The sequence below is a fragment of the Oncorhynchus mykiss genome, chromosome 31 (assembly GCF_013265735.2).
Source record: "Oncorhynchus mykiss isolate Arlee chromosome 31, USDA_OmykA_1.1, whole genome shotgun sequence".
Lineage (NCBI taxonomy): Eukaryota > Metazoa > Chordata > Actinopteri > Salmoniformes > Salmonidae > Oncorhynchus > Oncorhynchus mykiss.
The window spans coordinates 28,854,885-28,999,063 of NC_050571.1; the positions used below are offsets into that span (position 1 = coordinate 28,854,885).

The 144,179-nt window shown below is 43.6% G+C and overlaps 5 protein-coding genes and 1 long non-coding RNA gene across 15 annotated transcripts; 2 read left to right on the forward strand and 4 right to left on the reverse strand.

Annotated features, from left to right (window-relative positions):
• Positions 1-30,681: 30,681 nt before the first annotated feature.
• Positions 30,682-34,078, forward strand: cd40l (TNF superfamily member 5). The gene is given in 5 exon segments (NM_001124666.1): positions 30,682-30,958; positions 31,702-31,836; positions 31,953-31,974; positions 32,892-32,978; positions 33,373-34,078. Coding segments are annotated over 5 exon segments (795 nt in total). The 5' UTR covers positions 30,682-30,775; the 3' UTR covers positions 33,741-34,078.
• Positions 34,079-35,298: 1,220 nt separating this feature from the next.
• On the reverse strand, positions 35,299-64,992 carry LOC110504441 (rho guanine nucleotide exchange factor 6). 5 transcript variants are annotated; one of them, XM_036969843.1, is made up of 22 exons: positions 64,694-64,992; positions 60,950-61,033; positions 57,207-57,291; positions 53,998-54,116; positions 53,510-53,714; positions 53,319-53,371; positions 53,078-53,172; positions 52,786-52,881; positions 49,575-49,697; positions 48,043-48,181; positions 45,947-46,006; positions 44,935-45,081; positions 44,184-44,270; positions 43,998-44,079; positions 43,092-43,207; positions 42,663-42,827; positions 41,691-41,711; positions 40,622-40,715; positions 39,665-39,766; positions 39,112-39,211; positions 38,027-38,081; positions 35,299-37,853 (listed from the first exon to the last, which is right to left on the reverse strand). In XM_036969843.1, exons 1-22 carry the CDS (start codon positions 64,856-64,858, stop codon positions 37,731-37,733), a joined length of 2,316 nt encoding a protein of 771 aa, XP_036825738.1. In that variant the 5' UTR covers positions 64,859-64,992; the 3' UTR covers positions 35,299-37,730. The 5 variants fall into 5 exon arrangements, with proteins under 5 accessions (XP_036825738.1, XP_036825743.1, XP_036825740.1 ...); XM_036969848.1 differs by lacking the exon at positions 64,694-64,992 and adding an exon at positions 64,248-64,386; XM_036969845.1 differs by lacking the exon at positions 64,694-64,992 and adding an exon at positions 64,292-64,354.
• LOC118946017 lies at positions 38,463-39,097 on the reverse strand. Its single transcript, XR_005041149.1, has 2 exons — positions 38,998-39,097; positions 38,463-38,942 (listed from the first exon to the last, which is right to left on the reverse strand). It is a non-coding gene; the product is annotated as an uncharacterized LOC118946017 (long non-coding RNA).
• A 422-nt stretch (positions 64,993-65,414) lies between the features above and the next one.
• Positions 65,415-71,121, reverse strand: LOC110504944 (RNA-binding motif protein, X chromosome). Of its 5 annotated transcripts, XM_036970307.1 has the most exons (11): positions 70,979-71,121; positions 70,685-70,891; positions 69,463-69,588; positions 69,074-69,180; positions 68,828-68,981; positions 68,491-68,631; positions 68,267-68,381; positions 68,026-68,142; positions 67,856-67,947; positions 65,633-67,316; positions 65,415-65,541 (listed from the first exon to the last, which is right to left on the reverse strand). In XM_036970307.1, exons 3-10 carry the CDS (start codon positions 69,569-69,571, stop codon positions 67,000-67,002), a joined length of 1,152 nt encoding a protein of 383 aa, XP_036826202.1. In that variant the 5' UTR covers positions 69,572-69,588; positions 70,685-70,891; positions 70,979-71,121; the 3' UTR covers positions 65,415-65,541; positions 65,633-66,999. The 5 variants fall into 5 exon arrangements, with proteins under 5 accessions (XP_036826202.1, XP_021439517.1, XP_021439518.1 ...); XM_021583842.2 differs by lacking the exons at positions 70,685-70,891; positions 70,979-71,121 and adding an exon at positions 70,296-70,415 and having other exon boundaries at positions 68,491-68,604; XM_021583843.2 differs by lacking the exons at positions 70,685-70,891; positions 70,979-71,121 and adding an exon at positions 70,296-70,415 and having other exon boundaries at positions 65,633-65,720.
• A 2,735-nt stretch (positions 71,122-73,856) lies between these two features.
• Positions 73,857-92,805, forward strand: LOC110504943 (transmembrane 9 superfamily member 2). 2 transcript variants are annotated; one of them, XM_021583838.2, is made up of 18 exons: positions 73,857-74,157; positions 76,132-76,199; positions 77,216-77,309; positions 77,545-77,672; positions 77,940-78,069; positions 78,372-78,499; positions 78,857-78,968; positions 79,099-79,178; positions 79,708-79,813; positions 80,080-80,127; positions 80,511-80,643; positions 81,457-81,576; positions 81,818-81,875; positions 81,989-82,148; positions 82,361-82,512; positions 82,696-82,807; positions 83,009-83,180; positions 91,949-92,805. In XM_021583838.2, the coding sequence occupies exons 1-18, from the start codon at positions 74,026-74,028 to the stop codon at positions 92,014-92,016; spliced, it is 2,001 nt and encodes a 666-aa protein (XP_021439513.2). In that variant the 5' UTR covers positions 73,857-74,025; the 3' UTR covers positions 92,017-92,805. The 2 variants fall into 2 exon arrangements, with proteins under 2 accessions (XP_021439513.2, XP_021439514.1); XM_021583839.2 differs by lacking the exon at positions 80,080-80,127.
• Positions 92,806-95,934: 3,129 nt separating this feature from the next.
• Positions 95,935-99,721, reverse strand: LOC110504945 (probable G-protein coupled receptor 101). The gene is made up of 2 exons (XM_021583844.2): positions 99,581-99,721; positions 95,935-98,883 (listed from the first exon to the last, which is right to left on the reverse strand). Exon 2 carries the CDS (start codon positions 98,771-98,773, stop codon positions 97,427-97,429), a length of 1,347 nt encoding a protein of 448 aa, XP_021439519.2. The 5' UTR covers positions 98,774-98,883; positions 99,581-99,721; the 3' UTR covers positions 95,935-97,426.
• Between the last annotated feature and the right edge of the window lie 44,458 nt (positions 99,722-144,179).

Consider the following 144,179-nt stretch of genomic DNA (forward strand, 5'->3'; position numbering starts at 1 on the left):
ACCTCCTTCAAGACTGTTGGAAAAGCATTCCAGGTGAAGCTGGTTGAGAGAATGCCAAGTGTGCAAAGCTGTCATCAAGGCAAAGGGGTGCTACTTTGAAGAATATAAAATGTATTTTGATTAAACTCTTTATTTGGTTACTACATGATTCCATGTGTTTATTTTCATTGTGTTGATCTCTTCACTATTATTCTACAATGTAGAAAATACTAAAAATAAAAACCCTTGAATGAGTAGGTGTGTCCAAACATTTGACTGGTACTGTAGGCCAAGCTCGGCATTTGAGCTTGTTGATCTATTATCCCTTTGCAGTGTGACTGGAATAGAAAGGCTATCTGGAAAAAATGCATTTGGAAAGTATTCAGACCCCTTGATTTTTACACTTTGTTATGTTACAGCCTTATTCTAAAATTGTTTAAATTGTTTCCCCCCCTTAATCTACACACTACCCCCATAATGACAAAGCAAAACAGGTTTTCTGAACATTTTGCTAAAATTAAATAATTAAATATTACATTTACATAAGTATTCAGAACCTTGACTCAGTATTTCAAAGCACCTTTGACAGCGATTACAGCTTTGTCGTTTTGGGTATGACACTAGAAGCTTGGCACACCTGTATCTGGGGAGTTTCTCCCATTTTTCTCTGCAGGTCCTCTCCAGCTCTGTCAGGTTGCCTGGGGAGTGTCTCTGCACAGCTATTTTCAGGTCTTTCCAGAGATGTTTAAGTCTGGGCTCTGGCTGGGCCACTCAAGGATATTCGGAGACTTGTCCCGAAGCCACTCCTGCGTTGTCTTGGCTGTGTGTTTAGGGTTGTTGTCCTGAGCAGGTTTTCATCAAGGAACTCTCTGTACTTTGCTCCGTTCATCTTTGCGTCGATCCTGACTAGTCTCCCTGCCGCTGAAAAACATCCACACAGCATGATATTGCCACCACTCTTCACAGTAGGAATGGTGCCAGGTTTCCTCCAGAAATGGCACTTGGCATTCAGGCCATATAGTTCAATCTTGGTTTCATCAGACCAGAATCTTGTTTCTCATGGTCCGAGAGTCTTTAAGTGCCCTTTGGCAAACTCCAAGCGGGCTCTTATGCCTTTTCCTGAGGAGTGGCTTCCATCTGGCCACTCTACCATAAAGGCCTGATTGGTGGAGTGCTGCAGAGATGGTTGTCTTTCTAGAAGGTTCCTCCCCAGAGGAACTCTGGAGCTGTCAGAGTGACCATCGGGCTCTTGGTCACCTCCCTGACCCAAGGCCATTCTCCCCCGATTGCTCAGTTTGGCTGGGTGGCCAGCTCTAGGAAATGTTTTGTTGGCTCCAAACTTCTTCCATTTACAAATGATGGATGCCACTGTGTTCTTGGGGACCGTTGATGCTGCAATGTCTATGCTTCGACACAATCATGTCTCAGATCTACGGACAGTTCCTTCAACATCATGGCTTGGGTTTTGCTCTGACATGCACTTTATGACACTGTCATGAAGCGTTATGACAATCAATCATATAATACCAATCACATGCCCTTATGTCAGTCATCAGTCACAAAGAGGGTGTCTTGTCCTGCTCCTGCCTTCATCCCAGTCATCAGCAAGAGAGCATTATTATGGCAGGTTGTTGGCAGTTATGACCGTGCCAATGTGTTATGATGCCGGGTGTCAGTATCTTCCAATCATCTACCATGCAATGACACATCACACAGAGAAATAATGTTCATATGAAGAGAATGGATCAAGTTTTTTTTATATATATATATGGTTGGGCCTTGCTGCACATCTTAATTCCAGGCACACTGCTGGTTGTGAAAGGCTCTCCCTTTGTCTCAACTCTCACAGTGATGTATCATGCCACCACTGTGCCTTACTATGAATATAGTGCACCCGTTACTAATGCTTCCGAATGTGTTACTCCATTGCATGACCAAATCCCCAGGTGTCACAAATGACCTTTTATCCATTTCCTGACTAGATCAGCCTGCGCTTCCAGGATGGAAGCTCCTCAGTACCTGCTTCCACTGTGGGTCTGGGATAGATTAAAGAATGTACCAGGCAATAAACATTGAGCCCCTTTGTCTTGGCAGCAGTAGAATACCTATTACAGTGGAGAAGTATGTGAACCCTTTGGAAATACCTGGATTTCTGCATAAATTTGTCATAAAATTTGAACTGATCTAGGTCACAATAGACAAACAGTCTGCTTAAACTAATAACACACTGACAATTATATGTTCATGTCTTTATTAAACATACCATGTAAACATTCACAGTGCAGGTTGGAAAAATTATGTGAACCCTTGGATTTAATAACTGGTTGACCCTCCTTTGGCAGCAATAACCTCAACCAAATGTTTTTTGTAATTGCAGATCAGACCTGCACAACGATCAGGAGGAATTTTGTACCATGCCTCTTAACAAAACTGTTTCAGTTCAGCAATATTCTTGGGATGTCTGGTGTGAACTGCTCTCTTGAGGTCATGCCACAGCATCTCAATTGGGTTGCGGTCAGGACTCTGACTGGGCTCATTATATGTCCGTTATTCATTAAAATGTTTACTCCCCGTACCTGCTTCATCTCTCCAGCGTCAGTACATGTGACAGAATGAAGCAGCCCAGATGTAGGTTTGGTGGAGGAGCCCAGATGTAGGTTTTTATTCCGGGCACAGACTGAGCAGGCTGATATGAATTCCCAAGTGTCACTCTCCATGGTGGGCCACCAAAATCGCTGATGCAGGAAGGCGATTGTCCGGTTCATGCCAGGGTGACAGGTGAGGTGAGGTGAGTGGGCCCACTGAAGAACCTCAGAACGAACTGAATCTGGCACAAACAGATCCTTACAAGGGCCTGACTGTGATATTCTGGAGTAACAGAAAACAGGTCTGGGGGTTCTGGAATGCAGACAAGGCAGGAGGAAGGGCAGAATGTAGACAATTAGAATGGCAACATATACTCCAAGTAGTAGTAACCCTTCCGGTAGACCAGTCAATCTGTGGGTTGTGTAGCTTTAACCATGGATGGCACAGAACCAGAGGTGAGCGAGCACAGTAGATTATATGGAAACTGAACTTTTCCTGGTGATTACCAGAGAGACGCAGGATAACAGGAACAGTTTTCTCCAAAACACGGAAGAGTACTTTTCCATTGAGAGCTGTGGCTTCCAGAGGTGAATTGAGCAAAACAGTGTCCAGGCCCAACTGTTTAAGAACCCCTCGGTCCAGAAAACTCTTGTCGGTGCCTGAATCAATGAGAGCAGGCAGAGGAAAATCCTGGCTCTGCCATACAGGGTTGGCCTCAAGCAGGGGTCTGGGAGATGATGGGCAGGCGATTTGGCTCAACAGTATATCCCCCACTACTGCTGAGCCCTCTTTTGCTGGACACCGGGTACAAGTAGAGACCAGGTGACCAACCTGGTCACAATACAGACAGCTCCTAGTACTGATACGCCGCTGCCTCTCCTCTGGAGATAGACGAGTCCTGCCAAGCTGCATGGGTTCAGGATTGGAACCTGCCTGGTGATGTGATGCAGTTGGAGAAATTGAGCAAGACACCGAAGTAGACGTTATGGGACCTGCAACCCTGCCTCCCCTCTCCCTCCGATGCTCACGGAGATGGTTGTCAATACGGATAGTGAGAGAAATTAGCTTGTCCAGTCAATCAGGCTCCTCTCTGGATACCAAATCGTCCTTGAGGGTCTCCGTGAGTGCGTTCCAGAATGCTCCCTGAAGGGCCTCGTCATTCCAGCCGCTTTCTGCGGCGAGGGTGAGGAACTCACATGGCATCACAACCACACTCTAAGAATCTTGACGAACGGACAGAAGTCGTATTGCAGCAACCTTTTCACAGGCCCGGTCGTCGAAGACCTTCCTCATCACCTCTGTGAATCCACTGAAGGAGAAGCAAATAGATGACTGTCTCTCCCAAACCGCAGTGGCCCAGGAGAGCGCTGCACCCCGAAGGCAGCCAATCAAAAAAGAAATGGCGCGTTCACTGGCATAAGAGTAGCGCTGTTGCTCAAACACTACTGAACATTGTACAAGGAAGAATCTGCAAAGCCCAAGATTGCCATCATAACGCTCAGGAGTTGGAACAAAATGCTCTCGGAGTCGAGAAGAGGAACTGGAGAATGGTTGTGACTTCTGGGCGGAGGTTCGGACCTGTAGGTCAGACAAGCTCCGTGAAAACTAATTTAAAAGTTATCCAGCAAGGTTTTTAGTGCTTGGTCATGTTGATCCAGTAGGGTGCCTTGACCAACAAGAATTTGGTGAAGCGTTGAAGAGTCTGCTGGGTTCATCGTTGGCCAGATCGTACTGTTACGATGAGCGAAGGGGGGGGAACTCAAGAGCAGACTCAGCAGAGGAAGCCGGGATGAATGCACAAAATGTTTATTGAACACAGCAAATGGGGAGTGCAGAACCGGGGCAGCTCAGATGTTTAGCAATAACCAGGAGTGTAGCATGAGGTTGGAGTTGGCAGCATGGAACAGGTCCTGTGGGGAATCCAAGGTAATGGTGGTTAGTAATATCCAGAGCAAGGTGGTTGGTGGTGAGATGGGGAACAGGACACAGGAGCCAGAGACAGAGCGGTACTGCAAGTAGAGGACAACAATTATGTAAGTCAGAGAAACAAGCACATCAGTGCAAACAGGATCTAGAGCAAAGACAAAAGGCTAGAATCATAACTAACTGGTAGAGATTACGATCTGGCAGCGTGGAGATGGCAGGCTTGAGTATATGTAGAGGTTTTGATTATGGGACAATATGCAGCTGGTAGGGATCTGACTGCAGCCCACCTGTCTCCAACCACACAATCACACCAAGATAGAGAGAGAGAGTATACAGGGAGAGAATTGAAGGTTAGCACAACACTGGATGGACACCAGAGGTCGTAGTGGGAGCAGATCTGACAGTTGGGTGATGCAACAAGACCGCTTCAATTGGTGGACAGATGGCCTAACATTTTCCTGCAAAATGTCTTGATAAACTTGAATACATTTTTCCGTCTATGATAGCAAGCTGTCCAGGCCCTGAGGCATCAAAACAGCCCCAAACCATGATGCTCCCTCCACCATACTTTACAGTTGGAATGAGGTGTTGATATGCTGTAACTTTTTTTTCTTCTCCACACAATGTTGTGTGTTCCTTCCAAACAACTCATCTGTAGTTTCATCTGTCCACATTATATTTTTCCAGTAGCGCTGTGGAACATCCTGGTGCACTTTTGCCAGCTTCAGACGTGCAGCAATGTTTCTTTAGGACAGCAGGGACTTATTTTGTGGTGTCCTCCATGAACACAATTCTTGTTTAGTGTTTTACGTATCGTAGACTCGTCAGAGATGTTAGCATGTTCCAGAGATATCTGTAAGTTTTTAGCTGACTCTCTGGGATTCTTCTTAACTTCATTGAGAATTCTGCACTGTGCTCTTGCTGTCGTCTTTGCAGGACGGCCACTCCTAGGGAGAGTAGCAACAATGCTGAACTTTCTCCATTTATAGACAATTTGTCTTACCGTGGACTGTGATGAACATCAAGGCTTTTAGAGATACTTTTGTAACCCTTTCCAGCTTTATGCAAGTCAACAATTCTTAGGTCTTCTGAGATCTCTTTTGTTCGAGGCATGGTTCACATCAGACAATGCTTCTTGTGAATAGCAAACTCAAATAGAGCTTATATATATATATATATATACATATATATTTTTTTAATATGACAGGGTAGCTCTAACCAACATCTCCAATCTCGTCTCATTGATTGGACTCCAGCTTAGCTGACTCCTGTCTCCAATTAGCTTTTGGAGATGTCCTTAGCCTAGGGGTTCACATACTTTTTACAACCTACACTGTGAATGTTTGAATTATGTATTCAATATAGACGAGAAATACAATTTGTGTGCTATTAGTTTAATCACACTATGTTTGTCTGTGACTTATATGAAGAACAAATTTGATGACCAATTTATGCAGAAATCCAGGTAATTCCAAAGGGTTCACATTTTTTCTTGCCACTACATGGTTGAACATTGTGTTTATAGCACAGGTTATGGGTGTCGTGACGTTGTATTAGTTAATGTGACGACTGTTGCTCATCGAATTATTAAAGTTTCTAATTGCGTGATTAACTGAATCAAGCAATTATTAACTCATTAACCTGGGGCACCATGGGACAACTAGTTTTTATTGAGTTTCTATTTCCCGAATTAACTCAAAGAACATCAGAATATCGATTTTACAACAGCCGCTAATTAACCAGTTACCTCTACAATCTGGTTCTGAACGTCGTATAGCCCGTGAATCTGCACGGACCCGGGTCTCACCAATGAGTTCGTACCACACCAATCTTAGTTGAATATTTATTTACTAAAAAGCTAAAATGATGATAGAAGATACACATAGACAAAACACATTATAGGCTATTGATTAGAACTTAGTATAACAGACCAACACACTATGGCATGTGTTACCCAACATGGGGATTTCAAAGAGAGAGAAAAAGAGAAAGTACATGAGAGAAATATACATTTGGGTGAGTTTGTCAGCTATGCTTATTCTAACCCTAGCCTTGCCCCAAACTGCCACTCTTATGGGTCAGAATATAATGATGTAATTACGTGGGGTAGACCTCAGAGGATTCTCTGCGTGGACCGTTCAGGGGACCGTTCAGCTGCTGGATGACGCACTTCTCCTGCGCACCTCTCTGATCGTCCTCCCGATGTCAGTGTCCTTTTGGCTTAGGAGTCTGTTCCCTCACCCTTGTTCTGGAAGGGCTCTTCTGAGGACAGACAGCTCTGTAGCTCAGAGCTCACAGCATAGGAATGAAACCTTTTAGATACCACGATTCGCTAGGATTGGATGCTAAGGGGATCAGGCTTGAATTCACCCGCTTCGACACAGCTACTCATCCGTAGCTTGGGTAGAAAAGGATTTCTTTGTCTTCAAACTTGTGTTGCGTTCTGGGTTCGTTGACCTTTTAGACCTTGGCTGCAGCTTGGGTCACGTAGTCTTCTCTGTGAATTCTTTACTCACAGGTTTTATACCCTTGGGTCAGAAGTGGGCGTAACCGCCTTTAGGGCAATTCTCTGGGCGTACCAAGTTAATGAGGGCAAAGTCTAGATTTCACTCAAATCCAATTTTAGACAACTAACTTAACATTTCATCTTTACCAAAACATTCCCTTTGATTTGGACATTTCCCACACAACGTACAATGTATAAACATCAAACATATACTAGGAAAACTTTTCACGTTACAATGTTTTTGTAATAACGTCATCTATTAATCTTTAATAACAAAACAAAAATGACATACATTTTCATATTCCGTCTATCGTCATGACCACCATTGTGGATGACGGAAACCATTGTTCCAAAGTCTCTTTATTTCATGTTTAATGTTCTGAGGCTGGTTCTCCATAGTAACAGGACAAAATAATTTGTCTGTGGCCTCAGATTTACGAGGGGTGTGAGGAGTCATAAAAACCCCACATCTTCAGACCCCTAGAAATCTCCTTCTCTGTTGGGGTTGAGAGATAATCTGTAGGGTTGTGGTCTCCTGTAACCTGACCTGATCAGGACAGTCATGACATGGGCTACAAGGCTCATTCTAATTGAGCATCTAAGAGGTGTCTGGTGTCGTGACAGACAGGGAGGAAACGTTTTACAAGAACTGACATTGTTATTCTCCTGATTGGCTGGTATCCCTAGTCGGCCATGCTCATTGGCTAGGTTGCTGACGCGGGGCGTCAGTGGACATTGTTTAATGTTAAATGAACTCTGGGGAGGTCTCATGCCAGGACTGGGATACTTTAACCCCAAGACAGGATGCAGAAGAACCTTATGTTCTGAGGAGTGAAATTGACACACAGTTGATCATTTTGCTCCTTCACACATTACATAAGATCCACTGTCTTTGAACCCTTAACATGCATGACCAGCACCACAGCCTTACAAGTGGGTGCTACACATTGATAATAGCAACCATACAACTTTTCTCTCCCTCCTGTTCCCAGGTGGCTAAGATAAATCTGCTGTCGGCCCATAGGCGAGAGCAGCACATCCTGATCATGGTGCTGTCCATGGTGTCGTGCTACCTGTTGTGCTGGATGCCCTACGGCGTCATGGCCCTAGTGGCCACCTTCGGCCGGTCAGGCCTGGTCACCCCTGTGGCCAGCGTGGTGCCCACCGTCTTGGCTAAGAGCAGCACCGTCATCAACCTGTCATCTACGTGCTGTTCAACAACCAGGTGAGAGGGGGCTCTAGAGGGCAGACCAGAGGGACAATGGTGTTCACCTGTCGTGTAGCCTTTTCAGCAATGGGGTGCCGCTTGTATAGCAGCTTAGACAGCCTTCTATTGCATCCTGGCATGTGAGGCCAGAAAAACAAGCACAGACAGCCTTTCAGAGTCATTACTGTGGCTATCATTGAGGCATCATTTTATGTGGGTATCATTATTATTTGTCCTACCATGCTGACATGATGTTTTTGCTAAATACTCTAGTTCAAGTTCAGTGTTGTACTGAACCTGAGTTCAGGTTCATAGACATGATGACTTTAGCTTGACCAGCTAATCATGTCTCTTGTGAGAGCTCAGTTGATCAATGGGGGTTAAAGTGCTTGTCAGTGAAGAGCAGAGAGAGGGTGGGTGGAGTGACACTGCTAATGTCCCCACAAGGACTACTGACAGTGACACCCTGGCTCCTGTCATTGAGAGGACACACTCCCAGGAATTACTTTGCCTCTCAACACCCTCTGCAATCCTGCCTCCCAGATGCTACCAATGTCACTTAAGAATGGACCGGCTGACATAGTTAGTTTGGCAGCTAAAAGCGCTCAGGCAGGCAGGATTTAAAGCTACCTGGCATCCCATCTGTCGTCTCTGGCTGCCCTTGAGCCAAGAAGAGGAGTCAAGTATCAACACAGACTGGATTTAAAATAACTCATGTTAATAGAGTACACATACTAAACTAGAAGTTCAGTGTGTTCTCTTTTATGGATGCTTTGTCAAATGCTATTGCTTCAGTGTGTGTGAAAGAGATTGACACTCAAAGTGGTGTGTGTGTGTCAGTTTTACAGATGTTTCGTGGCCTTTGTGAGGTGCAGAGGGGAGCCCCAGTCTGTGTACGGCTTCAACACCCAGCAGAGCAGCAGAGAGGAGAACACTACCCCCGGGACACCCCTCTCACACCCCTCCCTGGTCCCAAAACAGCACTTGCTCGGCTCTCCACATACACTAGGCTACAGGAACCCCAGCAATTCCCCCCTTTGTGGCCTGAGGAGTGAGTGGCACTACACCCCCTGAGAGCGCCCCCCCTCCCCCCTCTACTGGGCTGGGGGAACCACACTCAGGTGGATTTTTATTTCAGATTCCCATTCACTACTGAAGAAGCAGCAGCTATTCTTCCTGTGGTCCACACAAAACATGACAAATACGAAACACTAATGGACAGGAACCGCAACACAAATCCAAACCAAGAACACCATGACCTGGGAACAGAGGAGAACGACTGCCCCCTCTCATGGAAGCCACCAAGGAAGTAATTGCATTTAATACACCAGATGTATTTCTTTGAACCAATTTTTATTTTAAAATCACACACAGAAGATACAAGGATAGTTTAGTTGCTAATGACAGCCTGCAGTAGCCCAGTGTGCCTACAACTTGAGTTACTCAGAGAGGGGGCAGCACTGAGCTAGCCTGCAACATCACTTCCTGATATGTTATCCTTTCCCTGAGAATACTTTGCTAGTTACTTTTGATGTTGACTCGTTACACACTGTCAACATCAAAATATGGTAGTGAGAAGAAGCCCACTGGCTGGCAGTGGGAGATGATGGAATGAGAGATCTTTGCCAACATACTGAAAATTCTCTCCTCAATGAAACATTTGATCTCAATAGTTTTCGGTTCCCAAAACTAGAATGTTATGAACAGAGTGGACTAAGTTTTCTAGACTTTACCCTTTGCAAAATGTGTAAAAAATGTCATTGCACTCTTAAACAAAGGCAAATTGAGTTTTTGCACGTGCACATAGGTTGCGTTCCCTAACGGAAATATGCAGATGCAGACTAGAACGCGCCAATAGGATCTTGCTATCTCATGCTTGGCTCTGCCCACTCTCTTGAATGTTCTGCCCTCTGACTCATTTGTTCACATTGGAAACGACAGGCTGTGTTCTCTTGGTTAATTAAGACAAATCTTTGCTAATATTCCACATGAGGGCGGTATTGAAGCCATGGAACATTTTTTCTTCTTCTTTTGCAACGTGATCCAAATGAACTACCCTCCAGTGCATGCATTATAACATTGGCTGAAATACTGAAATAGTACTCACTATTTAATGTTTCAAAACAACTTCTTTATCCAGACTATTAGTACTGCTATGGGATCCCCTATCGCTCCTAACTATGCTAATGTGTATGTGGGTTACATGGAGAAACAGTCAATTATCAATCATCTCACCAATAAAAAAATGTGCATAACGTTATTATTTGGAAATGGTGCATTGATATTTCTGTTTTATGGAGGGGTGATGCAAAACAGCTCCAGGCGTTCCAAGCTTTTCTTAACTCCTGTTCTGAGCACCTGAGATTCCCTATGCAATCTGACACAAGTCAAATCAGTATCCTTGATCTTTTGATTCTGTGTGAGGATAATGTGATATACACTGATCATAGAAGTTCGAGGGCTGAATGCTGTCGATGGTCCATAGTGGAAAGACATGGGGGAAAAAGAGAGCAGTGGAGTGTCTAGTAAAGAGGGCCAACGTAGGAAGCAAGAGTAATGATGTGTTGGAGTGGGAAGTGGTAATGATGTGTTGGAGTGGGAAGTGTTAATGATGTGTTGGAGTGGGAAGTGGTAATGATGTGTTGGAGTGGGAAGTGTTAATAATGTGTTGGAGTGGGAAGTGTTAATGATGTGTTGGAGTGGGAAGTGGTAATGATGTGTTGGAGTGGGAAGTGGTAATGATGTGTTGGAGTGGGAAGTGGTAATGATGTGTTGGAGTGGGAAGTGGTTGCGACCACAGGGTGTAAGTGAGGCCCTATCTGACTAACTAATGCAGTAAAGTGAAAATAGCTCGGTTAATTGGAAATGGTAGATTGTTAATATTGTGTGGTAGTCAGGCTCAGCAAGAGAAGATTTTGAGAATGGAAACGTAATGGGATGAAGATTAAAAGCCATGTACCTGCTGCGTATGCTAGGTTAAGGGGAGTCATCACTGGGGTCTTTCATTAGATAAGTCATCAGATAATCAACTATGTTTAATTGTTACCTAATTGAAATGAATTATGTAACAATTAACTCATTAGGATTTGGGGAACCACGAGCGGTTGTTTTAGCGTTACCATCTCCTGAATTAAACTCAAGGTCTTTACCTATCACATCCATAAAACAGTCAACGTATTAATCATAACCTTGTATCATATCATCATTCTGAACAGTTGTAAGCTCCTGCATCTGCAAAAGCCCCAGCCTTACTTATGATTCAGTACTACACAAATCGGTTGATTTACTAACTAACTAACACAGGATAAACAGACACACTTAATACATTAGAAAAAGGTCCCTAGCAGACTGACACAACATATGGCGGCTTGTTACAAAGGAGATAGAAAGACACTTATCGTTGATACATTTTAGGAACTACTCTCCAATTAATCATATACTTTGCACACTAACCGCCGCCCATTTGGAGTAAGAAATCATGAATGTATTTACGTGTATGTGTCTGCATTTGCCATTTATCTATGTCGGAACCAAACTTTCTTGGAAAGGGTTTGGTTGCGTCTTTCCGCGGCACACAGTCTCTTCTACTGTTGCTCTCCTCTGCCGTCACCTGGAATCCAGTGACCCGTTGTGTAGTCCTGAACAGAACTAGAGCTCACTCTGTTTCCACTTGCTCTGGAAGAAATCATTATTTGAAGATAGGCTAGCCAGCTGCGCTGAGAGTAGCATACTACAGTGATTTGAGAAGAGTAGTAGAATGGTCCCACTTAAATTAGCTTTTCTAGATACTTTACTTAGGACCGCTAATCAGCTGTACCAGTGATTGTCCGGGAGGTGAGTTTATCGCCTCTACTTCGTGTTGATAGTCAGAGTTCAAACCACTTTGGACGTGAGCTGCAGCTACATGCCTCTCTGGTCTAAATGTTAATTTCTTTACCAATCTTTTTATACACTCTGGTCGAAAGGGACGGTTCTGTCAGGCTATGTACTGTTTATAGAAAGCAAATTCTCTGGCTCCAAAAATATTTTAACAAATACTTTCATAATTGTTCATATTTCATGCACAATGTAGAGGAGGGAGATTTTGTACATGTAGTGTTTATACTTTAAGTTACAGTATTTCCTTTATAACATTTTTAATGGCATCACAAAATAACCCATATGACATTCTTTAGATCACCTCTGGCCATTCCCCACGTTCTATGTTAGAAATATTGTCCCAGTATTAGCTTTAGAACATGTTAGAGTTTCTGCGGGAAACTGTTGGTGGAGACAAAGGAACATTCCTGTGTGAATTTGGAGAGGGATGTTCTCTTTTTCCTTGATTTACAACAGGGTGTGAAATGTCCACCCCCCCCCCCCCCCCCCACCCCCAACAGCTCCCTCCCCCCTATGTGGGGAGAGAGGATCTTGCCGACATCTATTCATTGCAAACCTGATCTGACCCATTTGGATCCTCACAGGACAGTCATGGCAGATCCCAATATCTATGTCCACAGATGACATTAAAGAAAATATGATGGGAGGCAGAGTGATTGAGGCCAAAGGTTTCATCAGTAGGAAAGCAGGTCAAAGAAGTGAAAGCTTATCAGTGATGCTGAGGTAGGAGAAAGCCTTGCTGGGCAAAGTACAGATTGAAACTAAGGAATTCTATGTTAGAATTTGTCCCATATGCACTGAAATGTTTTAAATGTCAAAGCATGGGACATACTGTAGTTGCTCAGTGTAAAGAAAATATGTGGGAACATGATTATGGTGAATGTAGAAGCAATGTGAAGGTTAAGTGCTGTACATGTGGGGGAGAACACAGTGCAGCATTTGGTGGATGCCAGGTACAGATAGAGGATAGAGAAGCTCAGAGATATAGGATCAGTCATGATGTGTCATATGAAGAGTCCGTGAAACAGATTGGTAGAACTACAGTGGTTACTGATGGAGATTACATGGATGTACCTGTAGTAAGTGGACCTACTGTCAGGGCTGATGCTTCTCATGGTCCTGGCAGGGTTTTGAGGCCTGTTCAGAAATGTTGTGCTCATCCATGTGTAGCATCAAAGGATACTTTAATAATGAATAAAGTTGACTTCATAACTTTTATTGGTAAGGTTATCAATTTCAAAATGCCAGGTTGAAGGTTATTGTGGAGACGGCAAAAGACATATTGGGGGTAACAGATGTTATTGTTGAAATGGTTGTTGACATGCTGAACAATCCTAAGGGTGGAGTGTTTCAGCATGATATAGAGAAAGTTTAATTGGGAGGGGGTTTTGGGGGAGGGTGTGGTAGAAGCTAGGGATTTATTTGGTTTAGAATTTTATTTTCATGGTAGTACAGAATTGGGCACATCATGATTTTATCTTACTTTACAGTATGTGGCGTCGTGTACATAAACGATTGTTTGCGGACCGCCATAATATTTTTGCTCTACAGCCAATTCTGTCGAATCAAAATAATTTGCAAAAAACAATCGGATTTCAACAAACGATATGGAAATACATTTAAAGGAAAGGGGGGGTACAAAAATGGTCAGATCAATACTGCAGTTGAGAAAATATAAAAACATGATCTCTTTCAAGGACAGTCTCGTTAAAAAGAAGTGTTCTTGATACTTCCTATTCAAAGTGCTCTGAACAAATTAAACAAATACTATAGCTCAAGGGGCATACCACCAGAGAGAAGGGGAAACCCTGGTCTGTTACTGATCATCATACTAAATATAAATGTGTATTTCCCTTATGCCTATAATGTAGAATTTAGTGCTATGGCAGTTGTGTATTGATGAACTTTGTCTAGACAGCTTGCCAGTCATGTTAATATGCTGCTGTATTAGTTGCTATATTGTTGCAATGTATGTCATTGTTCATATTTTAGATGCAAGGAAACTAAACTGATGCCAAAACATTTTTGTAGTAAAAAAAAAAAAACTGTTGCCAAGGCTGCATTTAATAATGGAACACTTCAAACTGTGTCATTTCTCTGTTCAGCAATGTGCATTATGAAAATGAAAGTTTCAAGGTTTTTTTTCCCCCTCGTTTGTCTTAAGTCCTCTTTTACTGCTAGTGCAGAGTGTTAACCCAAGACATTTAGTGGTAGTCTACGTCCGAAATGGCACCCTATTGTCTTTATAGTGCACTACCTTTGAACATGGCTCTTGTAGTGCACTATAAAGCGACTAGGGTGCCATTTCGGAAGTAGACTACCACTCCAAATGAGTCTGCTGATGAAATGCTATGGAAACTGCTTGACTCAATAGGATTAAATTAGAATCTTTCCATTTACTGAGAAATCCTGACTTGACCATAATCTTCCCTTGAGTTCCACCTTGTGATTCCTCTACAGTGTGTGTGTGTGTGTGTGTGTACCTCTGCTCACACGTTGCATGTGTCAATCAGTGGTCGCTTCATCGACTGTGCCTTCGGGCACCAGATTTACAGGGCTGTGCAATTCTGATCCAGGAGGGCTGAAGCACTTCTGTTTTTTTTCTTTCTACCTTGTAGTTAATTGCACTCACCTGGTGTCCCAGGTCTGAGTAGAAGGAGAGAATGAAAACAATAAGTATTTTGGCTCTCTAGGACTGCCCTGCAACATGTGGTTAGCTGATATGAAAAATACTTATGCAGGCTTGTAAGATCTGGCATCAAGTCATTGATCACCGCCTTTCATCACCTGCATAGTGGGAGCCTCTCTTGTCCCCTAATTGTTAGGGTGTTTGTTTGGTTTTGACGCAAATGTGACGAGACTGAAGCGGGAACCAACTTTGCCGAGATTCATACAGTGGCTACACATTTCTGTGATATTTGAGGCTGATTATACCATGTTCACACAGGATTTCAGTTGGTGGGTGTGTGTGATGAGAGATGTTTTACATCAAAGAAACTTCTAAACTATGGCAACACTGCCATGTTACTCTGAGCCTTGTTGGATAAACAGATTAGTGTCTGACGTTTGGCTGTTGCAGAGGCACCTCTTTGACTTTCGTTTACAGTCGGTTAGTGTAGCCTTGCCACTCAAATGCGCTCACATACAGAAACTTCTCCTTTGCACCCAGGGGTAAAAATTAGGGGAGAACTAGTTAGAAAGTGTTTTTAACTTTGGTTGCCTGGAGTGCAAGCAAAGTCATTTTCTCTAGTGCAACTGGGCTAAACAAATGGCTGATTTAACTCCAGGATTTAACCCCCCCCCCCCCCCCCAATTGAATTACATTTGAATTAGCACAAATGGCAAAAAACGAGCTCAAACGCTGGTGTTAAAATACTCATTCAATTTTAAAAGCAGATGAATGATATTAGATCCGCATAGACGGAGCATACAAGATTCATACAGTAAAAGGGAAGTGTGTAAGTGAAAGAATGGCGATACGAGTGAGTATTTGTATCATTAAATGTTTTTTGTTAGAAAGCTTCACAACTGCAGTCCCAACCTCTTGGTGTTAGGGGGCAGTATTTTCATTTTTGGGAAAAAAACGTTCCCGTTTTAAATGGGATATTTTGTCAGGAAAAGATGCTATAATGTGCATATAATTGACAGCTTTGGATAGAAAACACTCTAACGTTTCCAAAACTGTAAAGATATTGTCTGTGAGTATAACAGAACTGATGTTGCAGGCGAAAGCCTGAGAAAAATCCAATCCGGAAGTGCCCCAGGTTTTGAAAGCGCTGCGTTCCAATGACTCCCTATTCAACTGTGAATGTACCATCAACGAGCTTACGCTTTCTACGTATTCCCCAAGGTGTTTACAGCATTGTGACGTAGTTTTACGCATTTCTGTTGAAGAATAGCCGTAGGCGGTCACATTGCGTAAGTGGTCACATGGTGGCTCCGAGAGAGATTCTCGCAAAATACAGAGGCAGCCATTACTCCAATCGGTCCTAGTGAAAAACGAATTGTCCCGACGGATATATTATCGAATAGATATCAGAAAAACACCTTGAGGATGGATTCTAAACAATGTTTGCCATGTTTCTGTCAATATCATGGAGCTAATTTGGAATATTTTTCGGTGTTGTGGTGACCGCAATTTCCGGGCGATTTCTCAGCCAAATGTGAAGAACAAACGGAGCTATTTCACCTACAAAAATAATATTTTGGGAAAAAATGAACTTTGGCTGTCTACCTGGGAGTCTCGTGAGTGAAAACATCTGAAGTTCATCAAAGGTAAACTATTTAATTTGATTGCTTTTCTGATTTCCGTGACAAGGTTGCCTGCTGCTAGCAAGGCATAATGCTATGCTAGGCTATGATAAACTTACACAAATGCTTGTCTACGGTCCCGTTCACGGGATGGGGTGTCACTACAGGTTAAAGCGGCAATAACGAACGTTTTTGGGGCGACCTGACCAAATGCGCCTAGAAATGTGAGTTATAGATCTGTCACTCATTGAAAACAAGTCTAAGAAGCGGGAGATCTGTTCTGTGTGCTATTTCTATGCTTCCTGTTCTCAAGTTTTCTCAAATCTTTTATTTTCGGTTTTGTACACCAGCTGAAAATACTCTTTGTTATGGAAAATATATTAAACAGCAGTTTAGATGGTGCAATGATACTCTACACTATTTGCTTGTTTTGTCACAACCTGAAATTAGGGAAATTGTTAACATTTTAGCAACCAGGAAATGGCAGAGTGATTTCTGCATAGTGCACCTTCAAGCTAAAAGGTTACATCAACTCTGGGGTCTGTTTTGAGGCAAGCCACAGGGGATGACTTTTTGCCCACAACCCACCTGTGAAATTTTGCATGTGAATGTGGAACACTGTTCCACTTTCAGTAAAACCATACATATCTTAACATGCCTTCAAGCTAGCAGTCTTTCCATTCTTGCTCGTCCTGTGGTCCAACTCAAATGCTTCACTATGAGAGGAGGCTGGGGGTGGCTCTTACAGCAATTTACAGAATTCTGATGAAAACCAACCATCCCCGCTGTTGATTTGTGGGATAACATTGGCCTCTCAAGCGTTGGTGTGGTTGACAATGACTAATTCTTTCTGTAACCAGTGTGGGTTTTTGGGCACCTATACTTGAAAGAGGGGCAGATTTCCAAAAATGTCTTCCCACTGGGTACAAGCTGGTTGAATCAACATTGTTTCAATGTAGTTTGTCAACGTAGTTTGTCAATGTATTGTTACATGAGAAATACATTGGATTAGAAAAAATAATTTTGAGGGAGCAATTTCAACCACAGGATTGTGTCATGGTAACTGAATTTCAACAGACAAACCTTGTTTAAAATACCTTATATGACCAAAAGTACGTGGACACCTGCTCGACAAACATCTCATTCCAAAATCATGGGTATTAATATGGAGTTGGGCTATTAGGCCTGTTCCCCATGGGGTTGAGGTCAGGGCTCTGTGCAGGCCAGTCAAGTTCTTCCACATTGATCTCGACAAACCATTTCTGTATGGACCTCGCTTTGTGCATGGAGGCATTGTCATGCTGAGACCGGAAAAGACTTTCCCCAAAGTTGGATGCACAGAATAGTCTAGAATGTCATTGTATGCTGTAGGGTTAAGATTTCCCTTCACTGGACCTCCCGAGTGGCACAGGGGTCAAAGGCTCTGCATCGCAGTGCTTGAGGGTTCATTCCCAGGCTCTGTCACAGCCGGCCGTGACCAGGAAACCCATGAGGTGGCTCACAATTGACCCAGCGTCATCCGGGTTAGGGGAGGGTTTGGCCAGCTGGGATTTCCTTGTCCAATTGCGCTGTAGCTGCTCCTTGTGGCGGGACGGGTGCCTGCAAGCTGACCTAGGTCACCAGTTGAACTGTATTTCCTCTGACACATTGGTGCGGCACATTGGTGTGTCAAGAAGCAGTGCGGCTTGGCAGGGTCATGTTTCAGAGGCTCTTGACCTCTCATGGCTCTTGACCTTCGCCTCTCCGTAGGGGAGTTGCAGTGATGGGGCAAGATAACTAAATAGTTCTTTATTGTTTTTGCCCAAACCATGAAAAACAGCCCCAGGCCATTATTCCTCCTTACAGTTGGCACTATGCATTGTGGCAGCTAGCATTCTCCTGGCATCCACCAAACCCAGATTCGTCTGGACTACCAGATGGTGAAGCAGGATTCATAAATCCAGAGAACGCATTTCCACTGCTCCAGAGTCCAATGGCGGCAAGCTTTACACCACTCCAGCAGACACTTGGCATAGCGCATTGTGATCTTAGGCTTGGTCATGGAAACCCATTTCATGAAGCTCTAGTTATTGTGACGTTTAGAACTCGGTAGTGAGTGTTGCAACCAAGGACTGCCGATTTAAAAAAAAGTAAAACATTTTTTTTTAAATAAACTTAAAAAAAAAAAAAAAACGTACTTCAGCACTCACGGGCCAGCACTGTGTCGTTAGTTCTCCTCGCAGTTTCCACTTCACAATAACAGCACTTACAGTTGACCTGGACAGCTCTAGAAGGGCATACATTTTACGAACTGACTTGTTGTAAAGGTGGCATCCTATGACGGTGCCATGTTGAAATACACTGAACTCTTCAGTAAGGCCATTCTATTGCCAATGTTTGTCTATGGCGATTTGCATGACTGTGCTCAATTTTATACACTGGTCATTAACGGTTGTGGCTGAAGTAGCCGAATCCACTAATTTGAAGGGGTGTTCACATACTTTTGTACATGTAGTGTATATTGAATTTGTACTTTACAAAAAAACAAACATCAGATCTAGATCCACGATCAGAAAAAAAACATTAGGCTTTGCGGCACCTCCTACTGGAAAATATATCTATAGCAACCCTTTAGACTCCCAGCCAAGGTTTTAACCAAACCCTGCTTAGCTATGTTATTTGTCACTGACTTACCAATGTGCTATCATGAGAACGATTGAGAGAAACTAAATACTATGAAGCATTTGTAAAGTCATCAACAGCTATTGTTTCAATTCAACTAAGAATAGACAATAGAATAGGCCTTGGGCTTCAAGCTCTGGTTGATTTCAAATGGAATGATATTTAGTTATATTCAATTGTGTTTGGTTGTCAACGCAACCAAATATCAATATTTAAAGGCGACGTATCTTCTGCTGGGTTAATTCAATCTGTGGCACTGAATTAGTCTGGTTTTAATGTTAACATATCTTGCATTACTCATCTCAACTCTATATACCGTATTCTACTGTATCTTGGTCTATACTCCTCTGACATTGCTTGTCCATATATTTATATTCTTAATTACATTCCTTTACTTAGATTTGTGTGTATTGGGTAAATGTTGTGAAATTGTTAGATATTACTGCACTGTCGCAGCTGGAAACACAAGCGTTTCGCTACACCCGCAATAACATCTGTGTGACCAATCAAATTTGAGGTGGGTGAAAGCATAGTGATAACACACTGGAAATTCAATTAACTATTGGCTGTCTTTTGGAGTGGGTGAATATAGGATGTAATCTCATTGATCAACGTCTCAACCACAGGAGGCTGCTGATGGGAGGAAGGCTCATAATGCATTGACTGGAATGGTATCAAACGTATGAAAACCATGTGTTTGTGTTCAATACCATTACATTTATGCCATTACTATGAGCACATCCTCCCCAATGAAGATGCCACCACCCGCCTATGGTCACAGCCAAGTACTATCATGTGGTGTGCCCAGTGGGTTACTAACCTCTTAAATGTAACTAAATATAATCTAAAATGGTATCTAGGTAATCCCCAACAGTAATTATGAGTGGACCATAAACAATAACTAGTAATGCTGCATACGGTTCATCTCATCTTTTTGGTAAAAATTATTTAAATAAGTATTCAGACTATTTGCTATGAGATTCAATTGAGCTCAGGTGCATCCTGATTCCATTGATCATCCTTGATGTTTCTACAACTTAATTGGAGTCCACCTGTGGTACATTTTATTGATTGGACATGATTTGGAAAGGCACATACACCTGTCTATATACGGTCCCACAGTTGACAGTGCATGTCAGAGCAAAAACCAAACCATGAGGTTGAAGGAATTGTCCATAGAGCTCCGAGACAGGATTGTGTCGAGGCACAGATCTGGGGAAGGGTACCAAAAAATGTCAGCAACTTTGAAGGTCCCCAAGAATAGTGGCCTCCATCGTTCTTAAATGGAAGATGTTTGGAACCACCAAGACTCTTCTTTAGAGCTGGCCGTCCGGCAAAACTGAGCAATCGGGGGAGAAGGGTCTTGGTCAGGGATGTGGTCACTCTGACAGAGCTCCAGAGTTCCTTTGCAAAGATGGTTGTCCTTCTGGAAGATTCTACCATCTCTGCAGCACTTCACCAATCGGGCCTTTACGGTAGAGTGGCCAGACGGAAGCCACTCCCCAGTAAAAGGCAAATGACAGCCCACTTGGAGTTTGCAAAAAGGCAACTAAAGAATCTCAGACCATGATAAACAAGATTCTCTGGTCTGATGAAACCAAGATTGAAGAATTTGGCCTGAATGCCAAGCATCACGTCTGGAGGAAACCAGGCACCATCCTTACATGGTGGTAGCAGCATCATGCTGTGGGGATGTTTTTCAGTGGCAGGGACTGGGAGACTAGTCAGGATCGAGGTTAAGATGAACAGAGCAAAGTACAGAGAGATCCTTGATGAAAACCTGCTCCAGAACGCTCAGGACCTCAGACTGCGGGAAAAGGTACCTTCCAACAGGACAACGACCCTAAGCACACAGCCAAGACAATGCAGTGGCTTCAGGACAAGTCTCTGAATGTCCTTGAGAAGCCCAGCCAGAGCCCAGACTTGAACCTGTTTGACCATCTCTAAAGAGACCTGAAAATAGCTGTGCAGTGACACTCCACATCCAACCTGATATAGCTTGAGAGGATCTACAGAGAATGGAAGAAACTCCCCAAATACAGGTGTGCCAAGTTTGTAGCGTTATAACCAAGAAGACTCAAGGCTGTAATCGCTGCCAAAGTTGCTAAAACAAAGTACTGAGTAAAGGGTCTGAATACTTATGTAAATGTGATACAGTGCCTTGCGAAAGTATTCGGCCCCCTTGAACTTTGCGACCTTTTGCCACATTTCAGGCTTCAAACATAAAGATATAAAACTGTATTTTTTTGTGAAGAATCAACAACAAGTGGGACACAATCATGAAGTGGAACGACATTTATTGGATATTTCAAACTTTTTTAACAACTCAAAAACTGAAAAATTGGGCGTGCAAAATTATTCAGCCCCCTTAAGTTAATACTTTGTAGCGCCACCTTTTGCTGCGATTACAGCTGTAAGTCGCTTGGGGTATGTCTCTATCAGTTTTGCACATCGAGAGACTGAAATTTTTTCCCATTCCTCCTTGCAAAACAGCTCGAGCTCAGTGAGGTTGGATGGAGAGCATTTGTGAACAGCAGTTTTCAGTTCTTTCCACAGATTCTCGATTGGATTCAGGTCTGGACTTTGACTTGGCCATTCTAACACCTGGATATGTTTATTTTTGAACCATTCCATTGTAGATTTTGCTTTATGTTTTGGATCATTGTCTTGTTGGAAGACAAATCTCCGTCCCAGTCTCAGGTCTTTTGCAGACTCCATCAGGTTTTCTTCCAGAATGGTCCTGTATTTGGCTCCATCCATCTTCCCATCAATTTTAACCATCTTCCCTGTCCCTGCTGAAGAAAAGCAGGCCCAAACCATGATGCTGCCACCACCATGTTTGACAGTGGGGATGGTGTGTTTCAGCTGTGTTGCTTTTACGGCAAACATAACGTTTTGCATTGTTGCCAAAAAGTTCAATTTTGGTTTCATCTGACCAGAGCACCTTCTTCCACATGTTTGGTGTGTCTCCCAGGCTGCATCTCTGATCAGTCTTCTCCTTGTATGAGCTGAAAGTTTAGAGGGACGGCCAGGTCTTGGTAGATTTGCAGTGGTCTGATACTCCTTCCATTTCAATATTATCGCTTGCACAGTGCTCCTTGGGATGTTTAAAGCTTGGGAAATCTTTTTGTATCCAAATCCGGCTTTAAACTTCTTCACAACAGTATCTCGGACCTGCCTGGTGTGTACCTTGTTCTTCATGATGCTCTCTGCGCTTTTAACGGACCTCTGAGACTATCACAGTGCAGGTGCATTTATACGGAGACTTGATTACACACAGGTGGATTGTATTTATCATCATTAGATCCTCACTGAACTTCTGGAGAGAGTTTGCTGCACTGAAAGTAAAGGGGCTGAATAATTTTGCACGCCCAATTTTTCAGTTTTTGATTTGTTAAAAAAGTTTGAAATATCCAATAAATTTCGTTCCACTTCATGATTGTGTCCCACTTGTTGTTGATTCTTCACAAAAAAATACAGTTTTATATCTTTATGTTTGAAGCCTGAAATGTGGCAAAAGGTCGCAAAGTTCAAGGGGGCCGAATACTTTCGCAAGGCACTGTATTTCCTTTTTTTTTTAAATTTACACATTTGCAAAAATGTATAAAAAACAGTTTTTGCTTTGTCATTACGGGGTGCTGTGTGTAGATTGATGAGGGAAAAAAAACATTTTAATCAATTTTAGAAATAAGGCTGTAACATGTTAAAATGTGGAAATTGTCAATGGTCTGAATACTTTCCGAATGCACTCTATTTTGTCTTAGAGAAAATGTGCAAATTTTCTAAAGATCTTTCTTGATCTTAACATCAGCCTCCATCACTGTGGACATCTCACAGAAGTCTAGCTTGGCTTCCTGAACTTGTTAGGAATCTGCCTTTCATCTAATATTAATCTTGTCCATCTATGACAAAGTGAAATTTGTTTCTGTTTTAAAATCTATGAATTATTTTAGATTACTGGCTATAAATTGAACGCAATGTGCTACAGCGACGAAACCACTTTCCTGTTGCGTTACGATGTAAGGAGCCCAAGCATATGCATTGTTAGCAGATGTGACGTAGGGCTCAGACAGGAGTTGATGGACAGTCCGAAGACCAAACAAAATGGTCGGTGAGACATCCCAGCTACAAGTGGTGTCAGATTTCAGAGACATACTCCTGACTGTGAGAATCAGGGATACCGCTCAATGCAAGCCGTTTCGATCTTCGGTGTCCACAGATCTATTTATTAACAAATGGTGTACAGTACCAGAGCCATGCAGGTCCCCTAAACAGTGGACTTATCAGAGGTTTTAAAACTAATTTGATGACGCAGCTAAAATGTGTATTTTATTCGATGCCGGAGAAGATGGCTGACGTTTTACGTGCTCCTAACCATTTGTGCTTTTTTGTCTGTATTTTTGCGTTTACTTATTTTGTACATAATGTTGCTGCTACCGTCTCTAATGACTGAAAATAACTTTTGGACATCAGAACAGTGATTACTCACCACGAACTGGCAGAAGCTTTTTTTTAATATACTTTAACGAGCCTGATGTGAAGGACTGCTTTCCCGGGAACAGGTCCAAATCCCCGTCATTTACGTGATGAGACGGCGGAGAAAAAGAGGACGGAGGTCAGGCTGCATTCTGAGAATTCATTGGTGATTGAATAACCCCCCCTGTGCCTTCAGTTCTACTAGCTAACGTGCAATCATTGGAAAATTAAAATCGACGGCCTACGAGGAAGATATGTTTCAGAGTAGTGGCAGAATGACGACATTATCAACATGCGGTGTATACGCTGTATCGGCAGGATAGAACAGTGGCGTCTGGTAAGACAAGGGGGGCGGACTATGCCTATTTGTAAACAACAGCTGATGCACAATATCTAAGGAAGTCTTGAGGTTTTGCTCGCCTGAGGTAGAGTATCTCATGATAAGCTGTAGACCACACTATCTACCTAGAGAGTTTATCTGTATTTTTCGTAGCTGTCTACATACCACCACAGATCGATGCTGGCACTAAGACTACACTCAATGACCTGTATTCCGCCATAAGAAAACAGGAAAACTCATTGAGAGGTGGTGCTCCTAGTGGACTATAATACAGGGAAACTTTAATCACTTTGACCGAATTTCTATCGGCATGTTATTAAATTTGCAACCAGAGGAAAAAAACTCTGTACCACCTATACTCCACACACAGAGATGCGTACATCGGATTCTTCTGATGGCATTGAGAAGTACACCAAATCAGTCATTGGCTTCATTACTAAGTGCATCGATGACGTCGTCCCCACAGTGACCATACGTACATCCCCCAACCAGAAGCCATGGATTACAGGCAACATCCGCACTGAGCTAAAACCTCGAACTGCCGCTTTCAAGGAACGGGACTCTAATCCGGAAGCCTATAAGAAATCCAGCTATGACCTCAGATGAACCATCAAAGAGGCAAAGTGTCAATACAGGACTAAGATCAAATCATACTACACCGGCACCGACACTCGTCGGATGTGGCAGGGCTTGCAAACCATTACAGACTACAAAGGGAAGCACAGCCGAGAGCTGCCTAGTGACACAAGCCTACCAGATGAGCTAAACCACTTCTATGCTCGCTTTGAGACAAAACACTGAAACATGCATAAGAGCACCAGCTGTTCCGGATGACTGTGTGATCACGCTCTCCGTAGCCAATGTGAGTAAGACCTTTTAAACAGGTCAACATTCACAAGGCCGCAGAGCCAGACGGATTACTAGGACGTGTACTGCGAGCATGCGTTGACCAACTGGCAAATGCCTTCACTGACATTTTCACCCTCTCCCTGTCTGAGGTCTGTAATACTAACATGTTTTAAGCAGACCACCATAGTCCCTGTGCCCAAGAACACTAACCTGCCTAAATGACTGCCGACTCGTAGAACTCACGTCTGTAGCCATGAAGTGCTTTAAATGGCTCACATCAAAACCATTATCCCAGAAACCCTAGACCCACTCCGATTCGCATACCGCCCTAACAGATCCACAGATGAGGCAATCTCTATTGCACTCCACACTACCCTTTCCCACCTGGACAAAAGGAAAACCTGTGTGAGAATGTTATTCATTGATTACAACTCAGCGTTCAACACCATAGTGCCCTCAAAGCTCATCACTAAGCTAAGGACCCTGGGACTTACCACCTCCCTCTGCATCTGGGACTTCCTAACGGGCCGCCCCCAGGTGGTAATGGTAGGTAACAACACATCCACCATGCTGATCCTCAACACAGGGGCCCCTCAGTGGTGCGTGCTCAGTCCCCACCTGTACTCCCAGTTCACTCATGACCTCACGGCCAGGCACGACTCCAACACCATTATTAAGTTTTCCGGTGACACAAGTGGTAGGCCTGATCACCGACAAAGACATAACAGCCTTTAGGGAGGAGGTCAGAGACCTGGCCGTGTGGTGCCAGGACAACAACCTCTCCTTCAACGTAATCAAGACAAAGGAGATGATTGTGTACTACAGGAAAAGGAGGACCGAGCACGCACCCATTCTCATCGACGGGGCTGTAGTGGAGCAGGTTGAGAGCTTCAAGTTCCTTGGTGTCCACATCACCAACAAAACTAACATGGTTCAAGCACACCAAGACAGTCGTGAAGACTGAAAATATTTGGCATGGGTCCTCAGATTCTTAAAAGGTTCTACAACTGCACCATCAAGAGCACTGGTTGCATCACTACCTGGTATGACAACTGCTCGGCCTCCGACCGCAAGGCACTACAGAGGGTAGTGCGTACGGCCCAGTACATCACTGGGACCAGGCTTCCTGCCATCTAGGACCTCTATACCAGGCGGTATCAGAGGAAGGCCCTAAAAAACTGTCAGGCTCCAGCCACCCTAGTCATAGACTGTTCTCTCTGCGACCGCAAAGTGGTACCGGAGCACCAAGTCTAGGTCCTTGAGGCTTCTAAACAGCTTCTACCCCCAAGCCATAAGACTCCTGAACATATAATCAAATAACTACACAGACAATTTGCATTGCCCCCCCCTCTTTTACACTGCTGCTACTCTATCTATGCATAGTCACTTTAACAACTCTACCTACATGTACAGTGCCTTGCGAAAGTATTCGGCCCCCTTGAACTTTGCGACCTTTTGCCACATTTCAGGCTTCAAACTTAAATATATAAAACTGTATTTTTTTGTGAAGAATCAACAACAAGTGGGACACAATCATGAAGTGGAACGACATTTATTGGATATTTCAAACTTTTTTAACAAATCAAAAACTGAAAAATTGGGCGTGCAAAATTATTCAGCCCCTTTACTTTCAGTGCAGCAAACTCTCTCCAGAAGTTCAGTGAGGATCTCTGAATGATCCAATGTTGACCTAAATGACTAATGATGATAAACACAATCCACCTGTGTGTAATCAAATCTCCGTATAAATGCACCTGCACTGTGATAGTCTCAGAGGTCCGTTAAAAGCACAGAGAGCATCATGAAGAACAAGGAACACACCAGGCAGGTCCGAGATACTGTTGTGAAGAAGTTTAAAGCCGGATTTGGATACAAAAAGATTTCTCAAGCTTTAAACATCCCAAGGAGCACTGTGCAAGCGATAATATAGAAATGGAAGGAGTATCAGACCACTGCAAATCTACCAAGACCTGGCCGTCCCTCTAAACTTTCAGCTCACTTTCAACTTTCAGCTCAGACTGATCAGAGATGCAGCCAAGAGGCCCATGATCACTCTGGATGAACGGCAGAGATCTACAGCTGAGGTGGGAGACTCTTTCCATAGGACAACAATCAGTCGTATATTGCACAAATCTGGCCTTTATGGAAGAGTGGCAAGAAGAAAGCCATTTCTTAAAGATATATCCATAAAAAGTGTTGTTTAAAGTTTGCCACAAGCCACCTGGGAGACACACCAAACATGTGGAAGAAGGTGCTCTGGTCAGATGAAACCAAAATTGAACTTTTTGGCAACAATGCAAAACGTTATGTTTGGCGTAAAAGCAACACAGCTCATCACCCTGAACACACCATCCCCACTGTCAAACATGGTGGTGGCAGCATCATGGTTTGGGCCTGCTTTTCTTCAGCAGGGACAGGGAAGATGGTTAAAATTGATGGGAAGATGGATGGAGCCAAATACAGGACCATTCTGGAAGAAAACCTGATGGAGTCTGCAAAAGACCTGAGACTGGGACGGAGATTTGTCTTCCAACAAGACAATGATCCAAAACATAAAGCAAAATCTACAATAGAATGGTTCAAAAATAAACATATCCAGGTGTTAGAATGGCCAAGTCAAAGTCCAGACCTGAATCCAATCGAGAATCTGTGGAAAGAACTGAAAACTGCTGTTCACAAATGCTCTCCATCCAACCTCACTGAGCTCAAGCTGTTTTGCAAGGAGGAATGGGAAAAAATGTCAGTCTCTCGATGTGCAAAACTGATAGACATACCCCAAGCGACTTACAGCTGTAATCACAGCAAAAGGTGGCGCTACAAAGTATTAACTTAAGGGGGCTGAATAATTTTGCACGCCCAATTTTTCAGTTTTTGATTTGTTAAAAAAGTTTGAAATATCCAATAAATGTCGTTCCACTTCATGATTGTGTCCCACTTGTTGTTGATTCTTCACAAAAAAATACAGTTTTATATCTTTATGTTTGAAGCCTGAAATGTGGCAAAAGGTCGCAAAGTTCAAGGGGGCCGAATACTTTCGCAAGGCACTGTACATATTACCTTGACTAACCAGTGCCCCCGCACATTGACTCTGTACCGGTACCCCCTGTATATTGTCTCGCTATTGTTATTATTCTGCTGCTCTTTAACTACTTGTTACTTTTATTTCTTATTCATATTTTTTAAACTGCATTGTTGGTCAGGGGCTTGTAAATAAGCATTTCAATTTGATTTATATCCATTGCTTTGCTCTATTCTTTTGGATCAACTCATTCAGTGGAAGTATAGAAAGTAAATGACGCATTTGTGAATCATATCCTGTGTGAGACGGTCAGAAAGGTTAGCCACCAGTTTTCACTTCCACTTTCTTTGCAGGGTGTAGTGTGTGATAAACAACCCAGCTAACAATTCTAGGGGGAGAGAACGTTTTAGTAATGTTCTCCTGATGTTTGTGTCCATTTTTTTCCTTTAGTTATGGGAACATTCTATGTATGTTAGCAAAAAACCTCCTGAACATATTTAGCATGTTTTGGCATTAGACTTAAGAGAACATTCCCTTTCAAGGACAGTCTCGTTAAAAAGAAGCGTTCGTACTACTTCCTATTCAAAGTGCTCTGAACAAATTGTCAAACAGAACATGGTTACCATGTTTTCAGAACATACCATATTAATGTTCTAGACACGTGTCATGGGAACGTTGCAAGTACATGCCTGACCAATGACGTTTAAAGCAAACGTGGTGGCATAGCAGGAAGATCAGATCAACCAAGAAGTTGTGAGTCTTAGGTGAGGACATGTGGAATAATAACTGTATAAATGAACAATGTAATCATGTGTCAAATATGTAAGTTGAAATACATTGTACACTGCTCAAAAAAATAAAGGGAACACTTAAACAACACAATGTAACTCCAAGTCAATCACACTTCTGTGAAATCAAACTGTCCACTTAGGAAGCAACACTGATTGACAGTAAATGTTGCATGCTGTTGTGCAAATGGAATAGACAGCAGGTGGAAATTATAGGCAATTAGCAAGACCCCCCCAATAAAGGAGTGGTTCTGCAGGTGATAACCACAGACCACTTCTCAGTTCCTATGCTTCCTGGCTGATGTTTTGGTCACTTTTGAATGCTGGCGGTGCTTTCACTCTAGTGGTAGCATGAGACGGAGTCTACAACCCACACAAGTGGCTCAGGTAGTGCAGCTCATCCAGGATGGCACATCAATGCGAGCTGTGGCAAGAAGGTTTGCTGTGTCTGTCAGCGTAGTGTCTAGAGCATGGAGACGCTACCAGGAGACAGGCCAGTACATCAGGAGACGTGGAGGAGGCCATAGGAGGGCAACAACCCAGCAGCAGGACCGCTACCTCCGCCTTTGTGCAAGGAGGAGCAGGAGGAGCACTGCCAGAGCCCTGCAAAATGACCTCCAGCAGGCCACAAATGTGCATGTGTCTGCTCAAACGGTCAGAAACAGACTCCATGAGGGAGGTATGAGGGCCCGACGTCTACAGGTGCTTACAGCCCAACACTGTGCAGGACGTTTGGCATTTGCCAGAGAACACCAAGATTGGCAAATTCGCCACTGGCGCCCTGTGCTCTCCACAGATGAAAGCAGGTTCACACTGAGCACATGTGACAGACTTGACAGTCTGGAGAAGCCGTGGAGAACATTCTGCTGCCTGCAACATCCTCCAGCATGACCGGTTTGGCGATGGGTCAGTCATGGTGTGGGGTGGCATTTCTTTGGGGGGCCGCACAGCCCTCCATGTGCTCGCCAGAGGTAGCCTGACTGCCATTTGGTACCGAGATGAGATCCTCAGACCCCTTGTGAGACAATATGCTGGTGCGGTTGGCCCTGGGTTCCTCCTAATGCAAGACAATGCTAGACCTCATGTGGCTGGAGTGTGTCAGCAGTTCCTGCAAGAGGAAGGCATTGATGCGATGGACTGGCCCGCCCGTTCCCCAGACCTGAATCCAATTGAGCACATCTGGGACATCATGTCTCGCTCCATCCACCAACGCCACGTTGCACCACAGACTGTCCAGGAGTTGGCGGATGCTTTAGTCCAGGTCTGGGAGGAGATCCCTCAGGAGACCATCCGCCACCTCATCAGGAGCAGGCGTTGTAGGGAGGTCATACAGGCACGTGGAGGCCACACACACTATGGAGCCTCATTTTGACTTGTTTTAAGGACATTCCATCAAAGTCGGATCAGCCTGTAGTGTGGTTTTCCACTTTCATTTTGAGTGTGACTCCAAATCCAGACCTCCATGGGTTGATAAATTTGATTTCCATTGATAATTTTTGTGTGATTTTGTTGTCAGCACATTCAACTATGTAAAGAAAAAAAGTATTTAATTAGAATATTTCATTAATTCAGATCTAGGATGTGTTATTTTAGTGTTCCCTTTATTTTTTTGAGCAGTGTATATTATAAGCACTGTTTGTGTGGATGTCTCTAACCTTGACAACAGGCAAAGATCTGTGAATGAATCAGTGGTTCACCAATCAGGGCCTTGATGGGATCTGAAACTGTAAAAATCTATATATTTGGCGACGTCCTTTCAACTGTAAACCTATGAAAACGTTTGATTCAATTGAAAAATCTAACATGCCCAACTCTAAACAGAAATATATAGACCTCTAGCACCTCTAGGTGCTGTAACTCTGGTTGAATCTTTTTCTGTCAGATGGACAAATTTCAGCCACAAAGCCTTGGTCAGCAAATGCATTAATTGTGCAACATTCAAACTATTCTTTAGGTGATTTCCATTAGCATTTCTACTATGCTCTATCATATCACACACCAATCACTTCAAGAAAGGAACTTTTTGGAATCAGTCCCTGGGTAAACGTGGACTGGAGAAGCCAACAGGTAAAAATGGGATTGTTTAGAGAGGTTGATGCATTCAAATCAATCTCAGACACAATGTACACACACATACACACACACATAGACACGCACTCAGAGGCACACACCTAAAAGTTGAGAGCTTCCGGGAAGTAGCCTCAGAGGAACACAGTTGCTAGTGACAGTCGACTGACAGTAGCTATTCAGAAGTGAATGGTGTGTGTAGGCAGCCAGACCTCCCCAGAGTAAATCTCTCTGCTCCACCATGATCAACATGTACCAGACCAACCTGCCTCCACCACCGATCCCCCCCCGGCTAGGCTCTGTCAAGTCAGCACCAGGAGCGGGCCACAACAAACCTCTCCTCGGGTTCCTCATTGGTATGATAGTGCTCCAAATGCTGCTACTACTGGGGGGATTCACCTACCTGTACCACAAGGAAAACAAGGTAAGAACTCACCTTTCTAGATATGGTTATACATTTATTTGTTTCTTAGTGCCACGTTCAAAACTATCATAGATCATGGATACAAGTCTATTTCTGGTAACACTTTAATTGGATAAGTCCATCTGTGAATGCTCAACAGACTCTCAGTAGCATTTCAACTAACTGTCTACGAACACTAGTCCTTATCCTAACCTTTATTCTAAACCTAACCTTAGCCAGCAGTTGCTCATCAACAGATAGTTTGTTGAAAGTATGACCACCTGTAGAGCATCTCCAGACGAACTATCCGGACTATCCAAATAGAGTGTGACCCGTTTCATTATTTTATAGCTGAAATCTATCCTGAACGCTACTAGAGAGCGAGATATTGTTTGAATTTGACTGCCATCGGCTATACGTGACATAGTATAGTGTATTTTCAAAGAGCAATGTGGTTTACAGAGTAAGGGCGTCTTTTCAACATCTAAAGTATTTCAGTTTCAACCTAGGCCTACTATTCTTCAAGCACAGGAAACAACCTCCGTTATAAAACAATTAAAACAGGTTCATGAGAACATTTTCCATGATCAGAATAAACATTCAACAGAAACATTTAGCAACAGCACATACAAAACAACTGCTTAGTCCTAACATGCTTCATGCGCTCGTCCTGATGTGAACTTGAAAGACACATGTGATCCTCCTTAATCAGTGCTGATATTAAATACAGAGTTAACATTAATTCCTGCTTTGTTTGGGCTCAGCATGACGAGGACTTTGAACACAAGTACCTGGATGACATGATCGTCCTGAGGAGACTTGGGGAGTGTGAGAAAGACAGCCAGTCAGTGCTGGACTGTGAGAAGCTTGTGGAGAAATACAAAAACATAATGGAAAAGGTAGGCTATGGTTTCTGAGACTCAAATGAAGATAGAGGTTTTCGGAGTACATTTGGAGAAGAAATGTTCAGTTTTAACAGATAATTAAACCATGCTATGCTCTCTCTCCTATCAAGGTCTCACAAGTTGAAGGAAAAGGTATGTTCAAATATTTCATTACATCAGTGAGCTCCAAAAGTATTGGGACAGTGACACGCATGTTGTTGTTTTGGCTCTGTACTCCAGCACTTTGGAGTACAGACTGTCATCTTTAATTTGAGGGTATTTTCATCCATATCGGGTGAACCGTTTAGAGTTGACAGACCTTTCGGACATAGTCCGCCCATTTTAGGGGACCAAGGGTATTGGGACAAATTCTCTTATGTGAATTAAAGTAGTACAATTTTAAGTATTTGGTCCCATATTCATAGCACACAATGACCACATCAAGCTTGTGAATCTACACATTTGCAGGATGCATTTGCTGTTTGTTTTGGTTGTGTTTCAGATTACGCCGTGCCCAATCAAAATTCCTGGTAAATAATGTATTGTGTTACTTTTATTGTAAATAAGAATAGAATATGTTTCTAAACACTTCTGCATTAATGTGGATGCTACCATGATTACAGATAATCCTGAATTAATCGTGGATAATGATGAGGGAGAAAGTTAGACACATAATTATCATACCCCCCCCCCCAAAAAAACAATGCTAACCTCCACTGCCATTGTAATGGTGAGAGGTTAGCATGTCTTGGGGGTACCCTAACCCTAATCCCAGCAAATGCATCCAACAAATGTGTCACAAACTTGATGTACTGAATTTATTCATTTCTTAACCGTTCACCCGATATGTATGAACGTACCCTCAAATTAAAGCTGACCGTCTGCACTTTAACCTCATAGTGAATGTCTCTCTTCAAATCCAAAGTGCTGGAGTAAAGAGCCAAAACAACATGTGTCACCGAGCTCTTTGTGTTTCTTTACTTCATCTGCTTTTACTGGCCACTCTGTCAGCAGAGGACCTCCTATTCTGAGAGGGTGAAGACTGACTGACTGTCTGTTCTCCGTTTCAGCTGTCAAACGCACTGGGGGTGTGCCCTCGTATGGAGCCATGGCACGCATGATAGTCAAGCAACCTGTCGTTGGTGCACTCCCTTCATGTAAGAGTTACTCATCACAAACATTCTTGGTTTGTCTTTTTCCTATGAAATTGTAGCCTCAATTCAAGAAAAGAGTGTCAGTATGAGGTACTACATAGAGCCATGACTACATGGAACTCTTAACTAATGTAAGCAGTAAATCTGATTCAAACAAAACAACTACACCTTATGGAACAGCGCCGACAGTGAAGACACACACACACATCGATTTTGTTCTGTAGATATGTTGTAGTAGTGTGTAATAATGTGTTGTGAAGTGTAACGTTTGAACTATAGGTACATTTCCTTAGTGTTGCTGGACCCCGGGAAGAGTAGCTGCTGCTGCTTTGGCAGAAGCTAATGGGGATCCATAATAAATGCTAATACTTCAAATATAAATTGTTTGGTTGAACAGCGAAGTATCTGGAGTGGAACATAGGCCACTCAGTGCTGAGGAACGTCCAGTACTTCAAGTCCAGCTGGTTGAAGGTGCTGCAGCCTGGAGACTACGACATTTACTCCCAGGTGGCCTTCTCCAAATGGCACCCCAAAACCCCTCTGGCGAGCCGGGTGAAGCTGAGGAAGGGGGAGACAGGAAAGGAGAAGAACCTGATGACAGCCTACTGCAGCCTGGGGGACCAGAACAGGACAGACGTGTGTACGGCCTTCCAGGGAGGAGTGTTCAGTCTGGAGCCTGAAGACCAGATCTCTGTGTGGGTGACGGACCCCAGCCTGGTCAACTATGAGGAGGGGACGACCACCTTTGGATTATTTAAGCTGTAGGCTAGACATTACCTACAGTATGGCGAGGATGGACTGTATTACTTTGGATCATTACTGTATTGGAGTGATGGGTGGAATCAAGGCCCTGCGTGCTGTTGGATTTGGTACAGGACTGATAACAGATCTGCTCATGGACTACACCAATTTGAACATCTTTCTAAAAAGGCCTCGGTGAAAGGAATCCCTGGAACTTATTGCTGTTGATTGGATAACCTGCTCTCCCTGCCCCCACAATGATAGATATGAATATTCATTTCTAAGAATATGGCAATGACTGTGTATTTATTGTGACGGATGGTGTCTGTATAGTTAATAAATTATTCTATTTTAATAAAAAATGTGCTTGATTATTTAAATGAAAAATAACCATATCTCTGGTAGGTTTCCAATTGGTTTATCGCATACAGTATCGTCTCAGTGCTTGGAACTGACGCAACCCGTGAAACCTTTATTTCCACAAGCCCACCCCCCCCCCCCCGCCCCCCGGCAATTTCGTGGGATGCTAAGCATAATTATCAAACTAAAACGGTTTGTTGTTTGACTCATCACCGCAAACACTTTATGTTTATGGTCCCCAACGCAACTTATGAAACCAAGTTGAAAAAAAAATAAAAAAGTGTCTCACACAAACCTTCTGCAGCAATGTTGCATCCCTTCACAACAAACGCTGCAGTAACCTCTAGAATTAGCACCAGAGCAAAAAGATCTGTGCAGCAAAACCAGACAGGTCTAATGAAAATCAGTGCGTTTCATGAGGATGCTGTGACAGCAATATGAGGTCTTCACACAGGGCACAGACTGTAAGCCATTTTGTATACTGTAGTAACATCTACTCCAGGGTTATTCAAATCTTACCCTACGACACCGCTTCCCAAACTTGGTCCTGGGGACCCAAAGGGGTGAACGTTTTCTTTTTGTCTGTAGCATTACACAGCCGATTAATTAAACAAATAATTCAAGCTCGATGATGAGTTGATTATTTTAAATCAGATGTGTAGTGCTAACCAAAACGTGCTCCCCTTGGGGACCCCAGGACCCTGTTTGGGAAACGCTGCCCTACGAGGTCCGGAGTAGTGCTGTCTTTCTGTTCTACCTGATAATTAATTGCACCATCTTGTCCCAGGTCTAAATAAGTCCTGATTTCGAGGGGAAGAATTAAAGAGCAGTGAAACTGGCTTCCAGGTTTCGATTGGGATGACTAATCGGGTTTATAAAAACAGTACGAAAGTATGGCAACAAACTCCACACAGCCCTGCCGTCATATAGACCATTCCACTGCAGGGGTAGAGGGAGTCGTTGAGCAGCATGGAAAGAATAAGTCTACAGAGCAGAGGTGCAGCGTACCCTGTCAGGAGATGAAGAGAGGAGAAGTGGCTTTCACAGGATGTCATCTTTACTCAGTCATTCCATCCTGTCATGGGTCTCTCTCAACATACGCTAGTCACTGTAGCGTGTTCTATGTACCTGTGCAATCACCCAGAAGTGGAAAACAGGGTGGAACACAGTTTACCAATGGGACTTTTCCAGCATGAATGAAAAACGGATGAATAACAGCGGATCAAGTTAGATTTTTATTAAAAGAATGACCATACTGAAAAAATGAAAGTATGCCGCAACTAGAAGAAGAAACAAAATGCCTTACAATAGAGTCAGAATTTTGGCATCAAACCACTTTTTCAAATGATACAGTCGAAGTGCTCACTTAGGCTACCAGACATTGAAAAGTTTAAGACACTTTAGGAAGAAAATAAAATGCATTGATAAAAATATTGATGTTAAAAATAATCTCAGCAATAAAACATAAACAAATGATACTGAAGGACATTTGTACAGGTGACAAAACATGTGGATCTGACCTGACAGACCGTGGGACCTGAACACAACAGCTTGTAACAGTATGCTGCAATACATCAGGACTACAGAGAACACAGTGGCCAGGAAACAGGGACAAGGCAATAGGCCCATTTTGGTTAAGTGGGTGAATGAGTCATCACTGTACATTAACAGAGATATGTCTCTTTATACAATCTGGTCTACTGCCCAACTGACTGTCTCAGAGTGACACTCAAGTGAAAACAGTCCTACTGAAGTGGTCACATTGCATTCTCATGAAGTTCCTACGGTCACTCTGCAGTATGAGGTTGACACCAGGTTCTACAGTGCACGCACTGCACGTCATCCTGGGAGGAAGTGCTGTGATTCAACTGAATAATCTTTCCCCGAAGGCCTTGACATAAGTCATCAAAGCCCGGTTCCACATTGAATCGTCACACGACCCTCACCTGTCCCCATGAACGTCTAAACAGTGCCATTCAGTTCCATTGAAATGTGAAACATGACAGAAAACCTGTGCATGTAAATCCCTGCCACTTCCTCTGTACCTCATAACTTAATCCACTGTGATCAGGAGGCCCTTGATCCCACTACTCATACTTTACACTCTCCATCAACACAATCAAAGTGGGGACATATCTCCATCTGCATTAACTCACCTGGAAGAAGCATAAGAACGACAGACCAGGGACGAAATTTACAAACCGTCCAAGAAAAGGATCGTCTTTGTTCCCTTTTAGACCATAATTAGTTAAGATAAAAATGGACCGGAGGGTCCTGATCCTAGAACAGCAGTCCAACTCAGACGCTCTGTGAAAACGGGCGGAGGACACTGATGCAATGAGACTTCCTTGGAATGTAACCCTAACTCACATTGTGGGACACAGTTTACGAAGTACAAATAACATTGTTCCTGTGGTGCCAAATTCTTAAAATCAAAATGGGTTGTGTTTTGTCTTCCCCAATGGACAATGCCAAATAAATAAAGATCACTTAAAAACATTGTTTCCTTAGTTGATCATTCTGTAGAGGTGGTTTCTGCGGTGCGGGTTGGTTTAAGGCAGAAACCCAGAGACCGCCCCAAGTGGGTTCCCAGTACCATATAACCTACATACAATACACACATCTCTACCTACATAATGAAATGTTTTCATGGAAAATAAATAAGCAATATATATTCTTTAACTCCCGAATAAAGCAAAGCTATGTATTATTAGTACATGTATTTAATTGTTATATCGTTTCGGTAAGAAAGTATAGGCCACACCGTTGTCATCTTCTATTTTATACGCAATACACCATATACGGGTGTTCTACTTGTTATATATCTATATCCCTGAAAGCTTTGGCCTATATATTGATCGTCACATCTAATGTGTAACAATATCTTTAAAAATACTGTACATCCGCGCAGATTGTAAGAAACACAGTCAAGGACATTATTCGTTAATGTTAATACCAGCTTGGATATGAGCGGTATTGAAATCCACTTACCATGAGCTAGAGGACTGTTTTATAGTCCATGGATAGGTCTCACCCATCTGAAATGAAAAGCTAAAGCTCTGAGGACTATGAAACAGCTTGGAGACGCAGAGTCTCACGTCTAGAACGTGCAATCTCAAAATGCCAATGATGTTCAATAAAGCTCGATGCAAGCCTCACTCTTTCCCGACAAGGCTGCAAGGGGTGTCCTCAACACCAAAATAAAGAAACAGTGCTGTAACAGACGTAGAGTGGGCCAGACGAGCCCTAGTTATGGCAGAGGGAGTCGCTCTCCTGCAGAAACAAGTACATGCAAGAGAACACCCCATTGAACCGAAAGATGGCTTCTCGTTCCCATTAGATGTTCTATTGAAAATGTAGACCCAATAGTCCACAGTCGCGATGTAGCTGGTGACAATAGAGCAGTAGTTATTTCTCCTTTGTCCAAAATGGCTCCATCAGAGTTGACCAGTGCCAGTAGACGGGAGGCAACCAATCAGAATTTTTGCTTCTGGTTATCCCCCCCCCCCCCCCCCCCCCAAGCATCAGACCAGAGAGTTGCTCTAACCATTGTCCAGATGCATGAATCCAACCCTTCTGTGTTGTAGGGATTGAAGGCAGTCACACACAGTCGCACACACACACACGGGCTAGGTAGGTAGGTAGTTGGGTTGTTCAGTGCCCTCCATCCTCCCAAGCACAGTCGTTCTTCTGCTTGGCCAACTTCCTGACCACTCTCTCCAGCTCCTTACGAGACTTCTGCTCCTCCTCCATACATTGCTTCATCCACTTATTCTCCTGACAAGACCCATACAAGTTAAATATTACACAGCACAGATGTGAGAACACACCTACAAGTATGAACCCACACAAACCACAATTACCCACTACACCAACACGACTTAGCAAAAATGGCTTGTCAGCCTTTACCTTTCTCAGAGTGAACATTAGATGAACAATTGTTGTTTTACCTTCTTTAATTCATGGACCTCATCCTTTAAAGCATATACTGCATCAACCAGACTCCTGCCAGTGCAGAAACAAAAGGTTATCAGAAAGTGGGACAGCAGCATATCTTAATGTCACATTATGTTCTTTGACAAAGGCTTTGGAATTTGAGTGTTCCAGGCAGTCGAACATAATTTCACAAATATTGACGAGGCAATTTCTTGCTTCTCAATGTTCAAGGCAAAACTACCACTTGCTAATACCTTAACGTTTTTATGTAAAGAAATACATTTCTTAATTTTAACTGGATGAATAAATACCACAGATTTGAAAAAGCATCGTATTAGATGTGTTGAAACGTCCACCTAAACAAAACTAACTGCAGATCCATGGGCAGACACAGTAGGGCTGGGCGATATGGCCATGTGATATACATAATACTCTGAGTAAAAGAGAATGTTTTCGGATTTTCACCCTCCAGACATTATTTCCTAGAGGTCTTAATGATGAAATGCCTATGTATGTTATGTTGTAAAATGTGAACATGAATTATGCCCCCCTTTCAGTTTACTCAGACGTTTTTCTTGCGCTGTACCTGATGATTTATGAAAACTTGCTTGGAAGCTCGATGTCCTCATTGTGTTTAATACGTTTAAATGTACACACTATTTCAAATATTTATGAAATGCACATTGTTATATTTGGTAGCACTTATTGGTTCTCTTGACTCCAACCCCATTCCATGCGCGGAACGGATGTGGGTGGAGCTATGTCTACACAATGGTGCTAAGGCAGTGTGTCCGATACTTAAGCTTATTAAAGAGCGGTGACACTATCAAGAGCGGTGTGCGGGTTTCTTATTTTATTCAACTATTACCATGCACCTGCAACAAAGAGCGGTGTGCGGGTTTCTTATTTTATTCAACTATTACCATGCACCTGCAACAAAGAGCGGTGTGCGGGTTTCTTATTTTATTCAACTATTACCATGCACCTGCAACAAAGAGCAGTATACCGACAGTATACTGACAGTATACTGCCCCGCCCTAAAGCACAGTGTTGTAATGGTTTAAAAAACGTCTATTCTCCTGAGTGATGGCCATCTTACTTTTCCTCTACGCTTGTCTGACCGTTGTTCTTCATCTCCTCCACCATGATCTTCTCTTCCTCCGGCAGAAGGACCTGAGGGACACACACTTTCCTCACCGCTGCAGAAAGACACAATAACACACATGTAAGTCTGAGTCATTACCATGCCTATCTATGGGCCATTAAAAGGTGTGACACACACACACCTTGGACCTGTTGAAATAAATTATTTGTCTGTATAAATCAAATCATATGTATTTATATAGCCCTTCGTACATCAGCTGATATCTCAAAGTCCTGTATAAAACCACAGCCTAAAACCCCAAACAGCAAGCAATGCAGGTGTAGAAGCACAGTGGCTAGGAAAAACTCCCTAGAAAGGTCAAAACCTAGGAAGAAACCTAGAGAGGAACCAGGCTATGAGGGGTGGCCAGTCCTTATGAGGGGTGGCCAGTGTGTGTTTAACACACACACACACACACACTTACATTTATGACAGGTTGAAAATAATCCCTCACACACAGATGCATACAAGTACGCGTGCCCACAGACAGACACTCTCTTCGGCTCACCTGTGCTGGCCTGATGCTGGCTGGCCTGATGCTGGCTGGTCCCTGTGCAGTAGGCCTCGATCACTTTCAGAATCTGGGCATCCTCCTCCAGAGCAGCTGTACCTGTCAATCAAAGGCACACAAGGGAAACTGGGAGTCAGGAGCCTTCTGAACCACAAAGACTGACTTTAAATTCCAACATTCAACTGACACAGACCTGACAGACAGACAGACAGGAACAACTGATTTAGCTGCTTCATCTCTATGGTAACTGTCTGTGTGTCTGCTACAGATGGTCAGTTTCCCTCTCATTGTTCCAGTTACTTTAAATTAACTGTGTAGTTTTTCCAGATTTCTATGAAATATGACCTATAATTAATTACATTGAGTGAAATAGTTTCCCTTCCAATAAATGGTAATTAAGTATGTTTAAAAGCAGCTTTTCTGTGTTTGAATGGTAAGGGCTACAACAGAACAGTGTGGGTGTATACCATCATTAAAAATATTAAATGGCAAGTAAAAAGCTGATTGGCCAGTTCAGCCAACTTGACATCACATTTAATGAGGAAACAGCAAGCATTTTTAAACAGTCTGTTTGAGTTGTATTTTTTTTCCTAAAGTGTTTTTATTTTATTTACACTTTGGCCACAAATATGAGTATAGGATGAGTCAACAACATTATGTAGGTATGAGTTAACGGACTGTGAACTTTAAAAGTGAGATTTTACGGGACAGTTAGTAGGAGCTGGATGTCTCAACTAGCGATGACACTGAATGTGTGAGGTACCATGAACCACGTGAGACATGCTTTTTGAGTTACGTGCAGTGAATTACACTGGAGTGTCGATTCACAGTGAGAGAAATGAGTTCATTGGTTAGGCAGCGACTGTATTTTGCCACGCAGAGTGTGAATCTGTGCTTTCCTTGGTGGCAACACATTTATGGTTTCATTTCCTAGAGTGGAATGATCAAACCTACTTTTCCGTAAGAGGAACTCCTCGTCGGAATGTTTCCTTTCTGCTCTGCGTTTTGGGAAGAAATTCTTAATGGGCCCAGAGCTCTTACTGGAGTCCTGTAGGAGTGACAGAGAACTGTTAGGAGGGTATGGTACACAGAGTCATAGCCAACACAGTGACACACACCTTCAAGCCAGGGGGAAAAACATCACAGTAAATGCAAGCCTACAGTAACACACACACACACACACACACACACACATTGCCTCCATAGACGAAAACATACACGGTGACAAAGTCTTAGAAGTTCCACAAGCATGGGACAGCAGTAACCAAAGAAACCTGGGTCATGTTCATTAGGGCATGCAACGGGAAAATAAAATTACAATTTAAGTAGCCACTCCGCGTTTCAGTCAGGTTTCTTCCATTTGGTGCCTAATGAACACAACCCTGGTATTATTTTTAACAGTTTACTTTTAGAAACAAAAATTGTCCCCTCCGAGTCATTAATTAACACATTTAATTTTTAGCACAACCATGTCACACACTTGGTGCTAACTGTGTGGCCCATGTCATCACGTCTGCTATAATGAATCACCTTTACCATTAATGAACCATTATAAAACCCTCTTATGTAACCCCTCCCATTTTCTAACCTGTAAACTGCCATTTATTCTTTCTTATTTGATCATATGCTAGCCAAGGTGCAACAAGAAGCAGCTTCGTTGAAAATAAAGCACACACACACACACATTTATGCACAATGTGTCCATCTCAATAAAGCTCCCTAACAGACCTATTAAAAAGCGGGAAGATTGATTCTTTATAAAAAAGTGGGGGGTGGGGGTGAGTGTTTCTGCATCAAATTCTACTTGTATCCGTTACCTAGAAATAGCTTTGTGTTACCTAGAAAACAGAACGTCTGCCAGAGACTCTTGGTGTGTACGGGGATAAAAGACAGACAAGGCAGCAGAGAACACAGGAAACCAACAGCTTACAGCAGAGGAAGAGGCAAACAGAGCAATGACATGCCACTTCAGCACATGGACGCACACATCCACACAGAGGGAGAGCGATAGATCTAGCCTCACCTTCAAGATAGAAGACATCCTCTACAGCAGCCAGTATGGAGAGAGAGAGAGAGAGAGATAGAGAGATATAGAGAGATGCATGAGAAGAAAAAAAAGTGGGAGAAATTAGAAGAGGGTGAACGGTGAAAATGCCAGTACCCCCCCCCCCCCCCCATCCTGCAGTATGAATAAAACAGAGTGATGATTCCACAGAGAAAAAGAGAAGGGAGGGGGAGATGCAGCTAATAGCTGCTTTAACCCTGGGAGCATAGAGCATAGTGGATAATGCTGCACTCTAGCTTTAGAATATTGTGAAATCTCACCACAAATGACCTATTTTCAACCTACGTCATTGTACGCAACGTCTTTTTGTCAACGTTTTCATGGATCTCAGGAATCTGCAAAACGATAACCATTTTTAAGAGGATTATTCTGGCAAAATAAACGGTCAGTGACCGAGCGCGACCTCACCGCACACTGACCACTTCCCGACCCTGTGGAGTAGCAGCTGGTGCAGCCCACCACCAGGTCAACCTGACAGCCAGACAAGCGCCATTCAAAAGACAAGTCTGTACTGGAATGAATGTAGTTACTTATCGCCAACACAACCCCCTCACCTTGTCTATACACTGTGTTTATATAGAACCTGGGACCCCCGTTTGCCTACTCATCTGGTAAGAGCTCTGCCCACACAAACAGCTATATCTGACAGGGTTTTTCCATGGACCCATTACCTCATGTTACCGTAAAAGACTTAAAGCAGTGCTCTTTACCCCAGGCTCCGAATAAACTTAGTGTGTGCATGCTTTTGTCCTAACCCAGCACTATATCCTGATTCAAGTAATCAGCTATTCATCAAGAACCTGAATAGCTCCAGACTCTAGAGGGTTAATGCTGGGCTGGAACAAAACCCTGCTCACACTGCAGCTCTCGGGTATCAAGACTGAAGAACAAAGAGATAGAGGGATATTCTGTAGGTCTGGGTTGGCCTACCTCCTTGTAGCCCAGTGCAGCGGAGGGCTTGAGGGGTGGGGCGGGGCGCAGGCAGCTCAGAGACCAGGGCTTGGTGGTCTTGGGGGGCTCCAGGGGTCCCCGGTTGGCCTGGCTGGGGGTGCTGAAGCTGGGAAGGTGAGTGGGGGTGCCCACCATACTGACCGGCTTTCAGTCAGAGAGATGGGATGTGTGAGGTTCAATGCAAGTTGAATGCAAGTGCCAGCCATGTGTGAAGTACAGTGGATGTTCAAATGGTTCAGCGCAATGAGAGTTCTGGATACATGAAGTGGTGTAGATGTTCTCATACTATGATACTAAGTCTAGAGGGAAATACAACACAGCCATCTTGTTTAGCGAACATTCTCTACGCAACGCCACTTTCTGCATCTTTTCAGAAAGAAATCATGAACAGTGTGCCCATGTCTTTACCTTGATAATGGTGCCCACGGGGCTGGCTCCTTCGCTGTAGGCATGGAGATGGTCCAGCCACTCCTGCAGCTCCTGGGGGTTACTGCAGAACACTGTGATGCGATCCATTGTGCTTCCTGCAACACACACACACACACACACACTTCAGTGGGTTGCACTTTGCAGGGAAGTTTCAGGCGGGGTTACCTAGAGTTAGGGGTGGGTAAAACTGTTTGCAAGGCATTTCGTAATGCCCACATATAGGGCACCTGGCATGAATCATAACCGTCCACCATGACAGCTGGCAAGTCGCGACTGGATGAAAAACTGGATTATGGTGTCATTTTTTTTTTTTTTTTAAACTGTTAGCCAATCCTGTGTCCTGCGGCAAGTAAATAAGACAACTAGGAGGAGTGGTTCTCCCTGCAGCCCTGGCATGTTAATGATAGCATTGCATTAACACTATGACGGATAATTTCACGTAACTCATTGATGTAGCATCGTTTCCCTTTCCCTCAGTGAACGTTATGAGTCACTGCATCATTAAAACCAAGAAGAATCAAGGTTTTTACACCGTTTGTACAGAAGGGATTGGAATGAGAATGACATAATATAATAGGAAGCTGCTCTGTCAGAGGGATGTTAAGTAAGAAATCCTCCATTCATTCGCTAAAAATGAGGCGCAACTGCATCACTGACCTTCGACCCACTGACCTGTAGAGCGTAATGGACCAGTGTGTTAAGATATAGGCCTTTCACAGGAAACCCAATCCTTGGCACTGATTGCAAACTCACTAGAACTAATCTACTTGATGGAACTGCAGACCACACCAAAGCATATGAAAATGTATGCACCCATTACTGTAAGTCGCTCTGGATAAGAGCGTCTGCTAAATGACTCAAGGCTCCCTCGCTAACCTACGGTACCTGTGATCTCAAAGGTGTAGTGGCCGTTCTCCGTGTCCTCCGTCTGCCTGGAGACTGTGGAGCCTGTCAGCGGCAGCCTTCCCTGGGGGGGGGGGGGGGGGGGGGGGGGGGGGACAGAGAGAGAAGAGGGGGGGTTGACACACTTCCCCAGATTTTGAGTGCAATACTTGGGACGCATTAGGTTACCTGGTATATGAAGCCGCTCATGCGCGGACTAGCAGACAGCAGGACCAGCACACCGGGAAACATCATGAGGTAGCGCTCCTCCTTCTCCTATGGGGAACACACAAGCAGCGCCACAGAGTCAATCACAAAACGACACCCACGGACACAGGTGAGGGCGATAGCCCATAAGAATTTCGGTGCACCTTTTATCCCTGCTGTAAACTATGTACATGACGAATACTTTTGATTTGAGTTAAAAAGTAAAGAAAACAGGGAGTAGGTTTGAAATATGTTTGATTGGCGTCAGGTGGTGCTTCAATCAAACAAAAACACAGCCAGATATTTATTCCTCTCAGCTTTCAGATCCTCATAGTCGACCCCTACACAGAAACCACACTACGGGGGAGGGGGACTGGCTTTCCACTCTATATATGGCCAGTCTGGGGTTTCTGATTCATAATGAAATTAACATAGGCATAACGTATGAGAGGGGGTGGCAATCAGCATATAGGTCTCATCTATAGGACTACAGAGGGTAGTGCGAACGGCCCAGTACATCACTGGGGCGAATCTTCCTGCCATCCAGGACCTCTATACCAGGCGGTGTCAGAGAAAGGCCCTAAAACATTGTTATTTTGAACTTTGACCTTCTTGGAGGTGGTCTGTAGCACTCTCTCTGGGTAGTTGCCCTTACACACAGATCTAGGATAGGCTTACCTTCCCCAGATCCTAACACTTCATATTGGGGGACACCTGTATCTGTTGCTCTCACCTCATTGGTCCCGTTCTGCATGTGGACCAGGGACATGTAGGCCACGTGACCCAGAGACTTCATGCTGTCTCCCTCCCAGCCTCTCACTGGCTCCGACAGGATCTGTAGTTCCAGGTTCTTACGTTTCCGCAGGTCCTGACACTGGGTCTGAAAGGAGAGGTGTCCATTACTGTATAGTTCATATGAGAAATTGAAACACTGTTAATGTGTGCTGGATAGATTAACCATAAGATAGAAGCTGTTTTAAGCCTGGTTTAGTAAGCATTTCCACACTATAATGTAAAAATGTCCAGGATATGGCAATGCTGCAACAGGTATAAAGGAACTGTGCATCGTGCAAAAGGTGAGTTACAGAGAACAGTTTACCGGGACCAGAAGGGGGATTCCCCATCTCTCAAAGACAAAATGACAAATCAACACCAACCAGGTTCACGTAAATAGGGCTGGTGGACCCAAAATATGCTCAAATACACACCTCACACGTCAAGAGACTACTACAGTGTGTGTGAGTCAACGCTTCCCCGCAAACTCTCAGCCACACTGTGGAAACTTCCTCTCAAACTACTGCTCCAACAGAAAACGGTGTATCATGCTGCTATTTCAGTCCACAACCCACCAGAGGAAAACGTTTTTCACTGAGGACATATTACACAGGAAGCAAGATGGTGTTTTTCTTTTCATTAAAACAACCGAGATGGGCGTATCGTCTTGAGAATTTCTCTCATGGAAGAGTGTCTTTTATGTGATGCTCCATCTCAGTTTGGAAACATACGACCTATACAAGCAACATCTCCAATCTTCTGAGAAGGACAGCCTTCGGTAGTTTTAAATAGCTAAGTGTGCTTTCATCAAGACAGACAGTGATGATTCTTGGTAGTGTGTTAGGTAATATAGACTAGATGATACTACTGTAGACTAGTGAGTTGATACAGTACTCAGTGTACACGGCTAATCTCTATGGACCATGTCTACCTAAACATTGCATGAGGAACCACAGGGGTTCTGTACCTACCACCAAGCTTTTAAAAGCCACCGTAACCTTCAAGATGTCACTGTAGTCCGGGTGGGCCTCCTGCAAGATAGTCAACAAATTATAAACATTTAAATAATGTACAGTGCCTTGCGAAAGTATTCGGCCCCCTTGAACTTTGTGACCTTTTGCCACATTTCAGGCTTCAAACATAAAGATATAAAACTGTATTTTTTTGTGAAGAATCAACAACAAGTGGGACACAATCATGAAGTGGAACGATATTTATTGGATATTTCAAACTTTTTTAACAACTCAAAAACTGAAAAATTGGGCGTGCAAAATTATTCAGCCCCCTTAAGTTAATACTTTGTAGCGCCACCTTTTGCTGCGATTACAGCTGTAAGTCGCTTGGGGTATGTCTCTATCAGTTTTGCACATCGAGAGACTGAAATTTTTTCCCATTCCTCCTTGCAAAACAGCTCGAGCTCAGTGAGGTTGGATGGAGAGCATTTGTGAACAGCAGTTTTCAGTTCTTTCCACAGATTCTCGTTTGGATTCAGGTCTGGACTTTGACTTGGCCATTCTAACACCTGGATATGTTTATTTTTGAACCATTCCATTGTAGATTTTGCTTTATGTTTTGGATCATTGTCTTGTTGGAAGACAAATCTCCGTCCCAGCCTCAGGTCTTTTGCAGACTCCATCAGGTTTTCTTCCAGAATGGTCCTGTATTTGGCTCCATCCATCTTCCCATCAATTTTAACCATCTTCCCTGTCCCTGCTGAAGAAAAGCAGGCCCAAACCATGATGCTGCCACCACCATGTTTGACAGTGGGGATGGTGTGTTCAGCTGTGTTGCTTTTACGCCAAACATAACGTTTTGCATTGTTGCCAAAAAGTTCAATTTTGGTTTCATCTGACCAGAGCACCTTCTTCCACATGTTTGGTGTGTCTCCCAGGTGGCTTGTGGCAAACTTTAAACAACACTTTTTATGGATATCTTTAAGAAATGGCTTTCTTCTTGCCACTCTTCCATAAAGGCCAGATTTGTGCAATATACGACTGATTGTTGTCCTATGGACAGAGTCTCCCACCTCAGCTGTAGATCTCTGCCGTTCATCCAGAGTGATCATGGGCCTCTTGGCTGCATCTCTGATCAGTCTTCTCCTTGTATGAGCTGAAAGTTTAGAGGGACGGCCAGGTCTTGGTAGATTTGCAGTGGTCTGATACTCCTTCCATTTCAATATTATCGCTTGCACAGTGCTCCTTGGGATGTTTAAAGCTTGGGAAATCTTTTTGTAACCAAATCCGTCTTTAAACTTCTTCACAACAGTATCTCGGACCTGCCTGGTGTGTTCCTTGTTCTTCATGATGCTCTCTGCGCTTTTGACGGACCTCTGAGACTATCACAGTGCAGGTGCATTTATACGGAGACTTGATTACACACAGGTGGATTGTATTTATCGTCATTAGTCATTTAGGTCAACATTGGATAATTCAGAGATCCTCACTGAACTGAGAGTTTGCTGCACTGAAAGTAAAGGGGCTGAATAATTTTGCACGCCCAATTTTTCAGTTTTTGATTTGTTAAAAAAGTTTGAAATATCCAATAAATGTCGTTCCACTTCATGATTGTGTCCCACTTGTTGTTGATTCTTCACAAAAAAAAAGTTTTATATCTTTATGTTTGAAGCCTGAAATGTGGCAAAAGGTCGCAAAGTTCAAGGGGGCCGAATACTTTCGCAAGGCACTGTATATCTTACACAATACCCAATTAAAAATGTATAAATCAATATACATCAATTAAGATGTTTGGGAGGGATACCAATACATGGTATTGGGGAGTGACATCTGGAACAGCGGAGGTGAGTTAAATCTCAGTTGCTTATGGATCCATAGATGGGCTTATAGAGAGTTATGTTGGCTCCAGATGAGGCCTAATGTTTATTTTTTATTTTACCTTTATTTAACTAGGCAAGTCAGTTAAGAACAAATTCTTATTTTCAATGACGGCCTATGAACAGTGGGTTAACTGCCTGTTCAGGGGCAGAATGACAGATGTGTACCTTGTTAGCTCGGGGATTTGAACTTGCAACCTTTCGGTTACAAGTCCAACACTCTAACCACTAGGCTACCTCCATATGTCTCTCCAGCTCCTGCAGCAGGATGGGATACTTGTCCAGCCTCATGAAGGGTTTACTCAGGCTGGTGGTCAGGGTCAGGATGCCTGGCGGACTGGCCCCCTGGCTCTCCATGAACGTACCCAGCTCCTCACTACAACAGACACACACAGTTTTACTGCTGGGTGACCTTGTAAAGAGAGAGAAAATATTCTACCTTGGGGGGAAAAAAATCTAGATTTGTTGAATGTGTTTGGTAGTGAAAGAAAAAAGCTGAAAAGGATCCCACAGTATGAAAGATGCTAATTAGTTCAGTGTGAAATCAAAAGTGCCTCACCTGCCTGGAACATAACCACAACTATAGATATCCTGTGTGCAGCTTCCTGTGTGTATTTGTGTGTCATGACAGTGTTCTCTTGTCTCTGCAGTGCATGTTTTCACATTAACAATTGCGCAGAAAGAGACTGGGGGGGGGGGGGGGGGGGGAAACACCAGTTCCACAATAGTGTACATGATGAATTGCGTAACTAACATAATAATTACACAACCACTTGATTCATTGCTCTGTTTGCTCGTTACAACTACATTGCATGTGATGGACAGCGCTGTGATTAACTGTTCACAGAGCCTCAGGGCCTGGCTGATTGTAGTGAGGGGATATGAATGATGAGGCTACAAACTAAAAAAGGTCACTCACAACGGACAAGAAAGACACAGTTGCATCACTGCTTGGTATGGGAACTGCTCAGCCTCCGACCGCAAGGCACTACAGAGGGTAATGCGAACGGCCCAGTACATCACTGGGTCCGAGCTCACTACCATCCAGGACCTCTATACCAGGCGGTGTCAGAGGAAGGCCATAAAAATGGTCAAAGACTCCAGCCACCTTAGTCATAGACTGTTCTCTCTCCTACCACCCGGCAAGCGGTACCGGAGTGCCAAGTCTGGGTCCAAGAGGCTTCTAAACAGCTTCTACCCCCAAGCCATAAGACTCCTGAACATCTAGTCAAATGGCTACCCAGACTATTCACATAGCACCCTGTTGTCATCTATGCATAGTCACCTTAATTAACTCTACCTACATGTACATACTACCTCAACTAACCGGGGCCCCCTGCACATTGACTCTGTACCGGCACCCCCCTGTATATATTGTTATTTGATTTATTTTTTACTGCTGCTCTTTAATTACGTGTTACTTTTATCTCTTATTCTTATCCATACTTTTTGAAACTGCACTGTTGGTTAGGGGCTTGTAAGTAAGCATTTCACTGCAAGGTGACATCTACCCCTGTTGTATTCGAGGTATGTGACTAATACAATTTGATTTGAGACACCGCTCTGTTGCACCTCTACATTTCCAGAGAAAGTATGACACCTAGTGGGTCAAAGAGAAACTGCAGCTACTCTTCTATAGCCTATGGTTATCCACAAAGACATTCCATTTTACTTGCATTACTAAACTGATGGACATGTTAATTTGCAGTGAAATGTCAATCAAATGCAGATGCATGTCATGCAGAACTGAGATGCCAGTAAGGACTGACCTGTGGTCAGTGAGTACGCAGACAGCCGAGGGGTGACTGGAACAGTATGACCGGTACAGCCTCCTGATCTGACCAATCAGGTTGAGGTAGCAGGCAGCCAATCGCTGCTGGCTCTCTGGAACCCTGCAACACACACAGAAAGAAGTGGATGTGTTAGTTACTAGGACAACAGTTGGGTTGTTCCTGTATGTTTAGTTTCAGATTCCATTCTACATATTGTCCAATAGAGGGAGCATAGTAACCTGAGGCCACCCCATCTAGAGCTTCAGGTAACTGCCAAAATAAACAAAACACCACCAAGTGTCTTAATAGAGCGTTGGGCCACCATGAGCCGCCAAAACAGCTTCAATGCACCATGGCATAGATTATTGGCATAGTGTCTGGAACTCTATTGGAAGGATGTGATACCATTCTTTGTTGATGGTGGTGATCAAATGCAGTCTCATGCGCCACTCCAGAATCTCCCATAACTGTTCAATTGGGTTGAGATCTGGTGACTGAGACGGCCATGGCATATGGTTTACGTCGTGTTCATGCTCATCAAACCATTCAGTGAACCCTCGTGCCCTGTCCATGTGGGCATTGTCATCCTATTGGGGCATTGTAGCCAAAATAATGGCCTGCCCAGCATTTTTAGACATGACCCTAAGCATGATGGGATGCTAATTGCATAATTAACTCAGGAACCACACCTGTGTGGAAGCACTTGCTTTCAATATACTTTGTATTCCTCATTTACTCAAGTGTTTCCATTATTTTTGTCAGTTACGAGTACATCACAACAAAAACAATTATCCCCAGAATATCTGATAGAAACAGCGGAGTAGGCAGAAAGTGTAGTGACACAGATTAGACATTGGGTTAGGGTAATGTGATTGGACCAATTCAGTTGCCTCAAGCAGTGCCTCCCCCCCCCCCTGTCCACTGTGTCCTCATTACACTCTCATACAGTTCCTTCTGAAAATATTCAGACCCCTTGACTTTTTCCACATTTTGTTACCATACAGCCTCATTCTAAAATTGATAAAAATCCTCAGCAATCTACACACAATACCCCGTAATGACAAAGCGAAAACAGGTTTCTCAAACTTTTTGCAAATGTATTAAACTGGAACAGGAACACACTCCTGTTCAAAAGATTGGGGTCACTTAGAAATGTCCTTGTTTTTGAAAGAAAAGCAAATTTTTTGTTAATTCAAATTACATCTAATTGATCAGAAACACAGTGTAGACATTGTTAATGTTGTAAATGACTAGTGTAGCTGGAAAATGCAGATTTTTTTATGGAATATCTACATAGGCGTACAGAGGCCCATGATCAGCAACCATCACTCCTGTGTTCCAATGGCACGTTGTGTTAGCTAAACCAAGTTTATAATTTAGAAAGGCCAATTGATCATTAGAAAACCCATTTGCAATTATGTTAGCACAGCTGAAATCTGTTGTCCTGATTAAAGAAGCAATAAAACGGGCCTTCTTTAGACTAGTTGAGTATCTGGAGCATCAGCATTTGTGGGTTCGATTACAGGCTCAAAATGGCCAGAAACAAAGACCGTTCTTCTGAAACTCGTCAGTCTATTCTTGTTCTGAGAAATGACGACTATTCCATGCGAGAAATTTCCAAGGAACTTCAGATCTCGACAACGCTGTGTACTACTCCCTTCAAAGAACAGCGCCAACTGTCTCTAACCAGAGTAGAGAGAGAATTTCTAAGTGACCCCAAACTTTTGAATGTTACACACACTTATTTCCTTTATTTCCCTCCAACCCTACCACCCCTCTCCCAATTGGAGAAAACTAGTGAACAACAACGCTTAGGCCTGTATTTCCAGCTTATACATACCATATACATTTACAATATATACTATATACATTTTAAGGTGCATCCTGTTTCCATTGATCATCCTTGAGATGTTTCTACAACTTCATTGGCCCACCTGTGGAAAATCCAATTGATTGGACATGATTTGGAAAGGCACACACCTGTCTATGTAAGATCCCACAGTTGACAGTGCATGTCAGAGCAAAAACCAAGCCATGAAGTTGAAAGAATTGACCGGAGAGCTCTGAGACAGGATTGTGTCGAGGCGCAAATCTGGGGAAGGGTACCAAAAAGATGTCTGCAGCATTTAAGGTCCTCAAGAACACAGTGGCATCCATCATTCTTAAATGTAAGAAGTTTGGAACCACCAAGACTCTTCCTAGAGCTGGCCCCCCGGCCAAACTGAGCAATCGGGGGAGAAGGGCCTTGTTCAGGGAGGTGACCAATAACCGGATGGTCACTCTGACAGAGCTCCAGAGTTCCTCTGTGGAGATGGGAGAACCTTCCTGAAGGACAAGCATCTCTGTAGCACTCCACTAATCAGGCCTTTATGGTAGAGTGACCAGACAGAAGCCACTCCTCAGTAAAAGGCAAATGACAGCCCACTTGGAGTTTGCCAAAAGGCAGCTAAAGGGAAACAAGATTCTCTGGTCTCATGAAAATAAGATGGAATTCTTTGGCCTGAATGCCAAGCGTCTAGTCTGGAGGAAACCTGGCACCATCCCTACAGTGAAGCATGGTGGTGGAAGCATCATACGGTGGGGATGTTTTTCAGTGGCAGGGACTGGGAGACTAGTCAGGATTGAGGCAAAGATGAAAGAAGCAAAGTACAGAGAGATCCTTGATGAAATCCTGCTCCAGAGCACTCAGGACCTCAGACTGGGGCGTAGGTTCACCTTCCAACAGGTCAACAACCCTAAGCACACAGCCAAGACAATGCAGGAGTGGCTTCAGGACAAGTCTCTGAATGTCCTTGAGTGGCCCAGCCAGAGCCCGGACTTGAACCCGATCGAACATCTCTGGAGAGAGCTGAATATAGCTGAGCAACGAAGTTCCCCATCCAACCTGACAGAGCTTGAGAGGATCTGCAGAGAAGAGTGGAAAAAACTCCCCAAATACAGGCGTGCCAAGCTTGTAGCGTCATGCCCAAGAAGACTCAAGGCTGTAATCGCTGCCAAAAGTACTGAGTAAAGGGTCTGAATACTTATGTAAATGTGATATTTCCTTTTTTTATACATTTGAAAACAATTTATAAAACCAGTTTTTGCATTGTCATTATGGGGTATTGGGTGTAGATTGATGAGGTGAAACAACAATTTAATCCATTTTAGAATAAGGTTGTAACGTAACAAAATGTCTGAATACTTTCCGAATGCACTGTGCACTTACTTGGTGCACTCGTCCAGAGCAAGAACCAGACCCTGCTGGAAGGTGAGGATCTCCTCCAGGTTACCACTCAGACTGCCACTGTCTGTAATGCTGAGCCTGGACACCACACAGCAGAGAACATAGAATTACAATGAGTAGAACAGATATACCTATTAAAAACAACAGCATGTTGCATGGGTCATTCGGAGAGATTCACAATGGCACAAGGCTCTTTAGTAACTGGTATTTCAAAATGTATCTAAACAGTTTGCATCCGAATGAATTGACACCCATCCTTGTTTGCTGAGCTTACTTGTCGCTGGCCTTTAGGGGTCGTAGGTAACAGCTCAACATTGTCTGCAGCTCCTTGACAAACTCCCTCTCATGCTCCAGGATGTCCTGCACCACCTGAGAAAGATCATTTAAATAACCCACATCCTATTAGAGACAGAAACGCTGACACAGCCTAAACTGTTCCGCTAAGCAAAGCTATAGTGGCCCAGTGCATATGGAGCTGTAGAAAAGGGAGATACAATGGGAGAGGGCCAACTCACCACAGTGTAGTAGTTCTTGGTCAGTTGAGATGCTTTAGGAGACACAGGTTTATCTGCAAGAAGTAAGGTAGTCGGGGGGCAAAGTTACAGAGCAGCAAACAGCACACAGAATGAGTGTTCTGCTAAGCATCATAATCTAGTCTAGTGTTAGTACAGCATGCTACCACAGACTCTTTCCCAGCCCTACTCACCACAGGGCTTGACCTCACGGACATAGTTGCTGGGGAACCAGCCCGTCTTGCCGTTGAGCGAGCCCTCCCACCAGCCACCCTCCTCCTGGCGCGACACACTGATCAGGTCTCCCTTGTTGAAGGACAGCTCATCCTCGTTGTTCTGCTTGAACTGGAAGCGCGCCTTCACCAGCACCAGCCCGCCTCCGCCGTTCTCCGACATCTCCTGGTTGGGTAGAATAGTTGTCAGTTACCGACTCGTATATACAATTTAACCAATCAGGAAAGTTTGATTTACTATGCATTTATGTAATATGTGAGCCAAGTGTACAAGCCGTTCAGGACAGGCGTACAGGAGTGTGAATATATTTGTAATTACTGGTTAACAGCACATGCTACAAAAAATGTTCCAATTAGGTCTGTTTCACTGTCAGGGTCATCCTTTTACAAACATGGAATGACACACAAACGACTAATGTGACTGAGTGTGTGTGTGCGTGCGACCTTACCACTGGTTTGGATTGTCTGCGCAGGGACTTGGACCTGGAAGAGGTGTGTGTGTGTGAGGTGGTGGACTGGCTAGGAGCAGGTGTGCCGGACTGGGGACATGACCTCTCAGTGCCACAGTCTGTGGAAGAGAAAACACACACACACACACCTTAAATAGTTCATTATGATCCACCATGTAGTAAAGTGACTGCAAAGGACTCGGAGGTTATATAAATGTTTGAGAGTCTGTCCTTGAATACGACAACTTACATAATTATTTTTATCAAGTACAAAATCACTTTTATTTCTACAATTCACTACTCATAACAGATGAGATGACAGAAATACTTGTCTTACACACACACACACACACACACACACACTTCAGTCGTCAGTTTAAATGGATTTCAGACTGTTGAAGCATTGGGCTGTGCAGTGCTAGCAGCTTGTTGATGACAATGTGTTTCAGTGCAGGCTGTTGGCTCTGCGGAGTCCCCAAGGGACAGTGGGCACACAGATGTCTGCAGTGCCTAGCTGACAGAATCACCTCACATCACCTCAACTAGCACACACTGATCCCAGACCAGCCATCTAACACAGACAAGCTGAGAAAGCTTGATGTATATTATCATTGACCAACATCAATGACATAATGGCTCATTATACCTTAAATGTGCTCAAGTAAACCGATGGCGTGGATGGTAGTTTGAGTTGGACAATAACACTGGCAGGTAGACAAAATCATCTTCAAAGAGCTGACTAATAAACTCTTCTCAGTATTCTCTGACAGGAGTAGTCTTGTGAGAGGACTCCCTTTGCAGGCACCGTGATGCATTAGGTTCTAGCTCCAGCAGTACCAACAGAGCTGGGCATGTCCCTGCCACAACCTCTTCCAATGCCAGCTGCAAAACCTAAGTCAACAACTACACTAAACAGAAATAGAAAAACGCAACACGTAAAGTGTTCGTCCCAAGTTTCATGAGTTGAAATTTTAAAAATCCCAGAAATGTTCCATACATACCAAAAGTTTATTTCTCTCAAACACTGAGGAGTATTTGTCTATAATAAAAGCCCTTTTGTGGGGGAAAAACTCATTCTGATTGGCTTGGCCTGGCTCCCAGTGGGTGGATCTATGCCCAGTCATGTGAAATCCATATATTAGGCCCTAATGAATTTATTTAAATTGACTGATTCCCCTATATGAACTCGTTGTATGCTGCATTTATATTTTGGATTATGTGGACCCATAGCCATCCATTACAACTGAGCCAACACACTACTAGATTAATACCTGGACCGATGTCGGGAGGTGACAGAGAATACTTTCTAAATGAACCAACACATGACTTTACATGAAACATTTGCAACCTTGTCGGCTGGTACCGAGTCTACATCCACTATCCAACGGGGGAAAGTGTCCCGGAGTAAAACCTTCATTTAATCTCCTTTCAATATAGGAGCAGATCATCACAAAGCTATTTATACATGTTTTGATGGAGAACCAACCATCTGGAACGCAAGATTAGCTATATATCCTATTAGTCACACAGACCATTATAAAGAGAATTGATAAAGTGAGATTGGCAGAGGTATCGCTACAGTCTAGAAATGACTGGAGGAAAAAGCACCAGGATCATGTTTTTTTTCAACCTTTTAGACCCGAGAATAGAGATATAAATAAAGACATTTTCCAAGGTAGATCTGGCCATGTGGGCAACAGGAAATCCCTGTCCGGATATGAAATGACCGGTGTGCTTTGGTGGTTCAGAGTTCTTCTTTAATAATTGGAGGGCACTCCATAGATATATCCATACTGGTTCAGCCAACTATTTCTAGGGCACCGCCAAGAGTCAGTGCCAACCTGGACATCACCATCATTCCCCATCCCTTTACAACTGCAGATAGGGGGGAGGAGAAGAAAAAACGAAAAGAGCAGGCCAGTATAGAAGGAATGCTTGTGTTTCTCTTAGCTGTGAGGGGGTGAGTATTCCACATCCCTTTACACATGCAGTGAGATGCCCCAACAAGCCCTGTACTGTCAGCAGCTCCCTCCTCGTGGCCTGGCCACCAATACCTCTCGCAGCTGCACTGTCAGAACGTGCACACAATCACACAGAAACACAGGGAGAGAGACACAGTACTGAGGCCTGTCAGAGGATCATGATAAGCAGAAACACGGAGAGCGATGCCTCTTCTTGAACCCATTAAAGAGCGTGTGACTAACCCAGCCCAACTCAACAGCACTAGGCATTTTGAAGACTATTCCATTTCAAGCCGAGAGAGCGAGAGACTCTGGTCCAATCGTCATGCTCCGGCCTTTAGCATGGATGCTCTCTGATGAGGATCGGCGCTAAGACAACTTCAAACAGACACTATTGGATATAGTCAAGTGGTGGCTTTTAGAATTAGCAGCTAAAGCTTGGCGCTAGCAGAAAGTCAAAACAGTGTATCGATTGGAGTGACTGTGTCAGCTTGCTGTTTGTCACGTGGATGTCTTATAGCCTAGCTGCACTGTTGCTTTGACATGAAATACCATTTCATCATATAGCTCTCTGCCATGTAAATTCCCTTCCTTACAACTGTCTTTTCAGGCTGAGCCAGGTGCCTTCTAATGCAATGTTACAGAAAAGAGCAAGGCATGTTCAGTAGGACATGAGAGCCATGGTAGTCATCAGAGTAAATATGGTACTCTGCAGGAGGCCCTCAGAATCAGACACACAGCCATGCCAGCTGTCTGTGAACAGGGCACCTTTTAAGATTCACCAGGCCTACTGGGACCAATCCAGCAAAAAATGACACATGCATATTCATTTTATACACACACACACACAATATATTTTAAACCACCACGTTGAATGTGGTCAATGCGAGTCTCAGCACTACACAGTTCACACACTAGCACATAGCTGTAAAATGATTCAGTTTTCTACTAGAGCTTACAGCGTGTGAGAGCAGACAGGTTAGTCATGCAAACGTAGCATACACATCAATGATTACAATATTGCATGATAATAAAGGCAGGTGAGTACATTTTATTTGGGCCTTAACCTTAAGCTCATTATGGTCTTATTCAGTGGGGTACATTGTTTACAACCTTAAAAATAGAAAGAGAGAGATAATGTGTGGAGTAGGAATGTCTGTTTTACCCAGTGCATTTCTATCCAACTGTTTTGTAGCTGTGCATTCTCCTGAATAAGGCCCAGCAAATAAATACAGTCATTAGACTTACCCTGGGTGGCGAAGTTGACTCCCAGCAGAGTAGTCAGCACTTTGTTAAATTTCTCGCCAGAGTACAGGCACTCTGGTTCAAATCCCTGGCAGGAGAGGAGACCGACACAAAGAAGACACTTTCAATTCAAAAACAAAATACCTGGCTGCTCATTTGACAGACTAAAATCAGCAGGGGAAAAGAAGTAGGTATAAAATCATTAGCAACAAAGGTGTAGGAGATACTGCTTGGCTGATTATCACACAGAGAGAATCCTGACCGCAGCCCAGCAACAACACATAATGGGATGTGACTTACACACAAGAAGACGGAGAGAAAAACAGACATGTTGAATGTGACCCATATTTTTCGTGGCCTAGTGGTTTTGGTAACAAAACAGACGGTTCTCTCCTCATTTGGAGGGTCCCTGAGTGGCGCATCTGTCTAAGGCACTGCATCTCAGTGCAAAAGGTGTCAGACCCTGGTTCGATTCCAGGCTGTATCACAACCGGCTGTGATTGGGAGTCCCATTGGGCGGCACACAATTTGCCCAGCGTAGTCCGGGTTAGGGTTAGGGTTGGGGGGGGGGGTTTGACCGGGGTAGGGTTAGGGGGGGGGGGTTTGACCGGGGTAGGGTTAGGGTTAGGGTTAGGGGGGGGGGTTGACCGGGGTAGGGTTAGGGTTAGGGTTAGGGGGGGGGGGGGGGGGGGGTTTGACCAGGGTAGGCTGTCATTGTAAATAAGAATTTCTTCTTAACTGACTTGCCGAGCTAAAGAAAGGTTCAATAAAAAACAAATTTGTCCTTCGATGCACGCCGAGCGCTCGCTCTGTCTGCCTCACAGACAGCCGGTTATCATCTTTCCTCTAGCGGCTATGGTTTCACACTTCAAATGAAACATCTTAAATATAGAGGGTAGCAGAGCACGAGGCATCTGTTCACTATCTAGCCCTTCAGAGCCAACACAACTGCATAGTCTTTTCAAAGCTGAAGTGTGGCCTATCTGTCAAGACGACGGACTGAGGTAGCGTGTGATATTGACAAGTATCGAATCGGTTGTTGTTGCCAAAAATGAACAAGCATCTACAGAGAAACGAAGCAAGGATACAAACATTAAAACAGTGACATGAAAGTTTAACAATCTGAAGCTAACATATGACACAGGAATCAAACTTGTTTGTTGCTGTCAAGAAGCCTTGAGCAGGGCCAGGGTAGTATGTGACTTGCAGGCGTTACAACTGTATGTCTATAAAAATAATAATACCATAGGCTCAGGATCTATAAATTCAACTATACTGTAGTCGACCATAACTCGTCAAGTTAGCCGTCACTCAAGCCGTCGCTGCTGCTTCCCATTTCTGCATCTCGGAACAGAAGTGAAAGTTGTGTGAATGTGGTCTTTGTCCAGTCACATGACAGCCCCATGGCTGTGGTTAAGAAACATGGAGGGAGAGAGGGTGACTGGCCAGAGTATGAACTGCAATGGTCTGGAAAAAGTCAAGATGACACATTGTACAGGGGCTTTCCAAATCCTTACGGTCGTGAGCTCCTGAACTGCCCCCAAGCCTGTAATTATGGAGAAGTGCGATCGCTGCAAGAAAGCAGAAGGGACCTCCCAAACCACAACAGACCAGCCTGCGTTTCTCCCCCGAACCACTTGACTTGGTAGCGAGCCTGGCTGATTAAATTACTTTTTTTCCCTTTTTTTCAAACCAACTAATGTGATTCAAAAGCAGAAACGACTGTTTATAAGGGTTGGGGAGGAAAAGGCATGACTGAGGGTCCAATGGGGCTGTCACTGTAATGCATAGGGAGGGAAAGGACTTCCAACACCCTCTTATTATGTGCATCATCACTCATAGTGCTGGAAATACAGTTGAAGTCAGAAGTTTACACACACTTAGGTTTGAGTCATTATAATTTGTTTTTCAACCACTCCACACATTTCTTGTTTACAAACTATAGGTTTGGCAAGTCGTTTCGGACAACTACTTTCTGCATGACACAAGTCAGTTTTCCAACAATTCCAGTGGGTCAGAAGTTTGTTGACTGTGCCTTTAAACAGCTTGGAAAATTCCAGAAAATTATGTCATGGCTTTAGAAGCTTCTGATAGGCTAATTGACATCATTTGAGTCAATTGGAGGTGTACCTATGGATGTATTTCAAGGCCTACCTTCAAAGTCAGTGACTCTTTGCTTGTCATCATGGAAAAATCAAAAGAAATCAGCCAAGACCTCAGAAAATATATTGTAGACCTCCACAAGTCTGGTTCATCCTTGAGAGCAATTTCCAAATGCCAGAAGATACCCGTTCATCTGTACAAACACTAGTACATCATGGGACCACGCAGCCGTCATACTGCTCAAGAAAGAGACACGTTCTGTCTCCTAGAGATGAACGTACTTTGGTGCGAAAAGTGCAAATCAATCCCAGAACAGCAGCAAAGATGCTGGAGGAAACAGGTACAAAAGTATCTATATCCACAGTAAAACGAGTCCTATATCGATATAACCTGAAAGGCCGCTCAGTAAGGAGGAAGCCACTGCTCCAAAACCGCCATAAAAAAGCCAGACTACGGTTTGCAACTGCACAGGAGGACAAAGATCGTACTTTTTAGAGAAATGTCCTCTGGTCTGATGAAACAAAAATAGAACTGTTTGGCCATAATGACCATCGTTATGTTTGGAGGAAAAGGCTTACAAACCTGGGCTGAATAATTTTGCACGCCCAATTTTTCAGTTTTTGATTTGTTAAAAAAGTTTGAAATATCCAATAAATGTCGTTCCACTTCATGATTTTGTCCCACTTGTTGTTGATTCTTCACAAAAAAATACAGTTTATATCTTTATGTTTGAAGCCTGAAATGTGGCAAAAGGTCGCAAAGTTCAAGGGGGCCGAATACTTTCGCAAGGCACTGTATAACGTAACAACATGTGGAAAAAGTCAAGGGGTCTGAATACTTTCCGAATGCACTGTAAATATAAATGTCACATGGCTGAAGGGGGGGATCATTTTCACTTAGGGAGTACAGCTAGATTTCCTATTGCTGTTTAACCAAGCAATGTGATGCATACTGCTCAATGTACACTGCTCAAGCAGAAGTAGACAGTGGAGCCAGCCTTATGCCGTGTTTAAGTGCTAGTCAGAACTAGGAAACTCAGAAATGTCCGTCTTGCTCACGGTTTGTACTTAACGTTCAACCAGTCATACATTTTAGAGTTTACTAGTTCCGACTAGCACTTGAACGCGGCATTATTTAAGACAAGCAGTCTTAGTTGAGACCCATCAACAAACCCATCTGTGTGTGTGTTCTGTGGGAGTGACTGACAGGATGCTTGCTTAAGAGGGCAACCCACTCCACATGGCAAACAAGAGACATGTCACAAAAATACTGCCTGCAGAGGAAAACAAATCTATGCTGAAGTCACAGCAAAACAAATGTAGGAAAGTTAAGCTTTTGTTGACAGAAACCTGAGTTGACTCTATTGCCACAATTATGCAGTATTATTTTCCAATCACCGCTTCGAATTGCTCAGCTGACAGTTATGTACATCGTGGAGAGGCCAGTCCTCAAATAAGCAAACCATTTTGGCAATAAATTATTGTTGTTTGTATGAAAATGTTTACTAAAGCTAGAAACAAGAATTCAGCAAGAAACTCAAATCAAAATGTCCAACAACAACAAACACATGATCATACAACAAAACATGTCAATATAGAAGAGAGATGAAACCACTACCAACCAAGGTCTTTGAAATCACTTACCTCTACTTTCAAGGATGTGCATCCTCTCAAAAACTCCTTGATATTGGCGATGCATTCAGCTTCGTTCCTCGGTTCCTGACAGTACTAAAACAGACATAAAATAAATGTATAAAAATATAGCCTATTTTGGATATAAATATATAATGGATAATTTTTTTAGTTTACTATTACAGGCGTAGATGCAAATGACAACTCAAGGTGGGAGGAAATAAACAAAGTCACAATCCACTGTATCCTTTCGAATGTTGATATTTTACAGGTTAACAAAGTAACGGTGGACTCTTCCTACGTCTCTCTTTCAGGAATATTGTGTCGGTTTCATGACAACTGGAAACTCTGAAATCTTTAAATCGAACTTCCGTGCGTTCTAGACAACTGGGAACTTTGAAAAAACCGAGCTCTGATCGGGGAAAAATGGTTTGGAATGGTCAACTTCAATTTCAATGTCAGTGGCTTCATTGGCATGGGAAACATATGTTTACATTGCCAAAGCAAGTGAAATAGATAATAAACTAAACGGGAAATAAACAACAGAAAAATAACAGTTAAACATTTACAAAAGTCGGAATTCCAAGACGGAAATTCAGGCGTCTTCCTAGAGTTCTGACTTTTCAACCTAAATATCTCTGATGTCACTATCCCCCCTGAGTTCCCAGTTGTCTTGAATGCAGCAATATACCCACCACTCGCTAAAGGGGGTGGTTGCACCAGGAAGCAAGCCTTTGGGGAGGAAGTGACGATGACCTCTCGCTGCATTTCATAAATACCCACAGATTAGCTATTATGTTGACCAGATACTGAGGTGGTCGTTCTAAAGATGAAAATTACGTTTCTTAAAAAAATGGAAGGCAGTGGGAAGGTGCAAGTTCAAGTGGGACCATTCTAGCCAATGAGAGGGCAGATACGTGCGTGAACAGGCACAATCCACTGTAAATTGTTTTTTTTCTCAGTTGCCGGGATATACACTCGTAACAACCTTTTCTTTGAAACTTCTATTCGATCAAATAAGCCGCACGTAGCAAATAAGCCATTCATTTTTTTATTGACCAACTTCAACACTCATTGACCTCCATACAAAAACTCCTCACTTGATGAGCGAAGAAAAAAAAACACCTGCTGGGGAAGACAGATTTTGGGCCCATTATACCTGTCGCTTTGCCTCTTCCCCTCGATTATTCCTCAAATGAGGGGATTCGATTAATTTGGGCCGTCCCTAGTTACCACAGACACAAAGTCATAAACCCAGCCTATTTCTACAATTGATTTTGTTAAAATGTGATTTTAAACCTAACCTTAACCACACAGATAACCTTATGCCCAACCCTGACATTAAATAAAGACCAAAAAGCATATTTATGTTTTTTTTTTTTTTAATTTACGATATCGACAATTTTACTTTGTGGCTGTGGTAAATAGTGGAAACTATCAATCAAATCAAATGTATGTATAAAGCCCTTTTTTTACATCAACAGATGTCACAAAGTGCTATACAGAATCCCAGCCTAAAACCCCAATCAGCAAGCAATGCATATGTAGGAGCATGGTGGCTAAGAAAAACTCCCTTGAAGGGCATGAACCTAAGAAGAAACATAGAAGCCCTGAGTCTGAACTCCGCCCTGTGCAACTGGGTCCTTGACTTCCTGACAGGCCGCCCCCAGGTGGTGAAGGTAGGAAACAACACCTCCACTTCACTGATCCTCAATCACTGGGACCCCACAAGGGTGTGTGCTCAGCCCACTCCTGTACTCCCTGTTCACCCATGACTTTGTGGCCATGCACATCTCCAACTCAATCATTAAGTTTGCAGACAAAACAACGGGTCTGATTACCAACAATGACGAGACAGCCTACAGCGAGGAGGTGAGGGCCCTGTGAGTGTGGTGCCAGGGAAATTACCTCTCACCCAATGTCAACAAGCTGATTGTGGATTTCAGAAAACAGCAGAGGGAGCACCCCCCTATCCATATCATCGGGACCACAGTGGAGAAGTGGAAAGCTTCAAGTTCCTCGGCGTACACACCACTGACAAACTGAAATGGTCCACCCACACAGCAACAGTGCCTCTTCAACCTCAGGAGGCTGAAGAAATTTGGCTTGGCACCTAAAACCCTCAAACTTTTACAGATGCACAATTGAGAGCATCCTGTCGGGTTGTATGGTACGACAACTGCACAGCCCACAACGGCAGTGCTCTCCAGAGGGTGGTGCGGTCTGCCCAACGCCCTCCAGGACACATACAGCACCCGATGTCACAGGAAGGCCAAAAAAATAATCAAGGACAGTACAGGTGCATCAAAGCTGGTAACACACTGAAAAACAGCTTCTATCTCAAGGCCATCAGACTGTTAAATAGCCACCCATAGCACATTAGAGGCTGCTGCCCTATATACATAGACTTAAAATCACTGGCCACTTCAATAATGGAACACTAGTCACTTTAATAATGTTTACATATTTTGCATTACTCATCTCATATGTATATACTGTATTCTATTCAATTGTCTTAGTCTATGCAACACTGACATTGCTCGTCCAAATATGTAAGTATTCTTAATTCCATTCCTTTAGATGTGTGTATTGTGAAATTGGTACATATTACTTGTTAGATATTACTGCACTGTTGGGACTAGAAACACAAGCATTTCGCTACACCCCGCATTAACATCTGCGAAACACGTGTACGTGACCAATAAAATGTGATTTGAGAGAGGAACCAGGCTCTGAGGGGTGGCCAGTCCACTTCTGTCTGTGCCGGGAGATTATAAAAGTACATTACCAATCTGGCCCGGGCAGGGGTGTTCTTTCACTGGCGAGAGCTAGGTGCCCCGGTCAAATCCCACGGCGAAGTCGGCACCAAACAAAAGTGACCTAATTAAGCACGCGGTGTAATGAGTAAGATTATTTTCGCATCTAAAAGTGATTGCTTTTATGTTATGTTTCTGGACCATTCACCACGCTGCCTTATTGACAATAGGACCGAGCGGCGCAGATTGATTTGGTTTGATTGCAGTTCGATTCGAGAAAGGCGCTCCTCCTCCACCGTTTTTCCCTGTTCACGTCACGGGCCATAGACCGGCTCAGCATAATCAAAAATGCAGTGCAAAACATTTTTTTCTAGTCAGTGACAATCATCAGATTTGAATTGGATAGCCTACAATTAAATTACAAGAATGCCTTCCGCCTAATGTAGCCTGTTAAATTAACCAAGTAGGCTGTGTTCCTTGTTCTACATCTGTGATTCAGCTGATCTGTACAAAATACATTCCTGTCTGGTTCCCGAAATGTAAAAATAATATACCTGCTAAAAATGCACAGGTTTTGCATAGTATAATGTGCATTAACCTGAATATAAGCATCTTTGGTTACATAATTATACGCGTTTTGGAACATGTTTCGTCATTTTCAGAATGCGGAAACACTTTTCACTTGACAGGAAGTCAGCAATGCATGCAAACCCATAGGAGTTCAGCACTCTTTTACATTATTGATAAATTTCTCATCTTAAATTTGCATATTAATGTATTCCACGCTGGTTTAATTAGACTATTGAAGTTACATTACGCCAGCGGGGATTGGTAATTTATTCAAACAACCCCTCCCTTGCGATTCAAACAATCCCTCCACTGGCGTCGCCAGTGTTTTCGTCTCACGGTTCAAGTTGTTGACTTTGTAAATATTACTTTTCTCCGTTATCACCGTTAGAATGTTGCACGGATAACATTGCAGTAACAATGTTCTGCTTACCTTTGGAACAGTGCCGGGCACGAGCCGCTCCATGAGTTTGCACAAGACGACCCCATCTTTCAGAGATGTTTTCAGAAATTCTTCTGGGTCAGCTATGTTCTTTTTGGGTGAATTAAGCACCCCTAATGATATCAGCCACGTTACGGTCTGCTCCTCTGGGTTCATGGTTCCAATTAACCCTCCTTATTATGCATCCCCACCGAAGGCGCCAAATTACACAACTCCGTATCAAAATGTTACCCACATCCGTGTAACACTTCTGCTTGTTAAAAACGCCGTTTATACTAGTACTGGGTTCCCCTACTGGTTAATAACAAGCACTGTAGCAATACCTATATTGATGGTGGTTTCCATCCTATGCAATAACCTTACGCCCTTCCACACCTGAGACACTGTAGGTGAATTCTGAGCTACGGTTGAATGCTTTGTGCCTCCAATTCCACTGACATAACATCAGGAAACAGAGAAATCATGTTATCTGAAGGGACACATTCCATATTCAACAGAATGCTGTAGAAAGTGGCGACCACAATAGTGCCTCGGCAAACAGAACGAAATCTGCATTACATTCTAGTTCAACATCTTCATCGACTCCCAAAACTACAGGAATCAAGTTATTTTGCTTTTGGGCACCATATAAAAACCAACCACTTAGTGGCTAACCATAGTCATTTGCAGACAGTCCTGAATAGCAAACAAAAATCTAAATGACACCAAACAATTCCAAGTTAAAAAATGTTTTATTGGCAAAAATAGACATTAAGACTTCAAGGCTTATAACTCAGCCAGAGTTCTGTCCATGGATCTGCCCACCACGCTTGGTTCCATCACATGATCAGCACTGGTACCTGGAACAGGGAAGCAAATACAGTCTATTAAGTCTGAAAATATTACATGTAGCTAATAAACTCTTGATTACTGAATTGGTGGTGGTCATACACGTTTGGTTCTCTATGCAGTGGTCCAACATCCACTTGGATCCAGCAGGACGGCTTTAATCAGCAATAGTTCCAAAAGATTGCTCATCCTGAAACAAGAAAATATAAATTATCATCCCGCCATTTCTTTTGGATTACATCAAATTGATAACCCAATCTTTCAGTATCCCCTTCAAATAACGCAATGGTCCGATTTGATTCTCGCTCCCATTCACTTTCCAGCTTGGTTGTTAGGACATGGCTGCTCTTCCGAGTGGTCTCCATTTGAGAATTGGCATGCTTGAGACAAGCTTGATCTTTGACTATGGCACAGAAAAATAAAATGAAATCCACTGTACACAAAAAAAAGATTCCTTATTATGAACATTGCCCCTCAGTAAAAAAAAATTGCCAAACATTTTTTGGGATGAGTTGGAAAAAAAACAAGTGCCCAGCAAAGGTGATCTCCTTTTGTGATTCTGCGCATTGTTGACAAGTTAGATGTTGACCCGTAACGTAGGTTTAGTGGCTAATTCATTGTTTATCAAGTAAAATACAATTTCTTAAAATTTAGTAGATAAAAGACAAAAAAAAAAAAGCTACTTCAATTGAACTACATTGATTCGTTTCATTCCCTGGGGCATCCAGTCTCTTGCACACTATACCTTTTGAGCAGACTGCAATTCACGGTAATGAGAAATTAAGTTAACAGACGAGAAACAAAAAGTTTTGCTTTGCTTACCAGCTGTTGACACTATCAGTCGGGTTGAAAAGACTCTGGCGTTTGGTTGTTGGTCTTTGGTAAGGTCGTTGCAAGCCAGCATTGTTTGGCTTTATGGCGATGACTCCATTTCCACTGAGGGAAAACTACACTGATTGACATTTGCGTTGTCCTCCGACAACCCAGTTGGACAATGCAAAGTACAGGACTGCTAAGTGTCATCTACAAGCGTCACAGTTGAAAGCTCTGCATCTCAAATGATCTCTACTTGTTGATGTGCGCTGGGCAATCGGTGTACATTTATGTAATAGTTTGTCACTTTCAGAACATCCATTAGTGTTGCGTAAAGAACTTTGGTTAAAAACTTTATTAGTATACGAAAGCCATATCCATGGGCATAGCAGGACTTAACAGCACTAAATGTACAAAAACTAAACACGCATCACTTGGCAATGATATCATTACATGGGCTGGGGAAATAAAAGTATTTTAACACTTAAAACAAAAAGAAATTGACAGCCTGAAGATAAACATCTCAAAACCTATGCTTGTCCATGGAATTTGACATCCTAGTTTTTTTGCCCTCTCCAACTTTCCACCCACTTATACAAGTAGTGAATGAACACGCATTACGTAGCGGTCGCTTTGATGTCATGTCCAAGTCCATCTCAGTATCTGCTGCGGGCAATTCCTCTATCGACTCTGGTGCCTCCGCGGCCACCACGGGGTGCTCCACGACTTGAGCCACTGTACGCGTCACGAGGAGGGTAGCCTCTCTCGATAGGGGGCGCTGGCCCCCGCTCCTGCCTGCCCATTCGCTCACCACGGCTAGGGGGGTATGGGTCACTTCGACTGCTGGGGTAACTTTCACGACCGCCATAGCCATCCCGGGAACTGCTGCCATAGTCGTCATAGCGACTGCTTCCGCCACTGCCATTGTAGGATGGTTGGGGGGCCCTTGAGGGTGGGGCGCTGCGTGAGTTACCTGCAGGGTCAATGGGTCAGGTAATTGGCAAGTTTCACTTCACACACTTTGCTGAATTATGAGCCAATGTTTTCTGTGAGTATTTCTTAAAAGACTATCAATTGCAACTATACGTTTAAATCTCCAATATGCTAGGGATCTGATCAAAACTTAACATTTAGGTGCTTTCAGCGATTATTTATCCAAGCTTGGGGGATCATAAATTAGGCAATGAAAGCCCTTTGAGCATGCCATGGTTTTGTTGAGGAGCTGCTTTTTCCTTTTAGAATTCCAGTTGTTAGAATCTCACATTGGTCACAGTTTTTCAGTGAGGTCTTGATGGTTTTGTGAGGGTCGTTTCACCCTACAAAAACAGATTTGAGCACGACTCCTTGAGGGAGTATTTTGTGACACTGTAGAATGAACATTGAATGGTTAAGAGGCTTTTTGGATGTTTCCCTTGCGGTGCATGTAAGGTCTCCAGCTCCCAGGGGGACATTGAGCAGGTTGTGGGAGACTGGAGCAACTTTTGTCCATTATACTTAAGTGGTCAATCTTACCGTAACCACCGTAGGGCTCTCGATAGGCGGCTGCACTAGGGCGCTCCATATAGCTTTTGGGTTCCCGGCCTCCACCATAGCCATCACGCTCACTAGTGAAAGGAACGGTGTAACGTTACTTATGTCAACGGAACTCTCAACCAGTCTTTAGAGTCACAAGTCAAACATACCTGTAGCCCCTGGACATTGACCCATAGTCATCACGGGAACTGGATTGGGGATAATCCCTTGGTGGTGGTGCGTAGTCCCTTGTATCCCTGGAACTCGTATAGTCCCGGCTAGAATAGCTGTCAAAATGGGAAAACATGCCACTTGTATAAATAAGCAATTTGACAAATGTTATAAGTAACATTAAGAACATGTAACCAAACGCAAACAGTAGTAAGATATTTGTTGAATGGGCAAACCCACCTGTCCTTCGTGCTGTAATAGTCATCCCTTGGTGATGGGTAATCATCCCTTCTGGACATCGACTCTCTGCGGGGAGGGGGTGGGCCATAGGGGTCCCTGTCCCTGGACATGGGAGCTAACAAAAACAAGATCCGGCAGTAATTATCAGGAGAACAGAAGTCTGTGGCACTACGTGGTTAGTCATTCCTTACAGCAATAAGTTCAAGAGAGGTATTCACACTTACTTCTACCCATAGGAGAAGGAGCGTGTCTCTTGGGTGGGGGGCCTCCATTACGAATCGGAGGTCCTCTCTTCAGTGGTGGGGGGCCTCTGGATGAAATCCCTTTGAAAAAGGGTTCTACAATTCCTATGTTATCATAGTAGTCTTTTGGCAGACAAGAAATGCAAATATTAATGGCAAACTCAGCACTCACGAAACAATGTGAAAAAGTAATTTCAAAAGTCATAAATGTCAGTTTCATAGCCTACATACATATCCCAATGTAAGTTTTTTTTTTTTAAATAATACTATTCATAAATGCCCAATACAACAACTCTGGTGAGTACTTCCGCAAAGTTACCTCTGGATGGTGGACCCCTCATTCCACTTGGTGCTCCTCTAGATCCTCGAAGGCCTCTAGGGGGACCACGGCTGCGTGGATGCATGGGTGGTGGGCCACGTCCAAAAGTAGGTTTCGTAGCTTGTTCAACCTTGATTGGCTTTCCATCAAGCGACTTTTAAAAGAGATTGAAGTGAACATTAGGAATGTACACAAGCTACAGACACTAGGGTCATTTAAGTAGATGAAAAAAATGCACAACTTTACCTTCCCATTCATTTCACGTGCAGCATCCTTTGCATCTGCAGGACTCTCAAAGGTCACAAAAGCAAAACCTCTTGATTTGTTTGTTTCCCGATCTTTCATCAACAGAACTGGAAAGAAAAAAATAGATATTTAATGCAGACAAATATTAATCTGAACTGATGCTCAGAATTGAGGTATTGGTGTTTTTTTTCCCCAGCTCATAACCATTATGTTATTCACTTAATTGCTCATAATTGAGATCCAAGCAGTTCCAATATGCATAAGTTCTGTCCTCATACAATAGCAAGAGTAATGTCTTTATTGGGACATAACTATTGCAATGTAACAGCAATCCATTTAGGTGTATTCTTCATAACCGAAATAAAATGAACATTTAAAAAAATATGTACCTTCCACAATTCTGCCATATTTGCTGAAATACTTCTCAAGGGCCTTTTCGTCAGTTTCAGTGTCCAGGCCTCCGATGAATAGCTTCCCTGGTCGGTCTGCCTCTGCCATATTTGCGTCGGTTTAACCTAATAGGAGAAAATAGTTTTAAGCCACCAGATCGACTGTTTGTGCAACAAATGAGCATGCTTGGACTAAGGCATGTTGGGGAAAACTATTTGTCCTCCCTCCAGACCTCGGTTTCGAAACATGCCGTTAACTAGCTAACGTTAGCTGAATATTTGATTCGGGTCTACGTGGTGTCTAGCAAGTTTATGTGTTGTGTAGCTAACGTTATGTACTTAATTACGATTAGAAAGTTAATGTACAATGTTATTGTATATTTGTTAAGCTTTAACATGCAGGACAAAATGGCGTCAAGTGGAATGAATGGCTAGCTAACATTTCCAAACCAAACGTATCTCTGCCAATTCCCATCCAGCCAAGACATCAATTATACTAGCTCGAGTTACCTGGCAAGTAAGCGGATTTACAAACTAGTTAGTTTAAATCAGAATTACCACGTGGGACCATGTCAGTCCAAGTGCATTATTAGTAACTTAACAATAAACGTGCATTTAACAATAAATAACAACCGGACAAAACTGTGGGTTCATTCAACAAAACTCAAAATGGCGACAGTTCATTTGAAGCTGGCTAGCTGTTAGTCGATGTTAAAAAAAATAGGTGCATGCATAAATGTATGGGGGTTTTATCTGATTTTAACGTGAGTTGGACGTTTACCATCTGCAAAACATTGTGCACAAAATACATTTGAACGGTGCTTGACACCTACCTCTACGATTTCCACAACGCGCTGGCGCCTCAAGAAAACTGCGAAACGATGGATGTAAATTTATAACGATCACGTGCTATCACGCATCCGGAAGTAGCTGGCAATTTATGCATATTCTATCTGAAAAACCAGCACCGCAAAGAGTAAAACCACTGCCTATTTTTTATGTGCATGTCTGATATAATTTTTCATATTCTATTTTCTTCCATTTATTGTTTTATTCTAATGGGCATACAAATATAGAACATTGACAGCATTGAACACTAATAATGTTATAGGTAGGTTGCTTGCAACATTTCAACTAACACGACTTTAGAGAAGACCAAGAGCACAGATGGAACAAGGAGGGTTAGTTGTAAATATATTTGCCAAGAGTCTGGAAGACTAACCAATCAAACGTATCGTTCGCCCCACTTCTTAATGACAACCAAACGAACAACGGGTTGGATGTGTGCTAGTAGACAAGGCAGTGGTTTTGGTTGGACAGTTGGAAAGCTTGCTGATGAAAGTGGTTTGAGGGAGTTGGAGGTTGGTCCTTCTGTGGTGATAGGGGATGTTCCTCCATGGTTACTGTCAGATCCTGTTGTTGGTCTAACCTTGGTAGAGAAAAGTAAAAACTGGTTAGAAGTCAGTGATGTAGGGAAAGGTTGACAGTTACATTGGTAGAAGTTTAGCTTTTTTACCGCTTTTCACAGATGGATCCAAGGACCCAGATAGTGTGCGCACAGGAGCAGGCGTTTATGGTCCTGAATCTGATGTGCAGATATGTAGAAGGCTAACAGATGAACTGTCAGTATACTCCGTTGAACTGTAAGCGATAATTGTTTCTCTCTAGTGGGTGGAGGATGTACAACCTGTTAGAATTAAAGTACTCTCTGTATTGAATAGTTTATCAGCTGGTAAATCTAATAGGAGTGATCTACTATAGGAAGTACAGTACGTGTCAAAGTTGACACACCTACTCATTAAAGGCTTTTTCTTTATCTTTAATATTTTCTACATTGTAGAATAATAGTGAAGATATAAATACTATGAAATAACACATATGGAATCATGTAGTAAACAAACTAGTGTTAAACAAATCTAGATCTATTTTATATTTGATATTCTTCAAAGTAGCCATCCTTTGCCTTGACAGCTTTGCACACTCTTGGATTCTATCAACCAGCTTCATAAGATAGTCACCTGGAGTACATTTCAATGATCAAGTGTGCCTCATTAAAAGTTAATTTGTGGAATTTCCTTCTTATTGCGTTTGAGCCAATCAGTTGTGTTGTGACAAGGTAGGGGTGGTATACAGAAGATAGCCCTATTTGGTAAAAGACCAAGTCCATACTATGGCACGAACAGCTCAAATAAGCAAAGAGAAACGACAGTCTATCATTACTTTAAGACATGAAGGTCAGTCAATACGGAACATTTCAAGAACTTTGAACATTTCTTCAATTGCAGTCGCAAAAACCATCAAGCGCTATGATGAAACTGGCTCTCATGAGGACCACCACAGGAAAGGAAAAGACCCAGAGTTACCTCTGCTGCAGAGGAGAAGTTCTATAGAGTTACCAGTCTCAGAAATTGCAGCCCAAATAAATGCTTCAGAGTTCAAGTAACAGACACATCTCAACATCAAATCAAAGTTTATTTGTCACGTGCTCCGGTACAGGTGTAGACCTTACAGTGAAATGCTTACTTACAAATTGCGCTGTTGGTTAGGGCTTGTAAGGAAAAAAATAGGTATTAGGTAAACAAAAGATAATTTATGAGAAAAAAAATTTAACAGTAAAATGACAGTGAAAATAACAGTAGCGAGGTTATATACAGTTGGTACCGGTAGAGTCAATGTGCGGGTGCACCAGTTAGTCGGGCTAATTGAGGTAATATGTACATGTAGGTATAGTTAAAGTGACTATCAGGCCTTCACATTTGAATTGCTGCAAAGAAACCACTACTAAAGGACACCAATAAGAAGAAGAGAATTGCTTGGGCCAAGAAACGCGAGCAATGGACATTAGACTGGTGGAAATCTGTCCTTTGGTCTGATGAGTCCAAGTTTAAGATTTTTGGTTCCAACCGCTGTCTTTGAGAAGCAGAGTAGGTGAACGGATGATTTCCGCATGTGTGGTTCCCACCGTGAAGCATGAAGGAGGAGGTGTGATGGTTCTTTGCTGGTGACACTGATTAATTTAGAATTCAAGGCACACTTAACCAGCATGGCTACCACAGCATTCTGCAGCGATACACCATCCCATCTGGTTTGTGCTTAGTGGGACTATCATTTGTTTTTCAACAGGACAATGACCCAAAACACACCTCCAGGCAGTGAAAGGGCTATTTGACCAAGGAGAGTGATGGAGTGCTGCATCAGATGACCTGGCCTCCACAATCACTCAACCTCAACCCAGTTGAGATGGTTTGGGATGAGTTGGACCGCAGAGTGAAGGAAAAATAGCCAACAAGTGCTCAGCATATGTGTGAACTCCTTAAAGACTGTTGGAAAAAACCCCTCATGAAGCTGGTTGAGAGAATGCCAAGAGTGTGTAAAGCTGTCATCAAGACAAGGGTTGGCTACTTTGAAGAATCTCAAATATGTTAGGATTTGTTTAAACCTGTTTGGGTCACTTCAACAACAAAAAAGGGTTATTTCATATTTTTGATGGACTGTCATTTCTCTTTGCTTATTTCAGCTGTTCTTGCCAAAATATGGAATTGGTCTTTTACCAAATAGGGCAATCTTCTGTATACCACCCGTACCTTGTCACAACACAACTGATTGGCTCAAACGCATTAAGGAAAGATATTCCACAAATTAACGTTTAACAAAGCATTCCTTTGTTAAAGAGATTTGAAACAAGATATAATTGATATTGGGTAGAGGTTAGGCCAAATGTAAGATGTCAGGGCTATTTTGATAGATGTGTGTGTAACCGATGTGAAATGACTAGCTAGTTAGCGGTAGTGCGCGCTAAGAGCGTTTCAATCGGTTACGTCACTCGCTCTGAGGGGGCCGCGGCTTTTGTGGCGCGATGGGTAAAGATGCTTCGTGGGTGTCAGTTGTTGATGTGTGCAGAGGGTCCCTGGTTCGGGGCGAGGAGAGGGACGGAAGTTAAACTGTTACATGTGGCAGAAGAGATGGGACTGAGCACAATGGTCGGCATTTATATGCCCTCCAAAGAAAGGTTGGTGGACCAAGATTCAAAGGTCAGATTCGGAAGAGAGAGGTGGTGTTTGCTCGAATTTGCTTAGGACATTGAACTTGTAATTAATTACATCTGGTTGCCAAGCAAGTGAATGGTTTGCATCTGGAGTGTATGGTCGATTGAAACGGTGGAGCATGTGTTGTTATATTGTTGTAAGTATGTTGAAGAGAGGGAAAGATTGAAGTGTGGGGTCATTGAGGTTGGAATGGGTTTGGAAGGCGATGGGGGAGGGTCAATTAGAACTTAGTAGGGATCTTTTTTATTTTCTCAGAAGTACTGAGCTAGGTAGGAGGATTTAGAAATGTTGTAAACCGTAATCGACCACACTCCAGCACAGTAGGTGGCGGCATGCACATTTAATGTTGGTTTGCGGACAGCCATTACATCATAGAAGAAGTAGCGTTGGACGCTAGCTAATTATCTAAGCTCAACTGGCTGACAAGCTGGCTAGCTAACGTTATTTTTCCTCGCAGAAACAAAAACGGAACTAGCTACATACCAAGTGAATTGAAATTAGAAACAAAACCGGGACAATGAAGACGCGGATAGACACTGAATTTGTACTTGTGTTCACGTTAGTTGCCTTTAGTACTTGTTCAGGATTCTACCTTCCGGGTTTAGCCCCAGTGAGTTTTTGTGAAGATAAAGGAGGCGATGATTGTCAGGTACATTTACACATTTGGTCATTTTTTACGGACTGACATGGTCGCACGTGGTTATTTCGCTGTAAACTAACTAGTTTGTGCATCAAATTGACGGTTTAATGTTACATTTGTTTTTTGTTTATTTCCTTCCGACTGGCTAGCTAGTTACGGGGTTTGTTCCTAGCGTTATTTAGCTAGCTGCATGCTAATCAAGTGACAGATACTGTTGCACTAGCTACCAAAGCTATTCACTAGCTAAACTACCAAACATTAACGTAACGTTAACAGTTGTTGCTAGCTGACTAGTCTTGATTTGAAGTGGTTTACATTATTAGTTAGTCTGCAACTTGTCCGTCACGGCTGGCTAGTAAGATAACTACAAAACATTTGCTCTTGAGAACCCAAGGCATTCTGCCTTATCTCAAGCAAGGTTCTCAGTTGTAAGCACTGCTTACCGGTATAACCATGTTAACTACAATCCCGATACTGTTTTAACGTTTAGAAACGCCAATCACCACTTGCGATACCGTTTTCGAAACATATGGAACTTATATTTTCTGAGAATCTTAAAAATAAAGGCATACACTTACTGTATGTAGCAGGTTTGAACAGATCAATATGGCTTTTTACGTCCAGCCGACGAACTAACGTTACACTCCCCAGTTATTCTAAGGGAACAGGTGGACATGCTAGATGGCTAATTAACACAGACAGTCGCCTCTCTGTCCTCCTTAAACAAGGACTGTAACATGGAGGTATGACCATGTGGGAACCCTAATCCCCATAAAGGGTGTGTAGTAATTTAACCTCTAGTTTTCATAAAATTATTTACTGGCTGATATGAAAGATAAGTCAATTGTTTCCAAAACCGTACAGCAAAATATGCGTGTTAAAGGCCCAGTGCAGTCAGAAACGTGATATCTCCGTGTTTATCTCCACACTGAGGTTGGACTAATATTGTGAAAATGATAATGCCCTTTTAGTGTGAGTAAGAGCTGTTCCTAACCTCTGGCAATAACAGCTAATTATCAGTCCTCCCCTCCACCACTCAGACCACTCCCAGATAGTCCTAGCAAAATTCTTGCTTGAGAAATTACCCTAAGAAGCTATTTTTGAAAAAAAAAATGAAAACAATCACAGTAATGTACTTAAAGGTGCTACGCATTTTTGCTTTATTTTTCCGTGGCTATTTCTTAAAATGTCCATAATATATCTGGCGCTAATAGTGGTACGTTAGTGTTTCACAGTATTATTTAATCGCCAGTGTTGTGATCGGCCATGAAATTCGCCAAAACCACTGTTCGAAGCTGGTGGACCAAAACCAACTGTCGTTTTCGTCCACCGGTTTCAAACAACTGTAAAAATGATATTTGTTGTTACAATGATTCCCTACACCATTCAGTGCTTGTTGTATTATTAAACTGACTTCAAAACACAGGCATCTGTGTGTTTATGACCTAAATTACATGCGCGTGTACAGTATATTCGTAGCATCTGTCAACCCATGTTAGTAGTTGCATATTAGATCTCCCCTCTTTCTACATTCCTAACGGATATTTTCTGTCACATCCGCTTGCATGTGCGTGTTGACAAATGTGTTTTCCCGCTAATTGCATTATGGACGGAACATTCGCGCGTAGCCTTCTGCCTTGTGCGTAATGCTGCGCTTATAATGTGATTAAATAATATAAATGTCTATCAACATGACGGATGCATGCATACTAACCGTAGTCTTGCAAGTGTTTGCAAGGTTTAGTGCATGTGCCAGGTGATCTAAATCGCAACTTCTGCACCGGCGCTCAAAAAAGTTGGGTAAAAATGTTCGATCATTTTAAGGATCAACCCCATGGACAATCGTTGGAGTATATTATAATTTTATTCAACACTTTTGCTTCTAAGTTAATCTTCCATGTTTGGGCAGTGCTTTGACTGTAAGTGGTATCGCACAGATTTATTAGGCAACATGCCTGTATGACCATCTCTCTCCTTCCTTAGACTCTCATCCAGCTGTTTGTGAATCGCTTGGACTCAGTGGAATCAGTTCTGCCCTATGAATATGACGTGTAAGTAGTAGCCAAGGTTATTATAGTTGTGTTTTTATTTCTATTAGATCTTTGATTTTTATTTGAAATTCTGTTTGGTTTCAGTTTCAGACTTGATTGGCTAGTTGTTATTTAGTTCAGTTGTATACAAATATTTCATTTTTATATGATTTATTTTGTGTTAGTGTTAGGGACTGAAAGCATGCATGTGAGGTAATTTCCAGTTCATAAGAGCATGTCAAATTTGGTGTCAGTTGAAAGCGAAGAGTCTAAATAAAAAATAAATAAATAAAGGCATACAGTGCATTTGGAAAGTAATCAGACCCCCTGAAGTTTTCAAAATAGTGTTACGTTACAGGCTTATTCTAAAATGGATGAAATACTAATTTCCCCTCATCAATCTACACACAATACCCCATAATGACAAATGAAAATAGGTTTTTAAAAACAGAAATGCGTTATTTACATAAGTATTCAGTCCCTTTGCTATGAGACTTGAAATTGAGCTCGAATAAGCACACGCCTATCTAGATAAGGTCCCAGAGTTGACAGAGCAAAAACCAAGCCATGAGGTCGAAGGAATTGTCCATAGAGCTCCGAGACAGGGTTGTGTTGAGGCATCGATCTTGGGAAGATTACCAAAAAAATGTCTGCAGCATTGAAGGTCCCCAAGAAGGTCCTCCATCATTCTTAAATGGAAGAAGTTTGGAAACACCAAGACTCTTCCAAGAGCTGGCCATCTGGCTAAACTGAGCAATCGGGGGAGAAGGGCCTTGGTCAGCGATGTGGCCCGATGGTCACTCAAACAAACTGAACATAATACATGACTGTTTTTATTTTAGTTAGTTTTGGAGTCATAGATAATAGTTTGAGTATATTCTTTATTTTAATTTTTACAACATTTTCTCTTCATGATTAATTCAAGTTTTTATTTACTTTAACTTTGGCGGCAGCTCTGGCTGGTACATACCTCTGTCTACCGTATCTTACTTTTGTTAGATCATTGCACATTCATTGTCAACAAATTTATTTCACAGCTTTGACTTCTGCAAAGATGACAACGAGAGGAGACCGTCTGAGAACCTGGGCCAGGTGCTATTTGGTGAGAGAATTGAGACGTCGCCATACAAGGTAGGGCACCTCTGTCATCACAGGTTTCATTGATAGTCTGACATGTACCACCAGGCTTTAATTACACTAAAGGTCCTCTGGGCCCAGCTTTTCAGGTATTGGATTCCATTGTTTTGTGTTGCTCAATCACTCCAGACAAGACCGGCTATTCAAGCTGCCCTGTTCTTCCTGTTATACCCATTTATGTGTTACTTTATGGCAGTGTCAAGAGTTTTTATTCTTCACTTTCCTTCAGTTCTCATTCAAAAAAGACGAGAAATGCAAGAAATTGTGCACCAAAACCTATGTGAAGGATAAAACTGAGGATAAGAACATGCTGGACTTCCTCAAGAGAGGAATGCAGTTGAACTACCAGCACCATTGGTGAGCTAATCATTCTCCTTCTCCTGAATAGGTTGAGATACTTGTAGTTAATTCTACAGAAAATGGGTCTGCTTACCCCCAGGCATAGTAAGGCCCCTTAGCATGATACGAATCCTATACAAGAGGTTAACACTATTTTTGCACAGCATTTGGTTAGACAGGTGGATGAACGGGAGACAGATTTGTGTCAACCAAATCACTTGCAGGGCTTTTCCAGTTTGAGAGTTTTTTTAAATTGGGTTAAACAAAATATGTGTTTGTTTTCAGGATTGTTGACAACATGCCAGTCACCTGGTGCTATGATGTGGAAGACAGTCAGAAATACTGCAATCCTGGATTCCCCATTGGCTGCCTCGTCACCACCGAAGGGCGCGCTAAAGATGCCTGTGTCATCAATGTGAGCCATACTTTTACAATATCTCACACACAGGATGGTTGCCCAATATCTATCTGATAACACCAGAGATTGTAGCTATGCCAATTCTAGTTCAGGGCAGGCTGTGTTGTGAAATGGTAATATTCAGTAGTAACAACATCATTAGGTTGGACCATGAGTGGGGTGAGTGTGTCGTATTAGGGTGAGTCAGTGAGTCGTGCTGTTTTTATAATAGCTCTAATGATAACCTACTTTGAATATGATTGTGTTTAGTATGCACTATGTAATATGGGGTAATTGACTGGAATCTTTTCTCTTTTCAGTCCGAGTTCAACAAGAAGAACACATTTTACATCTTCAACCACGTGGACATCAAATTGACCTACCACAATGGGGAAGGGGAGGGGTGGAGAGGAGCTCGCCTGGTGGCTGCCACACTGGAGCCCAAGAGGTAAGAATTTCAGACGGCCAGATGGCGTGTAAATCAGGTGATGTATGAGCACATCTATTCCATTTTCATTAGCCGCACTTGAACATACTGGTGCTTCCATAGGTGGCCATGAATATGCACTGTTCTATACTCGATGAACAACTGTCTGCCACGTACGGTTGTTTAATATTATTGTTGATTAGTGTCATTTCCACATTTCACCAGAGGAGTCCAAAACTCCTACTTTTTTTGCACTGCAGCGTGCATCTAGACAAGCAGAGTTTCATATGAAGCACTGGAAAGCCCCCAACTTTATAATACTTTTTGAAATAGTTTTGTGTTGTAGCTAGTGGTCTTGTGTGTTTGTGTGATTGACAGTATCAACAATGCTGACGCTGACAAACCTACATGTGAAGGCCCTCCCATGGAAGTTCCTGGAGAGTTTAGCAGTGATGTGAAAATCACCTACACCTACTCTGTCAGCTTCGAGGTACATTAGAACAGTTAACCACAAATTATTTGTTTTACACATACAAGTACACCATGTGTTTGGTCAACAGCATAGTTCATAGAAGCATTAAAGTATTCTCTTTCTCAAATAATCATTTCTTCATTCACAGGAAAACAATGACATCAAGTGGGCCTCTAGATGGGACTACATTTTGGTCTCCATGCCTCACACCAACATCCAGTGGTTCAGGTACGCTAGGTCTCAGGTACGCTAGGTCTCAGGTACGCTCGGTCTCAGGTACGCTAGGTCTCAGGTACGCTAGGTCTCAGGTACGCTAGGTCTCGCAACACTCAGCCTTGATAAGGGACTTACAGCACAGAAGTAGAGAAAATGTCTAACAGGCCTCTGAGAAGGCCCTTCCTTATATCCTAATCAGCAGACAACTGTTCTGTAAACACCAGCCTGAGAGACTTGTAATGAAGTCAAAACCAAAAGGCAGTGACGTTTCCAGTCAATCACTATCAATAGATATGAGTTTAATCCATAACATACAGCATCTAGTCTAGTGACCAACCTGCACCTTAAATGTCACAAATGGAACACTGGAAATCATGTCTTAACAAACTCCAAATATGCTAAACAGAATGTTGATCACTCTAAATGTAATAGGAACTTTAGTCTTGTTAAATATTCCCATTCCAGTGCTGTTATACAGTAGATTAGAATGTGGTGCTCTTCTGCTGTCATGTTAATGGCGCATGGCTTGTGTTCCTTCCAGCATCATGAACTCTCTGGTCATCGTGCTCTTCCTGTCTGGCATGGTGGCTATGATAATGCTGAGGACCCTGCACAAGGACATCGCCAGGTACAACCAGGTGGACCAGGTAAAGAAACACACAAAGCAGCTCTTTGAGACACTCACCATCTCACTTCTCTGACCGTCAAACTATACGATCGTATGGAACCAAGTTACATGCAGCAAAACAGAACTGGATTATTCAGTTGTGTTCCATTGTACGCAAAGGAATCCTTCATGAGTGAATGGGGCAGATGGACGTGGCAGAAGATTCCTCTGCCAAAAGTCATTTATGTTCTGTATGTTGCCGAACCACAAGCATGAAACCTTTGTTGTAACATTTCATATTCACAGGAAGAGTTGATAAAGGCTCCACCACCACAAGGAAAATCCATATTCTATGTAAGGAAAGCCATTTGAGCACAAATTGGGGATTGTTGGTGTGATTTCTGGGAGCTACCTCTTGAAGTGTTATATAACTTGTAAACCTTTTAAAATGTGGTGTAGTGCAGGCCATCATTTACAGCTGAACAGTCCTTTGAATAAAAAAAATATTAAAAAATCTTAACCACCTCTGCTATTGGGCTAAACTGAGTTCCTGTCTACACCATAATTTACAGCCATTGGCTAACATGGTCATGTGGTTTTTGCTACACTAGCAGGTGTTATATGGGCTAATGAGTCCCTCTTGGTGATTGGCTGATCCGTAACGAAGCAATTTGAATATGCATAAATTTGACCATTCCATTGGTTCTGATTGGTTGTGGTGCACTCTAACCCAACAGGAGGATGCCCAGGAGGAGTCTGGGTGGAAGCAGGTGCACGGGGATGTGTTTAGGCCTCCCAGGAAGGGCATGCTGCTTTCTGTGTTCCTCGGCCAGGGAACCCAAATCTTCATCATGACCTTCATCACCCTCTGTAAGTAACTCTTCCTCAGATGCTTTAAAACCTCATAAGGATCTGACCCTTTTCTTTTAAATTTTTGCCTAAAATGACATACCCAAATCTAACTGCCTGAAGCAAGGATATGCATATTCTTGATACCATTTGAAAGGAAACACTTTGAAGTTTGTGAAAATGTTAAATTAATGTAGGAGAATATAACACATATATATATATATATATATATATATATTTTGTTGTAGAAAGGCCATAATGTATTATTCCAGCCCAGGCTCAATTTAGAATGTGGCCACAAGATGGCAGCAGTGTATGTGGAAAGTTTTAGACTGATCCAATGAAACATTGCATATCTGTTAGATGTTATATCAAGACTGTCCAAATGTGCCTAATTGGTTTATTAAAACATTTTCAAGGTCATAATTGTGCAGTCTCCTCAAGCAATAGTATGGTATTCTTTCACTGTAATAGTAACTGTAAATTGGACAGTGCAGTAAGATTAACAAGAATTTAAGCTTTCTGCCCATATCAGATATGTCTGTCCTGGGATTTTTTTTTGTTACTTACAACCTCATGCTAATCACATTAGTCTACGTTAGCTCAACCATCTCGTGGTGGGGACACCGATCCCGTGGAGGTTAATAAGCAACGTAAAATCACAATGCCTTACAGCATCTTCAGAAGATGGTTTATTCAACATGAACTCAAGTCTACATGACCTATAGGGAAGAGTTTTTAATGGCGTAATAATCATTCTCTTATTGACATTTTACTAGAGTAATAGTGGTAGTATTCTCTGTAGTGATGGTGACATCGGTTTGACTCCTCTAGTCCTGGCCTGCCTGGGGTTCCTGTCTCCAGCTAACCGAGGGGCTCTGATGACCTGTTCTGTGGTGCTGTGGGTTCTGCTGGGCACCCCTGCAGGATACGTGTCAGCACGCCTCTACAAGAGTAAGCCCCATTTGACATACTCATCAACGAACCACCCGTGAATTCATTTAATAAGATTGAGTTTGAGAAGGAAATGATATGAATGCAAAACAAATCATTTCAGGGCATTTCAGTGATCAGGACAGTATGATATTCCCTCCAACCATTCAGTTAGATATGTATTTCTGCCTGAATAGTCTGTGTTCTGTATGCCCAGTTTATAGCTTATGATTTGAACCCTTATTTCCCCATGTGTCCTCAGCTTTCGGTGGTGAGAAATGGAAGACCAATGTCCTGTTGACAGCACTGTTGTGTCCAGGGTAGGTCAGCTGTTCGCTGTATGTACTGTAACATCCAAAGCTGCATTCATTTGATATTCTCCTTAACAGGGAGATATGTACAGAGGCTTCACATCTGTCTCTCCCTTCCCCAGGATTGTGTTTGCAGACTTCTTCCTGATGAACCTGATCCTGTGGGTGGAAGGCTCGTCAGCTGCCATCCCCTTCGGCACGCTGGTGGCCATCTTAGCTCTGTGGTTTGGTATCTCCGTGCCCCTCACCTTCATCGGTGCTTACTTCGGCTTCAAGAGACCCGTGAGTCTCAAATCAGATCCCCTTGTCCATGGAATCTTATTCATTATGATTTAATTGGCAAAACTGGCCCTAGATCAGCACAACTACTTTGAGCTGGATTATGAATACGGGCCCTGATATTTTGTCCACTTTAAAAGCCAGCCCTTTCTAATATGGTGTACAACTTTCCATTTCTTGATGAGTTGCCACCCCTCTCTTGCTCCATTCTACAGGCCATTGAGCAGCCGGTGAGAACCAACCAGATCCCCAGACAAATCCCAGAACAGTCGTTCTTCACCAAGCCTGTCCCCGGCATCGTCATGGGGGGCATCCTGCCCTTCGGCTGCATTTTCATCCAGCTCTTCTTCATCCTCAATAGCATCTGGTAGGAAGCCATTTCTATTATATAAAACAACTGTAATGCTGTTGTGTGTGTCCTGTCACCTGTCCGACCGTCTGTCTGTTGCTGATCTTTCTGGTAGAACCGACTCGCCTGCTGGGAGACTTGTTTGACTGACTTCATTGATTGATGTAATAGTTAGTTAAATGTTTTTATCTTCTGTTCCAGGTCTCACCAGATGTACTACATGTTTGGTTTCCTCTTCCTGGTCTTCATCATCCTCCTCATCACCTGCTCTGAGGCTACCATCCTGCTATGCTACTTCCACTTGTGTGCGGAGGTGAGAGGAAACCATACTATTCAGTGCCTTCTTTCAGAATGGCCTACTGAAACGTGTAGGTGTACATTTACTGTAATGTGGACGATGGTGTACTAGGAAACACCATTAAACATTTACCAGGGTAACTGCTTCAACCATAATAGCCAACGTAATAACTCTTTCAAATCCAGAATGTCTGTAGCGTAACCTTGTTTCCTGTAGGACTACCACTGGTGGTGGCGTTCGTTCCTGACCAGCGGTTTCACGGCCGTCTACCTGTTCGTCTACGCCGTCCACTACTTCTTCTCCAAGCTGCAGATCGTAGGAGCCGCCAGCACCATCCTCTACTTCGGCTACACCTCCATCATGGTGCTCATCTTCTTCCTCTTCACAGGTGAGTGGTCTGGGAACACTGCGTGAGCGAGGTTTATGAACGTGATAGTTAAACAGGCCGGTGTGCGTCTCAATGAACCATTAGCTTGTATTATTTGCAAAGACCTGTCCTATTGTTTGTTCATGGACTATGATTAAGAGGCGTTAACCCGCCCGTCCTTCAACACACACCGCTTGCAGTTTTATGAATGGCGGTGACAAATTTTCTGGAGTAGCGATCTGTCCCAGAGGCATTGTGTTGTAAAGACTATAAGCGGGAGAAGGAGGTGGGGATTGTGTGAAGAAGCCGGGTTGATTAACATCAAAGGGGCTGCTCAGCCCGGCCCTGTACACACTTGCTAGGATCCAGGAACCCTATCCCGTTCCAGTGACGACAGACCAAGGAATGCGCAAGTATTGTTTGCTCAACCCCCCTCCCCCCGTGACAGGCGTCACACCTCTGGTTCCTCTAGTTTTACTGGCAGTACAGCTGTACTTTGCTAAATGCACTTAGACTTTTACCGCAGACATTTCCTTCTTACGGCAACATTTTAAAGAAGTCTCCTTGGAGATGCTGGAGTGCATCCTTTAAACTGAGACCAAATAAAGACTCATCATTTTTTAAATGTTCTTGATCATAATGGTAAATGAACGGTGTGCAGCTTGTAGTCTTAATGTGGTCATTTATACTGCAGAGGAATACAAACCAGTCTTCTAAATGGGTTGTATTTAGTGGCTTTCCCTCTTCCTGGTTCCTGTGCCAAGTTTGGCACTGAGCAGCTCATTCATATGCTGAGAGGAGGGAGAAAGGCCAGACAGACTGTGTTCCACACAGTGAACTCCTCCCACTACTTAATGGAAAAGAGCTGGTCGTAGGAGCTGTGGAGGAACAGCACTCAGCCATGCTCTCTGACCACCTCTCCATGTTCCTACTCTTAAATTATACATGTTCATCTATAGTATTCATCAAACCTGATTATTTTTTTGTAATACATTTTAGCCAAGCTCAAGATCAACAGACCCTCCCCTGGTCTCCTCAGTGGGACATTTGACTGGATTTGACCTATTATTAGCTCTATTAAAACCGAGCACGCGTTTTAAACAAACGAATACCGGACGTATTTGTGAATTGCTGCTTGTAGTAGTTGATCAATGGTTAGCCCTCCTATAGGTGTTGGTTTTAGAGAGAGGGTAGTTTTCGTCTCCTAGAAAATAAGCGTGAGGCAGCGCCCAATTTACCAGTTGCCATGGATTCTAATAGATGCACCAGCATCCCTGACTACGGCTGTTATGGCAACTTTCCCTCGCCGGCACTGAAAATATATAGCTGTGTACCAGGAGGAGAGCAATGTGGGCGATTACTGGGTATCCACACTCACAACAACAATACTGCCTCTCACCCTCTTTCCTTCCTGTGATGTGGAACGGGTAGAAATGGACACAGGGTTGACATGGTAACGGCACTTCGACCCCGTCTGGCCTTTGCTTACACACACACACCACACACACACTTGTGACCTAGGACACAATTTAAGGAAAGTCAATACAAAACTACTCCTGAAGTAATGAGTTTCTCTCTCCCGAAATATTATATAGACCTATGATCTTATGGCGACCTCCTATCAGATGGATCCTAATAAATCAAGTTAAAATCATAGGCATTTATCGTCTTAAGGGCCAGATGTAGCCTATATCACCGAAACAGTGTCAGCCTCCATCTTAAGACTGCGATAAGCAATATTGGGATGGGCTGGCAGAAGATCCATCAATCTAAAATAACGGGCCTTCATCGGAATAATTCTAATCTGCCCCATTTCAGATTTTTACCGAATCCTCGTCCTTCCCATTTCACCTCGTCTCAACTTTGTTCAGAACTTAATCCAGGAGTCTCTTGTATGGCTCTCATTGAGCCGTCAGATACGGGTGTTCAACGTTTAAAAAAAAAAAAATGAATTTTCTCCCAGGATTTTGCCCAATTAAATTGTTCTCTCCAGAGAGGAGCTCAAACATCAATGTCACTTCATTTCCACTCTGACAAACTGAATGGTTTATATGTACAGGTAACAGCCAAAATAAATTAAGCATTAATATAAAGTGTCTTGATAGGGCGTTGAGACAGAACAGCTTCAATGCACCTTGGCATACACAATATATACAAAAGTATGTGGACATCCCTTCAAATTAGTGGATTCGGCTAGTTCAACCACATCCGTAGCTGACAGGTATAAAATCGAGCAAACAGCCAGGCACTCTCCATAGACAAAGATTGGCGGTAGAATGGTCTTACTAAAGCGCTCAGTGTATTTCAACGTGGCACGGTCATAGGATGCCACCTTTCCAACAAGTCAGTTCGTTAGATATAGGCTCAGCCTCAAAGTGGAAGGCCACACAAGCTCACAGAACAGGGCTGAAGCGAGTAAAAACCGTCTGTCCTCGTTTGCAACACTCACTACCCAGTTCCAATCTGCCTCTGGAAGTAACGTCAGCACAATAACTGTTCGTCGGGAGCTTCATGAAATTGGTTTCCATGGCTGAGCAGCCGTACACAAGCCTATGATCACCATACGCAATGCCAAGTGTCAGCTGGAGTGGTGTAAAGCTCGCCGTCTGGGGTGATGAATCACGTTTCACCATCTGGCAGTCTTACAGACGAATCTGGGTTTGGCGGATGCCAGGAGAACATTACCTGCCCCAATGCATAGTGACAACTGAAGTTTTGATGCTAGCCCCAGGCCATGGCATATGGCTTGCATCATTTTCATGCTCAACAAACCTTTCAGTGAATTGTCATCCTATGGAGGGGCATAGCCATGGTATCCAAAATAATGGTCTGCCCAGCATTTTTTAGACATGACCCTAGGCATGATGGGATGCTAATTGCTTAATTAAGGAACCATACCTGTGTGGAAGCACCTGATTTGTATCTGTCATTTCTCAAGTGTTTCCATTGTTTTGGCAGCTATGTGGCTGTAAAAGACCTGTACAGTTTGTACATTACACCCATGTCATACAGTGTATTTACAGTCCTTCAGAAATTATTCACACCCTTTGACTTTTTACACATCTTACTCTTACAGCCTGAATTGTTTTTGTTTACTGGCCTACACACAGTACCCCATAATGTCAGTGGATTTTTCATATTTTTTGTTGCCATTTTTACAAATTAATAAAAAGCTGAGATGTCTTGAGTCAATAAGTATTCAACCCCTTTGCTATGGCAAGCCTAAATAAAAGTAAAACATTTGCTTAACTAGTCACCTAATAAGTTGCACTCTGTGTGCAATAGTGTTTAACATACTTTTTGAATGACTACATCTCTGTAACCCACACATACAATTATCTGTAAGGGAGGTTTTCCAATGCCTCGCAAAGAAGGACATCTATAGAGAACCACAGTATGAGTCATAATACCCATTAAAATCTAGCGGTCAAACAAGGAAATGGTTCCAATTTGTTTTTCACCATTCATTTTTCCCATAGAGTATTTTAAAAACACTTAAATACGGGCTGGGTTTCTTGTAGACTTACCCTGGCGTGATGTTTTGATAACTGTAAATGTCTCTAGGCCAAGGTGACTTAAAGGATAATGGAGAAATGTGGCACAATCCAGGTGTGGATTTTTTTTTTTTTAACTAGGCAAGTCGGTTAAGAATAAATTCTTATTTACAATGACGGCCTACACCGGCCACAACCGGACGATGCTGGGCCAATTGTGCGCCACCCTATGGGGACTCTCAATCACGGCCGGTTGTGATTCAGCATGGATTCGAACCAGGGTGTCTGTAGTGACGACTCTAGCGCTGAGATGCAGTGCATTAGACCGCTGCACCACTCGGGAGCCAACTTATCCAGAAAAACTCACAGCTGTAATCGCTGGCAAAGGTGCTTCTACAAAGTATTGACGCAGGGGTATGAATACTTATGGAAATGAGAGATTTCTGTATTTCATTTTTAATAAATGTGTTATTATGGGGTATTGTGTGTAGATGGGTAAGAAAATAATTATATACAGTCGTGGGCAAAAGTTTTGAGAATGACACATTGATTTCCACAAAGTTTTCTGCTTCAGTGTCTTTAGATATTTGTCAGATGTTACTGTGGAATACTGAAGTATAATTACAAGCATTTCAAAAGTGTCGAAGGCTTTTATTGACAATTACATGAAGTTGATGCAAAGAGTCAATATTTGCAGTGTTGACCCTTCTTTTTCAAGACCTCTGCAATCCGCCCTGGCATGCTGTCAATTAACTTCCACATCCTGACTGATGGCAGCCCATTCTTGCATAATCAATGCTTGGAGTTTGTCAGAATTTGTGGGTTTTTGTTTGTCCACCCGCCTCTTGAGGATTGACCACAAGTTCTCAATGGGATTAAGGTCTTGGGTAGTTTCCTGGCCATGGACCCAAAATATTGATGTTTTGTTCCCCGAGCCACTTAGAGCAACTTGCCATAAGTCAAGTGATTAACTATCATGCTGGAAAAGGCATTGTTAGTCACCAAACTGTTCCTGGATGGTTGGGAGAAGATGCTCTTGGAGGATGTGTTGGTACCATTCTTTATTCATGTATGTGTTCTTAAGCAAAATTGTGAGTGAGCCCACTCCCTTGGCTGAGAAGCAACCCCACACATGAATGGTCTCAGGATGCTTTACTGTTGGCATGACACAGGACTGATGGTAGGGCTCACCTTGTCTTCTCCGGACAAGCTTTTTTCCGGATGCCCCAAACAATCGGAATGGGGATTCATCAGAGAAAACAACTTTACCCCAGTCCTCAGCAGTCCAATCCCTGTACCTTTTGCAGAATATCAGTCTGTCCCTTATGTTTTTCCTGGAGAGAAGTGGCTTCTTTGATACCCTTCTTGACACCAGGCCATCCTCCAAAAGTCTTCGCCTCACTATGCATGCAGATGCACTCACACCTGCCTGCTGCCATTCCTGAGCAAGCTCTGTACTGGTGGTCCCCCGATCCCGCAGCTAAATCAACTTTAGGAGGTGGTCCTGGCGCTTGCTGGACTTTCTTGTGCGCCCTGAAGCCTTCTTCACAACAATTGAACCGCTCTCCTTGAAGTTCTTGATGATCTGATAAATGGTTGATTTTCGTGCAATCTTACTGGCGGCAATATCCTTGACTGTGAAGCCCTTTTTGTGCAAAGCAATAATGACGGCACGTGATTCCTTGCAGGTAACCATGGTTGACAGAGGAAGAACAATGATTCCAAGCACCACCCTCCTTTTGAAGTCTGTTATTCGAACTCAATCAGCATGACCGAGTGATCTCCAGCCTTGTCCTCGTCAACACTCACACCTGTGATAACGAGAGAATCACTGACATGTCAGCTGGTCCTTTTGTGGCAGGGCTGAAACGCAGTGGAAATGTTTTGGGGGGGATTTAGTTCATTTGCATGGCAAAGGGCCATTGCAATAATTTGTAATTCATCTGATCAATTTTCATAACATTCTGGAGTATATGCAAATTGCCATCATACAGAGGCAGCAGACTTTGAAAATGTAATATTTGTGTCATTCTCAACTTTTGGCCACGACTTTACAGTACCAGTCAAGTTTAGACATTCAAGTCATTCAAGAGTTGTTCTTTTTTTATTTGATTTTTTTTTTTTATTTTTTTTTTTTACATTTTTTTTATAGTGTTGATGTCTACACCTATTATTATACTATGAAATACCAAATATGGAATCATGTAGTAACCAGAAAAGTATGAAACAAATTAAAATATATTTTAGATTCTTCAGAAGTAGCCACCCTTTGCCTTGGTGACAGCTTTGCACACACTTGGGGTTCTCTCAACCAGCTTCACCTGGAATGCTTTTCCAACAGTCTTGAAGGAGTTCCCACATATGCTGAGCACTTATTGGCTGCTTTTCCTTCATTCTGCAGTCCAACTCATCCCAAACCATCTCAATTGAGTTAAGGTGGGGTGCTTTTTGGAGGCCAAGTCATCTGATGCATCACTCCATCACCCTCCTTCTGGGTCAAATAGACCTTATACAGCCTGAACGTGTGTTGGGTCATTGTCCTTTTGAAAACCAAATGATAGTCCCACTAAGCGCAAACTAGATGGGATGGCGTATCACTGCAGAATGCTGTGGTAGCCATGCTGGTGCCTTTTTGAATTCTAAATAAATAACTGACCGTGTCACCAGTAAAGCACCATCACACCTTCTACATGTTTCATGGTGGGAACCAACCACACATGCGGAGGAGATCAACCGTTCACCTATTCTGCGTCTCATAAAGAGAATCTCAAATTTGGACCCATCAGACCAAATTACAGATTTCCACCGCTCTAACATTGCTCATGTTTCTTGTCCCAAGCAAGTCTTCTTCATATTGGAGTCCTTTAGTAGTGGTTTCTTTGCAGAAATTCGACCATGAATGCCTGATTCACGCAGTCTCAACAGTTGATGTTGAGATGTCTGTTACTTGTGAAGCAGTTATTTGGGCTGCAATTTCTAAGACTGGTAACTAATGAACTTACCTCTGCTGCAGAATATAACTCTAGGTCTTCCTTTCCTGTGGTGGTCCTCATGAGAACCAGTTTCATCATAGCACTTGAAGGAACTTTCAAAGCTCTTGAAATTGTCTATTGACTGACTTTCATGTCTTAAAGTAATGATGGGCTGTCATTTCTTTGCTTATTTAAGATATTCATGCCATAATATGGACTTAGCCCTATTTGGTAAAATACCATCTTCTGTATACCAACCCTACCTTGTCACAACACAACTGATTGTCTCAAACGCATTAAGGAAAGAAATTCCACAAATTAACTTAACAAGGCACACCTGATAATTGAAATGTGTTCCAGACTACCTCATGAAGCTGTTTGAGAGAATGCCAAGTATGCAAAGCTGTCAAGGCAAAAGGTGGCTACTTTTAAGAATCTAAAATCAATTCTGATCTGTTTTAACACTTTTTTGGTTACTACATGATTCCATGTCTTATTTCATAGTTTTGATGTCTTCACTATTATTCTAAAATGTTGAAAATAGTACAAATAAAAACCCTTGAATGAGTAGTTGTGTGTCCAAACTTTTGACTGTGTGTGTTATTTAATCCATGTTGAATTCAGGCTGTAACGCAACAAAATGTGATATAAGTCAAATGGTATGAATTAGAGGTTGACCGATTAATCGGAATGGCTGATTTAATTAGGGCCGATTTCAAGTTTCCATAACAATCAGAAATCGGTATTTATGTGTGCCAATTTTGTAAAAAAAATGTTAAAAAAATATTATTTTACACTTTTATTTAACTAGGCAATTCAGTTAAGAACACATTCTTATTTTCAATGACTGCCTAGGAACGGTGGGTTAACTGCCTCGGTCAGGGGCAGAAAGACAGATTTTCACCTTGTCAGCTCGGGGGATCCAATCTTGCAACCTTACTCACAGTTAATAACTAGTCCAACTCAATAACGACCTGCCTCTCTCTCGTTGCACTCCACAAGGAGACTGACTGCCTGTTATGCAAATGCAGTAAGCCAAGGTAAGTTGCTAGCTAGCATTAAACTTATCTTATAAAAAAACAAATCAATCAATCATAATTACTAGTTAACTACACATGGTTGATGATATTACTAGCGTGTCCTGCGTTTGCAAATAATCTGACTGAGCATACAAGTATCTAAGTATCTGACTGAACGGTGTTAGGCAGAAGCAGGCGCGTAAACATTCATTCAAACAGCACTTTCGGGCGTTTTGCCAGCAGCTCTTCGTTGTGCGTCAAGCATTGCGCTGTTTGACTTCAAACCTATCAACTCCCGAGATGAGGCTGGTGTGAATGAAGTGAAATGGCTGGCTAGTTAGCGCGCGCTAATAGCGTTTCAAACTTCACTCGCTCTGAGCCTTGGGGTGGTTGTTTCCCTTGCTCTGCATGGGCAATGCTGCTTCGGTGTGTTGCTGTTTCGAGCCCAGGGAGGAGCGAGGAGAGGGACGGAAGCTATACTGTTACACTGGCAACACTAAAGTGCCTATAAGAACATCCAATAGTCAAAGGTTAATGAAATACAAATGGTATAGAGGGAAATAGTCCTATAATAACTACAACCTAAAACTTCTTACCAGGGAATATTGAAGACTCAGCTTTCATATGTTCGCATGTTCTGAGCAAGGAACTGAAACGTTAGCTTTCTTACATAGCACATATTGCACTTTTACTTTCTTCACCAACACTTTGTTTTTGCATTATTTAAACCAGATTGAACATGTTTCATTATCTACTTGAGGCTAAATTGATTTTATTGATGTATTATATTAAGTTAAAATAAATGTTAATTCAGTATTGTTGTAATTTATTTTTTAAATCTGCCGATTTTAATTGGTATCGGCTTTTTTGGTCCTCCAATAATCGGTATTGGCTTTTTTGGTCCTCCAATAATCGGTATCGGCTTTTTTGGTCCTCCAATAATCGGTATCGGCTTTTTTGGTCCTCCAATAATCGGTATCGGCTTTTTTGGTCCTCCAATAATCGGTATCGGCTTTTTTGGTCCTCCAATAATCGGTATCGGCTTTTTTTGGTCCTCCAATAATCGGTATCGGCTTTTTTTGGTCCTCCAATAATCGGTATCGGCTTTTTTGGTCCTCCAATAATCGGCATCGGCTTTTTTGGTCCTCCAATAATCGGTATCGACGTTGAAAAATCATAATCAGTCGACCTCTAGTATGAATACTTTCTGAAGGCACTGTATTATACTGAGTGTGTAATGTAGTGTTTATTTTGTATACAGCAGTACTGTGTCTAAGAGTTTCCCCCCCTATCTTCCTCCTCAGGCACAATTGGATTCTTTGCCTGCTTCTGGTTTGTAAATAAAATCTACAGTGTGGTGAAGGTGGACTAACGGAATGAGGGCCGGACTCCCTGCTCTCCCAGTGCAGCGCTTTTACAGTGACCGCTTTGAGGAAAGGAAGCCCTTTGAATGACTTGAAAACATCACGTCTCAGATCTAGAGGTGAAGCCCTCAAACTTGATATGTTGCGGTCGTAATTATTTTGGCTTTTACCATCTAAGATTAATTGACATTTTGATTTGAGTTGCACCTTGATCTACGAGGTGAGTTCCAAAGATCTAAGTTAGCGGGTGCCTGGTTAGGGGAGGGTGGTGAAGGATGTTCCAAAATGATGTTTTTCCCCATTTCTAATGTAAAAAAACAAACAAAAGTACTTTATTTTGCTTTTATATTCTCAGAAACCTAAACTTATATTTTTATTTTTCACCAACTCTGCTGTATTCAGAAGATGTGTTGATACTTAAAGAATGTCACCTCTATGGATCTGTCCTTTACAACATTTCTGTTTTGTTTTGTTTTTATATTTGTTTGGTGAGGTGAGGACGGGCTGTAGCATCCTAACCATTTAATGACCTGTACTATCGTTTTACAGTAATGGAATCTGTATAAATATCTGCAACTGACTCTGCCATGAAGAAATCTGTTTTTATTTTTCTGGCTATATTTTGGTTGATATGAAAATAAGAATATGTAGTTAGAAACACATCTTTATCGTAAATGGATTTGCTATAACAGTAGAAATGTAAGCCAAAGCTTATGACTCATGTTTTTTTTTGTTTGGATTGTAATATCTCACACAGCACAGGAGAATACAACTTGGTGGATGATGACGATACAGTATACCACATTTAGACATTTATTTCTTATTCGGTAACTTTCACTAGATGCATAAAACCTCTAATTTTCCCCACCTTTTTAAAGGGGCAAACCGGGATTGGTACATCCGTTTAATTTGGTTAAATCATATACAGCAGTTGATTTATTGAAGAATATAAGATGCCCAGCTGTTTACTAAAATAAGTGGCGCTGTGACCGCTTTTGTTTTTCAAATCTTGGATTGCCCCTTTTTTAAAGGCAAAGCATCAATCTCACTGCCACTCCATGGAAGGAGTTCTGATCAGCGTTGTTAAACTCTCGCTTTATTAATTTTTATAAATTAACTGTACACAAGCATCCTCAGACCAAGTTGAGGGGAAAAAAATATATAGAAATCTTCACAAATGTCTAGTTTTTAAAGAAGTACTGCATATAAAACATTCTGTTATTTACTTTAGTGTCACTATTTTACATGTTCAACGGGAAACATCACACAATACTTTACAATGGTGTTGGTGATGATTGCCTTCCTTTTGATGTTTGATTGTCAACTAGCACTCAAGGTCAATTACCTTTAAACAAAATGGCTGAAAATTGAGATTCTCAGCACTCAAGTCTATTTCACTCATACTTAACACTTCAGGCTCTCAACAACATGCATACAGATCACACTTACTGAAGGACTTCCACTCAGCAGAGATGACCCACTGCTGAAACTACTATATCGATACCATGTTTGTTTGTTAGCCAACAATTCTGTGATGAGCTCTCAGATGAACTTGCTTTAGATTGAACAATTACACTTGAAGTACTATTTAAAAAAAACAAGTATTGGTTCCTTAAGACCAGGGGCAGAGACTGCTCTTTCTACATGTACAGTCGGGTCCATAATTACTTGCACTCTTGATGAGGGGGGAAGACTGTATGAAATAAGTAATACAATAATGCATTAATACATATTGTATGTTAAAACAATTGGGAAATGATTTTATACTAATACAATTGATTGGATGATTAATTCAAAATGATTGGAACCCCTGTTTTCAATAAGCCAGCACCCTCCCCTTGTGAGGATAATGACATACTTTTTTCCTCAAATGTTCTATGAGATTGAAGGAAACGTTGGGAGGGATCTCAGACCATTCCTCCATACAGTATCTTTCCAGATCCTTCATATCCTTAGATCTGCTCTTATGGACTGTCCTATTCAATTCAAACCACAGGTTTTCAATGGGGTTCAAGTACAGATACTGTGATGGCCATTGCAAAATGTTGATTTTTTTTTTGTGGTCAGCTAACCATTTTATTTGTAGATTTTGATTGCTGATTGGGGTTATTGTCTTGCTGGAAGATCCACTTGCAGTCAAGTGTCCTGGTACCTGGTCAAGTTCATGATGCCGTTAACCTTAAGGGCCCCAGGACTAGTGGAAGCCAAATAGCGCCATAACATCAAAGATCCACCACCATATTTTACCCAAGGTATGAGCTACTTTTCTGCATATACTTCTGTTTTTCAACATCAAACCCACCACTGGTGTGGATAGCCAGAGCTCTATTTTCATGTCATCTGGGCAAAGCACCTATTCCAATCCAAGTGCCAATGTCGTTTATCAAACTCCAGGCGGCCTTTTATCAAGGGTGCCAATAATTATTATTGGGTCTGACTACATTCATTCCATGGCTTTGAGGAATACCGAATCGGTATGTGCCCATTTGTATTTACCGAGCATTCGGAAAGGATTCAGACCCCTTGACCTTTTCCACATTTTGTTACATTACAGCCTTATTCTAAAATTGATTAAAAAAAAAAAAATCATCAATCTACACACAATACCCCACAATGAGAAAGTAAAAACAGGTTTTTAGAATTTTTTGCAAATGTATAAACATAAACTAATCACATTTACATATGTATTCAGACCCTTTACTCAGTACTTTGTTGAAGTACCTTTGTCAGCTATTACAGCCTCAAGTCTTCTTGGGTATGACGCTACAAGTGTGGCACATCTGTATTTGGGGAGTTTCTCCCATTTTTCTCTGCAGATCCTCTAAAGCTCTGTCAGGTTGGATGGGGAGCGTTGCTGCACAGCTATTTTCAGCTCTCTCCGGAGATGTTAGATTGGGTTCAAGTCCGAGCTCTGGCTGGGCCACTCAAGGACATTCAGAGACTTGTCCTGAAGCTACTCCTGCGCTGTCTTTGCTGTTTGCTTAGGGTCATTGTCCTGTTGGAAGGTGAACCTTCGCCCCAGTCTGAGGTCCTGAGCGCTCTGGAGCAGGTTTTCATCAAGGATCTCTCTGTACTTTGATCTGTTCATCTTTACCTTGATCCTGACTAGTCTCCCGGTCCATGCTGCTGAAAAACACCCAAACAGCATGATGCTGTCACCACTGTGCTTCACCGTAGGGATGGTGGCAGGTTTCCTCCAGACGTGGCTCTTGGCATTCAGGCAAAATAGTTCAATTTTGGTTTCATCAGGCCAGAGAATCTTGTTTCTCTTGGTCTGAGAGTCTTTAGGTGCCTTTTTTCAAACTCCAAGTGGGCTGTCATGTGCCTTCTACGGAGGAGTGGCTGGCCACTCTACCATAAAGGCCTGATTGGTGGAGTGCCGCAGAGATAGTTGTCCGTCTGGGAGTTTCTCCCATCTCCACAGAGGAACTCTGGAGCTCTTTTAGAGTGACCATCGGGTTCTTGGTCACCTCCCTGGCCAAGGCCCTTCTCCCCTGTTTGCTCAGTTTGGCCGGGCGGCCAGCTCTTGGAAGAGTCTTGGTGGTTCCAAACTTCTTCCATTTAAGAATGATGGAGGCCACTCTGTTCTTGGGGACCTTCAATGCTGCAGACATTTTTTGGTACTCTTCCTCAGATCTGTGCCTCGACACAATTCTGTCTCGGAGCTCTACGGACAGTTCCTTCAACCTCATTGCTCAGTTTATGCTCTGACATGCACTGTCAACTGTGGGACCTTCTATAGACAGATGCCTGCCTTTCTAAATCATGTCCAATCAATTGAATTTATCACAGGTGGACTCCAAACAAGTTGTAGAAACATCTCAAGGATGATCAATGGAAACAGGATGCACCATAGCTAAATTTCGAGTCTCATAGCAAAGGGTCGGAATAGTTATGTAAATAATAACCTGTTTTTGCTTTGTCATTTTGGGGTATTGTGTGTAGATTGAGGGAAAAAATATTTAATCCATTTCAGAATAAGGCTGTAAGGAAACAAAATGTGGAAAGTCAAGGGGTCTGAATACTTTCCCAATGCACTTTATGTACATTTACTATATTGAAAGTTTGAGACCATCAGTATTTTCTCAACATGCATCTAGCTATAGTACTGGGTTTACAGTACTCTGTAACCTGTTTCAAATCGACTAATAGTCTGACCTCCATGCCCTATGCTCTGATAAAGTGCAAAGATAAAGTAACACCAATACTTATATGGTATCTACGCTTTACAGAAGAAGCTAATTGAGCGGATGTGGTCAGTGGAGCCCTACCAAGAAGCATTTCCACGTTCAGGTAACGGAAGTTTGTGAGAGCTCTCAGCCTCCTTTTGAAACTCCGATATGAGAGGGCCAAACTGGCTAAGGCAAACATGAACAGTGTAGCTTTCAGAAGGCTTGGTAGAGCCACATCCACTTGGTAGTGGGAACAGTCAATGAGACACTGCACAGCTCTCTGACGAGGTGCTTTGAGAGGGAGCCAGACGGTTCAGCCTGCTCAATAGGCTTTACGGACAGGCATGGACACTCCACCGTCCCCATAACACCCTGAATTAATTGGCTGCACTGGCAGGCTGCATAGACTGGCTGAATCACGGGGCACAGATACATGGGGGATATTGGCTAGATGAGATGCTGATTGGGAAACGCAGCATGATTCTGGTGCTGAAGTAGTGATCTAGACTAATGAATCAGTGGTCATGTTGAGTCCACCATCTCTTCCTTGACATCAGGTGTTACACACCATGGGCAGGGTGAGTGGTAATGGTTAATACACTCTAATCATGCTCTCCACATAAGATAAGCAGAAGCTGTCACCAAGGGGAAATTGTGTTCTGTAGCAGCATTTGCAACACTCAAATCAAATACATTTGTGGCATGTTATTTCAAGTTGATATGATAGGTGATCTATTTCGTGGCACTTTGACAGAGATTCCCTCTAGAAACACTCCCCCTTCCCTTTATATTTTCAATGGCTAATGTTATATAAAAACATACTTTTGAATGCACAAAATGATCAATAAATACACTTTGGTGACCTTGTCTAGTGCTCTCGTAGACATAACAGTAGATGTGCATTTTTCAATTCCGCGTCAACCAGGACCTAACAATAGGAGGACCTAACAATAGGAGAACCAACAATGGCTTTTCAAGGAAAATACTGCAACTCAGGTTGCAATTATTTTCCTGGAACCATGTCTATGGCAAATAAGCATTACTAGGTCAATCTAGCCATCAAAAATACAACAATCCCGAATCACAACAAACAGACAATGTCAGAATGGATAACCCTGTAGACTAGAAGGCAGATCTGCTCAAGTTGAACCATGCTGAATAACCATGATGTCTTCATTGGAGGTGAAAACAGCCACATGAAAGACAAGTCAACCCCATCTCCCAGGCTGTTTCTCTGTAGACTGTTCTACTTGGTAGTGGTGTGGACAGTCAGCTCTCTCTCAGAGCTCAGGCTGGTGGTCTCTTTGCGGGTATCCCTGGACCTCCTATCCATGGTGGGGGAGGAGGAGGTAGCCTCTGTGGTGGTGCCCTCCTCCCAGGTGCGGAGGGGGCAGACACGTGTGGCCAGATTGGGCAGTTTGGGGTGCGTGGAGCGTCCGTCGGTCACGGTGAAGCAGCTGTCCTGGGCGGAGTTGTGGCAAGGACGGCCCTGCCTGCAGAGCGGACCACACAGCAGGGCCAGGAACTCCTTCCTCACGCTGCGGTGCATGTAGCCGTAGATGTAGGGGTGGAGGCAGCACTGCAAGAAGAAGAGCACCAGGGCTAAGGAGGCCAGCCATGGAGGCACAGCAGCACTGGAGCGAATGGAGACCGTGTTGAGAACACTGTAAGGTCCCATGCTCAGGATGTACGAGGCCATGATGACGAACACCACCAGGGCTGCCTTGCAGTGGTAGTGGAAACGTCTGTGCCTGCCCCGGATGGGGTACCCCCCAGCTGAGAAGGAGTCCAGGGGTGGGGGTGCCTGTTGGGGTGGGCGCTGGGGGCTGCCGGGGCAGGGGGCCTGGGGATTCGGAGGCAGGTTGGGCTGGGACTTAGACTGGGTCTGGATGGGGTGCACAAGGGCGTTCTGCCTCCTAGCTGCCCTGAACACCATCCAGTAACAGCCCAGCATGATGAGCACCGGCAGCCAGAAGGAGCAGGTGGCAACCAGTACTGAGTAGGACAGGCTGGAGGACCACACCACAGAACACATGTTATGCCTGCGGTCAAAGTCTATGGCCCCCCAGCCGTAGAGGGGCGGCGTGCTCTGGAGCAGACTCAACACCCAGGTGCAGGCAATGAGGTTGGTGCCCAGATGAGGGGTCATGCGGGTGGGGTAGGACAGCGGGTGGATGATGGCCAGATAACGGTCCACTGACACCACGATGATGGTGTTCACCCCGGCGAAGGCAAACAGGTGCATGAGCACTATCAGGGCCTGGCAGAAGCGGGCATCCAGGGGCCACACACCAGGCACGGTGGCAGCGATGGCGAAGGGCATGACCAGCACAGTCTGGAGCAGGTCTGCCAGGAGGAGGTTGAGCACAAAGCGGTTGGCCACGTGGAGGAGCTGAGGCTTCCTCTGGAACACTAACAACACCACCACGTTACCAAACAGAGACACACACACGATGGCTGAGATCAGCACCATCTTCACCACGCTGTTGGCCACCGACGGCCAGTCTGTGGGGCCAGGAGGACCAGAGGAACCAGGGTCCCAGGGCACGGTGCTGGAGTTACTGCTCACACCAGGCGCCTCAGAGGTGGACATGCTGAAGTTGGCAGGGTGGGGGAGACAACATGCGTGACTGTAGCTCTCACAGCCTTCACCGTTTCCACCCGATGTCTCACAGGTCCCCTTTTCTGTCAGTCGGTTTTCTTCTTGAAGGAGAGGATGAGAGAAGACAAAATCACAAGCTCGAACGGAGGTTTGTCTGCTTTCAAACAGCATGTACTCTCTAATTCTAGAGGACTACATTGTTGAGGCTGATTTAATTTCACTATGAATTCATTCATTTACATTTTTTTTTAAATATTCTTTTTTACTACGACTTATTAAACAACATATAGTATAAAAATAATATAATTTCCCAATTTTTTGGAGCATACAATATAGCTAAGTATTTGAATCATTTATTTTATACATTCCTTATCGCTCATCTTTATCAAGTGATTCAATCATTTCAGACTCCACTCTAGCTGCAAAACCATTGCATACATGGTATACCCATGTCTCTTTGTAACAGCTGCATTAGACCAGTAAAGAGAGTACGAGTGTCTGTACATTTCATTATCTATCAACAGAAACCTGTGCAAATTTGAACCCCAATCGCCAAACACATTCTGACAAAATTGACGACAGTATTATTCCTTGATACCCGACTTGCATTGCAAATAAACATATACAGTATTTTACATAGGGGACTTGAAATTGAGAAGGAAAGGGATTCAAACAACCCCTTCCAAAATGCCAGTTCATCCTTGCTCACTGATGCTCCCAATCAATGAATTTTGTACAATCTACTCTTCACTGTTGCCAAAACCGCAACAAATGTATCAGTGAGAATAAATGTTTTACCTTGAAATGGCCATCTTTCCTTTGTTTGGGGGCGGGTTCGGCTGCGGTGTTTTGGTCGGTGATGATGCTCCGTTCTCCTCAGCACCAGAGCCCGGGTTCCCACTTTGATACCGTTCGATTGTCATCGCTTCGTCGCGCTCCCATTTTAGGCAAGGCTGTATCGTCAATGGCAGCAACCCCCCCCCCCCCCCCCCCCCCCCCCCCACACCCCCCACACCCCCACGGCTCAAGCGGCATACGCTTCTTGTCATCACTCAACGGGGCAGATTATTTGGACAAGAATAATCTCCACTGCCCTTTCCCGTTTATTGTCATGACAAATCAAGCATTCCTTATGTAACGGACTATGAAATACTGGTTTGTCATAAAACCGACGACACTTGCGCTGCGAGAGCTGCTCATCTGCAATCAGCAACATTTATTTGCCAATTTTTGACTTTGTTCAAAATGACAAGACTTTTGGTTATACTGTGGGCTATTTTTGAATGCTGCAAATCCCCCCCCCCCCCCCCCCAAGAGCGCCAACATTCATAATGCAATCCTGATTTAGATCAAAGTATCAAACCGTTTTTTTCCCGGTGTTGTAGTTCAGTGTTTCATTGAGCGTTATATTCGAAATGTAAATTTCCTGTGACCAAAAATGACGAAAGTAATTTAATTAAACGAAAATAACTTTCTGGAATAAAGGGCTACTAAACCTGCACCCCTCTGGAATATCCACAGGTGCATCTTGCATAGATCATCAGCTTCAATATTGCAGATAGAACGCAAAATCTATCACACTAATTGTTTGCATAATTTCTAATCTCCCACTTTTTTGTATTTTTTTATTTCCCAACCCTACCACCCCTCCCCTGATTGGAGCAACCTAACGGAAAACAACACTTCTTCTGCTGCTAAGTACCCTCAGATGTCCATCTTTCCCGGTACCATTTAACTATTTCCTTCTGTAACACATCCTTCTATTTGAGAGTGATGTCTTACGAGGGTCGTGAACCTCTCTTTTTGTACCTCTCTACAGAGATTGACCAAAAAATATACTCATATTTCTCATTGATTGATGGTGCTTTTTCGGATCTTCTAACAGTACTGTTTGTAGGTCCAACAGAACACAGACATTATAACTTAAGAATGACTCCTGGACCTGACTCCATAAATGTGCCACGGAAAGACATCACCAAAAGAGATCTATTGATTCCGTTTCCTCGTGGCAGAGTCTGCACAGGGCTGACTGATCAAAGAACTGATTGATGCTTCAATTGTTGTTTTGCATTTGAGTTCATAAACCTTGCATATATGTTGAATCATTGTCAAATATAATAGTACCATTCTAAAGGTATGTACAGTGCATTCGGGAAAGTATTCAGACCCCTTCTTTTTTCCACATTTTGTTACGTTACAGCCTTATTATAACATTGACTACATTAAATTGATGGGGAATTAATCTACACACAACACCCCATAATGACAAAGCAGAAACAAGTTTTAGAAATGTTTTGGTGGTGACGAAGAACCCGATGGTCACTCTGACAGAGTTTCAGAGTTCCTTCTCCATCTCCTTCTCCACAAGCGTCTCTGCAGCACTCCACCAATCAGGCCAGACAGAAGCTCTCCTCAGTAAAAAGCACGACAGCCCGCTTGGAGCACCTAGAAACAAGATTCCCTGGTCTGATGTAACCAAGATTGAACTCTTTGGCCTGAATAACTAGTGTAACATCTGAAGGAAACCTGGCACCCTCCCTACAGTGAAGCACGGTGGTGGCAGCATCATGCTGTGGAGATGTTTTTCATGGGCAGGGACCGGGAGACTAGTCAGGATCGAAGGAAAGATAAATGGAGTACAGAGAGACCCTTGATGAAAACCTGCTCCAGAGCGCTCAGGACCTCAGACTGGGGCGAAGATTCACCTTCCAACAGAACAACGACCCTAAGCACACAGCCAAGAAAAAGCAGGAGTGGCTTCAGGACAAGTCTCTGAATGTCCTTGAGTGGCCCAGCCAGAACCCGGACTTGAACCTGATCGAACATCGGGTTCGATATGCCATCCCATCTGGTTTGCGCTTAGTGGGAATATAATTAGTTTTTATTACAGGACAATGACCCAACACACATTTTTGACTGTGTGTTTAGGGCCTTTGTCCTGGAGAGACCTGAAAATAGCTGTGCAGTGACGCTCCCCATCCAACCTGACAGAGCTTGACAGGATCTGCAGAGAAGAATGGGAGGAACTCCCAAATGCAGGTGTGCCATGCTTGTAGCCTGATACCCAAGAAGACTCAAGGCTGTAATCGCTGCCAAAGGTGTTTCAACAAAGTTCTGAGTACTTATGTAAATGTGATATTTAATTTATTATGGGGTATTGTGTATAAGATAATGATGGGGTTTGGAACAATTTAATCCATTTTAGAATAAGGCTGTAATGTAACAAAATGTGGAAAAAGTCAAGGGGTCTGAATACTTTCAGAAGGAACTGTAGCTACACAACAGTATGTGGAGTTGCATGTGTACTATTCCAGTTCGTTGTATTGAATCTCCAATAATCTCAATGGTCTAAGTGTTTGAATTATCCAATCAGTTGGTTTAATTAAGTGGGGATCTTTAGGTCTGGGATGTAAACAACATAGCATGTCAGGAGATGGCGTAACAACAGGCTACGAGGGGGCAGGACACAACCTAGTGACCTCTCTTCATCGATGTTGTATAAGGCCAAGAGGTTTACCTGATCTGTCCAGGTTATAGGGTCTGGATGTGTTTCTTGGTCAGGTCATGTGATCGGGAAATACAGTACCAATCAAAAGTTTGGACACACCTACTCATTCAAGGGTTTTTATTTATTTTTACTATTTTCTACATTTTAGAATAATAGTGAATACATCAAAACTATGAAATGACATATGTAATCATGTAGTAACCAAAGAAGGGTTAAAAAAAATCTAAATATATTTTAGATTCTTCAAAGTAGCCACCTTTGCCAGCTTTGCACACTCTTGGCATTCTCTAAACCAGCTTCAACTGGAATGCTTTTCCAACAGTCTTGAAGGAGTTCCCACATATGCTGAGCACTTGTTAGCTGCTTTTCCTTCACTCTGCGGTTCAATTCATCCCAAACCATCTCAATTGGGTGATTGTGGAGGCCAGGTCATCTGATGCAGCACTCCATCACTCTCCTTCTTGGTCAAATAGCTCTTACACAGCCTGGAGGTGTGTTTTGGGTCATTGTCCTGTTGAAAACCAAATGATAGTCCCTCTAAGCACAAACCAGATGGGATGGTGTATTTCTGCAGAATGCTGTGGTAGCCATGCTGGTTAAGTGTGCCTTGAATTCTAAATAAATCACAGACAGTGTCACCAGCAAAGCACCCCCACACAACCACACCACCTCCTCAATGATTCACGGTGGGAAACACACATGCGGAGATCATCCATTCACCTACTCTGCGTCTCACAAAGACACGGCGGTTGGAACCAAAAATCTCAGATTTGGACTCATCAGACCAAAGGACAGATTTCCCCTGGTCTAATGTCCATTGCTCATGTTTCGATGGCCCAAGCAAGTCTCTTCTTATTATTGGTGTCCTTTTAGTAGTGGTTTCTTGCAGCAATTCGACCATGAAGGCCTGATTCAAGCAGTCTCCTCTGAACAGTTGATGTTGAGATGTGTCTGTTACTTGAACTCTGTGAAGCATTTATTTGGGCTGCAATTTCTGAAGCTGGTAACTCGAATGAACTTCTCCTCTGCAGCAGAGGTAACTCTGGGTCTTCCTTTCCTGTGGCGGTCCTCATGAGAGCCAGTTTCATCATAGCGCTTGATGGTTTTTGCGACTGGACTTAAAGAAACTTTGAAACTTCATGTCTTAAAGTAATGATGGACTTGCTTTTTTTTTTTTTTTGCTATTGCTTATTTGAGCTGTTCTTGCCATAATATGGACTTGGTATTTTACCAAATAGGGCTATCTTCTGTATACCACCTCTACCTTGTCACAACACAATTGATTGGCTCAAACCCTATAAGAAGGAAATTAATTCTACAAATGAACTTTTAACAAGGCACACCTGTTAATTGAAATGAATTCTCATAAAGCTTGTTGAGAGAAAGCTCAAGAGTGGAGCAAAGCTGTCATCAAGGCAAAGGTTGGCTGCTTTGAAGAATCTCAAATGTAAAATATATCTTGATTTCTTTAACATGTTTCGGTTACTACATGATTCCATATGTGTTATTTCATAGTTTTGACGTCTTCACTATTATTCTACAATGTAGAAAATAGTAAAGGTAAAGAAAAACCCTTGAAATGGGTAGGTGTGTCCAAACTTTAGACGGGTACTTTATGGAATAACATATGGAATAATTCATAAATTGAACAATTGACTTGCAGAAACAGAAATAGGTTTGTGTTGACTTGAAACAATCCTAGGTTGAATGTGTTAATTATATTATCATCTGAAAGTCTTCGCAGTTGATAGCGTGGAGAAACAAAAGCTGCTAAGATCCTCTGCCCAATCCAATTAAACTGTAGCCTCCTCAGCAACATCCTACTCCACATCTGTAACTAACGAGCTCTCTCTAAGGTGTCCAAAAGTCCTTTGAAGTGCTGAGTAAGCACTCCCTGTTAGATTTGACTGCATATTAAATGCTGGTGGCCTCCTCATGGCCCCTGGTTCCAAGGGAGCTCTGTGGGCCCTCCAGCCTGCAGTGGCCTGTGGGATTACACCCTGGTCCTGTGGCTGTCAGGGACACCCTCAGGAGCCAGACACACACTGGGTAGGAAGGGCCCCCTTCTCCCTGGAGCCCCCCAACCCCTACTCAGTTGTCGGGCCCCTAAGATTATTTCTAACTCACACACAGGCTGTTAACTAGTGCTCATTATAACCTTTGGCAGTGAGGAAGCGGTTCAAAGGAGAAAGTCACAGTGTTGCAAAATAACCTTGAAGAGGGAACCACAGCGAGAAGAGCGAGAGGAGATGAATCATATATTTATTCCCCAACATGCATACGGTTGATCTGAAGAACTGATGTTCCCATTGATCAGCCATCAAATCAAATCAAGATGTCATGTGAATCGGTCTGATGAGGTCGAGCTGTATTAGGGAGAGGGACTGCATTGTGGGTTGGGCACTCATGATACTTCAGACCAGGCTCAGCTGCTACTGCATTTGGTGGTGTAAAGAACAAATAGGTGAGTGAATAAAACATGTATCCACCTCTCCTGTACTTGTGGAGTGGATCAAGGACTCTGTTTGGTCACAGAGCCCCTCCCCCATGTCAGATGAAGACTGAGTCATCAAAGGTTCTGTGTAGTAATGACTTGTCAAACACTAAAACCATGTGAGTGGGTAGTATGTGATGAAATCTCTTATTACAGTTGGAAAGAAGGAACAGGTTTTGAGGGCACCATTCATTTAGTGATACTACTGGTTTTGAACCGTCATAACAGAGTGGGTTTATACCGCCATCTAGTGCTGAGATGATACATTTCATCAGTTTTTGGTATTTATTAGGATCCCAATTAGCTGCTGCAAAAGCATCAGCTACTCTTCCTGGTGTCCACATGAAACATGACATAACACCTAGTACAGAACATTATTAGTCAAGGACTGAACTACATACATTTAAAACATCACACATAGCCTACATATCAGTACATACACACCATAGCTTGGTCTAATTAAGCAATAAGGCCTGAGTAGGTATGGTATATGGCCAATATACCATGGCTAAGGACTATTGATAAGCACGATGCAACGCGGAGTGCCTGGACACAGCCCTTAGCCGTGGCAATATACCACAAACCCCAGAGGTGTCTTATTGCTATTATAAACTGGTTACCAACGTAATTAGAGCAGTAAAAATACATGTTTTGTCATACCTGTGGTATACGGTCTGATATAACACGGCTGTCAGTCAATCAGTATTCAGGGCTCGAACCACCCAGTTTATAATACATAATACACTGCAAATTCCAATACAAGATATATAAAATGGCTGTGTCTCTTCACAGTCCCCTTTGTGCAGTAAGGTGTTCTGTAATCAGTTTTAAAAAATCTGGTTTCATTGCTAGCTTGTGTTACCTGGTGTCCACAAAGAGTTCCATTTAGTCATGGCTCTAATTAATACATGTGTTTTCCAGCCTCTGTTCTGGACCTGGGGACTGTGAAGAGACCTCTGGTTGCATGTCTTGTGTTGTACCGATGAGTGTCCGAACTGTATGCCAGCTGGTTTAACAGACAGTTCGGTACCTTCAACACATCAATACCTCGTGTTGGGGGGGGGGGGGCTTGGAGGGGCCTCACTGATTCAAAGTTTTAGTAATTGTTTCACCATACATCACTACATTCATCTTAACTCCGTGGATTAATGCAAATAATTACCAAAATCTAAAGATTTCATATAACCATGAATATTAACTTAGCATTAAAATATTTAATAATAGTGATGTGTGTAACAATGTTACACAACACCTCAGCCCACACATCATTCTGCTTCTAAACCATTGAAATCCAAATCATCATGATTAGCATTCCCTTCATGTTGCCAATCCACATGCTTAATACATCAAACTACATGACCGTACTCAATAATTGGGTCAAATCTACCGCTGCGCTGCCTCATCATAAATGTATTAGGCATATTAAGAATGATATCTAGTATACATATAGCTTAGAGAGCTCTTCGATGTACATTCATATAACATATATGCAAAGTTACATCTTACATTGACAATTCATTAGGACAACTAGAAATATAACATTTAATCACGAAAAGCAATTCAGACTCACTGCTCTTGTAACTGAGCCAAACAGCAAATGAAAAAGTATGGTATGAAAAAGTTACAACCAAGTCCCTTCCCATCCATTTTAAGGTAGGTAATGTCCCTTCCCATCCATTTTAAGGTAGGTAATGTCCCTTCCCATCCATTTTAAGGTAGGTAAAGTCCCCTCCCATCCATTTTAAGGTAGGTAATGTCCCTTCACATCCATTTTTAGGTAGGTAATGTCCCTTCCCATCCATTTTAAGGTAGGTAAAGTCCCTTCCCATCCATTTTAAGGTAGGTAAAGTCCCCTTCAATCAATTTTAAGGTAGGTAAAGTCCCTTCCCATCCATTTTAAGGTAGGTAAAGTCCCCTCCCATCCATTGTAAGGTAGGTAAAGTCCCCTCCCATCCATTTTAAGGTAGGTAAAGTCCCCTTCAATCAATTTTAAGGTAGGTAAAGTCCCTTCCCATCCATTTTAAGGTAGGTAAAGTCCCCTTCAATCAATTTTAAGGTAGGTAAAGTCCCTTCCCATCCATTTTAAGGTAGGTAAAGTCCCCTCCCATCCATTTTAAGGTAGGTAAAGTCCTCTCCCATCCATTTTAAGGTAGGTAAAGTCCCCTCCCATCCATTTTAAGGTAGGTAAAGTCCCTTCCCATCCATTTTAAGGTAGGTAAAGTCCCCTTCAATCAATTTTAAGGTAGGTAAAGTCCCTTCCCATCCATTTTAAGGTAGGTAAAGTCCCCTCCCATCCATTGTAAGGTAGGTAAAGTCCCCTCCCATCCATTTTAAGGTAGGTAAAGTCCCCTTCAATCAATTTTAAGGTAGGTAAAGTCCCTTCCCATCCATTTTAAGGTAGGTAAAGTCCCCTTCAATCAATTTTAAGGTAGGTAAAGTCCCTTCCCATCCATTTTAAGGTAGGTAAAGTCCCCTCCCATCCATTTTAAGGTAGGTAAAGTCCTCTCCCATCCATTTTAAGGTAGGTAAAGTCCCCTCCCATCCATTTTAAGGTAGGTAAAGTCCCCTCCCATCCATTTTAAGGTAGGTAAAGTCCCCTCCCATCCATTTTAAGGTAGGTAAAGTCCCCTCCCATCCATTTTAAGGTAGGTAAAGTCCCCTCCCATCCATTTTAAGGTAGGTAAAGTGCAAAGGTGCTTTATTAATCTTGGAAAATTCCATTAACTTCTGTTTGTCGGGGGTCAGACACACACACACACACACACACACACACACACACACACACACACACACACATACTGTAATAGGAATTTCCAGGTGAACAAAAAGGAGAGCAGTCATTGGTAAAGTCAAACAAACATACCAACAGTTTATTACACATCTAACTGGTCCTTTCTGAGCACTCCTTTATATCCTAATCAGACAGTACCAACTGTTCTGTAAACACCAGCCTCTTGGACACGGGCCCTTTATATCCTAATCAGACAGTACCAACTGCTCTGTAAACACCAGCCTCTTGGAGACGGGTCCTTTATATCCTAATCAGACAGTACCAACTGCTCTGTAAACACCAGCCTCTTGGAGACAGGCCCTATATATCCTAATCAAATCAAATCAAATGTATTTATATAGCCCTTCGTACATCAGCTGATATCTCAAAGTGCTGTACAGAAACCCAGCCTAAAACCCCAAACAAAAAAAAAACAAAAAAACAAAAAACTCCCTAGAAAGGCCAAAACCTAGGAAGAAACCTAGAGAGGAACCAGGCTATGTGGGGTGGCCAGTCCTCTTCTGGCTGTGCCGGGTGGAGATTCTAACAGAACATGGCCAAGATGCTCAAATGTTCATAAATGACCAGCATGGTCCAATAATAATAAGGCAGAACAGTTGAAACTGGAGCAGCAGCACGGCCAGGTGGACTGGGGACAGCAAGGAGTCATCATGTCAGGTAGTCCTGAGGCATGGTCCTAGGGCTCAGGTCCTCCGAGAGAGAGAAAGAAAGAGAGAAAGAGAGAATTAGAGAGAGCACACTTAAATTCACACAGGACACCGAATAGGACAGGAGAAGTACTCCAGATATAACAAACTGACCCTAGCCCCCCGACACATAAACTACTGCAGCATAAATACTGGAGGCTGAGACAGGAGGGGTCAGGAGACACTGTGGCCCCATTCGAGGACACCCCCGGACAGGGCCAAACAGGAAGGATATCAGACAGTACCAACTGTTCTGTAAACACCAGCCTCTTGGAGACAGGCCCTATATATCCTAATCAGACAGTACCAACTGTTCTGTAAACACCAGCCTCTTGGAGACAGGCCCTATATATCCTAATCAGACAGTACCAACTGTTCTGTAATCACCAGCCTCGTGGAGACAGGGCCTATATATCCTAATCAGACAGTACCAACTGTTCTGTAAACACCAGCCTCGTGGAGACAGGCCCTATATATCCTAATCAGACAGTACCAACTGTTCTGTAATCACCAGCCTCTTGGAGACAGGCCCTATATATCCTAATCAGACAGCACCAACTGTTCTGTAAAATCAAAAGTTAGTGACGTTGTCAGCGTCTACAGAATCACACAGTGTTCACCGGATGTCATCAATACAATGTTTATAAATTGTTTTATTTTTACCTTTTATTTAACTAGGTAGGCCAGTTGAGAACGTTTACTGTCACGGCCGTTAAAAGAACTGGACCAAGGTGCAGTGTGGTGAGTGTACATTTGATCCTTTATTTGAAATGACGCCGACAAAACAATAAACAATACGTGAAGCTTAAGGCTACGTGCCATCAAACAAAGTTAACTTCCCACAAACACAGGTGGGAAAAAGGGTACCTAAGTATGGTTCCCAATCAGAGACAACGATAGACAGCTGTCCCTGATTGAGAACCATACCCGGCCAAAACATAGAAATAGAAAATCATAGAAACACAAAACATAGAATGCCCACCCCAACTCACGCCCTGACCAAACCAAATTAGAGACATGAAAAGGATCTCTAAGGTCAGGGCGTGACATTTACAACTGCAACCTGGCCAAGATAAAGCAAAGCAGTACGACAAAAACAACACAGAGTTACACATGGGATAAGCAAACGTACAGTCAATAACACAATAGAAAAATCTGTACAGTTTGTGCAAATCTAGTAAGATTAGGGAGGTAAGGCAATAAATAGGTCATTGTGGCAAAATAATTACAATTTAGCATTAACACTGGAGTGATAGATGTGCAGATGATGATGTGCAAGTAGAGATACTGGGGTGCAAAGAGCAAAAAATAAATAACAATATGGGGATGAGGTAGTTGGGTGTGCTATTTACAGATGGTCTGTGTACAGGTACAGTTATCAGTAAGCTGCTTTGACAGCCGATGCTTAAAGTTAGTGAGGGAGATATAGGTCTCCAGCTTCAGTGATTTTTGCAATTCGTTCCAGTCATTGGCATTAGAGAACTGGAAGGAAAGGCGGCCAAAGGCAGGTGTTGGCTTTGGGGATGACCAGTGAAATATACCTGCTGGAGCGCGTGCTACGGGTGGGTGATGCTATGGTGACCAGTGAGCTGAGATAAGGCGGGGATTTACCTAGCAAACACTTCTAGATGACCTGGAGCCAGTGGGTTTGGCGACGAGTATGTAGCGATCAATACAATATAACAACAGTGAAGAATCAGTGTGTTCGTGTACATCCAGTCTGGCGTCAATCACTATCAACAGATATTGTGTAGGAACCGTTTGGCTTGCTTATGTGTCATTTAATGTGTTGTGTATTTTGTCTTTCCAGGGATGTTTTAACTTCTTTTGTTCACTAGAGGGCACTATATGTTGGGTCAAGGGTCATTGGTCACAGTCGTGCAGGTGACCAGGGTATTTTTTCATTTGGAAAAAGTCTGTCCTCCACCCTCTCTACTCTGTCCTGTCTCCTCCGTGACCTGGAAACCGTGATCGGGTAGATAGCCACCTTTCATCGAGGACAGTCATGCTGATCCCACCTGAGTCCTTCACGGAAGACTTTTGAAATACGCCACACCCCCTTTGAATCAGCTTTTTTTTGTTGTTGGAAGAGAACCATGCACACGCATAAAAACATCATCTATAAAATGTCTTGCACAACAAACTTCATTTGTTTTTATCACTTTACATGTTATTTTGGGATTCACCACTGTAAAAGTCATTTGCCTGATGACACGCGAGGGGAGGAGAGTCTCATTTCAGACACTTGCATTTTCGTCTACATACTCTCTCCTCGCCGCCTCTCCTCAATTACCTTTGTTTTCAAAAGGAGGCGAGCGAGGACGGAGAAGAGAGGACGCAGGAGTTGAGCATTTCTTATTGAGAAAAGGCCCAGGAAGGGTTAGCACGGGAAAAGAATGTCTATTATATTGACAAGATGGTCGACTGACCGCTCTAACAATGGAAATACATGTCCGCAAAGGCGAAAGAAGAGGGGAGGCGAGTTCAGGTGGGAACATTCTAGCTCGCCAATTATCTTTTGTATACAATTGTAACAACCTAAGCATTATGAAACTTCTATTAATAAGCCTCAACTATCAAAATATCAGTTCACTTTTATCTTGACCAAATTCAACACTCTCATTGCCCCCATACAAAGACCCCTCACTTGGTCTGCTTAATGTTATGAGTGTTAAACAGGCCAGGTCTGCTTAATCTGCGCGAACAGATTTTGGGCGGAGTTGACCGTCTTGCTTTGCCTCATCCTCTCTGGCACAGGTTAAATATTTTTTGTTTATTTTGTGTTCAAAGCGACTGAGATTCTTGTTGGTAATGAAAAGCGCTATATAAAATGCATCTATTATTACGTGAGAGAAGAGGGCATACGGTTCTTACTGTCCCATAGGAACATGCTTATAGATTAACCACCTTTTTATATGGTCATATTTTGTATTGGAACTACAGTTGAAGTTGGAAGTTTACATACACCTTAGCCAAATGCATTTAAACTCAGTTTTTCACAATAACTCACATTTAATCCTAGTAAAAATTCCCTGTCTTAGGTCAGTTAGGATCACCATTCCTCCTGGCAGATCTGGTGTAACTGAGTCAGGGTTGTAGGCCTCCTTGCTCGCACACACTTTTTCAGTTCTGCCCACACATTTTCTATAGGATTGAGGTCAGGGCTTTGTGATGGCCACTCCAATACCTTGAATTTTTTGTCCTTAAGCCATTTTGCCACAACTTTGGAAGTATGCTTGGGGTCATTGTCCATTTGGAAGACCCATTTGCGACCAAGCTTTAACTTCCTGACTGATGTCTTGAGATGTTGCTTCAATATATCCACATAATTTTCTTCCCTCATGATGCCATCTATTTTCTGAAGTGCACCAGCCCCTCCTGCAGCAAAGCCCCCCCACAACATGATGTTGCCACCCCCGTGCTTCATGGTTGGGATGGTGTTCTTCAGCTTGTGAGCATCCCCCTTTTTCCTCCAAACATAACGATGGTAATTATGGCCAAACAGTTCTATTTTTGTTTCATCTGACCAAAGGACATTTCTCCAAAAAGTATTATCTTTGTCTCCATGTGCAGTTGCAAACCGTAGTCTGGCTTTTTAATGGCGGTTTTGGAGCAGTGGCTTCATCCTTGCTGTGCGGCCTTTCAGGTTATGTCAATATAGGACTCGTTTTACTGCGGATATAGATACTTTTGTACCTGTTTCCTCCAGCATCTTCACATGGTCCTTTGCTGTTGTTCTGGGATTGATTTTCACTTTTCGCACCAAAGTACGTTCATCTCCTTCCTGAGCGGTATGATGGCTGCGTGGTCCCATGGTGTTTATACTTGCGTACTATTGTTTGTACAGATGAATGTGGTACCTTCAGGCGTTTGGAAATTGCCCCCAAGGATGAACCAGACTTGTGGAGGTCCACAATATATTTTCTGAAGTCTTGGCTGATTTCTTTAGATTTTCCCATGATGTCAAGCAAAGAGGCACTGACTTTGAAGGTGGGCCTTGAAATACATCCACAGGTACACATCCAATTGACTCAAATTATGTTTATTAACTTATCAGAAGCTTCTAAAGCCATGATATTATTTTCTGGATTTTTCCAAGCTGTTTAAAGGCACATTCAACTTAGTGTATGTCAACGTCCGACCCACTGGAATTGTGATACAGTGAATTATAAGTGAAATAATCTGTCTGTAAACAATTGTTGGTAAAATGACTTGTGTCATGCACAAAGTAGATGTCCTAACCGACTTGCCAAAACTATAGTTTGTAAACAAGAAATTTGTGGAGTGGTTGAAAAACTAGTTTTAATGACTCCAACCTAAGTGTATGTAAACTTCCCGACTTCAACTGTACGTATCTTTTCATACGCAATAAATGGGATCATCACCCAAAGACAGATCTACGTTTGGAAAGCTGATTATTGTGGACACGTCATGAACTGCTCTCAACCTGGGCCAGTGGCGTCTCATATGAAAATAATCCACAACATTCAGCTTCAAGTCCAGTGACCATCAACTCACACCTTAGCTGTGTTTACACCGGCAGCCCAATTTTGATCTTTGTTTCACTAATTGGTATATTGACCAATCAGATCAGTGCTGAAAAAGATCAGATGTGATTGGTGTTTATTACAGAAACTCCAAATATGCTAAATATGATGTTGATCACTCTAAACTAAATATGAACTTCAGTCATCTTAAATGACCCCATTACACACACACACACACACACACACACACACACACACACACACACACACGTTACAGTGCTTGTGAGGGGCTGTGGCTAAAGAGAGCTGTATCAGTAAGCAAATAGATAATCAGGAGATTCACAGAGCGACCGTCACACCACTGCCCCTGAAAAGGACCCATTCACTTCTTCTGCTCACCACAATGGCGTTTGTCTCCGGAGCCCAAACAGTTTAGAAGTAATTACTTGTGTTTTCCCCAGAAGGTGATTACTTCACCACACTTGGCAGCCATTGTCAACAGCCGCACTTCACATTCACGCAAGTGGGCCCTGCCCACAAAGGACAGAAGTGCCCGATTGATGACGGCCCTCAGTGGCCAAGGGAGAACTTAAAAGTACTTGTATGGGACTCTTTCGGGAGATTAACTTGCTATAAGGGCTACCTGCCATGGACACATTTGCCGTATTCATGGAGCAATCACAAAGAGTTTTTGACTGGGGCCACAGCTACATGAAAGCAAATGGTGAATGGGATAATGGTCACAAAAGACAACAAACCTCAAGTGTAGAAAAATAAAGTGTCCTCTCAGATGGGAGGCCTCCATTCACGGACAGACGATTCTTCCCATTGACCATTGAGGATCCGCCCGCTCCGCCACCAAAGGCCCCAAGCTAATTAATTTTAGACAAGCAGTGTTGTGGGGAAGGGCTCCAAAGAGAGGACCACTCTGGAGCAAAGTGCTCTTTAATTAAACCTTTCTATCTGACAAACTTCCCTGGAAATGGACGTCACAGACCAACACACCAGCACAACAAGCAGTCTCCTGGCCCCTGGCCTCTGCCCCCCCCCCCCACCCTCTGAATGTCACACATACACAATCCATGTCTCAATTGTCTCAAGGATTGAAAATCCTTATTTAACCTGTTTCCTCCCCTTCATCTACACTGATTGAAGTGGATTTAACAAGTGACATCAATAAGGGATCACAGCTTTCACCTGGATTCACCTGGTCAGTCCATGTCATGGAAAGAGCAGGTGATCTTAATGTTTTTTATGCTCAGTGTAGACTGCTGTCTTTCATAACACCAACACACACAAGCAGCACACTGACAACACACATTCCACTTTACGCTTCCTGACTTCAGAAGGTCTCTTAGACTACGAGCAGCAACACATTTGTGACAGAGAAAGAGTGAAGATTTCCCGTTCTCTGCATCTGTAAACCCATGGTAGAGCTTTAAACTCCCTGAGCCACAAAGACAGACTGTGGCCACACCTAAGCCACGTGTGTCAGATCCAGGCTTCTGCATTTTTTTTTAGCTTATGTGTACGTGTGAGAGAGGGAGAGAGCGAGAAAGAGGGAGACACGAGAGAGGGAAAGAGAGAAGCATGAGAGGGAGAAACAGAGGGGGGAGAGAGAAACAATACATGCCCACATGCATTGCAAAAATGTGAAATTGCTCATGTCATTATTTTAGGGTTGTAGATGAGAAAGTGGGGGTTGAATTGCTCTTCTTATATAAAACAGATTAGGGGCCGAGGGAGGGCCAGATTTCTTTGCTTGTGCTCACGCAGTGGAAAGGCACTGACAGGTGTGCTTTTGTATGTGCATGTGTGTTCATGCGTTGTGTGTGTGTGTGTGTGTGTGTGTGTGTGTGTGTGTGTGTGTGAGAGAGAGAGAGAGAGAATGAGGTTTGTGTGTGAGAGCGAGAGAGAGGTGTGTGTGTGAGAGAGAGAGCCTTGTGTGTGTGTGTGTGTGTGTGTGTGAAAGAATGGTGTTTGTCTGTGTGTGTGTGAGAGGGAGTGGTGTGTGTGTGTATGAGTGGGCATGGACGGATGTGTGTCCCCAGTTAAGCTTCTCTAAGTTGTGTGTTTAATGCCTCTCCCTCGCTACCTCCTCATACCCCTCACCATGTTTTAGAAACGAGGGGCCATCTTCTCACACTCTGTTGAACTCCAGTGTTAACAGGCCAGACGGACAGACAGCCTGCAGTTCAGCTCATAGGGACATAGGGATGCAATGGGTAGAGCACACAGATAGAAACAGGGCCAATGCTAATAGATGGAAAGAAAGGTACATGAATATCGGTAGCTTTTTCAAATGGTTCACTGGCAGTCAAACTCAGACCCTGGATAAGTCTTCAAATGCAGAGCGTCAAAACCAAGCTGGTAAGACCTGGTAAGAATACTTTCAAGAACAATCAGTATAAGCTCTGGATTTAAATATAACATGACTTTATTTAACAAAAAATATTTGGATTTAATTTTTTCCATTAATCGATTTAAGCTTTAGCCACAAAAAAAATCCAGGCAGATTTGCTGAAGTGTATAAGTAATGTTTATTATTAATGTTATGATAGTGCCAGGCTCACCACATAGCACCATCATGTGTCTGTTGGTCCCAGTCTGACAGTAATAATGTGTCACTGTCTGGGTGAGTGGCGCTTCCAGGTCAAAGGTCACCTGCTCCTCATGTTAACTGTAGCGAGCCTCTTTACACCAGATTAGTTCAGCGGGTGCATCTGTGTCTCTCGTGCTGTTGCATTGTAGTGCATATAGCTGGTAGTTTTTACATTTGGTAGAATTTCCATGTTGTTGGAAAAGGGAGGACTGCATGTAACCATACTACAGCGCTACCTGAACGAGAGCTGGCAGAAACAGGTGTAGTTTAGTATTTGACCATTAGATGTCAGAGTTTGCCTTGTTAACGGGGCTCTGCTCCCCCGGTGCTTGCAGAGTTGTGCACGTGGTGACTGTTTCTCCAGGAAGCTAGGGTGACATTTGCCTGACTTAATGACACAAGCTAATGAATCATTAGCGATCCCAGAGGTATTCCTGTTAGAGAGGCTTTGGCGTGCCTGGCCCTGGCAGGGGGTCCCCAGCCCCAACATGTTATGTATGCATATGTTTAACCACTGCAGCCCACACTAAAATGTATTAGTATTCTCCCGTTGAGTTATTTAGTGTGGATTGCCATTTGCTGTTTTCCCCTATTCCTTCCTCTCAAATCAAATGCAGAGGTAAAAGCACTTTGAATATCTGTGTAACTGTGTTCCTTAACCTTGTGCATATAGCCTTATGGGGGGAGTAGGCGTCATTGTGTCGGGCTAGGGCCCAGCTCTCTGGGTTTCTAGAGAAGGGCCAGAGAGAGAGGGAAGAGAGACGTTATCAATGGTTGATTAGGCGGACAAGGGGAAGGAGGTTTTGGATTTGCTGCATCAATGGTTGTAACCCCATCGCTTTGTCTTTATCAAGCAAAATAAACACATTCGCAGACAGATCAGGCTGAGAGTAGCAGAAGATAGACTAATCCTGTCTACCTTCCATTCATTGCTGTTGTGTTGTGCTGCAGTATTAAACTCCTGAGTATATCCTCTCAACGTTGTGAATGTACACACTAGGCACACCAACTGGTTTCAACATGGATAATTGGGTAATATTTGGTTGAGATGTTGGTCAATGAGTTTGCAACCAATATTCACTCACTCAAAAATACAGCCAAAAGTTAGTTGAATTTCCAATGTGTAATCACTATGCTTCCAATGGAAAAACAATGTTGGAATTTTGGTGTCCATCACTGCGCTTTCAACCATTTAAAAGCACAGCAAAGTTGAAATTGTAATACAGATATTTTGTTTACTGTTGAGATTACATTAAACGTACATGGTGCAACTGATCAATGCCATTCGAGATTCTGCACAGACTATTACAGCCATTGGGAAGATCTCCACAGACCTGCGACAACCTCTGCATGCTATCTTGAACATGCACACTTTATATGATTACATAAGAAGACGTGTATAGTTACAGTAACCTCAAAAATGTGGCCATGGATGTGTTACTCATTTTATGGTTGAATGTTACATTAGTTTGTAAGAGCCTTAACTTTAGGCTATTTACTGCATTTCAAAACTAATGTTGAATTGTATTTGGTTGACAACACAACCAAATATCAACATTTAAAGGAGATGTAGCTACTGTTAGGTTAGTTCCGTCTGAGACACTGGCTTAATCCCATTCTTTAAATGTTATGTTTGGTTGAGTTGGAGACTTGAATCCAACATATAATTTGTTAACTTGTCGACAAGCTTATAGGCAATTTATTGTATTTCAAAAGTGATCATGTATTTTATTTGGTTGTCAACGCAACCAAATATCAACATTTGAAGGAGATTTAAACTTCTACTTGGATAGTTCCATCTGTGCCATTGACTTTAATTCCAGTTTGTCCATGTTGGATTCACATCCCCATCTCAACCAACAATCTAAGTTAAAGAATAGCACAAAATAAAATCAATTCTATATCACTTGTATTTTTGGTTGTGAGACAGTGGCACAGATGGAAATATCCAAGCAGAATAAAAATCTCCTTCAAATATTAATATTTGGTTGCGTTGACAACCAAACACAATTCAATATAACTAAATATCATTCCACTTGAAATCAACCAGAGCTTGAAGCCCAAGGCCTATTGTATTGTCTATTCTTAGTTGAATTGAAACAATAGCTGTTGATGACTTTACAAATGCTATATAGACCTAAATAGCATAATTGATAATATACTGTCTTAGTGATAAAGTAGGGTCACATTTAATTTTCTCTGTTAAACCTACCGTTTGGAATGACTTTGATAGCAACGGTGAATCTATTTCGTTTCTCTCAACATTCTCATGATAGCACATTGGTAACAGTCTGTGACAAATATCATAGCTAAGATGGTCTGGGCTTAGTTGAAACGCTTGAGGGGAGACCAAAGGTTAGCTGTAGATAGATCAATTCTCTGCCCCGCATATTGTTTTCCTTTTCTGATAGTGGATATAGATCTGACGTTGTTTTAAAGTTACAAATTCAACATATTTTATGCAAGGTTTGTCTATGTTGACATTTGGTTACCATGACGACATAATCTTGTGTTTGAAATTTCACCCTCAAAACAAGTTTTTCAAATCCAATGTAGATTCCACGTCACAATACATTGACAACTCACGTCGAAACAACGTTGATTCAACCAGTTTGTGCCCAGTGGGAAGCTTCTGATCTGCTGTGGTCAATAGTTGATGCAAGCAACACTGAACCATGCATGAGAGCATCAGCTGTTCCGAATGACTGTGTGGTCACGCTCTCCGTAGTCGATGTGAGTAAGACCGTTAAACAGGTCAACATTCACAAGGCCGCAGGGCCAGACGGATTACCAGGACTCGTACTCAGAGCATGCGCAGACCAACTGGCAACTGTCTTCACTAACATTTTCAACCTTCCTGACCAAGTCTATTATACCTACGTGTTTCAAGCAGATCACCATAGTCCTTGTGAGCCATGACACCTGCCTAAATGACTACCCCCCCCCCCCCCCCTCCCCATAGCACTCGTGTTTGTAGCCATGAAGTGCTTAAAAAGGCTGGTCATGGCTCACATCAACACCATCATCCCAAACCCTCGACCAACTACAATTCGCATTCCGCCCCAACAGGTCCACAAATGACACAATCTCCATTGCACACCACACTGCCCTTTCTCCCTTGAACAAAAGTAACACCTACGTGAGAATGCTGTTCGTTGACTACAGCTCAGTGTTTAATACCACAGTGCCCTCAAAGCTCATCACTAAGCTTAGGACCCTGGGACTAAACACCTCCCGCTGCAACTGGATTCTGGACTTCCTGATGAGCCGCCCCCAGGTGGTAAGTGTATGCAACAACATCTGCCACGCTGATCCTCAACACGGGGGCCCATCAGGGTTGCGTGCTTAGTCCCCTCCTGTACTCCCTGTTCACCCATGACTGCATGGCCACGCACTCCAACACCATCATTAAGTTTGCCAACAACACACCGGTGGTAGGCCTGATCACCGACAACAATGAGACAGCCTACAGGGAGGAGGTCAGAGACCTAGCATTGTGGTCCCAGGACAACAACCTCTCCCTGAATGTGAGAAAGACAAACGAGCTGATCGTGGACTACAGGAAAAGGGAGGCTGAGCGGGTCGAGAGCTTCAAGTTCCTTGGCGTCTACATCACCAACAAACTATCACACCAAGACAATCATGAAGAGGACAGGACAACACCTATTCCCCCTAAGGAGACTGAAAAGATTTGGCATGGGTCCTCAGATCCTCAAAAAGTTTTACTGCTGCACCATCGAGTGCAACCTGACTGGTTGCATCATCACTTGGTATGACAACTGCTCGGCACTATAGAGGGTAGTGTGTACGGCCCAGTACATCACTGGGGCCAAGCTTCCTGACATCCAGGGCCTCTTTACCAGACAGTGTCAGAAGAAAGCCTTAAAAATGTTCAAAGACTCCAGCCCCCATAGTCATAGGCTGTTCTCTCTGCAAGCAGTACCGGAGCTCCAAGTCTAGGTCCAAAAGTCTCCTCAAAAAGGCTCCATGTGTAACTCTGTGTTGTTGTTTTTGTCGCACTGCTTTTCTTTATCTTGGCCAGGTCGCAGTTGTAAATGAGAACTTGTTCTCAATTGGCCTACCTGGTTAAATAAAGGTGAAATAAAAAAATAATCATAGTAAATTAACAGCTTTTACCCACAAGTCATTAGACTGCTAAACAGTTCATCAAATGGCTACCTAGACTATTTGAATTGAACCCCTTTCTTACACTGCTGCTATTCATAGTCCCTTTACCCCTACCTACATGTATATGTACATATTACCTAAATTCCCTCTTCTAACCTGTATCACCACACATTGACTCGGTACCAGTATCCCATGTATATCGCCTCATTATTGTTATTTTATTGGGTTACTTTTTTTCTTAAAAAGTAGTTTTTTTAGCAAATATTTTCTTACTTGAAAATACATTCTGCATTGTTGGTTAAGGCCTTGCAAGTAAGCATTTCACTCTAAGTTCTACACCTGTTGTATTCGGAGCATGTGACAAATACAACTTGATTTGATTTGAAATGGTGGATAACTTTTTTGTCTCAAAACAAGCTTCCTTTGTTGTGGAAAGCGGAGCTGGCCCGAGGAGATAGGACGTTACGTGTTTGAGTGTATATGAACCGTAGTAGCAGGGTCATTGGGTTATGGCTAATTGTCTCTCGTGGGGTAAACTCCTCTCTCGTTAATCTTTGAATTCAACAAAATGTGAGAACAGCTTTTTATGAAATACAGAAGAAGTGGAAGCTACCCCCCCGGATGTGTTTGGCCCCGTCTGCATTATTACTGTTTCCCCCCCTACTGTGTCCCTGGCTGGGTCTGGGAGAGAACCAGCCTGGCTGTTATGTACCAGGGGCTCCAGGTGACCTAGCCTGATGCCCCCTCCACCCCCTGCACCCCGGCTGCCACCAGAGAGGGGCATGGGGTCGCATGGGAGCATCGGGGGCACTTTAGTGATGAGGGGTTGAACAGGGTTGGCTGGTAGGGGGGCCGAGTTAGTTTTGAGGATGAGTGGGGAGTGAGGTGCGTTACCCTTGGGATAGGCTAACCCCTGACCCCTGAGACCTGCTAGACCTGCTAGCCAACCCTGGTGCTTTGTACTGTGACCTCAGTGAACCAGGGTGGGTTTGGTGATATACAGCCCTGCAGCTGGGCAGAAATATTCATCTGGACATGTGCTGTAATTACTGTAGCAGTGAGGCTATGAGCTACGAACCCACCCACTGAGTTTGACACGGCTCTGACCTACCAGTTTCTACTGGGATACCATTCCTCTCTAGACAATCGGCAACTTAGATGATGGAAGCTCAAAATGTACTCGGTACATATCGTACTCGATACATCTAATGCAATTTCATCCTCATTTTTAGCCGCCTGTATTAATGGGCGGCCGAAGGCAATTATGAAACACGGCGTGGGCATCCTTTTCTGTCTCCTTCCCTGCGGCCGCTGTGGTCCAGCAGACCTCTGTAGCGGCTCGGCATGGCTTCTGCCCCTCCATTTTGTTTCAACGTTGGTCAGTGCGGCAGGGTTACGGCTCCCCCATCGAAAGTGACGTTTGCGGGGCGATACAGAGGGATGAATTATTCTGTTTCATAGGGCCGCTGTACAGCTCATTGATATGCAAAGGAGAACCAGGCATGGCATTACCGCCCCGGCTCTGCCAGGTACCATTTAATATCACGTGGATATACACAGGATCCTTCATTTCCACTCAGGGGAAGATTTCATTCCACCATACAGAGCCCTTGTAATTCCCCCGGCCCATAGAGGAGGAAGATACAGAGTTCTTTCCCATGGCTGAGTAAGAGTTGTTACCCTGAGATTGGATCTGCGGTACTAAGGGTAACGTCCCCTAAGGCTAGGTCCTGGCCCTTTCCACATGATCCACACCTAGTAGGCCACAATCTGCCAAACTCTTCCTTGAGAGGTAAAGACAGGATCCTGTCAGAGATTTGACTCTTGACCCTTTGAGCGTGAGTTACCACGGCTCCAACAGGCCTGTGGAGATGAGCTCTGTGGAGAGTCAAAGACGAAGCCGCCAACATATTTGCTTGTACATAAAGCGCTCATCATCTCCGTGTTTTCGGAGACAGCAGGGGCGTGTCTGTCCTGTGGGAACCCCATCTGCAGGCCCGTGGTGGCGGTGGAACCTCCCCTTCCTCCACACCCATTAGCGTTCACCCCCAATTACACACATATTGATAGACTTCAACAAAGGCACAGCTTGCGCAGACCTACCTGCCTGCCCCCATATGCCAATTGTTTATGCCCAGGAACATATTTAAAGATGCACACTTCCACACCCTTAAATCTCAGCAGGAGGTCACAGGAAACAGATGAAGATGCAGGCAGGTTGATTAGGAAATAGTCGGCCTACATTTCCCTGAGTGACGCGCCACACCGTCGCAACCGCCACCATTATGAACAACCAATCAACATCATTTTCTGTAGAAATCCCAATTTGGACTTGAAAGAGGTTGCTACGGAAGCTGATGGCTCCGATAAGAGAGGGCGTATCACTTGTCGCTTGGCGGAGCTTCCACCCCTCCTGAGTCGTGGTGGAGGCAGCCATTCACACCGAGCAGCTATCAAGCTCCATGCATGAAATTGCCTTTTCACATCAGCAAGTGGTGGATTTGTAACAGGGCCTTAAGGATAGCTTATTTACTCACTTGTTTATGGTGAATCAAAGTGAGGCAAACTTTTCCTTTTTTTTTCTTCTTCTCGCTCGGCGTGGAAGCCTCTTAGCCGCGGGCCTTTCATGGTGTCAGGGGCGGGGCCAAGGCGTTGCATGTGATTCCCTATCTCCGGGAACCCCGCAATTACATCTGGCACAACTCTGCATGAAGTAAGGCTTTATAGTCCTTTGTGCATCTCAGCTTTGAAGCGCCGGGGTCCTCTATAAGTTGCCTTTTTGTCCCCCCCCCCCCACCCCCCACTAGAGACAGAAGACTGAAGACAGAATGTGATGTGTCGTCTCCCTCGCCAACACAAAGCCCCAGTGCATTGGACACACCTTGGACGACACAATGGATGAAAAGCGCTGCGAGGCTTGGACATGCAGGACCACGCTGCCAGATAAAGATGCTTCAAAAGTTGAGCCCTCCTCTCCTCGGCCGCTCCTTCTCCTTCTTCCCCGGAGTGACAGAAAAAAGGGAGAGAAAAATAAAGAAAATATTCTATTTACATCTTCCTTTTATTGTATTTGCGTTCTATGCCTGTGCATATAAATGGCCATGTGTTGCTGAGGAGAACTAGGCAGACAGAGAGTAAATGTGTACATAAGCTATCGATTAGTGTGTGTACGCATGTTTTTGGGGAATAGTAAAGGATTATCCAAAAACATCCCCCGCTTTAAGGCTGGTGACCTATTAATGAACTCTGGAACCACATCGACAACCCCCCCCCCCCCCCCTCATCTCTCTCCTCTCCCCACAGAGAGACTAACCACAGCTCAACAGGATCACTCCAAAATGCCCTCCATTTTGTCTGCCGCCTCAATCAATCACGTTTGGCTGAAATGGCCGGCCAGTGGTTTACAAGAGATAGGGGGAGGATTTCTGTGTGGACATTTCGTGGCCTTGATTTATAGGCATCGTTTTTGGTGGTAGGGATATTGTTCAATAAAATGTTTTATCAGACAATTCATGTAGAGGAAAACCATGATCATAAACACTAACAGTACATCCCTCCCTCCCTCTATCCCGCCCGCCCTGCCTCCCTCCATCCCCCTTTCTCTAGCTCTAGTGTCTCCCTCTCCCTATTTCTCTGCACCCCACCGAATTTGTCAAAAATGAAGTCAAAAAAGAGCTGACTTTTTCCCTGGTAGTAGCACCCCCCGTGCTTCTCCTTTCTCCCCCGCCGAAACAGATGGCGTTTTATGCTGAGCACAATCAGGACTATTCAGCGTCAGCCGGGCGAGCCCTCCCCACCTGCGCTCGGCTCCCAATCACAACCTAATGAACACATTGGGAGCAGTCTGCTCCAAATTACTCCCAGTAGGGGCCGGGCCCACAGGTACCCCCCCGCCCCATCACCTAGTCCGCTCTCTCCCCCCTCACCGGTCCCCCTGAACACCCACCCAGTACCTCAGGCAGTACCCAGCCCCGACACCCTGGCGCTTAATCAAATCAAGATTTTCATCTCCCTGCCGTCAGCATTCCAACACAACACTGTGAGCTGCGGAGTACGGAGAGTGCAGCGTATATGATTCATGTGGGCAGATTGACAGGCTCTCGTGTTCATGTGTTCATGCAGAACTGAGGGGACTGTCATGCCAGACAGTTTCTGGTGTTAGGCTGTTTGGCCGTTGTAAATGCTGTTTTCTTTGAGTTGCTCTCATCTATGCACACACACACTCCCTGAGTGGGCGTCTGAGGCCACCACTAAGGACAAGGTAATTACATCAGGGCTATCCATTTCCCATATTTCACATTCAGTGTTGTGATTGTCATGATGCAAGCTACACTGAGTGTACAAAACATTAGGAACACCTGCTCTTTCCGTGACATAGTTTTCACCTGGTCAGTCTATGATCCCTTATTGATGTCCCCTGTTAAATCCACTTCAATCAGTGTAGATGAAGGGGAGGAGACAGGTTAAAGAAGGATTTTCAAGCCTTGGATTGTGTATGCGGGTGAACGGGCAAGACAAAAGAGTTATGTGCCTGTGAACGGGCATGGTAATTAGGTGCCCGTCGCTCCGGTTTGAGTGTGTCAAGAACTGTAACGCTGCTGGGTTTTTCCCGCTCAACAGTTTCAAGATTGGTCCCCCACCCAAAGGACATCCAACCAACTTGACACAACTGTGGGAAGCATTGGAGTCAGCATGGGCCAGCATCCCTGTGGAACGCTTTCAACACTTTGAAGAGTCCATGCCCCGACGAATTGAGGTGGTTCTGAGGACAAAAGGGTGTGCAACTCAATATTAGGAAGGTGTTCCTAATGTTTGTACACTCTGTGTGTCTGTTTTCCAAGAACTGCCAACCTTCTGCAATATTGATTTTTAGTGTCTGTGCTTGTGTTTGTGTGTATACAGTATCTGTGAGCAAAGGCAGGATAATAATATATATATATAATATATATCTATGCTCGACAACAGAAGTGTGCTTTGGCCCCCAAAATGAACTGACATACCGAAACACCTTTCAATGCCCCCCCCCCAACATCCACTGTGAGCCACGCTTCCCTCCCTCATCCTGTCCCATCAATCTCCCCTGATCCTCTTGGACCTCGGGCCAACAACCACCCCCATCCGCCCCCGTATCTGTCTATCACACAGCCTGACAGGTCCCCCCAGCCAAATCTATACCTCAAACGGCCCGAGGTTGGTGGACCAAGCCTGGTCAAAGCCTGGTCAAAGCCTGGTCAAAGCCTGGTCCCTCTGCCGCATGTCAAGAAGAAACCAGGAGCCACAGAGGAAATGCAAATATCCTCTCTCCATCCTAATGGCCTTGATCCAGATGGATGTGCCCATGACAATAGGACCCCGTGCCTGTGGTTTTTGTCAGCGGGCAACACAGAGGCCACCACAATGACTCTGCATAATTATGCATGTAGCCAGAGGACTATTGACATGTTAAAGAGCAACCGCCAGTTGCTATGATAATTGATTTGGGCCCATTCCGAAACAGAGGGCCTTTTTGTCTCAACATGTCTTTTAAGGGCCACTTTGAGGGGCATACGGCATGGCCCAGAGACAATGGGGTTGAGTTATAATAGTATTCAGGAGGGTATCTTTTCTCTGCCCATTCACCCCTTAACATAGGGTCATATATACTGTATATCTCTGTAGTAAGAGAGCTTTGATGGAGTTGCTATTGAGGAGGTGTGCTGTGGGTTTTTGGAGCCCCCTCTCATGTAGAGATGACAGGCAGCTGGTAGGTAGCTTCTGCCAGTGGAGGTGTATGGGCTCAAGGTAAATGAGATTGCAGTAGAATATGCTGGAACATTGCCATGACCTCTCTCCATTTTTACTATCATCCGATACTCTATGAGCCTAGACTTCCCTTTGTAGAAGACAGAGAGTCAGAGAGAGGTTGAACTCATCACTCCCAGCAACACTATAAACAGCCAGGCAGCCTCCCTCCACCACTGGGCTGTGTGAGTAATATCACACCTGTCATCAGGGACCACTGTGACCTGTTTCACCAAACATCAGCATCAATGGCATTCCTCCTGATCTTGCTGGCCTTAAGATTGGGCTGTTTGGTTACGTCACGGGACGTCCCTGCTCCCTCTCCGCTCTCTCTGCTTCCATAGTGTCTCATTGAGACTGGTCACTTCTTGTGTCCAGCTGCACTGTGTTTGGTCTGTAATGTAAAACCCAGGAAGCCTTTGAAACCTAATGAAAGCCTCTTCGGGAGGAGGTTGGAGGTTCATCATTATTAGGAGACTCAAAGAGTTCCCCCCTGACTCCCCGGGGCAGGTCACAGACATGCTGGACTCTTTTCTACAGCTGGAGGTTGTGTTGAGTGTGTCAGAGCGTGTGTGTCAGAGAGTGTGTGTGTAAGGGAGAGTGTGTGTCAGTTATAGTGTGTATGCCGGTTAAGAGAGTGTCTGAGTTTAAAGTGTGTGTCTGAGAATGTATGTATGTCAGTTAAGAGTTTAAAGTGTGTGTCGGACTCGGTTGCAGTATGTGTAAAGTATTTGGTGTTATTTTTGCAGGGAGTAACATATCATTCTAAATGGATGATGTTGTACACAATTGTGCACAATTTTTGGGCTCATGAGCTCTACTTTCAAAACTACTGGCTGAAACTCTACAAAACCTTCGTAACGCATCTTTAAGAGTGAGTCTATCATCAGTAGATCCATCACCAGGCACCCCTACACGGCTCATTCAAACCAGCTCCAGCCCAAACACGAGGTGTGTGTGTAGGTGTGTATGTTCTGCCACATTAATGTTTATATTTCCTTTAGAACCGTGCCAAGCAGCAGACAGCAGCAGTGAGGAAGGATTAGAAAGCGTCACACTAGCACTTTTGGGCAAGTCCCCCCCCATGTTAACAAGACATTCGTTAACGATATGGTGTTTACGCGGTGGTCGCATGTGTAATTACGGTGCTGTTGTATTTGTCATAAAAATCAGGGGGGCGGTGGGGCAGGAAATATAGCAGGAGCCATTTTCACTTTGAACAGTGGAAAATGAAATCTTGTCAAAAACCTCACAATGTTGTTTTGACATCATTTCAACGTTTATGGATTTTCCTGTGTGTGGTAAGATGGATGTGTAAAAGCTGTAAGTGGTTCACCTGGTGTTTGTTGGGGGGAATAAAGGTTGACTACCTTCAGGGAGGTTTAGCCTCCAGTGCTAATTCATGAGAACCATATTATGTGTGTATTAACCTATTGTGTGACTATCTACAGTAAACTAAACCTAGCTACTAATGGATTCTTATACTGATGGGAATGGCCTGGTTAAGAGTCAATATTTAATCCATTCATCAAACTGTAATCCTAAAACTGTCCATGGAAGACACTATAGCCTTTTGGTCAAACATACTCTTTAGACAATGACAGACTCAGCAGTACTTACTAGGAGTACTTACACAGCAGTACTTACTAGGAGTACTTACTCAGCAGTACTTACTAGGAGTACTTACTCAACAGTACTTACTAGGAGTACTTACTAGGAGTACTTACTAGGAGTACTTACTCAACAGTACTTACTAGGAGTACTTGCTAGGAGTACTTGCTAGGAGTACTTACTAGGAGTACTTACTCAGCAGTACTTACTAGGAGTACTTACTAGGAGTACGTACTCAGCAGTACTTACTAGGAGTACTTACTCAGCAGTACTTACTAGGAGTACTTACGCAGCAGTTCTTACTAGGAGTACTTACTAGGAGTACTTACACAGCAGTACTTACTAGGAGTACTTACTCAACAGTACTTACTAGGAGTACTTGCTAGGAGTACTTGCTAGGAGTACTTACTAGGAGTACTTACTAGGAGTACTTACTAGGAGTACGTACTCAGCAGTACTTACTAGGAGTACTTACTCAGCAGTACTTACTAGGAGTACTTACGCAGCAGTTCTTACTAGGAGTACTTACTAGGAGTACTTACGCAGCAGTTCTTACTAGGAGTACTTACTAGGAGTACTTACTCAGCAGTACTTCTATCTATCTATCTATCTATCTATCTATCCATCCATCCATCCATCCATCCATCCATCCATCCCATGGGACGCTTTTGACAAAGCCACACTGATAACCTCTTACCCCAGATATCAAAGCAAGAGAGAGCGAGTATGACCCAAAAACATTGACCTCTCAGTAGCCTTTCCAAGCCTGTGTGCAAGTAGTCTACGGCATTAGTACTACTCTGTCAACAGTCTCTATGTAGAGAGTGAACTCAGTGACCTTCATTGGTTTCTGATTAATCACAGAGTGTTTTTAGGATGTGCCCCACTTGAGTATTTTCAGGTCAATCAGCATTGTATATGGGATGAACTTGTTTTAGAATTCGAGACTGCTAAGGCTACCAAATGTTACAAGATAATGCTGCATAGATGTTGTTGCTCAGATAAGACAGGTATGTCAGTAATGTCCCTTGTCCTTGTTGGTATCTATGGAGATGAGTGTTTGGGTGCCGTGGTGGCCACTCCTCCTGTCACCTCCGTCCCACCTGCTTCCCTTATTCCTATTCGCCCATAAAACGGGCTCTGTCGATGCCTTACATATTTTCTCTGCATTTCTCTGTATTTCTGGCAACATTTATATTGTCTGTGTATGTCTACATCTATGGTTGAAACTATACCATAGTTTGATTGTCATGGTCTGTTGGTCAGCAGCCATAGACAGTGCTAAACATGGCCTGATCATTCAAACTCAACTTCAGACAGATCTATTTAGCCTGTATCCTGTAGATAAAGAGATGGCCTTGTTTCTACAGATCACCACTGGTTAACGCTATCCCCAGAGCGTGACTGTGCGAGTGTGAATTAACTTAAACCCAACAGATGAATTAAAGGGATAGAAAAGTGGTCGTGACCCCAGCATTATTTCAGGCCAGAATGGGACCGTCCAGACAGTATAAATCCATGCTGACTTAACTACTTTACCCCCCCCCCCACTCACCCCTTAGCCTCTTTGTTCTCCATTGAGCCCGACCTCCCAATCGTGACTATTTCTTATCATGTATTTATTTGTTTAATCCACCCCTCCCCCTACAGTACTTCTCAGTCTCACTCCCCATGCACTGACTGTCTGGTGGTAGGAGCCCCCCTCTCTCCCCTCCTCCTCCTTATACAGTCCCCATCCTGTCCCCACTCATCCCTAGCCCCAGCCCTAGCCCTAGCCCGAGCCCTATCCCCAGCCCGAGCCCTATCCCCAGTCCCGGCCCCAGACCCAGCCCCAGTCCCAGCCTTATCCCCAGCCATAGCTCAAGTCCCAGCCCCAGTCCCAGTCCCAGCCCTAGTCCCAGCCTTATCCCCAGCCATAGCTCAAGTTCCAGCCCCAGTCCCAGTCCCAGCCCTAGTCCCAGCCTTATCCCCAGCCATAGCTCAAGTCCCAGCCCCAGTCCCAGCCCCAGTCCCAGCCCCAGTCCCAACCTTATCCCCAGCCATAGCTCAAGTCCCAGCCCCAGTCCCAGCCCCAGTCCCAGCCTTATCCCCAGCCATAGCTCAAGTCCCAGCCCCAGTCCCAGCCTTATCCCCAGCCATAGCTCAAGTCCCAGCCCCAGTCCCAGCCCCAGTCCCAGCCTTATGCCCAGCCATAGCTCAAGTCCCAGCCCCAGTCCCAGCCTTATGCCCAGCTCTAGCCCCATCCCTAGCCCCAGTCCCAGCCCTAGCCCTAGCCCCAGTCCCAGTCTTATCCCCAGCCATAACTCCAGCTCTAACCCCAGTCCCAGTCTTATCCCCAGCCATAACTCCAGCTCTAACCCCAGTCCCAGCCCTAGCCACAGTCCTAGTCCCAACCCAGTGCCAGCCCTAGCCTCACTCCCAGCCTTATCCCCAGCCATAACTCCGGCTCTAACCCCAGTCCCAGCCCTAGCCACAGTCCTAATCCCAGCCCAGTGCCAGCCCTAGCCCCACTCCCAGCCATAGCCACAACAACAATAGGCGGATGTTTCGCCACAGCCTTGGAACCCCATGCGACCACCACTAGCGAGCCTGTATGCACACCATAAATAATGGATGCATTAGCATGCATGAATATCTTTTTGAAAGGGGGGATGCCTTAATTCATTATTAATCCCCTCACTGGCAAACAGGGCTGTTGCTACCTGGGCTGGGCTGGGTTAGGCAGGGCTGGGCCGGGTTAGGCTGGGCTGGGATGGGTTGGCTAGGCTGGGCTATGCTAGGCTAGGCTGGGCTGCTACTAAACTCTACTTTAGGGTCTCTGTCTGGCTGGTCTGTACACCTCCACCCCACCCAAATCAACCACCCCCCATTCACAAAGCCCCATCAATCGCTCCCATAAAACATCTGGAAGGAGGGATAATCTGCTATAATTTTGTAGGGGGGCAAGGGGCTGATCTTGGGGGGGACACTGTGGGGTGACCGCTCCCTGACAGTATCAAGGTTGGCGCTCTGATGTTGCATTTAGTTACCGTTCAGCCGTGGGTCTGGCTAAACGGTATGGTCCATTACTTCCAGTATATAATGTCCACTGGTGGAGACAACCAAACAATGTCTGCATTTTCTGGCTGTTGTTTTGTGAAGGTTGAACAGCCACAGAGCTATTGACTTTGAAGTTGCCATTAGCACCATTTAGTTTGGGGGTTGGGGAGTGGGGGGGTGACAAATATGACAGAGTGTAATATAATGCTTTTAGCTGACAATTTACAATGGTCTTTGTACAGGGTGTTTGCATGTGTGTGGGTTGTGGGAGGGGAACGTGCATGGTTCGGTGCTACTGGTTCTAGACGTGTGTGTGTCAGAGTGTGTGTGTGATGAACTGTCAATGATACACCCCGTCCCTCTCTCCCACCACTAGGTTGCACTGCCTGACTCATAGCATCCCCTCCCGCTTGTTTTGAGCCTCCTGGCTCACTCCAGCCAATCACCACCCTCCAAAACCCTGCCACACTGCAGCCTCCATAAATCACAAACCACTTTAGTACACCCACTTATACACACACTGGATATTTGCCCGCTTTAGTCACATACATAGATATGAATGTACATAATCCTGTTTGCTTGAAACACCATGTAACATAAATATAACTGACCCAGATAGTAATGTCAAACTTGATCCATGGCCTCATTCCTGCTTGTGTTTCTAACAATCTTGTTTTTTTTCCTAACAGAAATGTCTGGCATGGGTTCCCAGTAGCAGAGATAAAAGTGAAATATTTGCAAGCTATTCGCCAGATGAAAGTGAATCATTTGCCAGCTATTCACCAGATAAAAGTGAAATATTTGCCAGCTATTCACCAGATAAAAGTGAAATATTTGCCAGCTATTCACCAGATAAAAGTGAAATATTTTCCATGCAGCTATTGGCCAGGTAAAAGCTAAATATTTTCCTCTATGTCCATCAATGTATTTGTACAGATAAATACACATAGGCACATTTATGTTTTGCTTATTACTCCAGGCTATTATTACAGTATTACTTCAGGCTATTATTACTGTATTAATCCAGGCTATTATTACTGTGTTACTCCAGGCTATTGTTACTGTATTACTCCTGGCTATTATTACTGTATTACTCCAGACTATTATTACTGTATTAATCCAGGCTATTATTACTGTGTCACTCCAGGCTAATAGTACAGTCGTACTCCTGGATATTATTACTGTGTTACTCCAAGCTATTATTACTGTATTACTCCAGGCTATTATTACAGTATTACTTCAGGCTATTATTACTGTATTAATCCAGGCTATTATTACTGTGTTACTCCAGGCTATTATTACTGTATTACTCCAGGCTATTATTACAGTATTACTTCAGGCTATTATTACTGTATTAATCCAGGCTATTATTACTGTGTTACTCCAGGCTATTATTACTGTATTAATCCAGGCTATTATTACTGTGTTACTCCAGGCTATTATTACTGTATTACTCCAGGCTATTATTACAGTATTACTTCAGGCTATTATTACTGTATTAATCCAGGCTATTATTACTGTGTTACTCCAGGCTATTATTACTGTATTAATCCAGGCTATTATTACTGTGTTACTCCAGGCTATTATTACTGTATTAATCCAGGCTATTATTACAGTATTACTTCAGGCTATCATTACTGTATTAATCCAGGCTATTATTACTGTGTTACTCCAGGCTAATATTACAGTCGTACTACTGGATAGTATTACTGTATTACTCCAGGCGATTATTACTGTGTTACTCCAGGCTAATATTACAGTCGTACTCCTGGATATTATTACTATATTCCTACTGGCTACTATTACTGTATTACTCCAGGCTATTATTACTGTATTACTCCAGGCTATTATTACTGTATTACTCCAGGCTATTATTACTGTATTAATCCAGGCTATTATTACTGTATTATTCCAGGCTAATATTACAGAATTATTCCAGGATATTATTATTTTATTACTCCAGGCTATTATTACTGTATTAATCCAGGATATTATTACTGTATTTCTCCAGGCTATTATTATTGTATTACTCCAGGCTATTATTACTGTATTAATCCAGGCTATTATTACTGTATTAATCCAGGCTATTATTACTGTATTACTCCAGGCTATATCTCCGATACTAACCCAGGTTGCAGTGAGCTGTAGTCGTAGACTGTTCTGTTGTCTGTTAAGCTGAGGTACAGCGGGACCGCGGGTAAAGGTGGCTGTTTTGCTGATACACAAAGCGAGAGAGAGGGTCTGGGTTCTGGAATGTTCCCAGCTGAATGTTTGGGTCTTGGGTCTCCATGCTGCAGAGTGGGGCCAGTGGGTTTGGTGGCAGGCGGCTGCAGGCTCCACACTGTGCAGCTGAACTCCAATCAACCCCGCCGAATACCTCCGCCTGGGCAGGAAATGTAAATATTGTGCAGTATTGGCATGGCGGTGGCCAATCTATCACAGGGCCGATTTGGGTACGGGCCATAAGGGGAGCCCCTCGGTAGATCAGAGATGGGCTGCTGAGCCAGGGTTCAAAGGTAAACAGGCGAGACCTGGGCTAAAGAAAGAGGATCCGGCTCCATGCAGGAGGCCACACCCAAACCAACCTCCATCAGCCAAACTCCCCTTTGCCCCTCTAAAAGTGTCTAATCTACACCCTCTTCATCAGTAACCTCAATCAGTCCCCCCTCAGGAGTCTCCAACATGTCAGCCTCTAACAGTAATTAAAGTGTACCTCTTAACAATTCTCACATTGTGTAACATTTTGCAACTCTACAAGGGGGAAATAGGTCAGTGATTTAATTTGGAATGTAATTTGAGACTATGGACAAGACTTGGTCTGTGTGATGTAACAAGTGTCTATTTTTCTCCATGAACTCCCCGTCAACCACTGTTTACCATTCCTCAGTTAACTATTCATTTAAAGTCCCCCAGTTGGTCAATAGAGCCTCTGGATATAAAATGACATATAGGTTAAAACAATAGGCGATGATGCTGCCTGTCATTACGCCTAAAAGTAAAATGATTATATAAAAGTATAATGCGCCCGTGTCACCACCGGATAGATGCTCGAAATGGTATGTCGGGTATCACTTTAATGTTCTTTCAGGACGGCGTATTTCTCCCCGCCGCCTGCCGCTTATTTCCTGCTTGCCCCAGTGAACTCGTCCGTGTGATCCGAAAAATTGGCAATTCTCATATTTTATTTCGATATGCCTGGGCTGGTTATGTATTACCCAAACAGGATGTGACATCACCGGGGTCCAAACTAAAAATATGTCGCAGGACAGTCTGTCTAGGATGTCCAGAACCCTGGAGGATGCTGCCTCGCAGTGGGGGTCCAGACATGTGATGTTCGCTGGAGGATGCAGGAGATAACCACGCAGGTGAGACAGATGCACAGGAAGCTAAGTGAGTCGCTTGCTGACTGAGTGCTTTTTAAAATCGTAGTACTTTCACAAGTTCAGATGCGATGCCACACGTTCCCCCTCTATCTGACTCAGGTGACGCAGTAAACGACCAGAGGTGTTATGGAGACAAATAACATCCATGGATTCCGCACAGACTCAATAGTCACGGACTGGGCTGTAATGTAAAGGGGGCAATATATGTACAGTAATTACATCGAAAGGGTACACATGTCGAGGTTCAGACCTCGGCTTGAATGGCAGGTGTAATTGGCAGAAAACAGAGGTGGGGAGACGAGACTCAGACAAGCTGTGTAGGCTACTATAAACGATATTGTTTATTTGTTAAAAATCGTCTTGAAACCCTAAGCTTGCCTGGTGAATTTATGAACTAGTGTTAGGAAAAGAAACAGATCGTGTTGAGATGAGTCGGTGCATCTCTCCTCCTCTCCGCGGGACAGCGAGGATGCTCTGAGCCGGACTCTTTCGTGTGTCTACACTCAAAGTGCTGCAGTCGGTCACGTGGTGTTTGTTATTGTCCGCACTCTTTTAAGTGAGGTAGGTGGGGGGTGTATGGGGGGAGCTGTTTATTTCATAGCACTCAAGTGAAATATTGGGATGCACCACTGCACAAATGATGGATACATTATAGATAATTCTAACTATCAGGGCAAGCATTTGATTGGATAATGAAGTGATACGCAGATCATATGGAATGCATTTTCTCCACATAAATGTTGAATCATTTCAAAGTATTTTGAAAATGGAAACATAATTCACATGAATGTATGCTATAGGGAGGGATACCCTCATGATATGCATGCGTGGCATATATTATTGAATTTAATATCTTGTATTTGATGGAATATCCTGACTACTGATGCGGTGTGAATAAAGTAAAATAACCATTCCCATAACTGTACAAGAACGTGCATCGCCTCCTTCATACCACTGTATATGAATGTCGCTTGTGTGTGACACGTTCGTGCAGCGAACCTATGGGATTAGGAGTGTGTATGGCTCAAACTGCAGTTGCCTGCTCGTCTGGCGTGATCGCTCTATTATTCATGGCTTGCGTGTAGACAGGGTGCTTCATCTCCAGGTTTACTGTGGCAGCTCATGTCTCAGTGTGCCTACGTAGCTAGGAGGCCAACCCAGGTCAGCCCACTGAGCACCAGGCCTGGCCGGGCTGAGGGAGGCTAAGGGCTGGCACAATTACAGTATAACCATGTAGCCGATGGTAATGGATGAAGACCGTCATGAAAATAAAATTACCGCCATAACCGTATTTAAAAATGAAAAAAAAAAAACATGAAAGCCATGAATAATTAAGCTATCACTCATTTCTGCTGGAACAAACTACTCTACAACGTGATGAAACTTTTTTGCTTCTTGCTGAAACATACAAGGTGTTGTAGCAAATTTGTCTTTGGTTGCCTAGCAACGCCCCTTCCCTGAAGCAGCAGCACATGCAGTCAGGAGCAGAGAAGAGGAGATTCTGTGAGAGAAGAGGAGATACTTTTATTTTATTTTTTACATTTGAACCGTTATAATGTGACTGAGGTTATTTGGCTGACCGATAAGCATCATCCAGAATTCCATGACGGTCACAGCCCTAGCTAAGGGTAGCGATGGCTGTAGTAGCTAAGCGCCTGGGCCTAGCATGAACTTTGGGGCCAACAGCAATTAGCCAGGCAGGGCCAGCGAGCAGGGACATATATTCAGGGTTGCTGAAAGGGCCCGGGCGGGGGGTCTATTGGCGGCCGACAGGTGCAAGAGGGAGGAAGGCGACAGGAGCCGGGGGAATCGAAACCAGAGATGGGCCGAAGAGGGTTAGTGTCTCCAGCCCCCAGGGTCAGTTAGTAACACCCCCCCCCCCCCCTCCTTTGGGGGTCCGAAGTGAAAGCAAGTCATGCCATTCCATTACTCACCAAAACAAATGCTCCAATCCTAATGATTCCAATCATTTGACATGATTTCATACATACGAGGATCTGACATAATGTTAAAGTTCCATACATGATCAGGTTATTTTGTTCTTTGCTATAATCCCCATGAAGTACATAACTTGAAGGTTGATGGTGAAGTTGAAAGGCTTATGAAGGCTACTTGTCTTGCTGGATTCGACATGGAACAAAAGTACTGTATTGTTAATGTGCCGTTTTCTTCTCCCTGGCTGTTCTTCTTGAACTCCCTAATCCTGGTTAAAGCCGTTACACATCCTGCTGTCATGATGTGAGACTCCAGACAGGAGACTGGCTCTGCAACTTGGTTTCATTTAGCATTCCTCCAGGGTTTACGGGCAGGTGTTTCAAATTACGGGAAGGATATTTATTGGGAACTTTAAAGGGAACATTTTTTTGCTTACCTCTCAATTAGATAAACACACACACTTATGCAACTCGCGCACACATACGTGCATGAGGGCACACACACACACACTTTTTTTTTACTGTCTCTCAACAACTTAACAAGCAAATAGATACAATCCTCTGGACTGCTGTCCCTCTCCTCTCTCTCTCTAGTCCTCCCATGAGGCCAGGTCAGTGTGTGATGTGGGTGGAAGGCAGGAGGGGATCTGTGACCTGTAATTATGGGGGCTTAGCAGGAGCAGTGGCTCTTTGGCGCTTGGTTCAAATCAAGGTGCAGCCTGGAGTCTAGGGAGGCTGGGCGGCCCCTTCCCCTCTACAGCCCTCTGCTCTACAGCCTGGCCTGATTGCTGGCAGCTGGGTGAGCCATGTCAAGTGGCAGGCTGGGAAATGTGAAATCCCCTGATAAAGCGCAGAGCCCCTAAAAAGCCATGAAGCTCCTGTAATGAGGAAAGTGATGGGGTTTGGGTGTGTTGAGCACGCAGGCATCAGGGACACACCATGTGTGTGTGTGTGTGTTTGGCTGTGTAGAGAGAAAGAGATAGTGGAAGTTTACTGTGTGTGTGTGTGTGTATATGTGTGTGTATACTTACACTCCCCTTCGCTAACTGTGGAGCATAAGGCCGCTACAAGCCAACACCATGTGTGTGTGTACATGTGTGTGTTTGTGTGAGGAGGAGGAGGAGGAGGAGGATAGAGAGAGGGGAAGTCAGAGTTTGTGCACAGTTGACTCCTCTAATCCTGGATTTGGAAGGATCCACACATTTCCAACAATGTAAATCTGGTAGTTAGTTCAGCACAGCTACTGGAGGTAGAGCTCAAATCTTTCCGGTCCACCCTCCAAGCCATGGAGACATAATCACACTACACTACATACTGGTTATGCCTCTCATGCACTTCCATGTTCCTTTCCTTTCTAAACTATGCTAATACTCATTTATACCCTCATTTCAAGACCCACATTACAGTAAATACAGTAAATACAGTAAATACACTAAATACCATATTAACAGTAAATATAGTCAATACAGTAAATACAGTAAATACACTAATAACAGTAAATAGTCAATAAAATAAATACACTAATAACAGTAAATAGTAAATACAGTAAATACGCTAATAACAGTAAATATAGTCAATACAGTAAATACAGTAAATGCACTAATAACAGTAAAGACAGTCAATACAGTAAATACACTAATAACAGTAAAGACAGTCAATACAGTAAATACAGTAAATACACTAATAACAGTAAAGACAGTCAATACAGTAAATACAGTAAATACACTAATAACAGTAAAGACAGTCAATACAGTAAATACACTAAATTTAGTAAATAGATCCTGCCTGGGAATAGTGGCATCATTCTCGATATTAATGGCGGCGTTCCGCTTTAGAATGATTCCCGAGCCGCTGTAGCAGTTAAACGCATTCCTGGTTTTGTGGAGGCCATTATGTGGCTTCTTAATCACCACCTAGGCTTTTATAACCTCCCTGAGCTTCAATGTGTGGCTGCAGGGAGGGAACCACATGTGGGCCCCGACCAGGAAACACAGGCCCACAAGAATAGGCCCTCCCTCCCCGCCTCCCAGAACTTACAGTCTGGGCTCTGTAAGCTCAGTGGGCTGAACACAATAGGCAAAGGGCACAGTGAGAAGTGTTCTGCTGTATTTGATTGATGCTTATGAGAAGGGAACTGGGTACATTCTTTTCTATGATCCTGCTGGGAGTGTCAAGAGAGATTAGGAAAGTATTAATAGATGGATTTCTCTACTACTATGTGTAGAGAGCTGAATTCCATGGAATAGGCTGGTAACCTCCTACTGCAGGCTTTCTCCGTCGCCTTACTGAACATATACCCTGGTCATATTATTTACATCCTCAAATCAAGCGGTCAAGAGAGTTGGGCTAGCAACTGAAAGGTCGCTGGTTCGAATCCCCGAGCCGACTATGTGAAACATATGTCAATGTGCCCTTGAGCAAGGCACTTAAACCCTAATTGCTCCTGTAAATCGTTCTGGATTAGAGTGTCTGCTAAATTACTTAAATGTAAAAATGTAATAATATACACTACTTGATGGGCAGTATTTCGGTTACATGTATTTGAAACAACTATTAGACTGGGCCGAATTACACTCCAATGTATTTTGTAACAAGATACTTTCTAGCTGTAATTTGTATTTTCAAAATGAATGATTCAACTTTTGTCAAAATGGACTTTTCCTAGCAGGTTTAGAGGAATTTACACAGCAGGTTAGAGAATTAACAAAGCAGGTTAGGAGAAATAACGACGCAGGTTAGGAGAATGAGGTTAAGCTGTGTCCCATCTAGACATAACCCCGAAACAAGGCCAATGATAATACCCAGTGTGCTTTGCAGTTCATTTTGGTATATTCATATTCATGTATATACAGTATCAAATCAAATCAAAATGTATTTGTCACATACACATGGTTAGCAGATGTTAATGCGAGTGTAGCGAAATGCTTGTGCTTCCAGTTCCGACATTGCAGTAATATCCAACCAGTAATCTAACCTAACAATTTCACAACAACTACCTTATACACACACACAAGTGTAAAGGAATGAATAAGAATATGTACATAAAAAATATATATGAATGAGTGATGGTATAGAACGGCATAGGCAAGATGCTGTACATGGTATAGAGTACAGTATATACATATGAGATGAGTAATGTAGGGTATGTAAACATTATATTAAGTGGCATTGTTTAAAGTGGCTAGTGATACATTTTTTACATACATTTTTCCATTATTTAAGTGGCTGGAGTTGAGTCAGTATGTTGGCAGCATCCACTCAATGTTAGTGATGGCTGTTTAACAGTCTGATGGCCTTGAGATAGAAGCTGTTTTTCAGTCTCTCGGTCCCTGCTTTGATGCACCTGTACTGACCTCACCTTCTGGATGATAGCGGGGTGAACAGGCAGGGGCTCGGGTGGTTGTTGTTCTTGATGATCTTTTTGGCCTTCCTGTGACATTGGGTGGTGTAGGTGTCCTGGAGGGCAGGTAGTTTGCCCCTGGTGATGCATTGTGCAGACCTCACTACCCTCTGGAGAGCCTTGCGGTTATGGGTGGAGCAGTTGCCGTACCAGGCGGTGATACAGCCCAACAGGATGCTCTCGATTGTGCATCTGTAAAAGTGTGTGTGTTTTTGGTGACAAGCCAAATTTCTTCAGCCTCCTGAGGTTGAAGAGGCGCTGCTGTGCCTTCTTCACCACGCTGTCTGTGTGGTTTTACCATTTCAGTTTGTCCGTGATGTGCACACCGAGGAACTTACAACTTTCTACCCTCTCCACTACTGTCCCATCAATGTGGATAGGGGGGTGCTCCCTCTGCGGTTTCCTGAAGTCCACGATCATCTCCTTTGTTTTGTTGACGTTGAGTGTGAGGTTATTTTCCTGGCACCACACTCCGAGGGCCCTCACCTCCTCCCTGTAGGCCGTCTCGTTGTTGTTGGTAATCAAATCTACCACTGTAGTGTCGTCTGCAAACTTGATGATTGAATTGGAGGCGTGCATGGCCACGCAGTCGTGGGTGAACAGGAGAGGGCTGACTACAGGAGAGTACAGGAGGGGGCTGAGGACGTACCCTTGTGGGGCCCCAGTGTTGAGGATCAGCGGGGTGGAGATGTTGTTACCTACCCTCACCACCTGGGGGCGGCCCGTCAGAAAGTCCAGGACCCAGCTTGAGTTTGGAGGGTACTATGGTGTTAAATGCTGAGCTGTAGTCGATGAACAGCATTCTCACATAGGTATTCCTCTTGTCCAGATGGGTTAGGGCAGTGTGCAGTGTGATTGCGTCATCTGTGGACCTATTGGGGTGGTAAGCAAATTGAAGTGGGTCTAGGGTGTCAGGTAGGGTGGAGGTGATATGGTCCTTGACTAGTCTCTCAAAGCACTTCATGATGACGGAGTGCTACGGGGCGGTAGTCATTTAGCTCAGTTACCTTAGCTTTCTTGGGAACAGGAACAATGGTGAATAAAACCTAAGATTACCTGGGGTAACAATGTAAGAAATAACACATAAAAAAAACAAAATAACAAACAAAAGTTTCCTAGGAACACGAAGCGAGGCGGCCATCTCTGTCGGCGCTGGAAGTTCTAGTATTTCCATGTTGGTCATTTAGAAGACACTGCTATCCAGAGTGAGTGACTTAAAGTCAGTGTATTCAATTCACGTAAATAACAACAACCTATCACAGTCATACCAAGTAAAACGTTTTCTGTAACTGTCACTGAGGATGTTGTTGCTGTTAGGGCTGGCTGTTTGCAAATGTATTTCTGTACTTTAAAATACAAAATACAATGGCAAGAAAAAGTATGTGAACCCTTTGTAATTACCTGGATTTCTGCATAAATTGGTCATCAAATTTGATCTGACCTTCATCTAAGTCACAACAGTAGACAAACATAGTGTGCTTAAACTAACAACACACAAAGTATTGCATTTGTCTTGTTTATATTGAATACGTCATTTAAACAGTCACAGCGTAGGTTGGAAAAAGTATGTGAACCCCTTGGCTAATGACTTCTCCAAAAGCTAATTGGAGTCGGGAGTCAGCTAACCTGGAGTCCAATCAATGAGATGAGATTGGAGATGTTGGGTAGAGCTGCCCTGCCCTATAAAAAAACACTCACAAAATATGATTTTGCTATTCACAAGAAGCATTGCCTGATGTGAACCATACCTCGAACAAAAGAGATCTCAGAAGACCTAAGATTAAGAATTGTTGACTTGCATAAAGCTGGAAAGGGTTACAAAAGTATATCTAAAAGCCTTGATGTTCATGGTAAGACAAATTGTCTATAAATGGAGAAAATTCAGCACTGTTGCTACTTTCCCTAGGAGTGGCCGTCCTGCAAAGATGACTGCAAGAGCACAGCGCAGAATGCTCAATGTTAAGAAGAATGTCATGTACTGTCATGTTGTGTCTTGTTTCTGTCCTTTCCCTTCACCCTGTCTCCCTCTGCTGGTCGTTGTTAGGTTACCTTTTCTCCCCCTCTTTCCCCCAGCTGTGCCTTGTCTCCTCCTAACTACCTCGTCACCCCTTTTCCCACCTGTTCCCTTTTTCCCTCTGATTAGTCCTCTATATCTCTCTCTGTTTCTGCTCCCGTCTTTGTCGGATTCTTGTTTGTGTTGTTCATGCCTGAACCAGACTATCGTCATGTTTGCTGCAACCTTGTCCTGTCCTGTCGGAACCTGCCGGTCCATCTGAGCCTACGTTTTGTTTTGTTATTAAAGAAGCTCTGTTTACGTTAATTCGCTTTTGGGTCCTCATTCACGCACCGTAACAGAAGAATCCGACCAAGAATGGACCCAGCGACTTCGGATCCTCTCCACTCAGCCGTCGAGATCCAGGGAGCGATGCTAGGCAGACACACGCAGGAATTGTCTGCTGCTCGACATGCCGTTGAGACCCTGGCCACCCAAGTCTCCAACCTCACAGAACAGGTTCACCATCTCCGCCTCGATCCACCGGCCACTTCCAGGGCTTTCGAATCTCCGGAGCCCAGAATCAATAACCCGCCGTGTTACTCTGGGGAGCCCACTGAATGCCGCTCGTTCCTCACCCAGTGTGATATTGTGTTTTCTCTCCAGCCCAACACTTACTCCAGGAGCACTGCTCGTGTCGCCTACGTCATATCTCTCCTTACTGGACGGGCTCGTGAGTGGGGCACGGCAATCTGGGAGGCAAGGGCTGAGTGTACTAACCAGTATCAGGACTTTAAGGAGGAGATGATACGGGTTTTTGATCGATCTGTTTTTGGGGAGGAGGCTTCCAGGGCCCTGTCTTCCCTATGTCAGGGTAATCGATCCATAACAGACTACTCTATTGAGTTTCGCACTCTTGCTGCCTCCAGTGGCTGGAACGAGCCGGCTTTGCTCGCTCGTTTTCTGGAGGGTCTCCGCGCAGAGGTAAAGGATGAGATTCTCTCCCGGGAGGTTCCTTCCAGCGTGGATTCCTTGATTGAACTCGCTATTCGCATTGAGCGACGGGTTGATCTTCGTCACCGAGCTCGTGGAAAGGAGCTCGCGTTCTCCGTTGCCCCCCTCTCCGCATCACTACCATCTTCCTCTGCCGGCTCGGGTGCTGAGCCTATGCAGCTGGGAGGTATCCGCATCTCGACTAAGGAGAGGGAACGGAGAATCACCAACCGCCTCTGTCTCTATTGCGGTTCTGCTGGTCATTTTGTCACTTCATGTCCAGTAAAAGCCAGAGCTCATCAGTAAGCGGAGGGCTACTGGTGAGCGCTACTACTCCTGTCTCTCCTTCAAGATCCTGCACTACCTTGTCGGTCCATCTACGCTGGACCGGTTCGTCAGCTTCCTGCAGTGCCTTAATAGACTCTGGGGCGGAGGGCTGTTTTATGGACGAGACCTGGGCTCGGGAACATGACATTCCTCTCAGACAGTTAAGGGAGTCCACGGCCTTGTTCGCCCTGGATGGTAGTCCTCTCCCCAGGATTCAGCGTGAGACGCTACCTTTAACCCTCACTGTTTCTGGTAATCATAGCGAAACCATTTCTTTTTTAATTTTTCGTTCACCTTTTACACCTGTTGTTTTGGGCCATCCCTGGCTAGTTTGTCATAATCCTTCCATTAATTGGTCTAGTAATTCTATCCTCTCCTGGAACGTCTCTTGTCATGTGAAATGTTTAATGTCTGCTATCCCTCCTGTTTCCTCTGTCTCTTCTTCACAGGAGGAGCCTGGTGATTTGACAGGGGTGCCGGAGGAATATCACGATCTGCGCACGGTGTTCAGTCGGTCCAGGGCCACCTCTCTTCCTCCACACCGGTCGTATGATTGTAGTATTGATCTCCTTCCGGGAACCACTCCCCCCCGGGGTAGACTATACTCTCTGTCGGCTCCCGAACGTAAGGCTCTCGAAGATTATTTGTCTGTAGCTCTTGCCGCCGGTACCATAGTCCCCTCCTCCTCTCCCGCCGGAGCGGGGTTTTTTTTTGTTAAGAAGAAGGACGGGTCCCTGCGCCCCTGCATAGATTATCGAGGGCTGAATGACATAACAGTGAAGAATCGTTATCCGCTTCCTCTTATGTCTTCAGCCTTCGAGATCCTGCAGGGAGCCAGGTTTTTCACTAAGTTGGACCTTCGTAACGCTTACCATCTCGTGCGCATCAGGGAGGGGGACGAGTGGAAGACGGCGTTTAACACTCCGTTAGGGCACTTTGAATACCGGGTTCTTCCTTTCGGCCTCGCTAACGCTCCAGCTGTCTTTCAGGCATTAGTCAATGATGTCCTGAGAGACATGCTGAACATCTTTGTTTTCGTTTACCTTGACGATATCCTGATTTTTTCACCGTCACTCCAGATTCATGTTCAGCACGTTCGACGTGTCCTCCAGCGCCTTTTAGAGAATTGTCTTTTTGTGAAGGCTGAGAAGTGCTCTTTTCATGCCTCCTCCGTCACATTTCTCGGTTCTGTTATTTCCGCTGAAGGCATTAAGATGGATCCCGCTAAGGTCCAAGCTGTCATTGATTGGCCCGTCCCTAAGTCACGCGTCGAGTTGCAGCGCTTTCTCGGCTTCGCGAACTTCTATCGTCGTTTCATCCGTAATTTCGGTCAGGTGGCAGCCCCTCTCACAGCCCTTACTTCTGTCAAGACGTGCTTTAAGTGGTCCGTTTCCGCCCAGGGAGCTTTTGATCTCCTCAAGAATCGTTTTACATCCGCACCTATCCTTGTTACACCTGACGTCTCTAGACAGTTCGTTGTCGAGGTTGACGCGTCAGAGGTGGGCGTGGGAGCCATTCTTTCTCAGCGCTCCCTCTCTGACGACAAGGTTCACCCTTGCGCGTATTTTTCTCATCGCCTGTCGCCGTCGGAACGTAACTATGATGTGGGAAACCGCGAACTGCTCGCCATCCGCTTAGCCCTAGGCGAATGGCGACAGTGGTTGGAGGGGGCGACCGTTCCTTTTGTCGTTTGGACTGACCATAGGAACCTTGAGTACATCCGTTCTGCCAAACGACTTAATGCGCGTCAGGCGCGCTGGGCGCTGTTTTTCGCTCGTTTCGAGTTCGTGATTTCTTATCGTCCGGGCTCTAAGAACACCAAGCCTGATGCTTTATCTCGTCTCTTCAGTTCTTCAGTAGCCTCCACTGACCCCGAGGGGATTCTCCCTGAGGGGCGTGTTGTCGGGTTGACTGTCTGGGGAATTGAGAGGCAGGTAAAGCAAGCACTCACTCAAACTCCGTCGCCGCGCGCTTGTCCCAGGAACCTTCTTTTCGTTCCCGTTCCTACTCGTCTGGCCGTTCTTCAGTGGGCTCACTCTGCCAAGTTAGCCGGCCACCCTGGCGTTCGGGGTACGCTTGCTTCCATTCGCCAGCGCTTTTGGTGGCCCACCCGGGAGCATGACACGCGTCGCTTCGTGGCTGCTTGTTCGGTCTGCGCGCAGACTAAGTCCGGTAACTCTCCTCCTGCCGGCCGTCTCAGGCCGCTTCCCATTCCCTCTCGACCGTGGTCTCACATCGCC

Bases quoted from the DNA above. Each gene is read 5' to 3' on its own strand.
- LOC110504944 (XM_036970307.1), bottom strand. From the start codon at position 69,571: ATGGCAGAGGCAGACCGACCAGGGAAGCTATTCATCGGAGGCCTGGAC. The intron at 69,181-69,462 runs GTACATATTTTT...TTTTCTTTCCAG, and splicing joins ATATGGCAGAATTGTGGAAG to TTCTGTTGATGAAAGATCGG. The intron at 68,632-68,827 runs GTAACTTTGCGG...GTCTGCCAAAAG, and splicing joins GAGGGGTCCACCATCCAGAG to ACTACTATGATAACATAGGA.
- LOC110504441 (XM_036969843.1), bottom strand. From the start codon at position 64,858: ATGAACCCAGAGGAGCAGACCGTAACGTGGCTGATATCATTAGGGGTG. The intron at 54,117-57,206 runs GTAAGTCTAATG...TCTCTTCCACAG, and splicing joins AGTCAACTTCGCCACCCAGG to ACTGTGGCACTGAGAGGTCA. The intron at 42,828-43,091 runs GTAAAGACATGG...TCTGACTGAAAG, and splicing joins CCGTGGGCACCATTATCAAG to CCGGTCAGTATGGTGGGCAC.
- LOC110504945 (XM_021583844.2), bottom strand. From the start codon at position 98,773: ATGTCCACCTCTGAGGCGCCTGGTGTGAGCAGTAACTCCAGCACCGTG.
- LOC110504943 (XM_021583838.2), top strand. From the start codon at position 74,026: ATGAAGACGCGGATAGACACTGAATTTGTACTTGTGTTCACGTTAGTT. The intron at 78,500-78,856 runs GTAAGAATTTCA...TGTGATTGACAG, and splicing joins GCCACACTGGAGCCCAAGAG to TATCAACAATGCTGACGCTG. The intron at 80,644-81,456 runs GTAAGTAACTCT...TGACTCCTCTAG, and splicing joins CATGACCTTCATCACCCTCT to TCCTGGCCTGCCTGGGGTTC.